At 40.5% G+C, this 144,179-nt stretch overlaps 1 protein-coding gene and 1 non-coding gene across 2 annotated transcripts; one reads left to right on the top strand and one right to left on the bottom strand.

The window, feature by feature from the left end:
- Positions 1-14,482: 14,482 nt before the first annotated feature.
- LOC136137891 (U6 spliceosomal RNA) lies at positions 14,483-14,589 on the top strand. The gene has a single exon (XR_010656753.1). It is a non-coding gene; the product is annotated as a U6 spliceosomal RNA (small nuclear RNA).
- A 33,595-nt stretch (positions 14,590-48,184) lies between these two features.
- EPSTI1 (epithelial stromal interaction 1) lies at positions 48,185-133,782 on the bottom strand. The gene is made up of 10 exons (XM_065896182.1): positions 133,493-133,782; positions 116,842-116,900; positions 114,160-114,243; positions 110,191-110,264; positions 102,105-102,188; positions 92,299-92,372; positions 77,469-77,562; positions 69,254-69,334; positions 52,682-52,755; positions 48,185-48,745 (listed from the first exon to the last, which is right to left on the bottom strand). The coding sequence occupies exons 1-10, from the start codon at positions 133,669-133,671 to the stop codon at positions 48,493-48,495; spliced, it is 1,056 nt and encodes a 351-aa protein (XP_065752254.1). The 5' UTR covers positions 133,672-133,782; the 3' UTR covers positions 48,185-48,492.
- Between the last annotated feature and the right edge of the window lie 10,397 nt (positions 133,783-144,179).

Genomic DNA, 144,179 nt, shown 5'->3' with positions numbered 1-144,179 from the left:
TTCATAGTTTCCTTTGTTTTGGGTGTGTGCCCCCAGTGGCTATGGTTGGTTCAGTGGATTGTGTAGGCTTCCTGGTGGAGTGGACTGGTGCCTGTGTTCTAGTGGATGAGGCTCAATCTTATCTTTCTGGTGGGCAGGACCACGTCTGGTGGTGTGTTTTGGGGTTTCTGTGACCTTATTATGATTTTAGGCAGCCTCTCTGCTAATGGGTGGGGTTGTGTTCCAGTCTTGCTAGTTGTTTGGCTTAGGGTGTTCAGTACTGTAGCTTGCTGGTCATTGAGTGGACATGGGTCTTAGCGTTGAGTTGGAGATCTCTGCCATTTGATATTACATAGGGCCGGGAGGTCTCTGGTGTACCAATGTCCTGAATTCAGCTCTCCCACCTCAGAGGCACAGGCCTGACACCTAGCCAGAGCACAAAGACCCTGTCAGCCACCCAGCTCAGAAGAATAGGGAGAAAGAAAGAAAAGAAAAGAAAAGAAAAGAAGTAAGGGAGGGAGGGAGGGAGGGAGGGGAGAAGGAAAGAAGGAAGGAAGGAAGGAAGGATGGAAGGAAGGAAGGAAGAAAAGTTATTAAAATAAAATTTTTTTAATTATTAAAAATTTTAAAAATTTAAAGTAATTAAAAAAAGAAAAAAAAAGAAAGAGAGCAATAAAACCAAAAAACAAATCCACCAATTATAACAAGCTCTTTTTTTTTTTTTTTTTTTTTTTTTTTTTTCAGTATGTGGGCCTCTCACTGTTGTGGCCTCTCCCGTTGTGGAGCACAGGCTCCAGACGCGCAGACTCAGTGGCCATGGCTCACGGGCCCAGCCACTCCTCGGCATGTGGGATCTTCCCAGACCGGGGCACGAACCTGCATCCCCTGCATTGGCAGGCGGACTCTCAACCACTGTGCCACCAGGGAAGCCCTATAACAAGCTCTTAAAACTATACTAAAAACAAACAAACAAACAAAATGGACAGACAGAACCCTAGGACAAATGTAAAAGGAAAAACATATATATATGTATATATTAAAGAAAAAGGAAGACAGCAACCAAATCAATAAATAGATCTACCAATGATAATAAACTCTAAATACTAAACTAAGATAAACATAAAACCAGAAACAAATGAGATGCAGAAAGCAAACCCCAAGTCTACAGTTCCTCCCAAAGCCCACCACCTCAATTTTGGGATGATTCATTTTCTATTCAGGTATTCCAGAGATGCAGGGTACATCAAGTTGATTGTGGAGACTTAATCCACTGCTCCTGAGGCTGCTGGGAGAAATTTCCCTTTCTCTTCTTTGTTCAGACAGCTCCTGGGGTTCCGCTTTGGATTTGGCCCTGCCTCTGTGTGTAGGTCACCTGAGGGTACCTGTTCCCCAACCAGACAGGACGGGGTTAAAGTAGCAGCTGATTAGGGGGCTCTGGCTCACTCAGGCCGGGGGAAGGGAGGGGTACGGAATGCAGGGCGAGCCTGCAGCGGCAGAGGCCAGCATGACGTTGCACCAGCCTGAGTGCACCTCGTGTTCTCCCAGGAAAGCTGTCCCTGGAACACGGGACCCTGGCAGTGGCGGGCTGCACAGGGTCCCAGGAGGGGAGGTGTGGAGAGCGACCTGTGCTTGCACACAGGCTTCTTGGTGACTACAGCAGCAGCCTTAGTGTTTCATGCCCGTCTCTGGGGTCCACGCTGATAGCCGCAGCTCATGCCTGTCTCTGGAGGTCCCTTAGGCAATGCTCTGAATCCCTCTCTTTGCGCACCCCGAAACAATGGTCTCTTGCCTCTTTGGCAGGTCCAGACTTTTCCCCCAACTCCCTCCCGGCTAGCTGTGGTGCACTAGCCCCCTTCAGTCTGTGCTCACATCCAACCCCAGTCCTCTCCCTGGGATCTGACCTCCGAAGCCTGAGCCTCGGCTCCCAGCCCCCACCCACTCCGGTGGGTGAGCAGACAAGCCTCTCAGGCTGGTTAGTACTGGTCGGCACTTATCCTCTGTGTGGGAATCTCTCCGCTTTGCCCTCTGCACCCCTGTTGCTGCGCTCTCCTCCATGGCTCCAAAGTTTCCCAACCCCACCCCCCGTCTCCACCAGCGAATAGGCTTCCGAGTGTGTGGAAACTTTTCCTGCTTCACAGCTCCGTCCCAGAGGTGCAGGTCCCATCCCTATTCTTTTGTCTCTGTTTTTCCTTTTCTCTTTTTCCTTACCCAGGTATGTGGGGAATGTCTTGCCTTTTGGGAAGTCTGAGGTCTTCTGCCAGCATTCAGTAGGTGTTCTGTAGGAGTTGTTCCACACGTAGATGTATTTCTGATGTATGTGTGGGGAGGAAGGTGATCTCTACATCTTACTCGTCCACCATCTTGAGGTCTCCCCTCTCGTATACTTTAAATCATCTCTAGATTACTTATAATACCTAATACAATGTAAATGCTATATAAATAATTGTAAATACAATGTAAATGCTATGTAAATAGGTGCTAAAGCATCACAAATTCTAGTTTTGGTGTTTGGTAGTTTCTGGAATTTTTTTCTTTTTCCCAACATTTTTGATCCTCTGTTGGTTGAATCTGCTGATACAGAACCTGCAGATATGGAGGACCGACTGTATGTTCAGGAAACTATCATCACAATCATGTACAGTAAGTGCCCTACGTACACACCTTCAAGTTGCAAACTTTCAAAGATGCGAACCTAGGTTAGCATGTCCAATCACATAACAATTAGTTCACAAATCTGGAGGACACTGTCATATGTATGCTTCCTCTACAAGTGGCTGTGCTTTTGTGCACTTTACTGTACAGTACTGTATAGAGTACAGTAGTGTGGTATCTTTATTTCAAGCCCAGGATGTCCAGAAGCAAGTGTAAAAGCAGCAGTATATAGCCGATTGTGTTAGCTGGGTACCTAGGCTAACTTTGTTGGACTTATGAACAGATTGGACTTATGAACATGCTCTTGGAACAAATTCGTTCATATGTAGGGGACTTACTGTAAACATATCCATCAACCCCCAAATTTTCCATGCTCCTTTGTAATCTGTCCTTCTTGCCCCTCTCCACCCCCACCTCAGTGTCCCCAGGCAATCACTGATCTGCTCTCTGTCACTATGATTAGTTTCCATTTTTTAAAGATAGTACAATGGAATCAGATAATATGCACTCTTTTTTGGTCTGGCTTCTTTCACTGAGCATAATTATTTTGTAATTCATCCATGTTGCCACATGTAACAATGATTCCTTCCTTTTAATTGCTAAACAGTATTCCATTGTATGGATGTACCACAATTTAGATATCTATTGATCTACTAGTGGAAATTTGGATTGTTCCCAGATTTGGATATTACAAATAAAGAAAGAACTTTTAAATCTTCCATATGCAAGGAATTTACTTTTACAATATGTTGTACATTTTATTTGTTCATGAACCTAACAAAGTGTGTGTTGCTATAAGTGAAACAAAGCTATTCTGGTTTCCAAGAAGACTGGATTCCATTTGCATAAATTATGGAGAGCCATTTGGAAAGAAGATGTATGATAAATCCAGAGCCAAAAAAAAGATAACTTTCTATTCAGTAATCCCACTCTTAAGAATTTAGCTTAAAGAATTTTTTTTTAAAAAAGGAAAGGTAAGCTGATGAAGATATTTCCTACAGACCTCTCTAGAATAGTAAAATTTTGGAAGCAATCTAAATTTATAATAAAGAAATATTGAAACAACATGAGAGAGTCTTTAGATACAATGTTCAGTTCAAAAACGCATCATATGAAATTATGTCTAGATTATGATTACAACCATATATAATTCAGGTATGTTTGTGGATGAGTGAACTCAAGTATTATTATTGTGTTACAGTTATGGAATTGTGATTTTTTTTTACTGTCTTTACTTTTGTCATAAAATTTATATAATAATAAACAGAAGGTAACAGTTGACTGCTCTCTAAAGTCAGTAAATTCATAGGCTTCTTCTCCTTGATGGTATTCAAAAGCTGTTTGTATCCATCTGGCCCATCCTTCATCATCAATGAGATAAATTATAGTGTTGTCAGAGACCCAGCCTAAACTACCCCATAACTATTGCTACACGTCAGACAGAACCGGGAGGTTGGTATTAGAAAGTCTTCTCTACTCTGGGAATCTTCTTTCCACTCAGAAGTATATACATACATACATACATACACACACACACACACACACATATATATATATATATATATATATATATATATATATATATAAATAAATTAAGGTTTCTCAAAAAACTAAAAATAGAGCTACCATATGACCCAACAATTCCACTCCTGGGTATATACCTGAAAAAAATAAAAACACTAATTTGAAAACACACACGCACCCCAATGTTCATAGCAGCATTATTTGCAATTGCCATGGTATGGAAGCAACCTAAGTGTCCATCAACAGATCAATGGATAAAGAAGACGTGGCATATATATATATATATATACACACACACACACACACACACACACACACACACACACACACACACACATATACAATGGAGTATTATTCAGCCATAAAAAAGAATGAAATTTTGCCATTTGCAACATGAATAGACATGGAGGGCACTATGCTAAGTGAAAGAAGTCAGAGAGGGAAAGACAAATACTGTGTGATACCACTTATGGGTAGAATCTAAAAAAGTACAAAAAACTAGTGAACAAAACAAAAAAGAAGCAGACTCACAGATATAGAGAATAAACCAGTGGTTACAGTGGGGAGGGGCAATATAGGAGTAGGGGAAAAAAAGGGGGTTATTATGGGATCATATGAAATCATGTGTGAGAAACCTTTGAAAATTGTAAAACACTGTAGAATTTAAAGAATCTTCCATTCAATAAAAAATAAAATTTTAAAAAGGAAAAAAAATATACATATAAATGAAAAAGATGGAAAATACCAAGTCTCAGTGAGGTCTCACACACTGCTGATGGGTGTTTGATCTGGTTCAACCACTTTGGAAAACTATTTGGCATTATCTAATAAAGCAGAACATACTGCATACACTGTGACCATAACTTTCCCTTCTAGGTGTAGATCCAACAGAAATGCACATGTATGTTCAGCAAAGGCACATACTAGAATGCTGACAGCAACACTATTTTAATAGCCCCAAGTTGGAAACAACCCAAATGCTCATAAACAGAAGATGGATACCTGAATTGTAGTAGAGACACACAACAGAATCCCATATGACAGTTAAAATGAACGATCTACAATTACACATATTCATATGGTTGAATCTTATAAATGTTTAGAGAAATAAGCCAGATGCAAAAGAGTATATACTATACTATTCCATTTACATAAGTACCATGCCAGCAAAAAGTAATCTATGCTTTTAGGGATCAGGATGATAGCTGTCCTTGGAAGTAGAAGGGGAGATACTGAAATGAACATAACAAGGCTTTGGGGGTGCTTATAATGAACTATTTTTTGATCCAAATGCTGATTATATGAGTGTGTTCAGTTTGAAGAAGCTGTACTTTATGTGTAATTTTCTGTAATGTATATTATAGTACCATAAAAGTTTTTTTGTAAAGTCAATCAGTATTATCAAAAGCTTTATTATCAGAAGAGTGTTACCAATACCTTTCTTTTTTATGTAGATACTGAAAAGAAGGCCAGTTGGCAGAGTTAGTATAGTGTTGTGATTTTACAATGAACTAGAAAGTCAGGGTTATATACCATGGTGCATCTGGGGAACTCTGTAACCAGCCAGGAATGGTTATTCCTAGTCACAGAGCCTAAAGCTCTCAATAAATTTTGTTTCCTCCACTGCACACCGTCTGATGATTGGCAAAGAAATAAAACATAGAATCAAAAAAGCTATAATGCCCTCTGCAAGAATAAAATGTACTGCCAATATGGCACACAGCCGCACCTCCATCCAAAGTTGTATGGGGCTGATGAGGGGTCCAAGCTGCTTCGTGACTTGGAGAGCTAGTGTACATCCCTTTGCCAGAAGCACAGTTAGAAAAAGCAAACAGAAAATATGTTTCCACTAAGATCCCTGAGGGAAGGAAGGAAAATTCTTCTCCAAGAGAGGAAAGGAGAGAAGAGTATCAGCTTCTCATCTTGTTAAAGATCAGCTCCAGGAAGTAGAGAAGAAATTCTTTACCTACCAGAAGAAGTGTTATTTTCCTTTAGTCCTCACATAATGCCCAAGAAGTGTTTGGTTACCAGATTTCTGTTAAGAATTTCAACTCTCCTAGCATTGGTTTTCAATTTTTCAACTTCTGTTAATGATACAAGGACCATAGCAAGTTTCTTAAACAGTTTTCTTGTATCTTCTATACGGCTTTGCAATTGAATGGCAGAATCCAACAAAACTGGGGTAAAGGTGAATGCCAGCAATAGAGAATGGTTAAATATATCACGGTATGTCACGGAGTATCACAGACCCATTAAAAAGATAATAAATTTACTTCTAGAACCAAGATTGTGGTCTCTAAATACCATTTTCCACTAAAAGGGAACATTCCTCCTTGGAGAAATGACTCAATCTAGATCTGGTGTAGAAAATGTACTAAGTCTAGTATACCTTATTGTGCCAGAAAGCATGGAAAACCTCATGAATTACTGGGGTTTTATTAAAAGAGGACAAAAGGAGAAAATCTGAGGGCTTTCCATTGGCCAAGGATGGAACCATTTGGACATCAAATAAAATAATAGCTTCAAATAAAACATATAGATATGGAAATCTGCAAGTCCAAAAATGTAACTGACTATCACTGGGGGTTGTTTAAAGCACCAACTCATTTTTCATAAAATTGACAAATAAAAGGAAAGGATCAAGCCTTTATTCTGCCTTTCCTATACAACTGCTTTTGGGGATTACCAACGATTGACAAGGGAGAGGTCTTCATAGAATAATTCCAGAGAATAAATGCATAAAAATATTAATAGATTTAGAAAATCATTTTTCAACTCTGAGTGAAATAATGGATGTAACTAATGTTCAATTCTGAATGCTAAAACCATTAGGAAAGGTTAATGAGGAAGTTTATACGGGAGAGGAAGCTAACCACATTTGAACCCACTGTTGTATTTCAACGTTACTTAAAGCAGGCCAGCCAATGTTCTATTCTTCCCAATGCTGATGCAAGAGGAAGCACACAGACAGCACTAGCTATTAAGTGTTCTTGCTAAAAGAACTGAACTTGGACTTCCCTGGTGGTGCAGTGGTTAAGAATCCACCTGCCAATGCACGAAACACGGGTTCGAGCCCTGGTCCAGGAAGACCCCATATGCTGCAGAGCAACTAAGCCCGTGAGCCACAACTACTGAGTCTGCGCTCTAGAGCCTGCAAGCCACAACTACTGAACCTATGTGCCACAACTACTGAAGCCTGCACGCCTAGAGCCTGTGCTCTGCAACAAGAGAAGCAACCACAATAAGAAGCCCCTGCACCGCAACAAAGAGTAGCCCCTGCTCACTGCAACTAGAGAAAGCCTGCGCGCAGCAACAGACCCAAAAGAGCCAAAAATAAAAATAAGTTAATAAAAAAATAAAGAACTGAACCTGAATCTAGTCAATCCTCTATATTCAAGTAAGTATGTAAAGGAAAAACGTGGTAGAAGAATGTGTTATTGACACCATAAGGATACAATAAGCCAAATCTAGAAGGTAGGAAGTTCTACAAAGAAAATAACCTGGTTTCTTCAATAATTGGGGCATTAAAGGGGGAGGGGAAGGGAAAACTGTCATAAATTTAAAAGCGATTCATAAGACTTATCAGGAAAATGCAATGCTTGGCATTCGAATCCTCAAGCAAACCAACTACTGAAAGAAGATATTTTTGAGGCAATTGGGGGGATTTGAACATGAACTGGATAATAGATGATTTTAAAGAACCATTATAAATTTTAACTGATAATGGTATATGGTTATGTTTTTTAAAACATCTCTATTAGTAAAAAGTACAGAAGTGTTTACTGCATAAAAATAACAAAGTCTAGGTTTGCTTAAAAAAATATTCCAGCAAAAAATAAATGAAAAAAAAATTAAGTCAGGCAGAATAGATGAAATAAGATTAACAAAATGCCAATAGTTGTTGAAGCCAGTTGATGGGCAATGGGGATTCAACATATTATTTTCTCTATCTTTGTATATGTCTTAATTTTCCAGTTTGAATTTTAAAATAATGAAAGAATAACTAGAGTTCTGACAGTTGGCCTGGAGCATTTTCCACGATCTCATGTTGAAAGAAAAAAGCAAGAAGATGTAAAATGCATGTAAGAATAATAATATGAACCCATTTTTGTAGAGCAATGACCTGTTTTTGTAAAACACACACATATATAAACATGTGACTTTACAAGCTGAGCACTGAGAATTATTTGGAAGGGCACATGCTAGATTATACACATGGACTAGCTGGGGGTGGAGGCTGACATGGGTCAGGAAAGTAGGTAAGGGCAAATAAAGAAAAAATATTTCACTTAAAAAAAGGTATTATATTACCCAATATATAGATTTTATGAAACGATTTAAATGCATATATTTCTACATGTATAAAGAGGATTATTTTAACCTTAAAAATCAGCAAAACCTGCTCCCATTTCTGAAACTCGGCTGTTTTCCTAGTACTGGAGTTGTGGTAAAACTCTGCAAGTTTGCATGTAAACTGAGCAAGAATAAACCAGGAACTCTTAGTAACGATATATGGTGAGCTCAAGTGAGGCAAATAGAAATGGGTGTGTGGTAGGGTCTTTGAGATGGGGGCCAGCTGAAAACCAATACTTCAAAAATGTACTGAAACGCTGAACACTGTGGTGTAGTCGTGGATGGCAAGGAAGCAAAATGAAATGTCAGCTGAGCATACGAGAGAATAAATATCTTTTTCAGAGCCCAGGTGTCAGGCAAAATGTACTCCAGCACCAGGCAGCCGTGGGGCAGACGAAAAGTGCTGACCCAGAATCAGAAGTCTGCGGCTTGTACCTTACCTTGGCTTGGCCACGTACCAACTGCATGCAAGACCTTGAAAAGGAAAGAAACTTGATCTCTTAGCTTAGATTTCTACACATGTAAAAATAGCAATAAAAATAACACCTCACTTGTGATGATCAGGTGAGATAAAACACATTTACTTTACCAAGTCCTTGAAAAAGCACTTTAAAAAGTGCTGCACACATGAGGACTTCCCTGGTGGCGCAGGGGTTAGGAATCCGCCTGCCAATGCTGGGGACATGGGTTCAAGCCCTGGTCCAGGAAGATCCCACATGCAGTGGAGCAACTAAGCCCGTGCACCACAACTACTGAGCCTGCTCTCTAGAGCCCGCAAGCCACAACTACTGAGCCCACGTGCCACAACTACTGAAGCCCGTACACCTAGAGTCCATGCTCTGCAACAAGAGAAGCTACCGCAATGAGAAGCCCACACACCGCAACAAAGCATAGCCCCCACTCACAACTAGAGAAAGCTTGGGTGTAGCAACAAAGACCCAACACAGCCAAAAGTAAATAAATGAATAAATAAATTTATTTTTTTAAAAAGTGCTTCACATATGAAAATACCAAAAAAGATCGCTGACTGCCCCACACACATACATGCACACCTTACCATTCACATATATATTCATATATGGAAATATATACCGTTAACATATAGAAATGCTGTAGATATGTAAGTATACAACTCTCCTCCCAAATTATAGATGAAAAAACCAAAGCTTAAAGGCCTTAAAAAGCTAATCCACATAGCAACCCATTATAATTCTTTTGGGATCTAGCAAAGATAGATATTTTTTAAATAGTCTTATTCATAGCTGTTAAACATTATTTCTCATCTGGAGAGGGGTCTGTAATCCTTGACCTGGAAAACTTCTAAAACCTGGTGCTATGGCTGAATTATGTCCCCCCAAAATTCATGTGTTGAAGCCCTAACCTCCAATGTGATAGTATCTGGAGCTGGAGCCTTTGGGAGGTAATTAGGTTTCGATGAGGTTATGAGGAGGGGGCCCTCAGGATGGGATTAGTGCCCTTAAAAGAAGAGTCTCGGAAAGCTTGCTCTCTTTCTCCTATGTGAGGACACAAGAAGAAGGTAGCCATCTACAAGCCAGAGGAGAAAGCCCTTATCAGAAACTGAGCCCTGCCAAAGCTTGATCTTGGACTTTCCAGCTTCCAGAACTGTGAGAAAATAAATCTCTGTTGTTTCACACCCACACCCAACCTATGGTATTTTGTTATGGCAGCCTGAGCAGACTAAGACACCAGGTCAGAAGCCTCTATATCAGATCTTCACAATATCCGTAACATCCTATGTCTCATTACCTTGTATCGTTAGTGCCACTTCTAGCCATGTGACCTTGGGTAAGTTACTTAAAACTTCCCTGTAGCTGTGTTTCCTTTTCCATAAAATGGGGATAAAAATGGAACCTATCTCATAGGACTTTCCCACATCTTACAGTAATGATTATGTGATTTAATACACGACCTCACCTAGAATAATATCTGGCAAATAGTAAACATTTAATAAGTATAACGAGCTGTTTCTGTCACTGTTGTTTTGTTGTCATGTGACTACTTGGCTAAATTATAAGCTCCATAAGGGCCTAGGAACTTTGATTATCCCTAAGAATGAACACAGCACATAAATAAATATTTGCTAAATGAACAACTAGATGATGAGAAAGGAGAGAATGATTAGGAGAGAGGGAAAACATTTTCAGGAAGTATATACCGCACCTATAAATAGAAACAAAAGCTATTTTCTCAGAGATTTTAAGCAGAAATTTATAAGTGGCAATTTAGTTGATTCAATACACAGCCAAAAACATGAGGAAAGAATAGTATAATATTCTCAGAATAACTGTCTTGTGCATAATAAAATATCCACTGTAGAATTGCAGGGGGTGTGCTCCATCCTAAAACCCATTAGAGCTGCTGGAACAACCATCGTGCAGCTTTTGGTTTTTCATTTAATTTTAATAAAATATTTTACTGGAGGAAATTTGGGGTATAATAGCAATGAAGTGTGTCTACTGCTTTAGGTGACATTTCATTTCATTTCTGGACACCCAGGGAGATGAATATACTAACCCCAATGCCTGAGAATTTTGGTTGCTGGTTATCCAAAAATGAAATGTCATGTACAAAAACTTATTTTTTATTATTTAATATTCAACTGTCTTCCCAACAAATCAGAATGACAAAAACAATAGCTATTTCAGGACGGGCCACCACATGCATTATAGAAAATGCATCTCATTTGGAACTTCAGTCCTATTCTTGACAAAAGATCTATGAAAACATGAACTTTAAAATATTCCTCATTACTTCCTGAACACGGGTGATTATGATTCTTTAATTTTGTTTTGACTGAAATCATAAAGCAAAGGCATGGATATACTGCAAGTTGCAGCCACACCATATGCATAAACAATCCATATCTCTAAGCAAACCTTTTATAGCCTAAATAAGTCTAGAAGACAATGAGAGGAGTAAGTAAGTTAGATTTAAAAGCAAGATTTGATCTGTAGCTCAAGGAATTCAGAGCAGAAAGAGAGCCTGTTCATTCTATTACCAGGACCACAGTTGACAATTTTTCAACCTTATCACATATCTCAAAACAACAGAGCATAATTCCCACCTTGAACTAAATTGTCTGAAGAAATTTAGTACTACTCTGCTCCTCTGAAGTCCAAATAACTTGCTTAACTGTACAATTTAGTTTCCCCAAAATAAGGAGAGAAGAAAATTCTCTTCTGGTCCATTCTCTAGCCTTCAGGGATACTGCTAAGATAAAGCTTCCCAGAGGTTTCTAACATAACTGTTTGTGTTGGACAAAAACCATGTGTCATCTCTGTCAGAATATCCCACACCAATTCCTATGGAAAAGAAGGAACGAATCAATATTCATGAAATCCTTGTTACATTTGGTCAAGTTCTGTTGGAGACAGAGTCAAGAAAGTTCATCTCTCCTCCTTTGGAAATCTACAGTGACCATCACTGGAGCTTCCATGCACCAAACTTCCCACTGACAAGAGTAAGAGGTAAGCTAATTAAATAAAGTTTGGAACATGCTGCTTAATTTCTTCATCAAAAGGCCCTCCCTTGTTTTGTGCATATTTGTTCAATGGAATTACCTTGCGGCTCTAACTATGCCACACTGGTGATTGCTTTAAAAGATGTGTTACCTTCTCTTTTCTAATGACTCTTCACTCTTTCCCTGGGTACTACTGTCATACGATTTTAAATATTATCTGTATGCTGATGATGCCCGAATCTCAAATCTCCATCCCTGATTTTCGCTTGACTTCCAGACTTTTATATGCAACTTCCCACTTGATGTATCCATTAGGATGAGGAATAGAAATCTCAAACATGAGCCTTTTAAAAACAACTCTTGATTTCCATCCTATACCTATTTTTCTCACAAGCATCTGCTCACTTGCTCAAGCCCCAGGTCTAGGATTCATCCTTGATTATTTCTTTGCTTCTCCATCAGCAACTGCTGTCCAACTGGCCTCCAAAATGAATAATGAACAAGTAAAAACTTAAATTAATATTAATTAACATAGTGATAAGTGTCATGAAGACTATGAATCGGGGTGATATTAGAGGAAGGAGTGGGGTTGTACTTTTGGTAGGGTAGTCAGGGAAAGCCTTTTTTTTTTTTTTTTTTTTTTGGTACGCAGGCCTCTCACTGTCGTGGCCTCTCCCGTTGCGGAGCACAGGCTCCGGACGCGCAGGCTCAGCGGCCATGGCTCACAGGCCCAGCTGCTCCGCGGCATGTGGGATCTTCCTGGACCGGGGCACGAACCCACGTCCCCTGCATCGGCAGGCGGACTCCCAACCACTGCGCCACCAGGGAAGCCCAGGGAAAGCCTTTTTAAAAAATATTTATTTTTGGCTGCATCGGGTCTTAGTTGTGGCACACGGGATCTTCATCGCAGCGTGCGGGCTCTTTGTTGCAGTGCACAGGCTTCTCTCTAGTTGTAGCGTGTGGGCTGCAGAGTGCATGGGCTCTGTAGTTGTGGTGCATGGGCTATCTAGTTGTGGCTCGCAGGCTCTCTAGTTGTGGCGCACAGGTTTAGTTGCCCCATGGCATGTGGGATCTTAGTTCCCCAACCAGGGATTGAACCCGTGTCCCTTGCACTGGAGGGCGGATTCTTAACCACTGGACCACCAGGGAAGTCCCAGGGAAAGCCTCTTTAGGAAGGTGAAAATTCTGTCATCTGGACATCTGGATGGAGACGTCCATTCCAGGCAGAAGCAGCAACTCTCAGGAAAGAAAGAAGGCTGCTTTGAATGAGGGGGAAAGTACCATAACCTCTGGTTGCAAAGGGAGATAGGAGTCAACTCCTATGGGACACTTTAAGCCAAAATAAGGACTTTGGAGTTTACCTACCCAAGTGCAATAGCAAGTCATCAGCAGGCTTTAACCTGGGGATGACAAGATATATTTTATTTTTAGAAGATCACTCAAGATCCTCAGACAACATTAGCTGAATTCAGTTGCTTCCTCCCATTACCATCACTTCCACACACAGATACTATTGATCCCACTGAAAACACACAGAAATGCTGTGTAAAAGCACAGAGCAATAATAGAGAATACATAATCAACTCAGAAGAAGGAAGGAAAGAAAAGGAGAGCAAGGAAGAGAAAAGCCTTAAGAAACCAAGATGAAAAAAGAACTCAAACACTGAGTGGTAATTCTAATAACTGTTGAGAAGCCCAAGGCGGCATGGGTATGGATATCAGCCCTGGATGCTAGAGCTGGGAACAGAGTCAGATGGCGGTGGGAGAGGGGTCGTAGGAGGGGTGTGTTCTACCCTGAAGGTAGGAAAAGGAGATATGGCCCAGGGGCAGTGTGAGGTAGGAAAAAATTCCTGCACAGAGCAAAGTTCCTGAAAGAATTTCCCTGTCTGGATAAAGAGGACTAGAAGAGCTCCACCCATCAGCTCAGGGAAGAGAAAAGGAAGCTTACAAATTGCTGGGAATTTAAATGGAAAACAAATAAAATCTTTCGTGAAATTGAAACCCCACACGAGAAAGGGCATCAGAAGTTACAATGCATAGGGAGTGTAATAAACTCAAGCCAAGAGGATATTATAAAAATTTCTCTACTACTGCTGAACCCCTGAAGCCCAAGCAAAAGTGAATGCAAAATTGAGCCACAAGGGAGTGCTTGACTTACATGGGGAAAACAACCCCAGTTTAACAAGCGTTCACAATAAAAAATTACAAACCACACAAGAAATAAAACCATTTGAAGGAGAAGAGCAGACACAACCATTAATAGACTTAATACCACACATTGTAGAGTAGTTGACAAAATCTGAAAGAGATTATAAAATAAGAATGGAAACTAAAATCAAAGAGCTGGCACTAGGAAAAAGAAGAGACAAGTTGAAAACAAAAACCAAACACATACTGCTTTAAACATTAAACAAATTACTTATGCCATAACAATCTTAAGAAAGAAGCACAAAGACGGAGGTCTCACACTTCCTGACTTCAAAACATATTACAGTGCTCGCTATGGCAGCACATATACTAAAACTGGAATGATACAGAGAAGATTAGCATGGCCCCTGTGCAAGGATGACACACAAATTAGTGAAGCGTTCCATGTTTTTCCAGGCCTTAGCGAGAAGAGAGCAGCATCCTAGACGGCCCACGACAATGATCAGTTGCCAGAGCTGCCAGTGTCCCAGACCTCACAGTGAGCCACAGCGACCCCCCTGCCTTCACAGGTGACCCTCCGACACTAACAGGTCCACCCACCCACAGCCCATCACCTTCTGCATTTCCTCCGTGACCTCCTGCTTCAACTCTTACTCTTCTCTCATCTTCCTCACAGCAACCAGCCATACTGTTCTTCCTCAAATCAGAGACTAACCTCAACATTCACAGAAAGATAGACAAGATGAAAAGGCAGAGAGCTATGTACCAGATGAAGGAACGAGATAAAACCCCAGAAAAACAACTAAATGAAGTGGAGATAGGCAACCTTCCAGAAAAAGAAATCAGAATAATGATAGTGAAGATGATCCAGGACCTCGGGAAAAGAATGGAGGCAAAGATCAAGAAGATGCAAGAAATGTTTAACAAAGACATAGAAGAATTAAAGAACAAACACCTAGAAGAATTAAAGAACAAACAAACAGAAATGAACAATACAATAACTGAAATGAAAAATACACTTGAAACAGGGCTTCCCTGGTGGCACAGTGCTTGGGAGTCCGCCTGTCGATGCAGGAGACACGGGTTCGTGCCCCGGTGCAGGAAGATCCCACATGCCGCGGAGTGGCTGGGCCCGTGAGCCATGGCCGCTGAGCCTGCGCATCCGGAGCCTGTGCTCCACAACCAGAGAGGCCACAGTAGTGAGAGGCCCATGTACCGCAAAAAAAAGTAATAATAATACACTTGAAGGAATCAATAGCAGAATAATTGAGGCAGAAGAATGGATAAGTGAACTGGAAGACAGAATGGTGGAATTCACCACCACAGAACTAAGTAAAGAAAAAAGAATGAAAAGAAATGAAGACAGCCTAAGAGATCTTTGGGACAACATTAAACGTGACAACATTTACATTATAAGGGTGCCAGAAGGAGAAGAGAGAGAGAAAGGACCCGAGAAAATATTTAAAGAGATTATAGTTGAAAACTTCCCTAACATGGGAAAGGAAATAGGCACCCAACTCCAGGAAGTGCAGAGAGTCCCAGGCAGGATAAACCCAAGGAGAAACATGCGGAGACACGCAGTAATCAAATTGACAAAAATTAAAGACAAAAAAAATTATTGAAAGCAACAAGGGAAAAACGACAAATAACATACAAGGGAACTCCCATAAGGTTAAAAGCTGATTTCTCAGCAGAAACTCTACAAGCCAGATGGGAGTGGCATGATATATTTAAAGTGATGAAAGGGAAGAACCTACAACCAAGATTACTCTACCCAGCAAGGATCTCATTCAGATTCGACAGAAAAACCAAAAGCTTTACAGAAAAGCAAAAGCTAGGAGAATTCAGGACCACCAAACCAGATGTACAACAAATGCTAAAGGAACTTCTCTAAGTGGGAAACACAAGAGAAGAAAAGGACCTACAAAAACAAACCTAAAACAATTAGGAAAATGGTAACAGGAACATACATATCGATAATTACCTTAAATGTGATTGGATTAAATGCTCCAACCAAAAGACACAGGCTTGCTGAATGGATACAAAAACAAGACCCATATATATGCTATCTACAACAGACCCACTTGAGACCTAGGGACACATACAGACTGAAAGTGAGGTGGGGAGATGGAAAAAGATATGCCATGCAAATGGAAATCAAAAGAAAGCTGGAATAGTAATACTCATATGAGATAAAGTAGACTTTAATATAAAGAATGTTACAAGAGACGGACACTACATAATGATAAAGGGATCAATCCAAGAAGAAGATACAACATTTATGAATATATATGCACCCAACATAGAGCACCTCAGTACATAAGGCAACTGCTAACAGCTAGAAAAGAAGAAATTGACAGTAACACAATAATAGTGGGGGATTTTAACACCTCACACCAATGGACAGATCATCCAAACAATTTACAAGGAAACACAAGCTTTAAATGACACAATAGACCAGACAGATTTAATTGATGTTTATAGGACATTCCATCCAAAAACAGCAGACTACACTTTCTTCTCAAGTGCTCATGGAACATGTTCCAGGAGAGATCATATCTTCGGTCACAAAACAAGCCTTGGGAAATTTAAGAAAACTGAAATCGTATCAAGTATCTTTTCCGACCACAACACTATGAGACTAGATATCAATTACAGGAAAAAATCTGTAAAAACTACAAACACATGGAGGCTAAACAATACATTACTAAATAACCAAGAGATCACTGAGGAAATCAAAGAGGAAATCAAAAAATACCTAGAGACAAATGACAATGAAAACATGATGATCCAAAACCTATGGGATGCAGCAAAAGCAGTTCTAAGAGGGAAGTTTACAGCAATACAAGCCTACCTCAAGAAACAAGAAAAGTTTCAAATAAACAATCTAACCTTACAGCTAAAGGAACTAGAGAAAGAAGACCAAACAAAACCCAAAGTTAGCAGAAGGAAAGAAATCATAAAGATCAGAGCACAAATAAATGAAATAGAAGCAAAGAAAACAATAGCAAAGATAAATAAAACTAAAAGCTGGTTCTTTGAGAAGATAAACAAAATTGATAAACCATTAGCCAGACTCATCAAGGAAGACAGGGAGAGGACTCAAATCAATAAAATTAGAAATGAAAAAGGAGAAGTTGCAACAGACACCACAGAAATACAAAGCATCCTTAGAGACTACTAGAAGCAACTCTATGCCAATAAAATGGACAACCTGGAAGAAATGGACAAATTCTTAGAAAGGTATAACCTTCCAAGACTGAACCAGGAAGAAAGAGAAAATATGAACAGAACAATCACAAGTAATGAAACTGAAATTATGATTAAAAATCTTCCAACAAACAAAAGTCCAGGACCAGATGGCTTCACAGGTGAATTCTATCAAACATTTGGAGAAGAGTTAACACTCATCCTTCTCAAACTCTTCCAAAAAACTGCAGAGGAAGGAACACTCCCAAACTCATTCTATGAGGTCACCATCATCCTGATACCAAAACCAGACTAAGGTACCACCAAACAAAAAAATTACAGACCAATATCACTGATGAATATAGATGCAAAAACATTCAACAAAATATTAGCAAACAGAACCCAACAACACATTAAAAGGATCATACACCATGTTCAAGTGGGATTTATCCAGGGATACAAGGATTCTTCAATATACGCAAATCAATCAATGTGATATACCATATTAACAAATTGAAGAATAAAAACCAAATGATCATCTCAATAGATGCAGAAAAAGCTTTTGACAAAATTGAAAACCCATTTATGATAAAAACTCTACAGAAAGTGGACATAGAGGGATCCTACCTCAACATAATACAGGCCATATAAGACAAACCCACAGCAAACATCATTCTCAATGGTGAAAAACTGAAAGCATTTCCTCTAAGATCAGGAACAAGACAAGGATGTCCACACTCACCACTATTATTCAACATAGTTTTGGAAATCCTGGCCATGGCAATCAGAGAAGAAAAAGAAATAAAAGGAATACAAATTAGAATAGAAGTAAAATTGTCACTGTTTGCAGATGACATGATACTATACATAGAGAATCCTAAAGATGCCACCAGAAAACTACTAGAGCTAATCAATGAATTTGGTAAAGTTGCAGGATACAAAATGAATGCACAGAAATCTCTTGCATCCTATACACTAATGATGAAAAATCTGAAAGAGAAATTAGGAAACACTCCCAGTTACCACTGCAACAAAAATAATAAAATACCTAGGAATTAACCTACCTAGGGAGACAAAAGACCTGTATGCAGAAAACTATAAGACACTGATGAAAGAAATTAAAGATGATACCAACAGATGGAGAGATATACCATGTTCTTGGATTGGAAGAATCAAAATTGTGAAAATGACTATACTACCCAAAACAATCTACAGATTCAATGCAATCCCTATCAAATTACCAATGGCATTTTTCACAGAACTACAACAAAAAATTTCACAATTTGTATGGAAACACACAAAGACCCCGAATAACCAAAGCAGTCTCGAGGGTAAAGAACAGAGCTGGAGGAATCAGGCTCCCAGACTTCAGACTATACTACAAAGCTACAGTAATCAAGACAGTATGGTACTGGCACAAAAACAGAAATATAGATCAATGGAACAGGATAGAAAGCCCAGAGATAAATCCACGCACCTATGGTCAACTAATGTATGACAAAGGAGGCAAGGATATACAATGGAGAAAAGACAGTCTCTTCAATAAGCGGTGCTGGGTAAACTGGACAGCTACATGTAAAAGAATGAAATTAGAACACTCCCTAACACCATAAACAAAAATAAACTCAAAATAGATTAGAGACCTAAATGTAAGATTGGATACTATAAAATTCTTAGAGGAAAACATAGGCAGGACACTCTTTGACATAAATCACAGCAAGATCTTTTTTGATCCACCTCCTAGAGTCATGGAAATAAAAACAAAAATAAACAAATGGGACCTAATGAAACTTAAAAGCTTTTGCAAAGCAAAGGAAACTACAATCAAGACGAAAAGACAACCCTCAGAATGGGAGAAAATATTTGCAAACAAATTAGTGGACAAAGGATTAATCTCCAAAATATATAAACAGCTCATGCAGCTCAATGTCAAAAAAAAAACAACCCAATCCAAAAATGGGCAGAAGACATTTCTCCAAAGAAGAAATAGACATTTCTCCAAAGAAGACATACAGATGGCCAAGAAGCACATGAAAAGCTGCTCCATATCACTAATTATTAGAGAAATGCCAATCAAAATTACAATGAGGTATCACCTCACACCAGTCAGAATGGGCATCATCAGAAAATCTACAAACAACAAATGCTGGAGAGGGTGTGGAGAAAAGTTAACCCTCTTGCACTGTTGGTAGAAATGTAAATTGATACAACCACTCTGGAGAACAGTATGGAGGTTCCTTAAAAAACTAAAAATAGAATTACCATATGACCCAGCAATCCCACTACTGGGCATATACCCACAGAAAACCATAATTCAAAAGACACATGCACCCCAATGTTCACTGCAGCACTATTTACAATAGCCAGGACATGGAAGCAACCTAAATGCCCATTGACAGACGAATGGATAAAGAAGATGTGGGGACTTCCCTGGTGGCACAGTGGTTGAGAGTCCGCCTGCCAATGCAGGGGACATGGGTTTGTGCCCCGGTCTGGGAAGATCCCACATGCCGTGGAGTGGCTGGGTCCATCAGCCATGGATGCTGGGATTGCGCATCTGAGCCTGTGCCCTGCAACAGGAGAGGCCATGGCAGTGAGAGGCCCGTGTAACACAAAACAAAAAAAAAAAGGCCCGCATACCGCAAAAAAAAAAAAAGGATGTGGTACATATATATACTGGAATATTACTCAGCCATAAAAAGGAATGAAATTGGGTCATTTGTAGAGACGTGGATGATTCTAGAGACTGTCATACAGAGTGAAGTAAGTCAGAAAGAGAAAAACAAATATCATATATTAATGCATATATGTGGAACACAGAAAAATGATACAGATGAACCGGTTTGCAGGGCAGAAATAGAGACCCAGATGTAGAGAACAAACGTATGGACACCAAGGGGGGAAAGTGGCCAGGGGAGGGGAGTGGTGGTGTGATGAACTGGGAGGTTAGGATTAACATACATACACTAATATGTATAAAATGGATAACTAATAAGAACCTGCTATATAAAAAACTTAAAAATAAATACATTTTTAAAAAACATATTACAAAGCTGCAGCAATTAAAGCAGTATGGTTCTGGCATAAAGACAGACATATTAAACCAATGGAACAAAACAGCTTAGAAGTAGACCTACACATCTATGGTCAAATGATCTGTGATAAGGGTGCCAAGACTATGCAATGGGGAAAGGATAGTCTCTTCAACAAATATGCCTGGAAAACTGGATATCCACAGACAAAAGAATGATATTGGACCCTTAATCTACACCATATACAAAAAATAAATTCAAAATAGATGAAATATTTAAATGCAAGAGATGCAACTATAAAACTCCTAGAATAAAACACAGGGAAAGCTTCATAACATTGGGGTCAGCAATGATTTCTTGGACATGATAACAAAAGAAAAAACAGACAAGTGGGACTACATAACTAAAAAGCTTTTGTGCAGCAAAGGAAACTATCAACAGAGCAAAAAAACAATCCACAGAATGAGAGAAAATATTTGTAAACTATATATCTGATAAGGAGTTAATATCCAAAATATATAAGAACTCCTACAACTCAAGAGCAAAAAACAATGTCTTTTTTTTTAATGGGCAAAGGACTTGAATAGACATTTCTCCAAAGAAGACATACATGTACCCAATAGGTACATGAAAAGATTCTCATCATTAATCATCAGGGAAATGCAAATCAAAAGAACAACGCAGTATCACCTCACACCTGTTTGGATGGCCATTCTCAAAAAACAAAGCAAAACAAAACAACAAAAAGTTAACAAGCATTGGACGTGGAGAAACTGGAAAGTTGTGCACTGTTGGAGGAAATGTAAATTGGTGCAGCCACTATGGAAAACAGAGTGGAAGTTCCTCAAAAAATTAAAAATAGAACTATCATATGATCAAGTGATCACACTTCAGGATATTCATCAAAAAAAAAAAATGAAATCGGGATCTCAAAGAAGCATCTGCACTCCCATGTTCACAGCAGCATTATTCACAATAGCCAAGAGGTGGAAACAACCTCTTGTTGTTTCATGGACAAATGAAAGAATAAAGAAAATATGGTATATACATGCAGCAGAGTACTATTCGGCCTTTAAAAAGAAAGAAATCCTATCATCATTTACTACAGCATGAATAAACTTTGAGGACACAATGCTAAGTGCAATAAGCAAGTCAACAAGAAGGGCAAATACTGCATGATTCCAATCATATGAGGTATCTAAAGTAGTCAAACTCATGGAAGCAGAAAGTAGAATGGTGGTTGCCAGTGGTTGGGGGCAGGGGAAGAAATGAGGAGTTATTGTTCAATGGGTATAGAGTTTCAGTCTATGAAAAACTTGATAAAAGATGAAAAAGTTCTAGAGATCTACTGTATAACATTGCACATAAAACTAGAAGTACTGTGCTGTACACTTAAAAATTTGCTAAGAGAAAAAAAATTTGCTAAGAGAGTAGATTTCATGTTATGTGTTTTTTTAGCACAGTAAAAAATTTTAGGGACACATCTACATCTTACTAAATGATTTTATAACCAAGAAATTATTCATTAAAATTTTTAAATTCACTGAACAGGTTATAGAAGAATCAGTTCAAGACAAAATTAGTTAACTCCAAATACATTTGAGGAAATTATACAAAATACAGCACAAATAGAAAGGAATATACAATCTGCAGGAGGGAGTAAGAAACAAAGACTAGAAAAAAGGGTTTAACATATATCCAGTAGGATAATAAGAGAGAATGGTGAAAAAGCAATATTTAGGTCTGACTACTCACAGGACTCTATTCTCCTGGACACAAAGTTTGGCCCGAGGGTGAGGATATGTTGAAACATGTCTAAATAGAGTATCTCCTTAGGGTAGATATATGATGTTGGGAGATTTAAGAACTTTTCACTGGATTGCAAGGTACAATGTCAGAATCAGGGTATTGTGCTTTGGGTGGTGGGGGGTAGAGACACGTGCAGCATGAGATGGAAACTTTTATAATTCCTTAACTTTGTTCCATACCTATTTTATTCTTTCTTTCCACAAGTTACATCCAGGGGGAACCCAAAAAACAAAAGCACACACTTCTGAGCATGCACTGTGAACCCAACACTTTCCTAGGCAATGGGAATAAGATGAGTTAAGACCTGATCCACGGAGAATCAGAACATCAGGGGCTGAAAGGGACCGAAGGCAGCCTCCTGGTGTCACATTCAGAGCTCCTCTGCCCTGTCTTCCTCCCTCACAATTCTAGAGCACCGTGTGCCAGGCATGACAATGACTGAGAGCTAAATAAAGGTATTTTAACCTCCTCTAGACCCTGGTTTGAGTTCATAATGAAATGAAATGCGCCAGCCTCCCTCTGGTAGCCAGGGTCGCTCTCCCCGTGCTCTTTTGGCAGAAGCATCTCATTTGAAACAGCTTGGCCTCCCTGGGCTCTTTGTAAGGATTGGTGGGGATGAGTTTTGATGTTTTACGATTGTTGTGAAAAATCCTCTGCTCACAGCCTAAGAGAGAGCAAGGCCATGCATAGAGTGGGGGCCAAATCATCAGGCACTGGACACGCTGGAACCTGTAGCCAGATGACCCTGGATGGCAGTGGGGTCTGCTGAGTGATCAAGACGGGGCAGCAGACACAACGCTTAAACAGGGACTGTTGAAAATGAAAGAAGACACTGCAAAATAAAAAGCACTGCCGTACTACACTCTAAACAAAATGGATTAAAGAATCCACTTAAATCCTTTTGCACTTGAGTGAAAATTCAAGTAAGTCAGCTCAAAAGATTTCTGGATCAGCAGCTTACCTTCAAGGCGGCTAAATGTAAGTTGCTCTTTCTTCCTAGAAATCATTCCTTTAACTTCATTAGACATAGGGTGACTTTTTTAAAAATTTGCTTAGAGACAGTCTTAGTTTATATCAGTGTGTCAGCTTTATCTTTTTCAGCACCAGTTCCGCATTTTTTAAACAAAGTATTATTATTAGCACTATTATTATTATTTGCATTAAAGTTAGCCAGGATGGGCCTAGTAGACTTCCAGTGAGATGCTGTGATGTGACTCTCAGAGCTCCCATCAGAACTGAAAGACTATTCCCTAACTGCCAGGAGGGGCTTCTGGCAGAAAGCCCCATGAGGCCACACCCCCTTCCCAGAGTACCCACGCCCAATGACTGGTTTATGTGAAAGTACAAATGTCCAGCCCCCTCACCCAACTTCAGAGCTCCCTACGGGGTTGGCCCATGTTGAGGCTGCCTCATAAGCCAGCTTCTCCTTCTGCCCAATCCTCCTGTCTTTTCCGAGCCTATGGTCCCAAGAGCACTCCCTAACAAACTCCTGCACCCCAATTTCCATCTCAGCAGGCCACAGCCTCTGGCAATCACCACTTGGTGATTTTACTTCCTACCATGGACTTGCCTAGTAGTATATGAGACACAGATAGTGTGTTCTCACTCTGGTTAAATCCAAGGATGCTGAGATAACCTATCTCACTTTTCCCAATCTTATTCAGCCACAACACATGATGGACAAAGTGATGCCCAGATGGCTCTTCAAAGAAGGATGTGCTGCCTAGCTGTGGGCAGTGCAGTGAGCAAGACGGCTTCTAGCTGTTAGCTTCTTCAGGGTGTGCCTCAGCTGCAGAGAGTGGCCCCACCAAATGTCATGCCCCTTCCAGGACAGCCCATACTTGGTGACCAGGTGAGGTGTGCGTATAAAGATCCAGCCACTTGGGCCCTATATGGGACACCTCTGATGGGCCACACTCATTCCAGAACTCCCAGCCAGGTTAGCCAAGGCATCGTCAAGCCTGCATTGAAGTTGGACAGCCCCCTCTGCCCAGTCTTGATTTTCCCTCTTCCTTTCGTGGGTGTTGTTCCCAAATAAACATCTTGAACCCCAAACTTCCTCTCAGCAGCTGCTTCTGGATAATTCAATCTGCAACACAACCCCTCTCTTTTCAGGACAGCTTATAGGGTGTTCACTTAACAAAGAAAGTGTGTTAGGAAACTAGCAGCTAGGAACAGCTCCTTCCCATCTGGGAAATGGAGAAAGAAGATTTGGTGTTGCTGCCTCTGCTGGCCCCTGGGATACTAGCCAGTTGTGGAGAGAACACTGTTTTAATTTGAGAGATGCCTGCTATCAGCAGGCCACCATTCGTGCAGTCTGTGGAAAACAAGTCTAGGTACATGTGAAATATTTACGGACAATAAAGACTGAGTAGTCCTCTGTCCCATAGAAAACAGAAAGTAATATAACTGCTCCTGCTACAGTGGTATGCTGCATAAATCTACAACTATTCTGTATTTATTTGGTAACACTTTTAAAATTGGCAACAAATATTTTCACATTAATGGGCTCAAAAAAATGAAAGGGACTGTTTAATCAACAAATACTCCGTTCATGAGAAAGTTGATGACAAACCTATACATTTCAAAATGTTTATCAACACTGACGACCTACCATGGGGACCATATAATACCACTGATTCCACAAAATTCAGAAGACACAAAAATGCTGAAGCATCAACACCAGCTTCCAAAGATTGTGCCTGAAGATAATGACCTAACACATACAGTTTTGGAAAGCATGCGGCAAAGCAAGACTTTGCATTTAGACCAAATAACTGTTTCTCTAAATTCATTTTATTCTAAATATTAATTAATTTATAACATTAACTTTATTCCATTTTTCTTGTGCACATACCAAAAGTGTAGCTGTTAATGCACTGGCTCCAACGCAGAAACACAATTAAATGATGCCACTTTTACATCAGTGTAATCAGGTACTGCATATTGGAAAACGATTATTTTTCAATAATGATTCAATTTTTTAAATGTCATGGTACCAAAGTAAAGTATTTGGAATTTCATCCTGCTGAAAGTAAAACATTTGACATTCCTAGAGCGAGATGTCATTATAAACTCAGTTAAATGAATCAGTGTTACTGTAAATTCAGTGTTTAAAATGTTCAAACTAAAGTTATCCTTGCATAACAATATAAATACAAATTTTGATGGAGCATAGTGCCATGGTAAAACCATGTTCTTTCTAAAGAAATTTATGGAGTAGAAATGTGCTTGGCATTGGGTGTGCTGCAACATAATTTATCTTTGCACTCAAGTTGTCAAATAGTAGCAGTAGCTATAAAAATTTATAAATATTATAACATATACATAGTTAGAATAACTGAACTACACTTTTTTTGTGAAACAACCTGATTTTGAATACAAAGCAGTATGTGTTTTTCTCCTTGCTGGCTGCCATAAGTAGGATTAGAGATATTTGAGCCTTTGAAGAAATAATTTATAAATGAATCTAAGTGCCCTATAATGGTATTGAACTCTTTATAAATGAGCCTTCTAAATTTGGGCTATATTTTTCCAAAATAGTTTTGGAAAATTTCTTATCCACATTTTCAATGAATGAAAGATCAAAAAGCTCCAGTTTTCCAGACTTTCAGAAAATGGGGATTATTGGTAACAAGGTATTAAAAACAGCAAGACACTAAAATTGGTCCCCATAAAGAAAGGAACTGAACAAATTAAATGGTGACAGCTCGGTAGAGGAAACAAGATGGTGCAGTAGAAGGACGTGCTCTCACTCCCTCTTGTGAGAACACAAGAATCACAACTAGCTGCTGGACAATCACTGACAGGAGGACACTGGAACTCACCAAAAAAGATACCCCACATCCAAAGACAAAGGAGAAGCCGCAATGAGACGGTAGGAGGGGTGCAATCACAATAAAATCAAATCCCATAACTGCTGGGTGGGAGACTCACAAACTGGAGAACACTTATAACACAGAAGTCCACCCACTGGAGTGAAGGTTCTGAGCCACACGTCAGGCTTCCCAACCTGGGGGTCCGGGAACGGGAGGAGGAATTCCTAGACAACCAGACTTTGAAGCCTAGTGGGATTTGATTGCAGGACTTCTACAGGACTGGGGAAAACAGAGACTCCACTCTTGGAGGGCACACACAAAGTAGTGTGTGCATCAGGACCCAGGGGAAGGAGCAGTGACCCCAGGGTATACTGAACCAGACCTATCTGCTAGTGTTGGAGGGTCTCCTGCAGAGGCGGGAGGCAGCTGTGGCTCACCGTGGGGACAAGGACACTGGCAGCAGAAGTTCTGGGAAGTACTCCTTGGCATGAGCCCTCCCAGAGTCTGTCACTAGCCCCACCAAAGAGCCCAGGTAGGCTCCAGTGTTGGGTTGCCTCAGGCCAAACAACCAACAGGGAGGGAACCAAGCCCCACCCATCAACAGTCAAATGGATTAAAGTTTTACTGAGCTCTGCCCACCAGAGCAACAGCCAGCTCTGCCCACCACCAGTCCCTCCCATCAGGAAACTTACACAAGCCTCGTAGATAGCCTAATCCACCAGAGGGCAGACAGCAGAAGCAAGAAGAACTACAATCCTGCAGCCTGTGGAACAAAAACCACATTCACAGAAAGATAGACAAGATGAAAAGGCAGAGGGCTCTGTACCAGATGAAGGAACAAGATAAAACCCCAGAAAAACAACTAAGTGAAGTGGAGATAGGCAACCTTCCAGAAAAAGAATTCAGAATAATCATAGTGAAGATGATCCAGGACCTCAGTAAAGAATGCAGGCAAGATCGAGAAGATGCAAGAAATGTTTAACAAAGACCTAGAAGAATTAAAGAGCAAACAAACAGAGATGAACAATACAATAACTGAAATGAAAACTACACTAGAAGGAATCAATAGCGGAATAACTGAGGCAGAAGAACAGATACGTGACCTGGAAGACAGAATGGTGGAATTCACTGCTGCAGAACAGAATAAAGAAAAAACAATGAAAAGAAATGAAGACAGCCTAAGAGAACTCTGGGACAACATTAAACACAATAACATTCGCTTTATAGCGGTCCCAGAAGGAGAAGAGAGAGAGAAAGGACCAGCGAAAATATTTGAAGAGATTATAGTCGAAAACTACCCTAACATGGGAAAGGAAATAGCCACCCAAGTCCAGGAAGCACAGAGAGTCCCATACAGGATAAACCCAAGGAGAAACATGCCAAGACACATAGTAGTCAAATTGGCAAAAATTAAAGAAAAAGAAAAATTATTGAAAGCAGCAAGTGAAAAACGACAAATAACATACAAGGGAATTCCCATAAGGTTAACAGCTGATTTCTCAGCAGAAACTCTACAAGCCAGAAGGGAGTGGCACGATATACTTAGAGTGATGAAAGGGAAGAACCTACAACCAAGATTAACCTACCCAGCAAGGATCTCATTCAGATTCCATGGAGAAATCAAAAGCTTTACAGACAAGCAAAAGCTAAGAGAATTCAGCACTACCAAACCAGCTCTACAACAAATGCTAAAGGAACTTCTCTAAGTGGGAAACACAAGAGAAGAAAAGGACCTACAAAAACAAACCCAAAACGATTAAGAAAATGGTCACGAACATACATATCGATAATTACCTTAAACGTGATTGGATTAAATGCTCCAACCAAAAGACACAGGCTTGCTGAATGGATACAAAAACAAGACCCATATATATGCTGTCTACAAGAGACCCACTTGAGACCTAGGGACACATACAGACTGAAAGTGAGGGGATGGAAAAAGATATTCCATGCAAATGCAAATCAAAAGAAAGCAACACTCATATCAGATAAAATAGACTTTAAAATAAAGAATGTTACAAGAGACAAGGAAGGACACTACATAATGATCAAGGGATCAATCCAAGAAGAAGATATAACAATTATAAATATATATGCACCCAACATAGGAGCACCTCAATACATAAGGCACCTGCTAACAGCTATAAAAGAGGAAATCGACAGTAGCACAATAATAGTGGGGGACGTTAACAACTCACTTACACCAATGGACAGCTCATCCAAAATAAAAATAAATAAGGAAAGAGAAGCTTTAAATGACACAATAGACCAGACAGATTTAATTGATAATTATAGGACATTCCTTACAAAAAGAGCAGATTACAGTTTCTTCTCAAGTGCACATGGAACATTCTCTAGGATAGATCACATATTGGGCCACAAATCAAGCCTCAGTAAATTTAAGAAAACTGAAATCATATCAAGCATCTTTTCTGACCACAACGCTATGAGATTAGAAATTAATTATAGGGAAAAAAAGTAAAACACATGGAGGCTAAGCAACACGTTACTAAATAACCAAGAGATCACTGAAGAAATCAAAGAGGAAATCAAAAAATACCTAGAAACAAATGGCAATGGAGACACGATGACCCAAAACCTATGGGATGCAGCAAAAGCAGTTCTAAGAGGGAAGTTTATAGCAATACAATCCTACCTCAAGAAACAAGAAACATCTCAAATAAACAACCTAATCTTACGCCTAAAGGAACTAGAGAAAGAAGACCAAACAAAACCCAAAGTTAGCAGAAGGAAAGAAATCATAAAGATCAGAGCACAAATAAATGAAATAGAAACAAAGAAAACAATAGCAAAGATCAATAAAACTAAAAGTTGGTTCTTTGAGAAGATAAACAAAATTGATAAACCATTAGCCAGACTCACCAAGAAAATGAGGGAGAGGACTCAAATCAATAAAACTAGAAATGAAATAGGAGAAGTTACAACAGACACCACAGAAATACAAAGCATCCTAAGAGACTACTACAAGCAACTCTATGCCAATAAAATGGACAACCTGGAAGAAATGGACAAATTCTTAGAAAGGTATAACCTTCCAAGACTGAACCAGGAAGAAAGAGAAAATATGAACAGAACAATCACAAGTAACGGAATTGAAACTGTGATTAAAAAACCTTCCAACAAACAAGAGTCCAGGACCAGATGGCTTCACAGGTGAATTCTATCAAACATTTAGAGAAGAGCTAACACCCATCCTTCTCAAACTCTTCCAAAAACTTGCATAGGAAGGAACACTCCCAAACTCATTCTATGAGGCCACCATCACCCTGATACCAACCCAGACGAAGATAGTACAAAAAAAGAAAATTACAGACCAATATCACTGATGAATATAGATGCAAAAATCCTCAACAAAATACTACCAAACGGAATCCAACAACACATTAAAAGGATCATACACCATGATCAAGTGGGATTTATCCCAGGGATTCAAGGATTCTTCAGTATATGCAAATCAATCAATGTGATATACCATATTAACAAATTGAAGAATAAAAACCATATGATCATCTCAATAGATGCAGAAAAAGCTTTTGACAAAATTCAACACCCATTTATGACAAAAACTCTCCAGAAAGTGGACACACAGGGAACCTACCTCAACATAATAAAGGCCATGTACAACAAGCCCACAGCAGACATCATTCTCAATGGTGAAAAAGTGAAAGCATTTCCTCTAAGATCAGGAACAAGACAAGGATGTCCACTCTCACCACTATTATTCAACATAGTTTTGGAAGTCCTAGCCACAGTATTCAGAGAAGAAAAAGAAATAAAAGGAATACAAATTGGAAAGAAGAAGTAAAACTCTCATAGTTTGCAGATGACATGATACTATACATGAGAATCCTAAAGATGCCACCAGAAAACTACTAGAGCTAATCAATGAATGTGGTAAAGTCACAGGATACAAAATTAATGCACAGAAATCTCTTGCATTCCTATATACTAATGACCAAAAATCTGAAAGAGAAATTAAGGAAACACTCCCATTTACCACTGCAACAAAAAGAATAAAATACCTAGGAATTAACCTACCTAGGGAGACAAAAGACCTGTATGCAGAAAACTATAAGACACTGATGAAAGAAATTAAAGATGATACCAGCAGATGGAGAGATACACCATGTTCTTGGATTGGAAGAATCAATATTGTGAAAATGACTACACTACCCAAAGCAATCTACAGATTCAATGCAATCCCTATCAAATTACCAATGGCATTTTTCACAGAACTACAACAAAAAATCTTAAAATTTGTATGGAGACACAAAAGACGCCAAATAGCCAAAGCAGTCTTAAGGGAAAAAAACGGAGTTGGAGGAATCAGGCTCCTGGACTTCAGACTATACTACAGAGCTGCAGTAATCAAGACAATACGGTACTGGCACAAAAACAGGAACATAGATCAATGGAACAAGATAGAAAGCCCAGAGATAAACCCATGCACCTACGGTCAACTAATCTATGACAAAGAAGGCAAGGATATACAATGGAGAAAAGACAGTCTCTTCAATAAGCGGTGCTGGGAAAACTGGACAGCTACATGTAAAAGAATGAAATTAGAACACTCCCTAACACCATACACAAAAATAAACTCAAAATGGATTCAAGACCTAAATGTAAGACCAGACACTATAAAACCCTTAGAGGTAAACATAGGAAGAACACTCTGACATCAATCGCAGCAAGATCTTTTCTGATCCACCTCCTAGAGTAATGGAAATAAAAACAAAAATAAACAAATGGGACCTAATGAAACTTAAAAGCTTTTTCACAGCAAAGGAAACCATAAACAACATGAAAAGACAACCCTCAGATAGGGAGAAAATATTTGCAAACAAATCAACAGACAAAGGATTAATCTCCAATATATATAAACAGCTCATGCAGCTCAATATTAAAAAAAAAAAAAAGGGCTTCCCTGGTGGTGCAGTGGTTGAGAGTCTGCCTGCTAATGCAGGGGACACGGGTTAGAGCCCTGGTCTGGGAGGATCCCACATGCCGTGGAGCAACTAGGCCCGTGAGCCACAACTGCTGAGCCTGCGTGTCTGGAGCCTGTGCTCTGCAACAAGAGAGGCCACGACAGTGAGAGGCCCGCGCACTGCGATGAAGAGTGGCCCTCGCTTGCCACAGCTGGAGAGAGCCCTCGCACAGAAATGAAGACCCAACACAGCAAAAATTAATTAATTAATTAATTAACTCCTACCCCCAACATCTAAAAAAAACAAACAACCAACCCAATCCAAAAATGGGCAGAATACCTAAATAGACATTTCTCCACAGATGACATACAGATGGCCAAGAAGCATGTGAAAAGCTGCTCAATATCACTAATTATTAGAGAAATGCAAATCAAAACTACAATGAGTTACCACCTCACACCAGTTAGAATGGGCATTATCAGAAAATCTACAAACAACAAATGCTGGAGAGGGTGTGGAGAAAAGGGAATCCTCTCGCACTGTTGGTGGGAATGTAAATTGATACAGCCACTATGGAGAACAGTACGGAGGTTCCTTAAAAAACTAAAAATAGAACTACCATATGATCCAGAAATCCCACTACTGGAATTATGGTTTTCTCTGAACCAGTTTGCAGGGCAGAAGTTGAGACACAGATGTAGAGAACAAACATGTGGACACCAAGGGTGGAAAGCCACAGGGTGGGGCGGGCGGAGGGGGGGATGAATTGGGCAACTGGGATTGACATGTATACTCTGGTGTGTATAAAATTGATGACTAATAAGAACCTGCTGTATAAAACAATAAATAAAATACAATTCAAAATTTTTTTTAAAAAACCTAATACTAAACTTTCTTTGGGTTATTTGTATGGAAATATGTTAATATAAATGTTTCAGACATTCCATGAAATTCCTAAAAATCTTATATGTTCTGGTATAAAGTTATAAGTCATAATTCTAGTTATTTAAAATGTATATCTCAGAAATAACTAAATTTCCTTGTCAATTGCATTATTATGAACTTTCATCAAATATTTAACCGTGGTCATTTTTAAGTCTTTTGTCATTTACAGACAGTTCTGGGTGTACTCTGATGCTTTTGCAAAAATGTTCCTATAAAAGGATTTCATCTTCAAGGAATTCATGGAAAAGACTCTGACAAGTACAGGTTTCTGGTAACTGACTATATGGCTGAACTGAATGAATAAGCATTTTCAGAACTCTAATGGAAAACTGATGAATTCATAAAAGTGTTAACAAAGATCAAGATGTAAAACAAAATTAATTACATGGGACTGAGCGAACTGATGAGGATGATTATAATTTTTGTGACTTTCTGTTTGAATGAAAAAAAATGTGATGTAAATTTATGTAAAAAGAACTTAATGTAAAACAACGCCACTCTTCTCACATATTTTCTCTTGTTTTGGAAAATATAGATATTTTCTGTTAAAAACGTGATTTATGCTGACACGTAATAGGTTGATTCTTATTATAAATTAATAAATATTTTTAAGTTTCCAAAAAAAAAAAAAATGGTGACAGCTCAAATGATGTGCAAGATTTAATTCTGAAATTCTATAACTGCACTTTGGAATATCTCACATTGTAGAAAGAATGTTTTTTTTTAAAAAATACAGCTCCTGTCTTTCCTGTACCAGACTAGGGGAAAATTGAGAACTAAATTTTGCAAAATATAAACTTGGCAAAATAGAGAAAACTCATTTGACAAGCTTTGCCTTGCAAAAATACTTTCTGAAGGAAGGTATTCTGAATGGAGGTAAGAACTACCCTTGAAAATACATTAGAATTGAGAATATCATCCACTTAGAATTTGTTCTGATCCTATGAAGTAGACTAGAGAGTATATTCTCCAACATAATATGGTCTACAGTGGTCCAGTGAGGGTGCGTTTCAAATTTCTTAGCCACAAAATGTAACTTCAAAGAAAATTTCAGGTAATTTTCTTTAAAAATTTAACACAGCAAGACCACATGGGGGAAAGAAAACCACATTCTTCAGAAAAATAAAATAGCATGGTATTTGAGATACATGTGTTTTAAGAAACTCATTAAAAGGGGGGTTAACTATTCTGATTCCTTTTTAATATTGACTTTTAACTATGAAAAAAAAAAGTTTTAAAAGTTTACTTTGAGGTCGATCGATGGATGTGGTGCCGTCCCGCTCACCGGGGCCGGGCCTAGGCCGCGCCAGACGATGGACGGACGTTCATGGCAAACTGGGCCGCCCTTCTCGTTCTGCCCGGTGCCCCTCGCCTCTCCTCCGCGCCGGTCGGTGGTGTGGGAAGGCAGGGGTGCGGCGTCCGGCCCGAACCCCAGTCTCCCAACCCCAGCCTCAGAGCCTGGGCGGGCCGCCGTCCTCTGCAACTCTCGCTACGCCGCCTCAGCGCGTCTCGCGAGAACCACGCGCCGAGGTGGGGTTTAGCTGGGGCCGAGGCGGCGGGATGCGTCCCTCGGTGCCGGAGTACGTCCTGCCTGGCCCTTGGCGGTGTGCCTGGAGCGCTCCAGGTCGGCGTTCAGGTGCTGGAGACCAAGCGGTAGCGTCGTATCCTGTTCCCTGTGAGCCCTTCGGGTCCCCACTGCGGCTGTGCTTCCGGTGAGCAGCTCTCATTGGGGGGTTGAGACGGTAAGGGAGGCACGGCTGTCCCCCTCGTGGGGCTGGGTACCACCTCGTCGCGGTAGTCCTCACTGCGTGCCAGGGGGCGGGGCGGGGGGGAGACTGACTGTCAAAAGGTCTCCCTGCTTAGGGGAGTTAGGTGAGTCAACAAATGCGCACGTTGCTCAGAGCCTTGCACTGTAATCCATTCAGAACCGGAGACATCCGCGCACTTACAGCCTCTGCTGGGCTAGCAGAGATCCTAAAATGCCACAGTCGCTTCCTTACAAGATTCCCACCGCTTCCGTAATACCATGGAAGTGAGGTGCAGGAGGCAGGAGGACCAGGTAGTTCTTTCTGACAATGGCCTCTTTAAGACATACCGAGTGGGCTTCCCTGGTGGCGTAGTGGTTGAGAGTCTGCCTGCCGATGCAGGGGACACGTCCCGGTCCGCGAAGATCCCACATGCCGCGGAGCGGCTGGGCCCGTGAGCCATGGCCGCTGAGCCTGCACATCCGGAGCCTGTGCTCCGCAACGGGAGAGGCCACAACAGTGAGAGGCCCGAGTACCGCAAAAAAAAAAAAAAAAAGACATACTGAGGGACCAAGTCGAGTGGATGGCAGTAAATTGAAAGAAAGGGTACAACTGCTAGAGATATTGTGGAAGTCGAACTGATAACCCTTGGCAGTAAGTTATGCATGGATGAGAGGGGAAAAAAGACGGCTGAGTCCTGCAAGAGTCGATGGTGTTCTGTAGGATGGTGATAAAGTAGGGAGAAAGAAGAGCGAACACTTTTTTTTTTTTGCGGTACGCGGGCCTCTCACTGTCGTGGCCTCTCCCGTTGCGGGGCACAGGCTCCGGACGCGCAGGCTCAGCGGCCATGGCTCACGGGCCCAGCGGCTCCGCTGCATGTGGGATCTTCTCGGACCGGGGCACGAACCCACGTCCCCTGCATCGGCAGGCGGACTCTCAACCACTGCGCCACCAGGGAAGCCCAAGAGCAAACACTTTTAATATTGAAGAGCAAGGGTTGAGAGAGCTTTTCTATTTAATACTAATTTAGCATTTGCCATTCCCTTACCTTGTACACTTCTTTACCTTTTAAGAGCACTTAGCCCATCCAGTCCAAAAACTGTCCTGTGAAGTAGACATGGAGGTAAGAGAGTAGTCCAGGGTTTAAACATCAGTGGCTGACAGAGCTAGACTCTCATGTCTCCTGAGTGGTTCTCCTTTCTTTTTCCCAGATGCTATGGCTCATGGCATTGCTCATGATCTGTAGGCATTAAAGGACAGGCATCACCAGCATCCTTTTTGAATTACAAATAGGCAAAGCCAGCACTGGTTTGTGCCAGCAGCTGCCAGTGGCAGGGGCTGAACGGACTAGCTTAGTCTGGTAGCCTCGCCCCAAGAATCTTTCCAACCTTGGCTGCCACACTTGGGGTTGGTCAGTTAGCTATGAGAAATCCCAAAGCATCAAGAGAAGTTTTTTCAGAGTGTTTCTCCTCTCATAATTCTGATCTTCCCACTTCCTTTCACACTGAGCAACAACTGTATTAGTCCCCTAACATAGCTTTCCCCTCACTCACTCTTTTTCTCTCTCTTTTGCCCCCCTTCCCCCACTTCTTCTCCCTCCTGTCCTCCCCTCCCACACACTTAACCACAACCACTGCCTTGCTGTGGGTTACTTGCCCTAAATGTCCCTGCACCCAGTCCTCTGCCAACCACCATCATACTTACTTCTCTTAATCTTTGAAAATCTTAACTCCTCCATCAAACCTATTCACTTACCAAATATTCACTGAATCCCTATTATGTGCTAGGCACCATTCAAGGCACTGGGAATACAGCATTGAACAAGACAAAGTCCCTGAGCTCACCAGGTTTAAACCTATAGTCTTTAAAACTCTTTATTGATCACATCAGGGCTCCCTGTCCTCTGAAATACCACAGATTTTGTCTTTGTGGTCACATCACCATCAACACATTCACCCAGGCTAGAAATATGTTCATGGGTGGGAGGTGAGCTCCATGTCCTCTTACTCTGCCATCTTGGTCTCTCTCCCCTTAACTAGAGACCCAGGCTAGAAATATGAAACTTATCTCTCACTTGTCACTCTCCATCTATATTCAGTCACTAACAAAGTCCTGGTTTTTTATATCCTAAGAATTCCACATGCCTATTCTGTTCTCCCCATCTCTACTCAGTGCTCTAGCTTAGGACTCTCATCATGGGTCATTTGGACTGAAGCAGTCACCTCTAACCAGTTGCTCTGCCTCTGGTCTTGTCTCCCTGAAATCTGCCTTCCATGAGCTCTCTCATGATTTATTTAAAACAAAAATCTAATCAGGTCCATTCTCTGCTCATAACCCTTCAAAAGCCCAAGCTACTTGATATGGTACACAAAGCCCTTCGACTTCCATCATGTCTTACACTTCTTGCCTCATTGCTTTACATAGTTCCTATCTCATTTTTTTCCTAAGTTCTCTGTGTGTGTCTGTGTCCCTAACTCAGAGTTTTTTCATGGCTGGTTTGGACATCTTTGTAGTCTTCATGCCTAGCACAGTACCTGGCATATAGTATCCCCTTAATAAATTTTTAACCGGACTGGGTTTCTTCTGTTGTTTTGCATCTATATGTATGTCTTAAGTTTTCATGGGTGTTTCTTCTTCAACCTTACAGTGCATTTTTGGGGGTAGTCATTAGAACTATTTACAAATGGTCCTGTTCTCGTCTTCCTTCTGGGAACATTGTAGAATTGTATTTCCCACTCCCTTTAAAGTTGGGGATAGCCACGTGATTTGTTCTGGCCAATGAAATATGAACAATAATAGCGTGCACTATTTCCTGGGAAAACATTTAATTACCCAATAGAAGATACTGCTACTATCTCTTCCCCTTGCTGTAGGGGAAGCACACAGGGAAATGGAGGCTTCATCAGCTCGGGCCCTTGAGGGACAAAGGTGAGCAAAGCCTCTTGCTCACCTATACTTGAAGTGTAGCATAATCAAGAAACAAATACTACCAATCCACTGAGATACGGGGATTTACTAAGGTCAGTCGCAAAGCCTTGTCTATCCTGACCACTCCATTCCCTCAGGACAGGAACGGTACCATGTATCTTTGTGTCTCCATGATGCCATATTCAAAACAGACTAGAGGGGACTTCCCTGGCGGTCCAGTGGTTAAGACTTCGCCTTCCAGTGCAGGGGTTGCAGGTTCGATCCCTGGTCGGGGAGCTAAGATCCCACATGCCTCGCAGCCAAAAAACCAAAACATAAAACAGAAGCAGTATTGTAACAAATTCAATGAAGACTTTAAAGATGGTCCACATCAAAAAAAAAAAAAACTTAAAAAAAGACTATAAATATTGTATTTAAATAATTCACAATGTGCAATTTCAGATATATCTCTCTCATCTGTTTCTGCTGTCTCATTACTAAAGCACACTTTCTGCTCCATTTTGGCACAATTCTGGTTTCTAAAATATAAAAATTAAAATTTCTAACCAGTTCATAGTCCAGGGTTGATCACTCACGTAACATTTTGTGGAGAATGAGATGTCTACCCTCTGATGACTGAGTGAACAATTCCTCCAGCTCAGCTGTAGCAGTGCTCTTCGGGGAAGTAAGGGAGGCTGGAGCATGGGTGTGAAGCTCTGAGTGGTAGGGCAAAGGGATTATAATAATCAGCTTACTAGGGGAAGTGAGTGTTACAGCGCAGGTCTCCCTGTATCCTCTGCCCCAGCAGATGGCACAATAACATGTAATAAAATTTTTCTGCCATTTGCCTTTATATGCCTTAAAAACCCTCCGTTTTGAGCATATGATTCTGTGAGGAAAAAAAAATCCTCTGTCTATGATCCTTTTTAAATGCCACTGTTAAACAATGGACTATTCAAAAAGAAAAGGGGTGCAACACAGAGCCTCTACCTGAAATTCCTAACGTGTACTAATTCTCTCTGTAATCCTTACAGTAACTTGAAAGGCATATTTTTTCTTCCTCATGTAAGTATATTATTCATCACTCCAATCTTATTTCATGGACATTGGCCCAGAGCTACCTACTAGGTACATTGGTTCATAGAATTAAAAACAAAAAGCCCACAGCCTTCTTACTATTTGCTTCTACCTATTAATAGTTCAAACACAATGTCTGTTTCCTCCTCTGGCAGCCACAGCTCCCAACATGCCCTTTCACAGGAGAAGGTCCAGCTAATCGCAGCCCATCTGTTTCATATTCTGGAAGTTAAAATTCAGCCTGCAGGCACTGTCTCTATGATTTATGTTTCCTAAAATCAATTAAAAATTTTTAGCTAGGGTTATCAAAACTTTGAATTTTAACTTGAAGTTTTCATTTTTATAAATGCCAAGTGCTTTATTTTGGAAGGAAATATTTCTATGTTTACTATAACTATAATGTAATTTCATAAAGATACTTTCTAAAAGACAAACAAATCTTCAAGTTAAAAATCAGCTTAGAGAATTTTTTAAACGTTTAACAAAATCAATCTATGGAAGGAATCTAATTTTTTTCAACCTAAACAAAGTGTTTAGGGACCACAGGAAATATTTCTTCAGTGTAAAAATACATAAAACAAACCTGTGAGCTCAGGTCTATGCTATGAACGGTGTAAGATCTTCTGCCCCATATCACCCATAACTACACCTAGGAGAAGGCCTTAATTTTCTCATTGGGTGGGTTGCTGCCTTGCTGCACATTTTAAAATCTATCAACATAACACCAAGAAGAAACCACAAAGGAAAAAGAATGATACATCCCCATACACAAATATTTAAAACCCAATACTAAATTAAATACTAAATTAAAAGATTTATAAAAATTAGAATGTTTACAACGTAATATCTCAACAGAGAAATCTTTTACAAATCAACTATACACACACACACACACACACGCACACACATGCACGCACACAAAAGAAGATAAAAAATGACGAGTAGACCTAAGGAAAAAGAAAAGAGGGATTAAGCTCTCCAAATGACATTTTTCACTCAACATGTAAGGGAAGTTTTTTTTTTTTACATCTTTGTTGGAGTATAATTGCTTTACAATGGTGTGTTAGTTTCTGCTTTATAACAAAGTGAATCAGCTATACATATACATATGTATATGTATCTCCTCCCTCTTGCGTCTCCCTCCCACCCTCCCTATCCCACCCCTCTAGGTGGTCACAAAGCACTTAGCTGATCTCCCTGTGCTATGCGGCTGCTTCCCACTAGCTATCTATTTTACATTTGGTAGTATATATAAGTCCATGCCACTCTCTCACTTCATCCCAGCTTAACCTTCCCCCTCCCCGTGTCCTCAAGTCCATTCTCTATGTCTATAAGCGAAGATTTTTAAAAAATAGTAACAGGATGAGGGAGGGTATAGAGCATACTTCTGGTGGCAGTAAATACTGATGTCAACTTTGGGGAAAGTAATTTAACTACATATATTAAAACCCCTATAAATGTGGATTTCCTTAAAACCACCAGTTCTGGGCTTCCCTGGTGGCACAGTGGTTGAGAGTCTGCCTGCCGATGCAGGGGACACGGGTTCGTGCCCCAGTCCGGGAGGATCCCACATGCCGCAGAGTGGCTGGGCCCATGAGCCATGGCCACTGAGCCTGCACGTCCGGAGCCTGTGCTCTGCAATGGGAGAGGCCACAACAGTGAGAGGCCCGCATACCGAAAAAAAAAAAAAAAGTTCTAATTCAAGGTATTTGTCCTCATCCAATCATTAGACAAGTATCTGTAAGGACTTTATTGCAGGGATTTTGATATACATACAGATAAAAATATCTGGAAGGACGCATACCAAAATACTAAGGTGTGAAGATCAACAAATAAAACCTGAAAAAAAAAATCACCAATTTTTTTCCTTTTTATTACTCATCTGTATGTCTCAAGTGTCTGTAACAAAAACTTACTTTTGTAACAGTTTGTCTCATTTTTATTCTCTTTTTCAGAAAATGTACTTTAAAAGCATAGAAAAGGTGATTGGAACTTTGGGATTCCTATCCAGGGTTACCCAAAAGTCAAACTGTATTCCAATCAAGAGCAGATTAAATATGAAAAGCAAAATGGTAGGCTCCCTTACACAGCAACTCTTGCTTCATTTCTGGTTACTTCTACCTACACAGAGAATTGTTCAAGGAAGATGTTTACCATCCCATATGTAGTTGAGATAATTTGGGCCATAAAGTCACAATTTTCCATACCTGCACAATGATTTTTTTTTATGAGACCAGACACCTGAACAAAATCTTTGGGAATGCAGGATATGGCAGGCAGTAGAAAGGAAATTGACACCAACTTTCCTAAGATTCCCCAAAGTAAGAAAGCATCTCTTTCCCCTACATTGACTCCAGGTTACACACTGGAAAATAGCGGCAAGTGAGGAATGCCAAGCGTAGACACAAAAACCAGAACATGACCATGGACTGTGAGGTAGCCAGGCTGGCAGGTGTAGGACTGAAATGGCTGCATGCCACAGCAGTAAAATGCCTGTGACATCCACACACCTACAATCAGTTTGGCGGTGTTTCCAACCCAGGCTGAGGGATTTCATTTTCCCCATATTAGGCAGTGACAAAGATTTAGATGGACCAAACATTTTATATTACTGTCAACGGCACTAACGTAGGTTCAGCTGGCAGAAGAGAGGGAAACCAAGAGTGTCTGTATTATTTACTCCAAAGAAACGAGCTGAGCACCATATGCTGTCAGCCACCACCACCATCACCACCACCCAGTGCAGCTCTTTCTGTACCACACCCTCACCCCACTTCTGTGAGCTCCCTCAATCTCGGCCCAAGGACCTGAAATCCCAGTCTTGCCCTAAATATACGTTTAGAAAGTTACTTACGACAGAGCAGTTGGTAACACAGAAGATCTCTTAAATGCTGCAAAGTGTTGTCTACTCGTGTCCAGCTGCAAAACTTATCTACTCTTCCAACCTTCCTTCTAAGATTAAATGCAATGCTAGCGCTTCGCCTACATAACGTGGGGGGATGGGGGTGGCCAGACCATACAGTGTGGAAAACCAATATTCTCACACTAGTGTCTATAAACTGGTTCAAGTTCATAAAAGTAGAACAGGAAAGCCTACTGAATTAGTAATAGGAAATAGGTTGCATGAGCAAAGACAAGTTTCCAAAATACCTACAAACCACACGTGGTATCTGTGTCTAGCCAATTTTTTTCATGGCCTTTCAGGAAATGAACTATCCCACTCTGAAAAACCAGAAGAACAGTATTAGTAAGTCAGTCAAGACCAAAGCCAACTCCAATAGTGATTATAGTACTACATTTGATCTCTATGGACTGTAGAGGAGAATATAAGAATGAGACCCCTCACGAGCTTTTCATTAAAAACCAAAAGCCATTTATACAGAAGCAGTTCAAATTTTATTTATAAATTTGTTTACAAGCATATAAAAGATTTATTTTTTTCTTTTGCTCACATTTGTGCCCTGAATTAAGAAAGTAGGGATTCAAATCTAAAGGTGCCAAAGGGCTTCCCTGGTGGCGCAGTGGTCGGGAGTCCGCCTGCCGATGCAGGGGACGCGGGTTCGTGCCCCGGTCCGGGAGGATCCCACGTGCCGCGGAGCGGCTGGGCCCGTGAGCCATGGCCGCTGGGCCTGCGCGTCCGGAGCCTGTGCTCTGCAACGGGAGAGGCCACAGCAGTGAGAGGCCCGCGTACCACAAAAAATTAAAAAAAAAAAAAAAAAAAAAAAATTTAAAGGTGCCAAAGCTTCCCCAAACCTGATCTGAGAATTAGATAAGAATTAGCTGTTTAGAGAGACAGGCATGCAGCACCCACAGCTCTCACTAACCTGAAAGCATCAAATGATTCCCTCCTTTTCTATCTTACTAACACGTCTATAATTATACTTCCAATACGAGGTGAAACCAATTAGAAAAATAATGCAGCATTTCACTGGCAGTAGAGATTAAATTTGAGTTCAGTAATCAGCTCCTACAAACATGCATAAATAACGACAGGGAGAAACCAGTCATCCCCAGCTGCTCAGCTGAGTGGGTGGGCAGTTGAAGTCAAGGTAAAAACAGTGAGGCTGAACAAAACTGCAAGAAGGAAAAGCATCTCGTGTGGTTTTTCAAGGTCAGTTGACAAAGGCCAGTTGTAAGCAAATATTTCTCATATATCCTGGAAGAAAAAGAAAACAAAAATTAGTACAGCAACAAAATTCAAAGCCTTTGTAAATCCAAAATGAAGTTCCTCCAAAAAACACTCTACCTGACTATTTTTTTAATGATTTCAAGTCCCAGTGAAATGATTTAATTTTCAAGTTCCATTTTGAGTCACAAAATGGTCTCTGTCAACAATGTAATGGCTTATTGAATGACAGCTCATCAGCTGTGTTCTGAGAGATAGGCTAACACGGGTCACAACTAATAGTGTTCACAAATATTGTCACCCACCTCCATAGTTACAGCAAGGACAGGGCAAATGTAGTACGGAGCAGAGCAATTTAAATGGAACTGTGTGGAGTAGAGGCACACTGTATCATACAGCAGGAAGGTGACTTCTAAGGGGACGTGGAGGAAAGGAGACAGACTTAAATGAGTCCCCTCCCCCCACTATGTGCAAACAGTCATGACATCTCCATCAGGCCTCCCAGACTGCTGGGCCAAGGTACACCTGGGAGTCAGACTATTGGTGCTCTAACATTCTGGGAAACTAAAATTTCAGGTTGCCTCGTGGGTCATGGCAAATGCTTAACCGCCTTTGAAGACACTGGAGTCAGCGTTGCCACAGCATCTCAAAGGGTCTCGCCTACTGGTATCAGAGGAGGGATCGTTTGAAGTGATTCTTTAAACATCCTACCCTAGATGCATCATGAAAAGTAATAAAGGACTCTAGAAGACCAGAAACAATTTTTTAATATAAAAGCAATTTTAAATTATCAAAGAATATGGTACTATGGAGAACAGTCTAGAGAATCCTTAAAAAACTAAAAATAGAATTACATATGATCCAGGAATCCCACTCCTGGGCATATATCCGGAGAAAACTATAATTTGAAAAGATACATGCACCCCAGTGTTCACTGTAGCACTATTTACAATAGCCAAGACACGGAAGCAACCTAAATGCCCATCGACAGAGAAATGGATAAAGAAGATGTGGTACGTATATACAATGGAATATTACTCAGCCATAAAAAAGAATGAAATAATGCCATTTGCAGCAACATGGATGGACCTAGAGATTATCATGCTAAGTGAAATAAGTCAGACAAAGACAAATATCATATGATATCACTCATATATGGAATCTAATTTTTAAAAAATAATACAAATGAACTTACTTACAAGACAGAAGCCAACTTATAGATATCTAAAACAAATTTATGGTTACCAGAGGGAGGGGAAGGGATAAATCAGGAGCATGGGATTAACACACACTACTATATATAAGATAGATAACCAACAAGGACCTACTGTATAACACAGGGAACTCTACTCAATATTCTGTGATAATCTGTATGAGAAAAGAATCTGAATAAGAATGAATACATGTATAGGTATAACAATCATTTTGCTGTACACCTGAAACTAACACAACGTTGTAAATCAACTATACTCCAATAAAATTTTTAAAAAATAAAAATTATAAATAAATAATCAAATAACAAATATGTATTAAGTAACCTGAAAAGAATGTGATTTAAATTAGAAAAAGCTTTAAAAATAAGGATCGGTCTAATTTTTCTACCCAAAATATGCTGATCAAAGGCCTACTACTTAAGTGTCCATATGATGTTTCAAGAAACAAGTCTTTCTTCCTTTGGCTTTCATCAGTTTTATCATATTTTCTGCCCTCCTCCTTTCTTTCTCTGTCTTTGGCTTTTTACTGATTCCAGCATATCCTCCAAGCCCCATCTGTGAGCCCTCCTCTCTCATTCCTTGTAGGAGCTTAATTGTCATCTACCAACTTCTAAACAAATGCCACATTCTAAATATATTCTGTATACTAACCTCTTGTCCACTTGTTATTTATAAAGCATATCCACACTAAAAGTTTAGTTTATAACTTTTCTTATTTTTGTATCGTGTCCTTTGATGAACAGATGTTTTATTTTAATGTATATTTATCATTTCTTTTTAGTTTATACCTTGGGTCTTATGAAATCCTCCCTAGCTCAATTTTATAAATACTCTATTTTCTTCTAGAATTTAAAAAGTCTTCCTTTCTATTTATAAGCTTTACCCTACCTGGAATTGATTTTTTTAATGATTTCATGTGGGTACTCAATTGTCCCAACAGCATTTGTTGAAGAGTCCATTTTCCCCTTATGATGGGCTCTACCTTTTGTCATACAACAAAATTCTAGAAATAGTTGGGTCCGCCTGTGCCAATTCTATACCATATTAAATATTTTATTAAGTCCCATATGTACTTCTATATTTTTAGGAGTGAATTGGCTATTCTTGGTTCTTTGCTCTGATTAGAATTTAACTAAATCAATGGATTATTTGAGACCTCATTCGTATCCATTAACAAGGTAAAACACCATTTATTTATTCCTTAATGTCTTTCTATAAAATTGTATATGTATTTTAAAGGTAATATACATCTTTGGTTTTACCTTTTTATTGGGTTTTTTTGTTGATTCTCTACGCGTAGAGACAAACTTAGTTCTTATATATTGATCCTCTATCTACCAACATGGCTAGGCCCTTGTTTATTCTAATAATTTTAATATAAATTCATTTGGATTTTCTCAGTAGATAATTGTATCATCTGTGATTTATAAATATTTTCCTTTTCAATGATTATATCTGATTCAAAAGAAAAGCTTTTGATGTGTTTTTATTATAGAACTTTGATCCCTGTATTAGCTAAAGAAATTTCTTTTCTATTCCTAGTTTGCTAGAAGTTTTTACTGCAAATGAGTATTGAAACTTATCAAGTGCTTTCTCTGTATCTATTGAGATGATCATATGGTGTTTCTCCTATAATTTATGAGGTAAATTATCTCGGAGATTTTTTGGGGTTTTTTTTGTTTATTTGTGATAAGCCAAGCTTGTATTTCTGGGATGAATATAATTTGATAAGGATATACTATGCTTTTTTAAAGAAATTCATAATTGAATCTGTCAAAATTTTGTTGTGATTTTTTTAATCTATGTTTATGAGTGAGACTGGCCTATAATTTATTTTCTATATAGTCTTTGACTTTGATTCATAGTTACATTCACCTGCTTAATCCTTTGGAAGAATACTCCCTCCTTTTCATTTATCTGGAAAACATTCTAGACATTTGGAATAATCTGTTTCTTGAACATTTAGTAAAACTTTTCTGTAATATGTGTAGGCCTGGTTTTTATTTTATGGGAAGACAGTAACTAATCTAGATATGGTTTAAGTCATTTTGAATTCCCACCGACAAAGTGTGAAAGAAACTGTTTCCCCCATCTTGCCAACAGAGTATGTTGTCAGTCTCTTGTGCTTTGCCAAATAATAGATGAAAAATGATATTTTGGTTTAATTCTTAATTTGTATTCTTTTTGTTATAAATTCATTGGGTGCTTTAATTTCAAAGATTGTATTTTTTTATTCCTAGAAGTTCTGTTTTGCTCTCTTTGAAAATCTTCCTGGTTGTCTGTATCTCTTGTTTTTGCTCATCGTTTCAAATCCAATATCTATTCCATCAAATGTTTTATACATCGTTATTTTAAATTCAGTATCTAATCATTTTATTATAACAAATCATTTGGTTCTAAATCTCTGTCATTTTGGTGACCTCAGCCACAACCACATGTTTCCCTGTGCTTGTGGTAAGTTCCAGTCACTGTGTTATGCTTGGGCTATATCAGTGAACAGAACAGTCAAAGGGCCCTGCTCTGATGGAAGATGGAACATAAATTACCACAGGGAGAGAATAAGAGTAATTAGTCAACAAAACATCTAAGAAAATGATGTTAGAAAATTAGGCTAGAAGTTGCAGAGTGCTACTGGATAAAGAAATGGAGACTGCAAAGAGAATGACAAGAGCCTGGGGTAAGGGCACAGGTGGCAGCATTAAATGAATGGCCAAGGAATTCTTGGAACCCAAGAAAATACTTGAAAAGAGAACAAATCATTTGGACACTTTGGAGAAGAGTACAGAGGGAGCAGCCAGTTCTTAAGTTTTCAAAGAACAGCCAGAAAGCTGGCATGGCTGGGAGGAATGAGGAAGAAGGGCAGTAGGAGGAGAGTGCCAGAAGAGTAGAGTGGGGTCTAGATCATGGAGCCCCTGTAAGGGTTAGTAAATAGAAATCCTCTGGCTTTTACTCTAAGGACTTTGGCTTTTACTCCAAACATTTGGAGAGTTATCAGAGCCATTGGAGGGCTTTGAGCAGAGGAGTGACAGGGTCTGACTTATTTTTCAGTCTCATATTGAGAAAAGACTCTAGGTGGGTAAGTGTGGAAGCAAGGAAACCATCGAGGAGACTATTTCAAGAATTGAGATGAGCAGTGATAGAGGTTGGGATCTATTTTGAAGGAAGAGTCAAGAAGATTTGATGATGGGTCAGCTGTGAGGATGTGAGAGATGGGTTGTACTGTTATGCAAACAGGAAAAAGTGCAGATAGAGCATTGGGGTAAAGAGGATCAAAGGTGAAGTTTTAGACATATTAAGGTTGAAATGTCTATTAGACATGCAAGTAGGGATGTTAGGTAGACAAATGGATCTGCAAGTCTAGAGGAAGAGGTCTAGGCTGGAAATTGAAATTTGGGAGTACAGAGCATACTGGTATTTAATTTCATGAGAATGAATGAGGCCATGAAGGTATTAAATGAATGTAAAGAAGATGGTCCAAGGTGGATCCCTGAGGCACTCCACTGTTAAGAGGACAGAAAGATACAGGGGATTCAGCAAAGGAGAACAGAAAGGAGTGGCCACTGAAATAGGTGGAAACCCAGGAGAGTACAGTGTCCCAGAAGCCAAGTAAAAAAGAGGTTCAAAGAGGAGGCAGTGATTCACCATGACAAATGATGCTGATCGGTCAAAAGATGAAAATTGAGAAATAACCATTTGATTTTGTAATGTAGACAATGTCAGTAACCATGAGAAGAACACTGTGGTTAGACAGATATGGTCTAAATTCCGATTAGACTGGGTTTAAGAGAAAAGGGAGGAAAGAAATTGGAGACAGGATAGATACCTCAAAGTTCTTCTCTAAAGGGGAACAAAGAAACAGGACAGTAGCAAAAGGGAAAGGGGCTTCAATATATAATGTATATTTATTTAAGTTTTCTGCTGGTGAGAATTTTCTAGTCAAGATGACAGCTGACAGTTCAGGAGAGAGAGAAGAACATTGTTAGAACAAAGTCCCCCAGTAGGTGGAGGAGATAGAATCTGGTCCATAAGGAAAAGCAGACATAGAGGAAGAGATGTGTGTAGGTAAGTGAGGTGGAGATGGGAGACTGAGCAAGTTCTTACCTTTGTGTCACTGCTTCTTTCACGCAAGGGAGAAGCCAATATACACTTTGGACTTGGATATGCCTATCTTACTAAGGAATCTTCAATCATCCTCACTCACATCACATCGCGAGAAAGCAATGTTCCTCTCTTTTTATCTGTGAGGAACCTAAGTGGAGATTCACAGCTCACTTACCTAAGACCTACCAATAGTCAGTGGTGAGCCAGACTCCCATATCCTCATTCTCCTAACAGCAGCCCATGCAGTCTTCATTTACTCTCTCCCATCATCTTCCCTTCAATCCCAGGTATTTTTCTGTGTATATGTACCTTCTAAATTGGTGGTGGTGGTGGTGGAGGAATTATTAAGTAGAGAAGAAAATGTACAGCAAGTTTCCAAGTCCTGTCCAAAATCTGAGTTTCAATCACATTTCACAACTTATAAATTCTATAAACTTGGATAGTCTTAAATTCACAATGCCCTATTTTCCACATGACTCTTACTCGTGTATTCTTATAAGTCAGTAATATGTCAATTTCACACAAGATGCAAAGATACTGTGTTTTGATTCTTTTTTCTCTCTTGTACATTGTCCCTATTCTGAATGCCATAGTGATACACATGAGCATACCTTATAAATAGACACATCCACCGTGCATTCTCTACAAATCTGTCTACACTTAATTATCTTCAATATATATATACATTTTTGAAATCTATCCATAAATTTTAACCACTAGATGCATTCCAAGGAAACATGCATATAAGATTTCTAACAGATTGTCTTCTCAAAAATGATCTTTTGTCCATCAAGTATTTGTTAAGGGGTGATCTCCTCTAGAGTTTCCAGGTCAGCAAGCATTTGATTACTTTGTTGTATTTTACCAGTTTAAAGGTTTCTATCCATTCTGGTTTTTTTTGAGTAGGCACATATACACTTGGGCTTCAATTAAATTGTAAAACCCACTGTAGTTAGTTTTGATTCTGTACACATTGCAAACCCCACAATCCCATACATTCCAAAGCTTTGGCGCTGTTTCAATAATATATTGTGCACACATTACACACATATTACAACACAGTTGCAAGGTTTTCTTCACGGAAATCTGTAAGAACATTTCATTTTCAAAAAGTGCATTTTGCTGTAGGGGTTTTTAAAAATCATTTTGTAGTGAAAAATTAAACGCTGGTTTCTTTGACGTGCTAGTTTCAGTGAAAGAATATATTACAAGAGAATGCTTACTATTTTTATAACCATATGTCACTGAAAATCTTCCTGAAAAAAAATGTTCATTTGTTTTTGTTTTAGGTCTGGGCAAAGGGTGATTTTTTAAAAAGCCTTGCAGTCCAGGCAATCACACAGCAAACAAAGGGCAGGTGTCATTTTTTTATTGTGATTGGCATTGACTGGAGCTGAAATCAGGACCTTCTCCATCTCTCAGAAGCTATTGTGGAATTTACAGTAATCACCCTGGCTGACTGCCCATCACACAGCTGAATAGCACGCCAAAAAAAAATAGTATCTGGGGAGAAGGCCACAACATATTTTTAAAACTCTCATTGTTTTTATTCTTCAACTTTGAAAGATTTTTTTTAGAAAAAATAAAAATAAAACTCACCCAGCTGTTACCACTATTCATATTCCAATAGCCTCCAAAGTGCTGGAGGCCACCTGGTTGACTTTCACCTTGGAGTCGGTCCAGAAAAGCATTATTTACCCTTTAAAACAATGAAAAATGTGTGTAAGTGGAAAGGTTGCTGCAGGGCTGAGAGATTTCTGAGAACCTAATGTGCTGTCTGAACTGACTGTGGGGACTGCTGCCCCCATTCAGCTCAGAAGAAATCTACAGACACTTCGTTTCACATTAACCATATGACATGCTGTGAACGGTCCTTTGGTGGAGCCGGTGCCAGTCTTGGCTCAGACCAAAAGGGGCATAAATTCTTAACTTCAGAGTTTCACTTACCTACCTCTACCAGTTCCACAAGAGCCTTGGTCACCCAAGCAACCACACCCCTCAGGGCCATGCCAGGAGTGAACCCCAGAAGCTGAGGAAAGATGGGAGCTTCAGCAAGAACTAAAACATAAAGAGAAACCAAACATAGCTCTGTGGTGTTGTTTTTACAAGACAGATGTCCCTCCCATATATCCTGTACCCCATTGCCAGTCTTGCTAAGGTAAAATCCCATTAGTGAAAAGTAGAAGGAAAATAGGAAGAGAGTGTGGGAAAAGGGAAATATCAGAAGAAGGAAGCCCAAACTTTCAAAAGAAGGGAGGGGTACATTTTTCCCTGATGTTCGGACATACTTGCAGCAACCAATTTCAGAAATTAAGTTTAACATATAGGAGGTAAAACGATAAAGGCAAGAAGTGATCATATAAGGGTCAGGATAAGGTTACCTATAGGATGATGGTTATATTCTATTCCTGGAGCTGGTTACCTGGATGTCCATTTTATAATTAATCATCCTAAATATTCATTTCATGGACTTTCTGTGTGTTATATCTTACACTTTTTGAAGTTAAAAAAGAAAAAGGCCACACCATGCTCTGAGTTGCCCATGTATGGCTGAGTAGAGTCAGGGACGTGGTGGCTGGAGAAATAGCATTGTAACAGGTACCCTATGATGTGAACGGGTTATTGAGGAACAGTGTCATGAAGACCATAAGCTTCTCAGCAGAAACAGAGTGCCTGGAGCACAGCAACCACTCAATCCATGCTTGTGGCAGGGAGGCTAGGCAGGACCCAGTCAAGTTAGCCTCCTTTTTAGTCATGAAGTTTAGCGAATGTGGTCATGGTGGGTGGCTGTAAGTCAGCGACTGTGGGAGATTTGGGAACTTTGAGGGTAATGACTGCTGAGTGGCAAAGTCAGAGGCTGGGGGTTTGCCTAGCGGTCTTGCTCAGTGTGCCAGCTAAAATGCCAACTGCATGTTGACCCACTTTAGTCTCTGGCTTATGGGGTTGCTGTTTTCTCCTCAACTCCAAGCCGCGTCTGGCAGTGGTCACATCTTAGTTATCAGAAGACTTTTTTTAATCTCTCACCATAAAATCTACCCAGGTGCCATATTCTGGTCAGCCTGGTTCACTGCAGAACTGAATGTTTAAGTCACCTTTTCTAGACCTCTCAGCATGCAGGTCGAAGTAAGATACTTGAGCTGGAGACTTGAATATTAAGGAAGACAGAACTGACCTTGATCCCCCTAAAACTACACAACCAATGGTATGCTGGATGGTCCATACGCCTGGGGCTGTTTTTATCCAGTCTTTTTGTCAGTAGCAAAGATGGGCTTTCCCTCAATATCCCCCATCCCACCCCACATCCAATCCACTAGAATTCTTGTTGGCTCCACCCACTAGACACATCCTAAATCACCCATTTCTTTTGATGACCACCATTCTAGTACAAATCCCTGTCGTCTCTCATCTTGCTTCTGCCTCCACTCCTGCCCTCTGCAATCTGTTCTCCATACAACCACCTTACTAAATTATAAAAGGGATCGTGCCTTCCAGAATTTTGTTTAAAACCCTCCCATGACTCCTATTAGTCTTAGAATAAAATCATTGGCTTACAGAATCTTCTATTTCCTGCGTACCTTTCTTACCTCATGTTGTATTATTCTCTTCCTCACCATCTATAATCAAATCATTTGGGACTCAGAAAGACCAAGCTCATTCCTGACTTGGGGCCTTTGCTTTTGTTCCTGTGCTTCATATGGTGTTAGAAAATACATACATTTCATTGCTGTCAAGCTAGTGCTCTGAATTTTCTTCTAAGGATAAAAACTATTGTTCAAGGATGGTTCAAGTTTCAATAAATCAGTTCAGTTCATTCCAGTTTCCAGCTTTTGGCCCAGATCCTTTCAAGTCCTTGACCACAGTGCTCTGTCTTTTCCCACTGGAGCTTCAACTTTCTTCTCTTACTCAAAAAGTTACACTGGGTCAGGTTCAGGTGCAATCAGGTTCAATCTTATGGGATTCATTGTAAAGCTTATTAGGAATCTACAAGCTTTCTATTATAAAACTCAGGGCTGCACTTTCTGCTATGTGAACTTCCAAACAGTAGGAAACACATTGTCTTTTTGTCTCCAATAAAATTATGTCCCTGGAGAAAACCTAACTTATGTCCCGTATGCTCAAACTACATAGTCTGTATTGTTGCCCTCATCAGGAATGGACACAGCTATTTTATGCATTAAGAGACAACTGAACGAGTATTTTCATATAACATAGAAAAGCTCACTATAAACTCCAAAGGACAATACAAACATAAGCTTTTATCAAGAGCTGATAGAGAGCATAAAATATGTTTAAAGACTTGATCAGTTGTTTCAGAACTGATTACTGAGTTTATTATCCAGAGAGATTTCCTATTGGATTAAATTTGGATCTATATTTAACTAGAATCAATAGAAAGAATAGGAGATGTAGGAAATAAATAGTGCCACCAATATTTAGGTATTCAGCAATAAGGAAATAAAGAATAAGGGTCAAGGTTCCTGTAACAAAAAAAGTAATCTTTTCCACCTCTAATCAAATACCGCATTTTTATTGGGTGTCCATTGAAGATTAATTTCTTAGCAATGGGACCTATTAATGTGACATACCACTATCTTTAAAATGCTTAAAGCTTTATAATCCAATTCTCAGAAATTCAGAGAAATAACTGGCTACTACTAACCAGTGTTATAGAAATACAATATCAGGTTTTTTAATAGGAAGACTTTTAAAGAGAAAAAAAGTAAAAGACTAAACTAATTCATGACCTACTTTATTATAAAATAGGTAGCAGTAACGTTTCCCCTTTACCCAACAAAATAGTCTAACCAGTGTATCAGTTTTTATGTTTCCTTATAACTAGAGAAGAACACATAAATTCACATTTGATATTTTAAAACTGTTCTGACTGGGCTATAGAAGCAGAAAAATCCAGTCAAAATAATATGAGTACACATCCACAGCTCCTTTAAATCATAAAAGCCTTTACATTAAATTCTTCTCCTGAGACAATCACACTGCAGTAAACTCAAATAACCCAGCTGCTCCCTAGGAAAATCTAGAATAATGATATCTATGGTAGTTATTAGCACTGGTCCAACATCAACATGATATTCTGGGTACTCTTACTGCCTGACATTAGAAATAAGATAGAGACTATTTCCACTATTAAAAATTACTTACTGGTTCTATTTTAAGATTTTTTCCCTAATATATTAGTCAACATAAAACAATTTTAATGGTAGTTCTTGTCTGAGCTTTTATATTCAAGTATAAGTATCTTGCCATCTGTACTAGTTCAATCATTCTAAAGTAGTCTACAAATGGTAAAGCATCATATCAAAGGATTAATATGCTTTGTTCCATGGAGGGAAAATTAAGTATGACCTAAATAAACATATAGCTTGAGAGCCGATTTCACTTTCTAGTGTCAATTTATGCCACCAGTTCAGAAGAATTGGATATTGTACGTGTATGTGTGTGTGCACGCATAGCAGCTGGCATCCTCACACATACCACACCCCAATAATATAAAGATTAAAAGGTAATATACATTCCAAAACTGTATTCAATATTACTTTAGTGTTTCCCCAAAACATTGAAAAAACTTTATAGGTAGTGTCTTAACCAAGGATGCTCATTTTTTTGCCATTAATACCTCCTGTGTTCAGCCTGGTGGATTTTGGCTCTTTCTTCCTCCTCTTGCTCTCGTTTAAATTCCGGTAATTCACTCTAGGAACAATGAAATTTTAAAATGTGGTTTTCAATTAACATGGTTGTACAGAAGACACCCAAATCAATTAAGTATTTGACCTTAGCTGATACAATATTTCATTTTTGAAACTTTTACTTGAGTACCATTTCCATGTGAAATTATTTTCTTACATAACCAGGTAGCAAAAATAATTGTGCCTTAGTCAAATAACAACTCTGTGAGTGTAAAATTGTGAGATTAAAAAGCCAATGTGCATGTTCAAGATATTAGACCATTCAGTACAACGTAACACAGAGGAAAACACAATGTGAGCCAAACTCACCTGTGTCTTACAAAGAAAAACAAAACAAATCAGTTCCTTAACGAATGTTACACAATACTATTTCTTGGTAATTTCTCTAAAAAAAGCTTCTTTTTCCCAACAAATTCATGGCTACTTACAAATATATATTGGACTTGATTCTGTAGAGCAATTCCAAAAACACTTTCCATTCTGCAGAATAATACTCACCTATCATTGACTGGTTACTTCATATACTAGCAGAACTTTGGACTCCCTGAAGAGGATACTTTGCTTCAAATAGGAGATCATGTTACTAAAACTAAATCTCTAGTTTCTGACATTCTGATTATATTCTTGGAAGAGGCAACAACTTCCACACTCAGTTACTGTGTTTACAGTATTAAACCAAAGAACTAGGTGCCAGAGAATCTCAATACTCAACTGCGTACCTCTTGAGGCAGACCAAGTTATAACCTCATGTCAAAGACAGAAAAAAGCAGAGGGAAGTTATCAGGCCCATGTCATAAGTTAGTGCCTAAGTCAAAGAGGTTTTCTGAGAGACAAAATATTGTCACCTCTTGATAAACACATACGAACACATGTACTTTTTAACCCCCAAACTTCCATGATGAAAAGTATAAAATAAATTCAAAGTTCAGATTGACATTTTATTCTTTTAACTATATTCAAAGGCCTTCCAATATTCTATAGTCTCCAGAATAAAAAGACTGGTTTCTTATACTATGATAATCCAAATATGCTACTCATTAATCCCTAAAGCACATTATTTAATTCTAATTTCTACCAAGCACCAATGACAAGGGTAAAATTGGAGACTTTCCTAAATAACTGAATAATATTCATTTAGCCACTTCACAAGTACTTATTAAATACCTAGATGCCAAGCCTTGTGCTAGAGACTCATTCTCTACAATGGCATAAAGTCTTTCATTTTAATTTTTGTCGCCATATGAACATAGTTTAAAAGTCTACCAAGCAACAGTACTACTTATACTAGGCTTATATTAAAATAAAAGAAGCTCCAGTCCTCTCCCTCACCCACACAATCATGTTCAATTTTTGTGTGTGGTTTCATCCGTCATTTATCTCCTTCAAAGCATGAATATTCTATTTCTTAATTTAAAAAAAATAGTATTCTTTTTTGGCTTCCTACCATGGAGAAGATTTATATCTCTATTACTACATCCATCCCAATTCCAACTTCCCTTCCTGGTACACAACCATCCTCATCCCTCATCCTTACAACTTTTTTTTTTTAAACTTTCAGTGAGGTGGGGGAAGGGTCCTAGGGATCTTACCATTCCTGAGTTAGATTTCCAAGTCATCCTTCTTTCAACCCTAGCCCTCAGTGATACCAGCTGCCTCCAATTCCACACTTGTATCGGGACTGCTTCAACTTCAGTGTTACCACTTCTTGAAAATGAGTTCTGCTTTTTCCTGCTCTACTTTCCAGCTTGAAATTGTGCTGATATCCTGGTTTGTTTGTTTTTTTTTTTGCTCCAGCCTCCTGGCCTGTTCTTTTGTTCTACATACTGGCTTATTGTGCCTTTTTAAAAAACATTTCGTGGGCTTCCCTGGTGGCGCAGTGGTTGAGAGTCCGCCTGCCGATGCAGGGGACACGGGTTCATGCCCGGGTCCGGGAAGATCCCACATGCCGTGGAGCGGCTGGGCCCGGGAGCCATGGCCGCTGAGCCTGTGCGTCCGGAGCCTGTGCTCTGCAACGGGAGAGGCCACAACAGTGAGAGGCCCGCGTACCGAAAAAAAATAAAAAAGAAATGAGGGAAAACCAGCTTCCCCAAATATTAAAACATATCATGAAACTACAGTAATTAAAACAATCTGATTGAGTCCAGGTAAAGACTTACTACATGGAAACACAGTTTACCATAAGTTGTTGTGCTAAACCCTTGCAGGAGAGATAGTTCAATGAATGATGATGGACTAGCCAACTACTGTGAGAAAATTAGGACAAGATCCTTTATTTTTATATCAAAATAAATTTTATAGAGCCCTAGGATTTGAATCTATAAGATGGAACCACAGAAGTTTCCAAAGTAGGCATGGGTAAGTTTATTTATAAACTTGGAATGAGGAAGGTCCAGAAATCATAAAGGAAAAGGATTAATAAATTTGGCTGTATGAAAATTCAAAGCTTCAATTGGGGAAAAAAAAAACTTAAAAAAATGTTTATGACATACATAGGCTAATTCAATTATTCTTTTATTCAGTCATTCAACAATATCTGAGTGCTTATTACGAGGCAGGCTTGGATCTACATGACGGAGAAATGATAATGAACAAGACAGATGAGATCCTTGCTCCTTAAGAGTTTATATTCTAGAAAAAAGGAAGCCCAAGAATAAGTGAGAAAAATACCCGCCCGTAATCCTATGCAGAGGATTAAACACACTGTCGTGAGGCTCAGTGGCTCAGTTCCTATTTTAGATGGAGTCTCAGTGAAGGCCTGAGGAGGTAGCTAAAGACCTTATATAAACCAACAAGGAAAACACAACCACCAAACAGAAAAAGACCAAGGATAGGAGGAGGAAGTTGGCAGGTAAACTACAGACTGCCTGTAAATTAAAAATAGTCATCATCTTCACACAAAGTCAAAGAAATATAAATCAAAACAATGAGATAAAATTTTTCTTCTATCACAGTGAGAGAAACTAGAAAAGTTTGATAGAGAATCAGGTACATCCCAGCACTCTGGTGGAGTGTCGAAGTTAATAAAAACTAGTTTTTGGAGAGCAATAAACATTGATATGTAAAATGTACATATCCTTTCCAGAAGTGTTCAAAGATATGTATAAAAGGAGAGGCAAAAAAAAAAAAAAAAAGGAGAGGCATACTTGTATTATTGAAACAGTAAAAGTTCAGGAGAAAGTCTTAATGCACATTAACAAGGACCTGGCCCAGGAAGGCAGACCGTCCACACAACAGAGTACTATGCAGCAGTTACAGAGAATTAGATAGACTGAGGGGGGTGCCTATGGCAAGATCTCTAAGACACATTAAATAATAAAAGTCAATTTAGAGCAGTTTTGTGGGGGACTCTTCCATGTAAACAGAAAAGATACACATACATCCATTTTAACTCATATGCTGGTGTACATCATATTTTAGACATTTTTATGGTAAACCACATACTAAGATGCTAACTATAACTATCACTGGAGATAAAAGCATAGCGAGTAGATAGGCAGAGAAAGGAAACTTTAATATCATAAGTAGTGGTTTTTTTTAAAAATTTTTGAACCATGCGAATATATTACGTCCTCAAACCATCAAGAAGGTTTATCTGTGTGGGAGACCATTTCTGTTTCTTTATGCTTTCCTTTATTTAAAAATCCCAGCGGATATACAGTTTTTAATATGTAAAAATGTAAAAGAGCAAAATACTACATCATGAAGCCAAGGACTGTCAGGGAAGAAGTAAAGAGGACTGGAAGAGAAGGCAAGGACAGGGGAGAGGAGAAAACAGAGCAGGAGGGAAGGGTAAGGGAACCAATGAGCCATCATCATGCAAGACCCCTGCTCCAGGTGGCAGAAGGGGGGGGCTCTAGCTCCACTGCACTCAGGATGATTATTCTATAAGCAGCAAACCATATTTACTAGGGAGAGGCTGGTTTTCCTTTGGTGCCGCAAAGGATTATTTCAACTAATTAATTTGTTCTGCTGAACTGACAGCCACTGCAGCTGCATCTGCATGCTTTATAAGCGTATTCCTGGTTCATTGATGCAGCTCTCACACATAAGTGCAATACCCCGTTGGATAGATACAAAATAAGTCATTCCTGTTCCAAGGACTGAGCTTTGGACATTAAGAAAATCAAAACACTCTAAGCCAGAGGGACATGACGCACAGCATCTGAGACACTGTCAAATCTTATCTCACTCAACACAAATTTGTGAAGCACCAACCGTTTTCCAGACACCTGGATTCAGGCTGAAGGTACAGAAGCAAGGAAGACCCAGCTCCAACCTGAAGGAAATCACAGTATAATGAGAGAGACAGACCCAGAAACAACTGTGATACAAAACAAAAAGATGCATTACTGAATACAAGTTCAAGCAACATGACACAGGAATACGAAGGAAGGGATGCAAATGAGAGACAAGGAATAAATGTTCCTGAATGTTCGACGTTTTAAGTGCATCCATGAAGGCTCCCAGGGGAAAGAGTGTGTGTCTTCTCACTGCTCTGCTCATCTCCCTGCATTCAGACAGAGCTCCATACAGAGAAGGTACTTAAGTACTAGGAAAAACAAAATATCATCTTGGAGATGCCAAGAGCAGAACCTCCTGCAAACACTGGTCAATGAGGACAACACTGCAAACGGTGCCAATTTCTGTGCCCACCCTGCCAGGATTGCTCTCACTGGAGGAAGGGCTGCCAGGGATCAGTGCTGGGGGCCCAAGCTAACAGCAAGAAGGAAAAGGGTCACCATCTCCTGCTAGAGGTTATAGAAATCACTTCTCTGTGTTGCAGTTTACCAAAGGCTCAACTATACAACAAACAAGTGTGTTCAAGGCTGGATGCTTGAGAAAGCTGATGAGTTTAAAGGCGTGTTCCAAAGCAAGGCTGTAGTAACTGGAGACTAGGATAGGGTCATTTTAAAATCATGTTTGAATTCCGGTGGGACGTGTTCTGACATGGTTCAGCTTGACTGCTTTATGTAAACATGAAAGTGCCATCACACGGACAGGACATACTTCTCCCAGGAGAGAGTGTTCTCTCAACTCAACAAGAGGAAAAGCATAGTAGAAGCAGGAGAGTTAATGCCATGAAGTTCAAGAACCCCTACTTTGAATGATTTTTAAAACAGGAGAAGAGTTTGGGGCCGGGGACAGCTTAGAGGAGTCTTGGTTCTGTGGTTCCCCACAGTAGTAACTTTGCCCAGAAGAACAAAGATGTCCTTGGCTATGGGAAAAAGTGGAAATGACCTCAAAATATCAAGAGGAGACCAACCAAATCCAAGGAAGTAAATACTCATGGGTAAAGTAGGAGAGTGAAAAAATACCCTAGAAGGAATCAGTAACAGAATAACTGAGGCAGAAGAATGGATAATTGACCTGGAAGATAAAAGGGTGGAAATAAATTCCAGCAGAATTAAAAAAAACAAAAAAGAATGAGAAGAATTGAGGACAGTCTCAGAGACCTCTGGGACAACATTAAACACACCAACATTCAAATTATAGGGGTCCCAGAAGACGAAGACAAAAAGAAAGGGTCTGAGAATATATTTGAAGAGTTATAGTCAAAAACTTCCCCAACGTGGAAAAGTAAATAGTCAATTCGAAGACGCGCAGAGACTTCCATAAGGATAAACCCAAAGAGACACACACTGAGACACATATTAATCAAACTATCAAAAATTAAATACAAAGAAAAAATGTTAAAAGCAGCAAGGGAAAAGCAACAAATAACATACACGGGAATCCCCATAAGGTTAACAGCTGAACTTTCAGCAGAAACTCTGCAAGCCAGAAGGGAGTGGCAGGACATATTTAAAGTGATGAAAGGGAAGAACCAACAACCAAGATTACCTTACACAGAAAGGATCTCATTCAGATTATACAGAGATATTAAAACCTTTACAGACAAGCAAAAGCTAAGAGAATTCAGCACCACCAAACCAGCTTTACAACAAATGCTAAAGGAACTTCTCTACGCAAGAAACATAAGAGAAGGAAAAGACCTACAAAAACAAACCCGAAGCAATTAAGAAAATGGTAATAGGAACATACATATGGATAATGACCTTAAATGTAAATGGATTAAAAGCACCAACCAAAAGACATAGACTGGCTGAATGGATACATAAACAAGACCCATACATATGCTGTCTACCCACTTCAGACCTAGGGACACATACAGACTGAAAGTGAGGGGATGGAAAAAGATATTCCATACAAATGGAAATCAAAAGAAAGCTGGGGGCTTCCCTGGTGGCACAGTGGTTGAGAGTCTGCCTGCCAATGCAGGGGACACGGGTTCATGCCCCGGTCCCGGAAGATCCCACATGCCGCGGAGCGGCTGGTCCCGTGAGCCATGGCCGCTGAGCCTGCACATCTGGAGCCTGTGCTTCACAACGGGAGAGGCCACAACAGTGAGAGGCCCGCGTACCGCAAAAAAAAAAAAAAAAAAAAAAGCTTGAGTAGCAATTCTCATATCAGACAAAATAGACTTTAAAATAAAGACTATTACAAGAGACAAACAGGGACATTACATAATGAACAACAGATCAATCCAAGAAGAAGATAGAAAAATTGTAAATATTTATGTACCCAACACGGGACCACCTCAATACATAAGGCAGATGCTAACAGCCATAGAAGGGGAAATCGATAGTAACACAAGCGTAGTAAGGGACTTTAACACCCAACTTTCGCCAATGGACATATCATCCAAAATGAAAAAAACACAGGAAACACAAGCTTCAAATGACACATTAAACAAGATGCATTTAATTGATATTTATAGGACATTCCATCCAAAAACAACAGAATACACTTTCTTCTCAAGTGCTCATGGAACGTTCTCCAGGATAGACCATATCTTGGGTCACAAATCAAGCCTTGTTAAATTTAAGAAAATTGAAATCGTGTCAAGTAACTTTTCTGACCACAACTCTATGAGACTAGATATCAATTACAGGAAAAAAATTGTAAAAAGTACAAACACATGGAGGCCAAGCAATACGCTACTAAATAACCAAGAGATCACTGAAGAAATCAAAGAAGAAATAAAAAATACCTAGAAACAAATGACAATGAAAACACGACGACCCAAACCCTATGGGATGCAGTAAAAGCAGTTCTAAGAGGGAAGCTTATAGCGATGCAATCCTACCTAAAGAAACAAGAAACATCTCAAACAACCTAACCTTACACCGAAAGCAATTAGAGAAAGAACAAAAAAAAAAAACCCAAAGTTAGCAGAAGGAAAGAAATCATAAAGATCCAATCAGAAATAAATGAAAATGAAATGAAGGAAATGGTAGCAAAGATCAATAATACTAAAAGCTGGTTCTTTGAGAAGATAAACAAAATTGATAAACCATTAGCCAGACTCATCAAGAAAAAAAGGGAGGGCTTCCCTGGTGGTGCAATGGTTGAGAGTCTGCCTGCCGATGCAAGGGACACAGATTCGTGCCCCGGTCCGGGAGGATCCCACATGCCACAGAGTGGCTGGGCCTGGGAGCCATGGCCGTTGAGCCTGCGCGTCCGGAGCCTGTGCTCCGCAACGGGAGAGGCCACAACAGTGAGAAGCCCGCATACTGCAAAAAAAAAAAAAAAAAAATCTTCCAACAAACAAAAGCCCAGGACCAGACGGCTTCACAGGTAAATTCTATCAAACATTTAGAGAAGAGCTAACACCTATCCTTCTCAAACTCTTCCAAAATATAGCAGAGGGAGGAACACTCCCAAACTCATTCTACGAGGTCAGCATCACCCTGATACAAAACCAGACAAAGATGTTACAAACAAAGAAAACTACAAGCCAATATCACTGATGAACATAGATGTAACATTCCTCAACAAAATACTAGCAAACAGAATCCAACAGCACATTAAAAGGATCATACACTATGATCAAGTGGGGTTTATCCCAGGAATGCCAGGATTCCTCAATATACGCAAATCAATTGATGTGACACACCATATTAACAAATTGAAGGAGAAAAACCATATGATCATCTCAATAGATGCAGGAAAAGGTTGTGACAAAATTCAACACCCATTTATGATAAAAACCCTCCAGAAAGTAGAAATAGAGGGGACTTACCTCAACATAATTAAAGCCATATATGACAAACCCACAGCCAACATCATTCTCAATGGTGAAAAACTGAAACCATTTCCTCTAAGATGAGGAACAAGACAAGGTTTCCCACTCTCACCACTGTTATTCAACATAGTTTTGGAAGTTTTTGCCACGGCAATCAGAGAAGAGAAGAAATAAAAGGAATCCAGATCAGAAAAGAAGAAGTAAAACTGTCACTATTTGCAGATGACATGATACTTTACATAGAGAATCCTAAAGATGCTACCAGAAAACTACCAGAGCTAATCAATGAATTTGGTAAAGTAGCAGGATACAAAATTAATGCACAGAAATCTCTTGCATTCCTATACACTAATGATGAAAAATCTGAAACAGACATTAAGGAAACACTCCCATTACCATTACAACAAAAAGAATAAAATACCTAGGAATAAATCTACCTAAGAAGACAAAAGACTTGTATGCAGAAAACTATAAGACACTGATGAAAGAAATTAAAGATGACACAAACAGATGGAGAGATATACTATGTCTTGAACTGGAAGAATCAACATTGTGAAAATGACTATACTACCCAAAACAATCTACAAATTCAAAGCAATCCCTATCAAACGACCAATGGCATTTTTCACAGAATTAGAACAAAAAACTTCAAATTTGCATGGAAAAACAGAAGACCCCGAATAGCCAAAGCAATCTTGAGAAAGAAAAGTGGAGCTGGAGGAATCAGGCTCCCAGACCTCAGACTATACTACAAAGCTACAGTAATCAAGACAGTATGGTACTAGCACAAAAACAGAAATATAGATCAATGGAACAGGATAGAAAGCCCAGAGATAAACCCACGAACATATGGTCACCTTATATTTGACAAAGGAGGCAAGAGTATACAATAGAAAAAAGACAGCCTCTTCAATAAGTGGCTGGGAAAACTGGACAGCTACATGTAAAAGAATGAAATTAGAACACCACCTAACACCATACACAAAAATAAACTCAAAATGGATTAAAGACCTAAATGTAAGGCCAGGCACTATAAAACTCTTAGAGGAAAACATAGGCAAAACACTCTATGACATAAATCACAGCAAGATCCTTTTTGACCCACCTCCTAGAGAAATAGAAATAAAAACAAAAAAAACAAATGGGACCTAACGAAACTTCAAAGCTTTTGCACAGCAAAGGAAACCATAAAAAAGACAAAAAGACAATCCCCAGAATGGGAGAAAATATTTGCAAACGAAGCAACTGACAAAGAATCTCCAAAATATACAAACAGCTCATGCAGCTCAGTATCAAAAAAACAAACAACCCAATCCAAAAATGGGCAGAAGACCTAAACAGACATTTCTCCACAGAAGATATACAGATTGCCAACTCACTCATGAAAAGATGCTCAACATCACTAATCATTAGAGAAATGCAAATCAAAACTACAATGAGGTATCACCTCACACCGGTGAGAATGGCCATCATCAAAAAATCTACAAACTATAAATGCTGGAGAGGCTGTGGAAGAAAGGGAACCCTCTTGCACCTTTCGTGGAAACTGATACCGCCACTATGGAGAAAATTATGGAGGTTTCTTAATAAACTAAAAATAGAACTACCATATGACCCAGCAGTCCCACTACTGGGCATATACACTGAGAAAACCATAATTCAAAAACAGTCATGTACCACAATGTTCACTGCATCACTATTTACAATAGCCAGGACATGGAAGCAACCTAAGAGTCCATCGACAAATGAATGGATAAAGAAGTGTGGCACACATATATATAATGGAATATTACTCAGCCATATAAAGAAGTCATAGAGTCTGTCATACAGAGTGAAGTAAGTCAGAAAGAGAAAAACAAATACCGTATGCTAACACATATATATGGAATCTAAAAAAAAAAAATGGTTCCGATGAACCTAGGGGCAGGGCAGGAATAAAGACACAGACGTAGAGAATGGACTTGAGGACACAGGGAGGGGGAAGGGTAAGCTGAGACGAAGTGAGAGAGTGGCATGGACATATGTACACTACCAAATGTAAAATAGCTAGTGGGAAGCAGCTGCATAGCACAGGGAGATCAGCTCAGTGCTTTGCGACCACCTAGAGAGGTGGGATAAGGAGGGTGGGAGGGAGACGCAAGAGGGAGGGGATATGGGGATATACGTATGCATACAGCTGATTCACTTTGTTATACAGCAGAAACTAACACTGTAAAGTAATTATACTCCGATAAAGATATTAGGGGAAAAAAGTAAATTATGTAGCAAGAATATGTGCAAATACACTAGCAATCACAATAAATGAGAATATATTAAAAGAGACTATGAAATTGGGTAAAATGAAAATCAGCCATTTTTGTCACTAGAAATCTAATTTAAGCCAAGTGACACACAGGGGTTAAGTGATGGAAAAAGAAATTGCCACATAAATTCTAACAAGAAGGATGGCAGAAAAATATATTAGAATCATACAAAATTAAAAGACCAAAAACATAAAGCTAAAAATCACTAAATGGGAAGAGTAGTATATTACATATTAATAAAAATCTGTACTAAAAGGTAGGCTTCTCATAAGTCTCATTGGTTGGAACTACTTCCCATATCAATGGCTGAACCAATCATAGTTAAGGAGACTAGAATTTCCATGATCAGTTAGACCATTTGCAAATGGATCCCTGGACTGATTTCTTCTGACTTCTTGGAAATACAGGCCATGGTAAATAGGATGAATACATGAAGGAAAAAAACAAGGTTTTAGGAGAGAATTAGGCAATCGACAATATTTTGTACACCACGCAAGTTATCACAACACACAATTTTTTCTTGTATAGCATTAATTACTACCAAATGATTAATCACTATAAAATAAAAGTGCAATGTTTTTTGTCTCCTTTTGTCCATCTTCTCCATGAAAAAGTAAAATTCAGGAGAGCAGGGACCTTGTCTATCCTGTTTCTAATTGGAGCTCCAGCATCTTGCAGAAGGCTCAGTACATAATAGGAGCTCAATACATGTTTGTTGACAGGATGGATGGATGGATGGATGAATACTGGGATGGATTACTCTGAGATAGATCAACCAGAATAATAAAGTGGAAAAAAAAAAAAGGGCTTCCCTGGTGGCGCAGTGGTTGAGTGTCTGCCTGCCGATGCAGGGGACACAGGTTCGTGCCCCAGTCGGGGAAGATCCCACGTGCCGTGGAGCGGCTGGGCCCGTGAGCCATGGCCGCTGATCTTGCGCATCCGGAGCCTGTACTCTGCAACGGGAGAGACCACAGCAGTGAGAGGCCCGCGTACCAAAAAAAAAAAAAAAAAAAAAAGCCAGAAAAGGAAAGCTTTATATGGTGTTAAATAATGTCAGAGTTACAGGGATAGAGGGATTGCAAAAAGACCACTACATTGAATGTTCAGAAGGGATTTTACCTTTAGAGAGCAGTTTCAGTAAGAACATTTATGAATATAAACCAGAACATAAAGCATTAAGGACAAAGTGGGCAGTAAAGGTATGATTACAGTAATATTACCTTTGTCCTTTTTGTTTGTTTGTTTTGGTAGAGGCAGAAAAGGTGTTAGCTCTGAGGATAGCAGAATCAAGGAAGGAGTGGGTTGGCTTCTTTATTTAGAATGGCAAGAGTCAGCATGTTTGTTGACAAAAAATGTAGTAGTCAGTGGAGAAGAATATACTGAAGGTATAGTTTGGAAAAGGAATTGTAACTAAATTTCTAGAAGAGGGAATTGAATCAAATGTAAAATACTGAGAAGTTAAACTTAAGGAAGAACCTACTGTCACCAGAGACCAGAGTAATGTAAGAATGTGAAAGTCAGGGACATACAGGGCAGGATCAATGTGCTGTCACCTCAACTTAACCTAGAGAATCTACTCTCCAACTCCACAGGAGGTGTTCAATAAATACTTGTTGAATGAATGGAATGAACAAACATGAATAGACGCAATGATACAAATGTGTTATTTTCTGTATCTTCCTACCATAAACGTGATTCTTTTTTTTGAATTTTGTTTTATTTACTTTTTATACTTTTTATTTACTTTTTATATATTTACTTTTTCTTATTAGTCATCAATTTTATACACTTCTGTGTATACATGTCAATCCCAATCGCACAATCCATCACACCACCATGCCCACCCCCCCGTGGCTTTCCCCACTTGGTGTCCATACGTTGGTTCTCTACATCTGTGTCTCTATTTCTGCCCTGCAAACCGGTTCATCTGTACCATTTTTCTAGGTTCCACATATATGCATTAATATACAATATTTACTTTTCTCTTTCTAACTTACTTCACTCCGTATGACAGTCTCTAGATCCATCCACGTCTCAACAAATGACCTAATTTCATTCTTTTTATGGCTGCATAATATTCCATTGTATATATGTACCACAACTTCTTTATCCATTCATCTGTTGATGGGCATTTAGGTTGCTTCCATGACCTGGCTGTTGTAAATAGTGCTGCAGTGAACACTGGGGTGCATGTGTCTTTTTGAATTATTGTTTTCTCTGGGTATACACCCAGTAGTGGGATTGCTGGATCATATGGTAATTCTGTTTTTACTTTTTTAAGGAACCTCCGTACTGTTCTCCATAGTGGCTGTATCAATTCACATGCCCACCAACAGTGCAAGAGGGTTCCCTTTCCTCCACACCCTCTCCAGCATTTGCTGTTTGTAGATTTTCTGATGATGCCCATTCTAACTGGTGTGATACCTCACTGTAGTTTTGATTTGCATTTCTCTAATAATTAGTGATGTTGAGCAGCTTTTCATGTGCTTCTTGGCCATCTGTATGTCTTCTTTGGAGAAATGTCTATTTAGGTCTTCTGCCCATTTTTGGATTGGGTTGTTTGTTTATTTAATATTGAGCTGCATGAGCTGTTTATATATTTTGGAAATTAATCCTTTGTCCATTGATTCATTTCCAAATATTTTCTCCCATTCTGAAGATTGTCTTTTCGTCTTGTTTATGGTTTCCTTTGCTGTGCAAAAGCTTTGAAGTTTCATTAGGTCCCATTTGTTTATTTTTGCTTTTATTTCCATTACTCTAGGATGTGGATCAGAAAAGATCTTGCTGTGATTTATGTCATAGAGTGTTCTGCCTATGTTTTCCTCTAAGAGTTTGATAGTGTCTGGTCTTACATTTAGGTTTTTAATCCATTTTAAGTTTATTTTTGTGTATGGCGTTAGGGAGTGTTCTAACTTCATTCATTTATATGTAGTTGTCCCGTTTTCCCAGCACCACTTATTGAAGAGACTGTCTTTTCTCCATTGTATATCCTTGCCTCCTTTGTCATACATTAGTTGACCACAGGTGCGTGGGTTTATCTCTGGGCTTTCTATCTTGTTCCATCGATCTATATTTCTGTTTTTGTGCCAGTACCATATTGTCTTGATTACTGTAGCTTTGCAGTATAGTCTGAAGTCAGGGAGTCTGATTCCTCCAGCTCTGTTTTTTTCCCTCAAGACTGCTTTGGCTTTTCGGGGTCTTTTGTGTCTCCATACAAATCTTAACATATTTTTGTTCTAGTTCTGTAAAAAATGCCATTGGTAATTTGATAGGGATTGCATCGAATCTGTAGACTGCTTTCGGTAGTATAGTCATTTTCACAGTATTGATTCTTCCAATCCAAGAACATGGTATATCTCTCCATCTGTTGGTATCATCTTTAATTTCTTTCATCAGTGTCTTATAGTTTTCTGCATACAGGTCTTTTGTCTCCCTAGGTAGGTTTATTTGAATGTGTTATTTTCTGTATCTTCCTATCATAAACATGATTCTTCTCGTTTTCTTAAGGTAAACCATTGAAGTGATAAGGAGTAACAGACTCTGCCAGCCAGGAAATGCCTCCAGGGGACATTTTCCAACAATGACAGACTGAGCAAAAAGGGAGACAAGCAAAAAAAAGGTAAATATCCTTATATATTCTACCCTTATTGAAGTCCCTAGTGATGGAATTATCTATACGCTCGCACTTCATTTTACTGAAAGCTTCAGTAAGTAAAGGGGAATAATTTATGTAAAAAAAATTTAATCAATAACCAGAAAATATGTATGTATCAATATTTGTCTAACTCCATAAGAAAAACAAGATTAAGAAATAAAAAGCTTAATTTTCACTGTCTAAAGTAACTGCTCAACCCGAAAATTAAATCCCAGATCTGATTTTCTAATCTGTTGAGCATTCTCTTTATAAAATGTTCTACTTTTAATGGTTTTCACATTTTGAATATATACACCAAACTTTATAAAATACTATTTAAAACTCACTAAAAGTTATTTTAAAGTAAATCGTATCTACAATGATTTCACAACACTCCCCTCGGTATCTAAGTCCCTCAGGACCTAGGAATAAGTTAAAAGATCACAGAAACACTTCATGTGATTTAACAGACATTACTGAAAATACAACATGAGTGTATACCAGATTTAGTTTCCACATGCTAATTACTAGAATCTTACTAAAACATTGCTTCTTTAATTGTGGATTTCAATATGAGGCCTTTGTCAGAAGAAAAAAAAATTGTTAAACACCAAGGGATAAAAATGTTTCATGGTTTCCTTATTGCTTATATAGTAGCTTAATAACTAAATTGGCAACTTACATTATTTCTTTCAACAATTTAATTACTACGTACTATGCACAAAACAGCTCAGCGACACAGTCATTCATATCATATGCTGGATGAAATTATGAAAGAGTAAGAAGTTGGCCACTTTTGGGAGGAGCGTAGCACTCAAAAGGGTCAAATTGGGCTTCCCTGGTGGTGCAGTGGTTGAGAGTCCGCCTGCCGATGCAGGGGACATGGGATCGTGCCCCGGTGTGGGAAGATCCCACATGCCGCGGAGCAGCTGGGCCCGTGAGCCATGGCCGCTGAGGCTGCGCGTCCGGAGCCTGTGCTCCGCAACGGGAGAGGCCACAACAGTGAGAGGCCCGCATACAGCAACCCGCGTACGGCAAAAAAAAAAAAAAGGGTCAAATTAGAGCAACGACAATTAGTACATATTTCATAATATGATTTCCACCCACAATTGCTATAATAAGTTACCTTGTGCAACAAAGACATAATGGAAAATAACCAAATTAAACGAAATCAAGGAACTCAGAATGGGAGTTAGAATTCAGTTAATTGTATAATTGAAGAAACAGATTTAAGAGACATTCTGGAAGAGGGCTTCCCTGGTGCCACAGTGGTTAAGAATCCGCCTGCCAATATAGGGGACACGGGTTCGATCCCTGGCCCGGGAAGATCCCACATGCCATGGAGCAGCTAAGCTCGTGTGCCACAACTACTGAGCCTGTGCTCTGGAGCCCGCGAGCCACAATTACTGAGCCCATGTGCCACAACTACTGAAGCCCACGCACCTAAAGCCTGTGCTCCACAACAAGAGAAGCCACCACAACGAGAAGCCCACGCACCACAATGAAGAGTAGCCCCCGCTCACCACAACTAGAGAAAGCCTGCGCACAGCAACAAAGACCCAACACAGCCATAAATAAAAAAATAAATAAATTTATTTTTAAAAAAAGATATTCTGGAAGAAATGACAGGATATCACCATAAACACAGCAAGAAAAAAGCTGGAAAATAAAAATGATGGGGAATATAATGGTCTTCAACTAGCTGAATAATTTATTTTGCTCTTTTAAAGGACCTGAAATGAAGTGGCTCCTTGGAGCTGACTCCCATCTTCCCCATCACTCCCAGCTCTTGTTGAGGAGCCCCTGGCACCACTGAGCCTACGTATCAAAGGCAGGTATGACCATCAAGTCACAACACTGTTTTTAGTTACATGCCAGAAATTTCATATTCTAATAAGGATTACCCTTGAAGTACTTTTCTTAGGAGGTTCTGTATTCATTTCACTGATTCCTCTTGCTCGTTTTATTTGGAATTTTATGTTTTGTTTGGAATGCCTCACATATTTGTATATGTGTAGAGTATCCTTACTTTTCATTCTATGTATATTTTTAGATGAACATTTAAGCCAGTTTCATGATTTTGTACGCCTGCTTTGTTTGTTATGCATTATAGTAGTCTCTGGACACTATTTGCAATATCATATATCTTTGGTTTAAAAAATGGCAGTGGCATTGGTTATGTTTTGTAGATCATAAGTTCCCAAGTGTTCTGTCATCTTCTCCATGAGATGCTGGCACCAACTACAGCAGACACACTGTAGCCCCTATGAGGCTAAGTATCACGAGAGTTTTGACCAGAAGGAGCCACCATACCACCATACTCTTAAAACACATTCACATCTCACCATTTTTAACACCTGTGGGTTTTTTTTATTTTTCGGAATTTTCATGTATGTAAGAATTTCTGTTCCGAAACCCTTCAAAATTATCTAGTACCCCAAGCAAATAATTAGCAGTGGCTAATTGGGTCTTTGAATACCTTCTGGCCATGTTCGTCCTTCATCTTTTGCAATATTTTAGTTCCTTCCCTTATAGAATCCATATAAGCCTGTCTTCTGGCCTGTAATGGTATAGGAAAAAAAATCATGGGAAAGGGGCTTCCCCGGTGGCACAGTGGTTGAGAGTCCGCCTGCCGATGCAGGGGACATGGGTTTGTGCCCCGGTCCGGGAAGATCCCACATGCCGCGGAGCGGCTGGGCCCGTGAGCCATGGCCGCTGGGCCTGCGCGTCCGGAGCCTGTGCTCCACAACGGGAGAGGCCACAGCAGTGAGAGGCCCGCGTACCGCAAAAAAAAAAACAGAAATCATGGGAAAAAAGCATCACAACAATGTACTGGTCTGCCTATCATGGGTCTGGTTCTAACAAATTAACCTCATGCTAAGCATGTAGTAAGCTCTCCATATACAGTTGCTTACTGAGTGATTTATGCATGTCTGCAGATGCCCCTTGGGATATACAAAAAGAAGGTGAGTATAAGTACAGTCATCCAGCACATTTTAAAGGATGATCTAAATGTTTGTTTCATTAAGCTTTAAAAATATCCCCTCAGAGATAATCGACATAGTTTATTCTTTCTAATGAGAAGGGTTTGAATCAGAGGAAAGTTAAATATATTTTTCAAGAATATTCCAACTAGCTGTTAAATATCAGAGGCAAGCAATGGTGACACTGACTACAGAAGCACTGACGTGTCTACTGCTCATTAATGCTATCCCTTTAAACAGCGTGTCAGCTGCTGATTGATGCCATGTAATCCCAGAGATGCCTTTCTCTCTAGGTCTTTGCGTCCCTAATCTGTACCTGAAGTTCACTTCTCTTCCTGAGAGGGGAAGCAAAGCCTGTTCAGGAGCACAGGAGCCAACATTTCTGGCTGAATTAGGACCTCAAGGGGGAACCTCGGAAGAGCCAGCACACACGGTAAGATGTCCTTCAGTCCCAGTGACCCTCCACGTCAGTGTTCCCCCCATGGGCACAGAGACCATGTGTGCTGGAATTTATGAGACTTCAAGTATCCTATCTGTTCATGTCACTTTCTCTCCCTCACATTGATTTGTAGCCCACCCTCTGTAAGGCAGAGAGGCCAGCCTGATAAGCTAATGCGTAGGAAATCCATTGTTCTCATAAAACTACCAGCAGCATCATGGCAGCAGGTGACATATTTCAGGCCTAGTTCTTTGGACTAATAATCCATAAAGTTTATGTAGCCTGATCCCCCCTTTTCTCTTGCCATAATTTTTCTCAAGCGCTTCTTAATTCATTCCCCCATTTCTGTCACTATAAAACCCATATTCCATCAAATAATAAGAAGCACTTGCCGGAAACGGAGCGAGGCTCTCTGAACTGTATCAGCTATAGTGCTGCCCATTAGGAAGGTGGAGCTCCAGATGTGTTCAGAAAGCCCACATATATCCAAACCCTGCTACGTTAGACAGGCACACATATCCTAGGACTTTGTTGTATCCATATCCTGAAAACAAGGGGACTGTGATAAGATATAAAGGAGGGGGAGTCATTCTCCAATGACCCCTTCTTTTTATATTAGAGAAGGTTAGTTTTTATCACAAATATCCCATACAAGATCTGAAAGGTGGGAAGGGGGCCGGGGGCACATCTTATATTCAAGGGACTAAAAGGAGGAGTAAGATAGTTAAAGCAGATATGATGACTTTATTGAGGAACCTATTTGTATACCTTTCTTTTAACCACTTTGCTGTTCTTTTATCAAAATATGGGTCCTAGTTTTTGAGTCAGAAAAGAAAACGGTTAGACACATAAAGTGTCAATGAAAAGGCCACAGAAACTAGGAAGTCACATGGCATCTCAACTACAAAGAGTTCAAAGTTGCTTGCAGTCCTAATGCTTGCTGTGATCCCTGGGCAGGACAGGAAGTTTCTGTTCAAAAATAGGGGGAAAAAAACTTTTGATCACTATTTTTCTTAGTTCTAAGTCCCAGAAATTTCTATGTCATATTCACATTATTTTTCTATCATAAAATATTGATCTAACATATTAATAATAAATTTTTTGTTATTCAGCTAAAATATACACCTTTAGTCATCCTCCCCCACAAGCTATGCTTATAATATATTAATTCAATAAGCAATATTTCAGCCTCCTATGCACAAGCACTGTGGTCAGACATGACCCCAGACCTCAAGTGCTTATAGCCTAGTGTGGAAGCCAGACAAAAAGATTAATGAGACTAATGACTATATATATGTGTGTGTGTGTGTGTATATATATATATACACATATATCTGTCCCAAGTTCCTGGCATAGAGGTCCTAAAACCTTTGTAATTTCCTAAATGGTAAGAGCTTTAGGAGCGTCTCTTGTTCTAATATTTCGTCTCTGACCCCATCCCTGACTCAGGGCTCCTTAAAATCCTCATAATTTCCTAAGTGGTTAAAGCATAATGAGCATCTTTTGTTCTACTGAGGCAACTCCATGTGGGCTCCTGGATGACTCCTGCACGGGGGCTGGTCACCAGAAAGACTGAGCCATGATTAGAAGTTTGTAATTTTCAGTCTCAAACCCCCATCCTCCAGAGAGGAAAAAGGAGCTGGAAATGGAATTAATAATTGATAATGCCTGCATGAGGAAGCCTCCATAAAAGTCCCAGAGGCATGGGGGTTCAGGGTACTGTCAGGTAGGTGAACATATCCATATACCAGGAGGGTGACCAGACCCTAACTCCACAGGGACAGAAGTTCCTGCACTCGGGACCCTCCCTGACCTCACCCTATGTATCTCTTCATCTGTATCCACCCCTTAATAAACTGGTAAACATAAGTAAGTATATAGTAGTATGAGTTCTGTGAGTGGCTCTAGTAAATTAAGTAAACCCCAGGTGCAGGTTGTGGGAACTTGTGATTTGTGGCCAAGTTGGACAGAAGTTGTGGGTACCTTGGGGACCTACCACTTGCGACTGGCAACTGAAGTGGGGAGCTGTCTCGTGGGACTGAGTCCTTACACTGTGGAATCTGACGCTATCACCAGGCACAGAGTGTCAGAACTGAGTTGAATGGTAGGACACCCAGCTGGTGTTGCAGGACTGCTTGGTGGGGAAAACACCACACACACCTGGCCTCAGAAGTGTTGTGTGTGTGTGTCAGTGGGGCAGGAGTAAAGGAGACACTCAGGAGAGAAAGGACTGGGGTTTTTTCTAGCTCAATATGCCAGGAAGTAAGGGGAAAAAAGTAGTCAAAGGTAAATTAGAGGAGAAAAAATTTTTACAAAAAAGAAGAAGATAAATCAAGGAGGCCTAAGATTTAAATAATAAGAATCCCATAAAGAGAAAATGAAGGGAAATAAATCAAAGAAATAACACAAGAAAATCATCTAAAACTAGAGATAAGTTTCCAGACTTAAAATGAATAAAAATGACCGTCCCACTAAGGCACAATATGAAATTACAGAATATCAGAAAAAAGGAGGTATTAAATTACTTCCAGGGGAAGCACAGAAAAGACCTCATGTAAGAACTCAAATTCAGATGGCCTTGGGTTTCTCAGGAACAAATAACTCAAAGTTAGAACAGCAATGCCTTCAAAACACTAAAGGAAACTTATTTGCAATTTGAAATACTTAACAGAAAATTGCAAGCTAGGTGTGAGGGCTGAATAAAGACAGTTTCAGACGTGCAAGGGCTTGATCATACATCTTCTCTTGGCAAGCTACTAAATAATATGCTCCACCAAAACAAAGAAATAAATTTAAAAAATAGAGAACCAGAAATCAGGGAACCCAACACAGAAAAGCAACAAGAGCAACTCCCCAGATGATGTTACAGCAGTGATTCTCATCCTTAGCTGCAGAGTAGAATTACCTGGGGAGCTTTAAAAGCCTAAAGCCCAGGCCACAATACAGCAGGAGCTCAGGGGGTTCTGACCCAGGCATCAGGGAACTTTAAAGCCGCCCCCCCACCCAGTGATTCCAATGTGCAGATGAGGTTGGGAATCATTCCGTGAAAGGATAGTCCCAGAACCACAGCTGTGTACGAGGCTTAAAAGAACAACCAGCACAGGTTAAGTCAGGAGGGAGGAGGAAGAGAGGACGGACATTTCCAGAAGGGAAAGAAACCTGAAATTGACAAGTTCTCTGACAGGCACAAAATGGAAAATTGTGTGGAAATTTTCATCAAGAGGCACTTTGTAGAACAGTCACAAAAGCTAAAGGAAGGCCATCAGATGTTCAAAGGAAACTAAGAAAATGCAAAAATAAAATGAAATTTTTTCAAAGTTCTGAAAGGAAAAAAATGTAGAGTATAACTGGCTTGGCAGTGAGAAAATATTTTCAGAGTCATAATAAAGGAAAGCCTTGAAATACTGAATGATTATATGGGGCGAACGGGGGAAAGAAATGAGTAAGATCTAACATTGATTAATCAAGAGACAGCAATATACACGTTAACAGATATTTAGAGCCAAATAACAAAAGACACAGCTAAGGGAATCTGGCAGGATGAATAGTGGCCCCCAAAGATGTCCGCGTCCCAATCCCTGGAAGTTGTCGATGTTGTACTTTATATGGCAAAAGGGACTCTGCAGAAATTGAGGATCTGGAGACCAGGATATGGGCCTGTGTGATCCAGGTGGAACCAATATATAATCACAATGGTCATTATGAGAGGAAGGCGAGAAGGTCAATGTGGAGAGAAGGTGAGGTGAGGATGAAACGTCAAGATTAAAGTGATCCACATGCCAAGGAGCCAAAGAATGGTGGCAGCCCAGAGACGCTGGAAGAGGCAAGGAACTGATTTCCCCTCGAGCCTCCAGAAGGAACCAGCCCTACTGACACCCTGACCTCAGTCCCTTCATCCTCATGTCTGACTTCTGACCTCCAGAACTATGAGAGAATACATGTGTGTTGTTTTAAGCCACTAAATTGGCAAAAAATCATTACAGCAGCAATGGAAAAGTAATACAAGGAGTTTAAAGAATTGAAATGGAGGTAGGATTGAAGGGATGCAAGGGACGTATGCCTTTCAGTGTTGACTTTTTAAAGGTCACGTGACACATGGGTAAAAAATTAAAGCAAACTGCACTGAGTGTTCAGAATAGTGGAAGTGAGAGGATATGGCCAGACAGGCGGGAATTAGAGAGCAGTGCTCCTCAAACATTAAGGTGCACACAAATCACCCGTGGACCGTGTTAAAATGCAGGCTAGGGCTTCCCTGGTGGCGCAGTGGTTGGGAATCTGCCTGCCAATGTAGGGGACATGGGTTCGAGCCCTGGCCTGGGAAGATCCCACATGCCGCGGAGCAACTAGGCCCGTGAGCCACAACTACTGAGCCTGCGCGTCTGGAGGCTGTGCTCCGCAACAAGAGAGGCCACGACAGTGAGAGGCCCGCGCACTGCGACGAAGAGTGGCCCCCGCTTGCCACAACTAGAGAAAGCCCTCATACAGAAACGAAGACCCAACACAGCAAAAATAAATAAAAATTGATTTTAAAAAAATCTGGTGAATTTTTGAAAAAAAATGCAGGCTGATTCAGGTGTGGAGCTCCCAGGTGATGCTTATACTGCTGGTCCCTGGAGCACACTTGGAGCAGCAGAGACCTAGACTGCAGGACCGCAGAGAGGTGAGTTGTGGGAGGTAGGGGAGAATGGAGGCACAGGAGGACAGAGGGCAGAGAGGGCTTTGTGCTTAAGCCAAGCTATTTTGACTTGATCCCTGAAGATACAGGGAGCCACTGGGCAGTGGAACAACAGGATGAGGTTTTTTAAAAATTACTAGTCCCTGTAGAAGAGGCAGGGGGAAGCAAACCAGAGACGGGCTGTACATTAATTGTACAACTGGAAACATTCAGTGATCAGGACTGGGGAGGGTATGATGCTGCTGGTACTTCTGCTTCCACACCCACCCCCAGTACAGAGAACTATATCCATCCATGTGTGAGTGGACACTGTAAGTTCTTCTTGTCTGAAGTTCTCCTGTGTGACACCCACAGGAATCTTCTTCTTTTTTTTTTCACTGACATCATCATATGGCATTTATTAAATTCCCATCTGCCATGGCAGCCGCACATTTAAATAAGTGTAAGAAGAACAATTTTCTCAGGAAAGTTGCATTATATAGTAAAATTTAAATTGTGTTTAAAAACACTTGAGACACTGCGGCTCCTCAGGCCCCACCTAGATGGAGACCATGCAGTGCTCACCTTCTGTGTACTGACCACAGTTAAGGCAAACCGCAGGTGTCTTCTTTTAACTTCGCAGAAGTGTCGTGTACATACTTGATTTTCCTAAAGCATTAAGAAATGGTTCTGCAGTGCATTCTCTGAGGACTTCTATGCATATGGATTAGACAGTATGAGAAGAATACAATATGGGTAAAAAGTCAGTTAAATATATTGAACACCCACAAATTACTAATAGTTTGGTGTCAAAACGGGAGCAGCTATTGAATGCTGTTGGTAAGGAGCCAATACTGCTCCATATTTCCTATTAATAGCTCTGAGGATCTTATGACTAAGGCACTAATCAATCCACAGGAAATGCAGCTCTGGGAGAGATTACTAATGCCTTGGAAGACACTATTAAAATTCCAGGATGATCTTGTTAAATTGAAGAAATGAGCCAAAATCAATAGAGCAAGCACACAGGTGTTTCAACCACAGAATTCAAGAAGCCCTCAAACAGAAATCAAGACCATCCTGCCAGCCAAACACCCAGGTGGTAAAGCTAGCCAACTCCTGCTTTCCCTCCCCTCCCCCATCATGAAAAGGCTATCCAGACAGATGTCATGGAGCGTCTCTACACGGGGTTTAATTCTACTACCTACAGCTTCTCAACTCCTTCCTCCAGTACCCTGCAATGAGGGGAGAGGGATGATGGATTTGATGTGACTTGTGGAGCCCACACTAGTAAATTTGGACTTTGGAACACCACCTTAGAAGCACGGAAAAAAGAAGACGCATTTAGAGGTTTGTAGGTAAGAGGAGAATGACTTTTTCCCAGGGAGTGTCCTAATGTCTTCCCGACATTTTAAAATGTGGTCACTAAAGAGAAAAGGCGCTGGGTGGAGAGGAAGATCAGATGTCTCTAACAACCTCTCATTTACCTGCCCATACCCTGAAAAGCTAAGACTTTTTAAAACTTAAACCAATCTTTTCTTTCAACTACAAGGCTTTCCAATGGTCATCCTTAATGACACTACTTCCTTGCCTCCAGTTGGTCAGTCAGTAACCAAGCCCTGCCTCGTTCACCTCCTAAGTGGTTCTCTGACCTGCATTCTCATCTCCATCCTCTCACCCACCACCTTCCTTCAAGTCTTCATCGTTGCTTGCCGAGGCTAATATAGAAGCCTCAGAGACCTCTCTATTACTTCAGACCCATCCTTCACCTGGTTACCAGTGATCCAGCGAAAATGCAAATCTGACCTTGAGGCTTTCCTGTTCAAAACTTTTCAGTACCTTCAGTACTGACAGAATGAGGTTCAAGTTTTCCAATGTGGCATATACATGTCTGCGGTGGTGTTCTACCAGAAGCACCATGAGCTTCTGTGTAGGGCATCTCTGGAACCTCAGTGTCCGGGAGTTGCTGATAGCATCTTGTACCCGGGGTCAGGGATGCTACAAATCCTGCACTACCCAAGACAGCCCACACAATGAACCATCCCAGACTGCCACAAATGAGAAACTCTCCTCATGGCTACTGATTTCTTCTCCAGCCTTCTAGCTTGCCCTTCTAGACTGTGGCTACACAAAACTCATCCCTAACACAGCCATGCTTTTTCTTGCCATTATACCTTAATTCTTGCTTCTAATTTCTGACACCTGGAATGACTCTCTTCTGACTCATCTTTTAAGCTTCAGCTTTCCAACTGCTACATGCTCTACACTCACCACTCTGCTTTATACCGGGTTCTCTCCTTCACTTGACTAAGGTCCTTCCAGGCAGAAATTGTATGTGCTTGGTAGACCTTATATAAACATAAAAATTTGAGGGATGGATAGATGGACGGATGACTGGGTGAGATCAAAGGTTTTTCAGAGGCTGATGCTCAGTCCATAATGTTGGCAACAAGGACAAGCATTGTTTTACAGCTGAGACAATAGTTGTGGTCAAAGTTTCAGCTCAGATCACCTGCCTTTACTTCCAAAATTCTATGCTGTACAGGTCACTCTCTGGCCTTAATCTTCATCCACTTTACAAAGTGCCAGATGGCACCCTGAATGACGTTCCACTTACCCAAGCTGAAGATTGTGGGTCGCAAACAGCCACTGGACAGGTACCTCTGTGTGGCGACTGTGTGTCGAGTCTTCTCAAGAACTCAGCAGTTTTGCTAGCACAATCCAAATAGGTGTTAGTGCCTTCATCAAAGTAGAACTATCATTATTTATTATGCCTTTGGGTACTAGCCTAGACTTTTATTGGGGGATGACTAAAAGTGTCCTAGGTAGAACAAAAGGTGAGTTTGCGGACGCGGTAGAGTCGAAAATCAAAACAAAATGCTATTGCAAGGCTGCATTCATAGTTTGAAAAATGTAAAACTAGGTTTGTGGAATATGAACCTATGATTTCATTTTTTTCTGCTTCATGTACTTTGACATGGAGATAAATGTCCTCTCAGATTCCACAGTTTGGGGCCCTAATTTCCTATGTGAACATTTAAAGCGTGACACTCAGACTTCACTGTAGGGCTGTGGAATATCCCTCCCCTACAACACCTCACTCCACACTGGTGTCATATTAGGCCCTTCACCCTCCAGGGCTCTCTCTCCTAGTCATCTCACTGCCCTCGTGCTTTGACTACTTTCAGCACACACAGAGCTGCTAATCCATAACTCTTAACCATTTATGAGTCATGGACCCTTTGGAATTCTGAAAGCAGAAACAGACCCTCTCCCTACACACACACATACACACACACACACACCTTTATACTTGGTTTGTACCTTCCACAGAAGGTAAGAAGTGCTGTCAGTTCTGGTCTGTATTTCTGGCATCTCTTTTTAGCTCTAAGAGACTGTGATAGATGGACCTAGACGAATCCTCTGTCTTAATAAGTTGCTTTTTCCTTAAAAATCCACCCCATCATCCCAGTTCCTCCCCTCATGTATGTCAGGCACGAATATTGGAATTGTTTCCCAGTCCTTACTGTAACAACTGCCCCATTCTGCTTACCAGTGATGAATTTCTGTTCCTTTGTCCTTGCCCCATGTAATTTGTGGGATTTTGATCCCATTACTCCAATATTCACAATCAAATAGCTCAGCAAGGCCAGACTTACACTGCACCAGACCCTTGCACCCTGCTCCCCTTCTGCTTCCTTCTTTGTCATCCCTCTGCTTCCCGCTAATACTTTAGGCTGATGCTAAGATCCACTTTATCAAGCATTTAGGGCATGGGCATCAAAGGAGACACAAATGGTCTGGTAAAAATAAATGGTATCCAGTGAGGCGGGGGGGGAATCAAAAAAGGAATTAGAAGTTAAAGAGATGCCAACATCACTTCAAATAATTACTTAGGTAGAACATGGCACTTGAACAAGGTCAGAAGCTTGAGTTGGGAAAGAAAGAGCTGAAAGTTAAGTGACAAACATAACCCTGAGAAACACAAGGCTTCAGCAGCTGAGACAAGCAGGTTTTCCATTTGTCTAGGATTGCTTATCTTGCCCAGAATAGACAAGGAGACTAATGAAGTCGCAGAGGCTGGAAGCTGCCCCATTGTCTGGGGCTTTATGAAGCCATCAGTCAAAAGTGCAAAAAGAAGAGTATTGCCAGAAGTTTGGTTAAGATTTCTGAATATCCTTAGCTGAGAGCAGACCGTGGGAGAAAGCAGTGAAAAAGAAGCACCATGATAATAAGCAAATAAGGAGCTTCAGACCAAGTAGGCTGGCAGCCCTGCATTGTGTTGCAACAGTTGCTTCTTACCTGCCAATGCCAAGCACTAAGCTGGCTGGGTTGCTAACCACCAGGCATGGCCTTTGTGCCAACGATCACTGCCCCACTCATGCCACAATCATAATGACAGGGCCACAGGACTGTCAGAGGCATACAAGTAGGGGCCTGTGAAGAATGGTGGATAACTCCCAAGTGATTAACTATACAAACAAGATAAGTTCCAAGTTACCAGGCTAAATGGCATTTTTCTACTATCAATACTGTAAATTCCACACATTGGCTGAACTGGATTGGACTTCCTGTAGGTAGTTATGGTCGTATTTAATAAAAAAATATATGAACCTCCTTGAGGGGCAAAAGGAGGAAGATCTACTGGACGGGAAATCCAACAAAACTAAGAACCCTGGACTCTAGCACTGAGTCACCTTTTCATGGGGGTTCTTCTGCCACCTACTGAGGGGGGTGATCCTCTCCCACTTTATCACTTTGACCCAGGCATAAATACAGGATCCCTTCCTTTATTCTCCATAGAACTGAGGATGGACCACCAATAACAGACTGGTTTTGAAGATTTACTTAACTCATCTTCAACTTATGACACTTGTTCTTAGGGTGATGCCTATGGCTTATCCTAAAATGCCTCTTTAGGGTAGCATCACCTGGGCATAATTCCATTGTAGCAGAGACTGCTAAATATCCATCAAAATGGAAGTTCTCCTCTTCTAGTCATACAACCTGACTACATTTCCTAGCCTCCCTTACTGCTAAGGCTGGCCATGTGGTTGAGTTTTGACTAATGGAATGAGGAAGTGATACACACCACTTCCAGGATGAGCTAATAATAAGTTTCCTACGCATACACCCCCATACATTTTCCTCCTCCTTCTGGCTGTCTGGAATAGAGGCAAACCCCAGCACTAAGTTGGAAGTCGTTTGTGTATTGAAGGTGGTAGCACTGCCAACAGTTTTTGGTGCCTCAATATCTGAGTGGAGGGGGTCTCCTCTCAAACCTGTTCACCCATGTCTTACATGAGAAAAAAAAAATGCTCAACCAACTATTTATTTTGAGGTCTGTTGATCACAGCAATTAGCCAACCCTAGTAATACAACATAAATTTACATATACAAGAGAATTCTCTCTCAATTTAGGTCATCAGTTCCACAAGTAGTACATAAGAAGAGGCCAAGAAGAGCTGAGGAACAGTAGAAGAACAGAATTCTCAAGGATTAAGCTAGGCATCTTAGTTATTTCAGAACCTTAGTCAGGGGAGGAGAATGTGGGAAAGGGGAGGAACCCACCCATCCTTAAGCTGTCTTGGTATCAGGTCTAGGAGCCGCCTAGGCCCAGAGTATAAAAACGTGTACTCATTTATCCCAGTAGTTTGAGGACAGGTAGGGGTTTGGAAGGAGAAACTGAGGGTGAGAAAGTCAGGGAAGGAAAGGGATATGGCTGGTTATATTGCAATATGATGGAATATTAATGGAGATTCATCAAACAAAAAGTTTTTGACTTTTTTGAAAGGATAAAATATACGGGAAGGGCCACAGAGAGTGAAATTTGTGTCTGTTGGCTCATTTAAATAGGACAGAAATGCAAAGATAATTCCTACAAGGCTTTAAAAAAAAATAGTTAGAAAAGACAACTAGGGTTTCTAACGTTCATGGAAGAATCAGTTTACATGAAAAACAAACTTTTGGTTACCAAAGGGGAAGCGGGGAGAGGGATAAATTGGGAGTATGGGATTAACAGATCCACAGTACCATATATAAAATAGATAAACAGCAAGGGTTTTAAAAAAGAATACGCTTAAGAACATTCACTTAGATCTGTAGGAGCTTGTGAATCAGGCTCCTGCCACTAATCACACCCCAGGGCTACAAGGTGCTACGCACCTTCCTCTACCTGGTTACCCACCAGGTAACTACCAACTTTGCACCATGACAAGACACATAAGAACACACTAATAGGGACTTTCCCTGGTGGTCCAGTGGTTAAGACTTTGCCTTCCAATGCAGGGGGTATGGGTTCAATCCTTAGTCAGGGAGCTAAGATCCCACATGCCTTGCGGCCAAAAAATCCAAAACATAAAACAGAAGCAATATTGTAACAAATTCAATAAAGATTTTTTTTAAAAAAAATAGTCCACATCAAAAAAAAAAAAGAACATACTAATAAAAATGTTAAACTACCGATTTTAAAGCTAGTCATAATTTAAAAGGTACCCTCACTGAAAAGATACCAGTGACAGATATCTCCCTGGTTCTTTATATCTTGCTGGGAGTGAATGGGGCAGTTTTTCCTTCTCTCACCTCCTGTCAGCTGACGCACAAATGACAATGACTGCATGGTGCAGACGGTGATATAAATGAGTGAAGTGGGCCTACATGGAGGGAGGGCAACGGGAGCGCGACTCAGTGATATTCACAGTACATACCAGGAACTTACTAACCTAGTATATACTAACCTGGTATAGTGCTTGACACATACCAGGTACATATTGTTGAATAAATGAAAGCACATTTCCTAATGTGAGATATTATCAATACATTTATATTTTTACCAGTGTAATAAATTAAAAAATTGTGTTTCTCTGATTAGTGAAGCTGAATATTTCATTTATTTATATTTCTTCTCTTTTAACTATTTGATTCAAGCCCTTTACCAATTTTTCTAGAGTTGCCTTTTTCTTATTAATTTGTAAGGCTTCTTTGTGAAATTAAGCCTTTGCCCATTATTTTTGAGGCAAATAGTTTCTCCTAGACTATCACTTACTTGTAACGTAGTTCATTACATCATCTATCATAGGTTTTTTTCTGTAGTCAAATCTGTATTTTTTTTCTTATGGCTTCCAAGTTGTGTATATAGCGTAGAAAGGAGTTTTACCACAAAATTATAAAAGCATTCTCCATTACATTCTAATTGTGCTGAATTAGTACAAGTTGTCAAATTATCTGTCCTTTTGACACTGATTGAACAAATACCTTTATCAATAGCTAAAGTCCTAAATACTAAATTCCCATATACCCATGGGTCTATTTGTAGACTCTCTCCCATTCACTAAGTTTATTTATTACAATGCCAATAACACTTTGTTATTACTACCATACCTATGTTGTATACGATACCTGGTACAAGCTTCTCCCTGTCCCTTCAGTTTTTCAGGTTTGTCTATTTTTTTTTAATATTTTCTCTTTAAAAATGTTTTATCAAATTTCACAAAAGGTCCTGTTTAATTTATATATAAATAAGAGTGGAATTATCTTTACAATGTTGATTTTTTTCCCTTCTATAGTAAATAGATGATCTACATTTAATATTTTCATTTTATTTTAGGTATTTTATTTTATGTATAGGTCTATTAGACTTAACACTCACCTGTTTTACAGTGTAGATGATTATTGTAAATGAAATTTTTCTTTCAATTATATTTTATAATGAGGTTTTGATGGTGTGTCTGATGGTGCAAAGACAGAAGTGTTTGCATATTGATTTTAGATTCATTCATGATAGTCAAACTATTTGTATTAGTTCTAATAATTGTTTAGTTGATTTCCTTGAGAGGTTTTAGGTGAGCAATCAGAGGCACTTATATCTCTTCCTTTCCAATATTTAAATTCTTTCTTTGTTAGAAATAGAAACTCTAATTTTCTATCTAAAAATCAGTATCAGTGATAAATAGCAAATGCCCTTCTTATCCTGTTCCAGACTTTACTGAGAAAGTTACCTTCTTCTTCTGTTTTCAAACCAACTGGGCCTATTGTCTTTTTTAGGTGAGATCAAACTACATTTTCCCTTCCATTTAGAGTTTTTATTCTATTCAGGTGTCAAGTCTAATAGCATATATTTTCCTAGGAAATAAATGAGGAAATCTGTGTTAAAAAAAATTAACAGAAGTAGGACATAGTATTTCTCTTCTCGAATTGTGGTTATACTTCCTTTCTTATCCTTGGAGTTCTTCCTTATTCCTTACTCAGACAAGTCAAAAGTTTATCTATTTTACCAGAATTTTCCAAATAAACCTAGTTTTTGGTTTAATTTAGTGATGATAAATTTTTCTATTCAACTTCATCACTTTTTCCCCTTTATTTATTCCTCCCTTCTATTTGTATTTATTTTATGGCTATAATCTTATCTTAGTAAAATGCTTAGTTATTTTATTTCCATTTTTTCTAAAAGCTTTTAAACTTCTGCATCTTCTAAATAATTTTGTAGTCACATCCCATGGATTTTAACGTGGAATACTTGAAAATTTATATTCCCTTATTCCAAAGTAATTTGTAATTTCAGTTTTGGTTTCAAAATTTTTTATCCTAATAGTCTCCCCCCATCCTCCCAGGGAACCTGAATCTTTAATTTTTTTATTTTTTAATTGAATAATTAACACACAATATTATATTAGTTTCAGGTATAAAACATAGTGACCTGATATTTTTATACATTATGAAATGATCACTGCATTAAGTCTAGTGTGGTGACAGATGGTAACCTAACAATCCTTTAAAAAGGTAATTAGGAAAAAATTTTTAAGTGGATAGACTTTAAAATTTCTTATTGCTTAATTTCTAATTTTATTACATTTTTCTTAGGAAGAGTGGCTTTATAGGATTTGGGGGTATTTTTGGAACTTACTGAGAGTCTTTGAGGCCTTAGTCATGGCCAATGGTAGTTAAGTCATATTTGTAAAGAATAGGTATTTTCATAAACTAGGTACAACACTTTGTAACTACGTCTATGTTATCGTGCCAAGTCACTGTTATTCATATCCTCTATTCCTTATGAAGTCTTTTGGTTCACATGATGACCTGTTAATTTCTACGGAGAATAAAAGGAAAATTTGACAAACCCATAATCTATATTACAGACTTCAGCAGTTTTTGTTTCATATATTTCAAATCTATATTGATATTTACAGTTCACGTTATCTTTGGGATTACATATTTTATGTGTATAAAATATTCTTTATCCTGTTGAATGCTTTTCATCTTGCATTCAATTTTGTCTCCTATTAATATTGCTACATCTGCCTTCTTTTACTAGCATTTATGGATATATGTTCCATGCCTTTGTTTTCCAACTCTTTTGTTTTATAGATATCTCTTAGAGTAGCATATAGCTAGATTTTTGCTTTTTTTTTTGCAATCCAGGAACTTTTTTTTAAATAAGGAAATTTAGCCTATATACCTTTTTTGTGATTGCTGTCTTGTTGCTTATAAAACTTCCACCCTCTTTTCTGCCTTTTGTTGTAATTATCAATTTTTCATTTGATTTTTTTCTTCTTACGTTTTTGTTATATATCCTATTTGTACATACAATACAATTAAACATATAATAAACACATAATTACTTATTTTTTTTCTATCAATATCTGGAATTCACTAGCATTCACTCGTGCAAAAACAATAATAATTGTTTTACTTGCTATCCTTCTCTCTCCCTTGTGCCTCTTCCATAGCACTGAAATCCTCCATGATTTTAATTTCATCATGTTGATTCTTAATAATAAAAAGGAAAAAGAAAAAAGCTAATCATATATTTGGCTATAAATGTCATTGTCTTCTTTATTCATAACTGTTCTGATAACTTACATCTTCCTCTTTCTTGGAGTCCTTATTTGTTTGACCAGAGTTTATTTTCTGGCAGTTTTTTTCAGTAAAGATCTTAGAACTCACACAAAAGTGATAAAGTTGGCTGGCTGTGCAGGCAGCTTGTCTCCAGGATGGCGGTCGGGGGGGGCACATATTCCCCCAGGTATAGTACATTTACCAGGAGCACTTTCCAGGCCCCAGGGTCTTCTCGTGTGTCCAAAAGTTCTTAGGCTCTACCCTTGGAGATAAAGGCCGGAGTCAGCTGGTCCCTCTCTCTTACTTCTTCCTCTGCTATCCTTGTTTGGAGTTCCTTTATACTCTACCTTCTCCCTCCAAGCACTATGCTAGATTTCTTACATGGGTTATATTGATTAATCTTCGAGTTCGCAAATATTAGCCCCACCCCATGCTATATATGAGGAAACCTAGGCTCAATGTTAGGAGAGAGGTTAAAGTTTGAGACCAGGCAGGCAGTCTGATCCTAGATCTACCCTCCCAAGAGGAGCACTGATGGTACCAGGTTCCAGTGATGAGATACTTAAGTGAAACTATTTTGTAAATAAGGCACCAGTCAACTTTTATCTTTAACCAACTATTAACTACATCCTGAAAAAGACAGAAGCTGTTCCTGACATCCAGGAGCTGCCCTGGCATTCACAGCTAAGCCTTGGTGTTCTCCTATTGAAAGTAATTTCATACAATATCAATATCAGAGGAGGTCACTTTATGATGGCGATGAATCATGAAAAAAAAGACCACTCCATGATATGTCTGAACAAAGAAAGATACATGAATCTTGTCTAAACCACAAAAGTGACCAAACACCCCAAAATTTTGGCTAATAGGAGTGACTACTGCTTATTTATCAAGTACAGTATTAATTAATTAAAAGTATCTTCCCTCCTTTTAAATAAGATTAAGATACCTGATACCTACTTTGCTCTACATCTGAAACTAACACAACATTGTTAATCAACTGTACTCCAATATAAAAAAAAGTTAAAAAAAAAAAGAGGTCTTCCCTGGTGGCGCAGTGGTTGAGAGTCCGCCTGCCGATGCAGGGGACACGGGTTCGTGCCTCGGTCTGGGAAGATCCCACATGCCGTGGAGCGGCTGGGCCCGTGAGCCGTGGCCGCTGAGACTGCACGTCCGGAGCCTGTGCTCCGCAACGGGAGAGGCCACAACGGTGAGAGGCCCGCGTACCGAAAAAAAAAAAAAAGATACCTGATACCTAATCACTATTACCCCTGCTTCCTGATAACAGCCAACGCAGAACAAAACCCTGCTTCCTCAAACCCTCTCCCGAAATCAACCCGACAGAGGCCCAAACCCAATCAGTCCTTTCTGACATCTTACTAAGGCGGCTCACAATTCCCCCATCGTGCGGCTAGAGAATTTGGAATTTACTTCATAAGCAATGGGAAGTAATCAAGGCTTTTGGAATAGGATAGTGACATGACAAAAGCTGTGCTGTAGAAAATGAAATCTGACAAACATATAAGACAATCGAGAAAAGAGACCGTTGGCAAAGAGAGCTAAGAAAGCCATTCCAGTAACTCAGAGGATGACTAGGAGACAGAAGCCATAATGCAAGTGGCATGTGATAAATACCTATATGAAGGTGGTGGCAGTGGGTATGAAAATGAGTTAACATTCATAGGACATCTGCAGGAAGAATTGATAGTGGCTAGAAATTTTAACCATCAACATGATTTAACATTCAGTAGACAGGGATTCTCTCAGATTTCTGATAAACTGTTCAGTCTCATTCTGAACAAATAGAGGATTTTTGTACCTGTAAGTTCACTTCATTAGCATAAGATAGAAAGTTATGAATAGGATGACTTTCAGTTCACCTTACTGGGATTATAAAATGTGAGGCTGGATTTAAGCCTACCATATGGATAAGGGATCGATTTAGCCCTTAAGTGTCTTTTGGAAGCTCCCACGAAGGGCATTAGAAGTTTAGTGAGCATATTAGAAGACAAACTTGGAACCTAAGCGTGCATATTCAGCAGACCTGCCTGGATCCTCAGTTCTAGGAAACTAAAACAGATGAAGACGTGCCTCCTAGGAACTAATCACACTATCATTCAAATGGAAATTAAAGAGATGCCTGGTTCCAATGGCGGGAATGAAGAAAACTTCCCAGCATTACCATCGGCAGGCTGAGCTCATGGTGGTGCTTGGCAATTTGGAAATAGGAAGGTCCTACTTTGGAACGAGCTTGGTTCCAAGGGCTTTTTCAACCAAGGTTTTAAGAACTGAGCTCTTCTCCCCTGGAAATATTGGTACCTAGGAGTACAGTCCAGCCAGGAGAGCTCACAAAAGCCCATGTACCCTACAGGAAGCTTAACTGTGGAGTTAATCCAGTGTTGTACCTGGAAAAGGATGTCCTTCGGGTCTGAGGAAAATCAGAGAAAGCAGACATTCTTCCTCAGTTTTTCTTTTGCTTCTTGCAGGCAAAATTTAGATCTTCCTTGGAAGAATCAGAAGTCAGTTCTGCCCAAGTCTTTATCTCTGAACTGACCTATTCTATAGTCTTCTCCACAGCGCCCCCCCCCCCTCCGTGTAGCTACAGGGCTTGTCACCCCCACCCTAGCCTGATAATCCTGACCTTGTGAGTACAGCACACCTGTGAATTACTCATTATCCCTGGTCCTCCAAATCTCAAGACCAAGATTTGGCTGGATTGCTCACAAAGTCACTATGTGACTTTGAATTACTCAACCCTCCACCTGTAAAATGAAGATGATATATCCCTAATAGGGTTGATCTAAACATTAAATGAAAAAATGTATATACTATGCCTAACACTGCTGACACTCCATAGGTTCTCAGTAATACAGCAGCTTATTACTTTGAAATAACATTTAAAAGAGCCAAGCACTTTGTATATTTTTAAAACTATACAAATGTACAATCTATTAGATTAAATGATTATTAGATATAAGTTAAAGTTGTAAATGCTTAAAATATACCCAATTCTCACCTCTCCAGCAAATCCTTAAGAGAACATTGTTTTTCCTAACACCTGCACCCAAAATGCATCTGATTGCCCCATTCACATCTTACCCTAACCCCCATAACTCATTACATGGGCTCAAAATTCAAATCTGTCTCGACATCCATCCAAAAACCACATGGTGAGAAAGATGACTATGACTGAAAATAAATTACCATTTAAATTTCAAATGCTGAAATTTAAATAACCTAAATCACAACATCCTTTCTTTGATTATAACAAAACACACACACACACACACACACAAAGGTTTATTAACTGTTACTTCAAATCCTCAAATCTACCAGCAATATTGACTAATTAAAAAGGCCATCCTGAAAGGTCACATTTGTCTTTTTATAAGTAGTAAGGAATGACAGAGTAAAATAATGGTGAAAACTATGCCAAGGTTAGAAGCCTATTTCTACCCTTCACCTTCATGCTGAAGAATCCTAGAACTGGACTTCCCTGGTGGCGCAGTGGTTGAGAGTCCGCCTGCCGATGCAGGGGACATGGGTTCGTGCCCTGGTCCGGGAAGATCCCGCGTGCCGCGGAGCGGCTGGCCCGTGAGCCGTGGCCTCGGAGCCTGTGCTCTGCAACGGGAGAGGCCATGGCAGTGGGAGGCCCGCGTACCGCAAAAAAAAAAAAAAATCCTAGAACTAACTCTACACTGTGAAATTCGAGTCTGTCCCCAGCCAGAGTAGCAGACTTAATGCACCATTAATCTGGTCTGTTCTCAGCCGCCAATTGAAATAGTCACAGTCATTTGATTTTTAAGGAAAAGACAGTACTGCAGAAGTACATTCCAGAGGTCTTTTCATAAAAACCATCCCGTGTGCTCCATCTGCACATGCAATCTGCTTGTGTATTTTCAGCCAGCTTGCTTGGGCAAATTAATGCGTACAATTAGAAAGCAACCCCACAGGCATTCAATAAACTGCTTTCACTATTACACTCAGGAGAGTCCCTCTGGATGTCAGTAAAAGCCTAGTTTTCTGCCTGTTAGCTAAATAATTGACAACACTAAAAATAATCAGAAGCAAATGAACGAAGTCGGGAACAAGGTGGTAAGAAAGAATACATTAAGATTCTCATGGTGGTGCCCCAGGATGATATCATGAGCTTTTGCTCCAGCAACTTGGGTTTACAGTCTGCTCAAGTCCATGGTTGCCCTTCTCTACAGAAAACAAAACAAAACAAAGAACACCACTCCTAGTCTGCTATTTGAAACACATATCACAGCATTGAAAGAATTCCTTATTTGTGTTTCTATTCTGTGATCCTTAGTTTGACAGCTTCAGGAGAATCTAATTTTTTGGTGAAGGGGATGGAATAGGGAACAGCCTGGTTGGTCTAGTGAAAACTTTGTGCTGTTAAAGTTCTAAGAGCTCTCGGACCTCCCTGGTGGCACAGTGGTTAAGAATCTGCCTGCCAATGCAGGGGACACGGGTTTGAGCCCTGGTCCAGGAAGATCCCACATGCTGCGGAGCAACTAAGCCCATGAGCCACAACTACTGAGCCTGCACTCTAGAGCCCGCGAGCCACGACCACTGAGCCCGCAAGCCTAGAACCCGTGCTCCACAACAAGAGAAGCCACCGCAATGAGAAGTCCGCGCACCGCAATGAAGAGTAGCTCCTGCTCGCTGCAACTAGGGAAAGCCTGCACGCAGCAACAGAGACCCAACGCAGCCAAAAATAAATAAATAAATAAAAATTAAATGTTAGACAGCAGAAACTAACACCATTGTAAAGCAATTATACTCCAATAAAGATGTTAAAAAAATTTTCTAATAGCTCTCCTATACAGTTCTTCCACCATAAACTGATTCTAAGAAAATATGATAAAGGCTTGTTATACAGAGGATCCATCTTATACAAGAAGTTTCTTTCATATTTCTAGCTATATAATGGTCATTCATTTCATTAGCTATTGGTCTTTTCATATCAAAAGTACTTCAAAACAAAATACATTTAAAAAACACACACATATACTTCTTCTTGTGTTTCTCGATAGGCTTTAACAATCAATTTGAGATACTTCTCATTTTTAGCCAACTTCTCTTTTTCTTGGTTAACTGGGACTTTTATGATAAGCAGAAGAAAGGTCAAGAGTGAAATGTGCATGTAATTGAATTCAGCTCCACTGATAGTGTGTGAGGTGCCTGAGGGTAGAACTCTTCTTTCTTTACAGAAAAAGGATGATCTCTAGTATTCAGTAAAACACAAACTCAAGAAGCTGGAGGACTAGGAAAAAAAGGTTTGATGACACAATCTCCCACATCCTTTAAAACTCCAAGAATCTCTCATCCTTCACTTTATCATGTTTAAAACTCCCCAGAGGATGGACTTGTTCCACTTCCCAGTCCTGTACCTAAGACCCCTCATTGGTAAGCTGGTCTTCCCTTTTCCAGTGTAAACAAGGATGCCACAAGATAAATACATTTGTTCTTATTGTGTCTCCAGGCTACAAATGCCCCCATGGCATCTGGGGGCATTCAACTCCTCTGATTGGCCGAGAAATCAACACTCATCCATTCTCTACCAAAGAAGGGTGAGGCAATAATACCTTAACCCTTAATCTATTACCTGCCGCCCTGTATCTCTCTCTAAGACAGCCAACTTCTCCTGGTGTTTAGCTTCACACCAGCTTCCTTACCCCCATGTCTGCCTTAGAACAAAAGTGGGGAAAGATAACATCATTCATTAGCACTTCCACCCAACCCCATTCTATCTCCCACTCTTTTCCTGGTCTGGGTAGCGGAGGCCAGGTACCCAACTTGCTAATGGGCAAAGTGAAGTGCTGAGAAACTTCTTTTACATTCCAACCTCTGAGTCTTAAAGCAAGGAGCTGTTGCTTACAGTAGAGGCAGAAGAATCTCAGCGGAATGAGAAAACCAGAGGATGCTGTACTTGGAGGAGGGACACACTTTAGGGTGTCACATATGCTCACCCCAACATTAAAATGATCTTAAATTCTACAAATGAGGTGTAACGACGGGAATAGATAAGTGGAGGCAGTCAGTACAGTCCATCAGAAAGTGGGAGACCAATGACTAGTTCTGGTGGAACCAGAAATCTCTGAACAGTCTCTAGAAAATAAGCTGTCTGATCCCATTCAACAAGAACCTCTGTAAGAAGTTACATATCAAGTCCCCATGAAATTCAGTCACTTATGTACCATTTTTTTAAATAAATTTTTTATAAGATTTTTTTTTTTTTTTTTTTGTGGTACACAGACCTCTCACCGCTGTGGCCTCTCCCGTTGCGGAGCACAGGCTCCGGACGCGCAGGCCCAGCAGCCATGGGTCATGGGCCCAGCCGCTCCGCGGCATGCAGGACCCTCCCGGACCGAGGCACAAACCCGTGTCCCCTGCAACGGCAGACAGACTCCCAACCACTGCGCCACCAGGGAAGCCCTTTATAAGATTTTTTAAATAAATTTATTTATTTTATTTATATTTATTTTTGGCTGCGTTGGGTCTTCGTTGCGGTACATGGGCTTCTCATGGTGGTGGCTTCTCTTGTTGCAGAGCACGGGCTCTAGGGCTGCAGGCTTCAGTAGTTGCGGCATGCGGGCTCAGTAATCGTGGCTCGCGGGCTCTAGAGCACAGGCTCAGTAGTTGTGGCGCACAGGCTTAGTTGCTCCACGGCATGTGGTATCTTCCCGGACCAGGGCTCAAACCCATGTACCCTGCACTGGCAGGCGGATTCTTAACCACTGCACCACCAGGGAAGCCGTATATAAGATACTTTATTTAATCCTTACAAATGGCCAATGGGAGAGATATTACCAACCCTAATTATTTTTAGAAAAACTAAGCTTTAAAGAGGTTTAGTAGTTTGTCCAAGGTCACAGCTGGAGAATGGAGCTAGGATTTTGAACCCAAATCTGCTTGGTTTTAATTCTACCATATTTGGAATTAACCTAGGGACAGAAATATGGTTCTTTGGTCTTGTCTATTCTTTTAAGCAGTGTGCAAGTAACCTAGCTACTTAGAGCTGAACACAAACTTATCTTTAAAGCTTGTATAAGAGAGTAGATTATCTACATTATAAAGCACATAGTAGTTGCCCTATACATGTTAGCTGCTGTAATTCACAAGTTATACTGGAAAAAGTACCTTGATGTATGACCACCAACTGGGAGCTTTGCTGATAATTGCGAAATTATTTCTCAATTCTTGTTTACAATAATATAAGTCCTCAGTCCATTAGGTAAATCCCTAGTTAGTTTAGATTCTGCTTGCGTACTTCTTTCAAACAACATCTTCCTTATATTGGTGTTTTGGAAGTCTTCATAATCAAAAGTAACCTGGATCACCAAAAAGCAAGCCCTCCAAGTTATTTAGAATGGGGAATTTCTCAAATTTGGCAGTATTCTTTCTAATCTGTTGACTGTCAAAGAATACTTTAATGAGTATAGATTATCTCCAAACTTAGAACCTCACTTCTGGAGTTCAATTACATAATTAAAAGTCAACAATCCAACACCAGATGTTTTGAATAGTTACTATCACCTAGAATTTAAAAGCACAATGAATAATATGTCTATAAAAGGTACAAAGTTCTGAAAATATAAACTTACCATTGCTGATGTTCTCTAAAAGCTTCTCTTCTGAGGTTTTCTTGAAGTCTCTTTTTCTCCTCTAGTTTATTGCTCTGAAATTTCAAGTATCAAAATGTAATCTATTAGGAAAGCTTTAAGCAGAATCATGATGTTAAAGTTACCGAAGGTCCAAAATCTTTAGGCTCAAGTGGCCTCAGTAGTCCAATATGGTACCTACCAGGGCTTCCAAGGTGATAACCCTCTCACAACCCATGTGCCCTACACTGAAAGCCAGGGGCTCCAAGTTCTTTCCATGGCTCCCCTCTCCCAACTTGATTGGTTTAATCACAGAATCAATATTTCACATTTTTACCTTAGTTCAGATGATAGCAACATTTATATCTTAAGCAGTGTTTTCAAAATGTTCTAAGGAAAACATGAAATTTCCACACCAATCATGTTAAATTAAAATTAAAATAAATGATTAAATAGATGATACAAAATATGTATATATATATATATAAATGGTTAAATAGTTGATACTACATATATATCTCCACATTACAATAAAGCATTCAGGAAAAGATTTTCAATAAGCCAATTCAATTCCCTTCTGACTTAGAATGAGATACTAAAAGCTGTTGAGAGACTGAACAGCAAATGTCCAAAAAAAGCCATCTACTTGAATAGAAGAATCGTCTCATTTTTTAAATTAGTTGTTTGGAGAGTCTAGAGATAAAGAACTTCACATTTGATATTACTGTCACCATGGCTCTGTCATATTTTAATCCAACTTAATAACCCAGAAACACTTGTGTTTTTTTACTATGATACAACTTTCATTTTTTTAAATTTGCCTGTGAAAAACAAGTAGACTTCCTAGACAACAAATTTAATGGGGAGTTGAAACAAGTTCTACAATACAGGAGAGACTTGAAGTTTTCATTGAATCCAAGGGAGAAGTCAAGCAGCTGGATTTGCTTTAAAAAAAAAAAATGGACTTGTCCCTTAGGAAGACCTGTGAAAAGGGAATAATAGAGATCGTCACTTCCAAACTCTAACATAAGTTTAGCTCCATCTTCCAAAGAGAGGAAAAAACCGTTCATATTGTTCATTTCCATGAAAGTCTTCATTCACACAGAACTATTTACTCATCCCATTTTGAAAGGTAAAATGGATGATTTCAGTTTCAGAAAAAACATAAAGGAAATTTACTACAATCCAAGAGAATTGTAATACAATTCAACTGTAATTCAATTATAATACAAGGCAATTGGATTATTAATGAATCACAGTTCTAAGAAGCAAACTAACAAAGTTGTACAACTGAATAAACATGATCTCAATCTAGAAAAAAATCCTGACTCATGAAACCAAAAGTAGTCAATTGTGATGAGTTCCCCACATCTCTGGGGGAAGAAAAGGGGGCTCGGAGGTAAAACACAGCAAGCAAGCAAGCAGTAGGTATTGATTAAACCAGGATTAGGAATGCTACTTAGAGAACAGTGAGAAAATCACACAAGCATTTAGAGACCAGGGCTGGGTTCCTTTAGCAAGGTCAGAAATTGGAACATGGATTTTCATCTCTTCACTAATAGATTATCATTGGACTCAACTTAAAAAACAATTACTCAGTAGCTAAATTCTATCCAACAAAGGTCTGTTTATCCCTCAAGAGTTGATGGAGAAGTATTTTGCAAAATACTGGAGTATTTAAGTATTCAATACCTACCACTGTGGTAGCTGTTTTAATACACTAATCCAAATACTTAGATTTAGTCAGACTACTTATTTCTTTCCATTTAACAGTGAGTTAAGGAATCACCTAACCATACTTATACATATACAAATACATAATATAAAAGATCTAAGAACGTGAGGTCCAGAAGAAAAAATATGGACTGAGTTCTAGGTCCACCATCACTGAGTGACCTTAAACAAGTCATTTAATATCACTGAATCTCACGTATTCGACAAACATTTATCAAATGCCTATTATATGCTCAGTACTATGTTCTGTTAGATGCTGGGAATAAAAGCAGAGCAGTGCCTACTCTGGAAAGTTTCAGAAGCTAGCTGGGAACACAGACAAGAAAGCCATGATGGCAGTGTGTAAAATATATTAGGGAATAGAGGTTTGCAAGTATGTAATATGAATACAAAGAAAAAGCACAGAAGTGGGCAATTGGGAAATGCTTTCAACAGTTCCACAGACATTCATTCAGTGCCTTCTGTGTGGGGAGACCCCATCCTGGGTTAGGGTTAGGGTTAAGGTTAGCCAAAATTTGAATAACATTTGGAATATGGCTTCTAACCTCGGGTTCATGAATAAGCTGTCTGATAGGAGTATTCTCATTTTTGTGGAGCGTGAGTCCATAGCTTTCTTCAGATTTCCCTAGGGGCTGATGACCAAATAAAAGGATAAGAACCATGGGTCTAATGAGAGGTAGAAATTCTAGATAGAGACCGATCTTAAGCAAGAACTTTCCAGGAGGAAAAGGAGGTGATGGGAGCAAGGCTACTGCACTCCACTGTATGGCTTCTTACTGCCCAGAGGCCTAGCAGAGAGGTTAAAAAGGCTGAAATAGAGGCAGCATTCAGCTTACCAAGGCTTGCATCCCAGCATGGGGTGTTTCAGCACAGCAGAGGTGTCTTCTTCTATTTCTCACAAAAGTACCATCTGTCACCAATCTGAGCACCCACAGAACTGACTGCCTGGATGAAGAATCTGTTTCTAATTTGCACAAAGGCAATGATGGGATAGTAGTGGCCCTGAATAGGAAAAGGGCATTCCTATAACATACAATATTTTCAATATAGAAAGGCACAAGAGAATATGCCAGTTCAGGAAACCCCAAGAAGCTTGTGGATAAATTCAAAGGGGTATGTAGTGAGATGCGTGGAGGACAAGGTTGAGAAAGTAGGAAGAGGCAATTATAAAGAAATTCATATGCCAAGTAAAGGAGTTTGGACTTCATTAAAGGCAATGATGAGCCATTATGTTATTTTAAGCAGGATAGTAAGCAGCTCACCCTGAAAGCAACACGAAGGATAAGCCGCAGAAAGGACCACAAATATAAAAACCAATGGTGTGGTTCTCACGGTAATCCAGGCCATAAGTTATGAGTTCCAAATTAAGACAACAGGGACAGAAAAGAAAGGACAAATTCTACAAAAACGTGGAGGACAGAAATAAGAGAGTTACAAGAAATAGTAGGAGGTAGGCTATATTAATATAGAATGAGTCAAAGAAGGGGGGAAGATTACTGGTGACTATCATTTAAGAGCATCAGAATGAATATGAGGTCAGTTTTGAACCTACTGGATTTGAGATACACTGTGGCACATCTAGCTGTGATGCTTAGGAGGGAGGAGTTGAAAGCAAACCAGAACAGAGACACTTTGTTTTTAAGATGAGAGATTTCAGTATGATTATACCCCAAGAGAGAAAAACAGAAACAACAAGAAAGCTACAGGAGAGGGCTTCCCTGGTGGCGCAGTGGTTGAGAGTCCGCCTGCCGATGCAGGGGACACGGGTTCGTGCCCCGGTCCGGGAAGATCCCACATGGCCCGTGAGCCATGGCCGCTGAGCCTGCGCATCCGGAGCCTGTGCTCCGCGGCGGGAGAGACCACAACAGTGAGAGGCCCACGTACCGCAAAAAAAAAAAAAAAGCTACAGGAGAAAAGGAGGGTTAACGGATGGAGCAGCAATGTTCCCGGGGAGATGGAGGAAAGATGGGATGGGAAGCACAGGTGGGAGAATCCATCATAGCAAGAAGGGAGAGCACTCTCTTATTCCTGCTGAGATGAGACGGGGGCAGAAACAGCAAAGGAAGAGTAAGGAAACAGAAAAATATAGGTACTTCCAGCCTTGTGGTCTTTATTCACTACAAGGTGGGAAATGAGGTCATGTGCTGAAAACGAAAGGTGACGATAAGAAGAATGTGAAAGGAGGAAGATGTCGGTAATTAGAGATGAGCCTAGACTGCAAAGGAAAGTGCTGTGCACTAGGAATTGTTAAAGACCCAGCTGGGAGGGAAGCCCAGCAATCTCGCTTGACAGGAAGAGCCAGTGTGTTTTTTCTCCAGCAACCCAGTTCATGTGGGTTTATTTAATTTAGAAATAAATTAAACCAATCCAATTCATGTGTAAAATAAAAATCCTCTCTGCCTTCCACACAAGAGGTTGATATAATAGTAGAGTCAAATGAATTAGGGCACTTCTTTACATGTATAATTAGGTCAGGGCACCCTTTTTCACTGCTTACTGAGCGCTACCCATTGTACAAAGAGATTTGCACCTATTGTATCCTTTAATCCCACCAGTCCCATTATTATACCCATTTTACAGCTAAGGAAAGTGAAACGTAAAGAAGCTTACAGCTCACCCTTTTTTTTTTTTTTTTTTTTTGCAGTACGCGGGCCTCTCACTGTTGTGGCCTCTCCCGTTGCAAAGCACAGGCTCTGGACGCGCAGGCTCAGCGGCCATGGCTCACGGGCCCAGCCTCTCCACGGCATGTGGGATCTTCCCGGACCGGGGCACGAACCCCTGTCCCCTGCATCAGCAGGCGGACTCTCAACCACTGCGCCACCAGGGAAGCCCTAGCTTACCCTTTTAGTACTACATCTGCATTTCAGAGATATCATTAACATCCCCAAATTATGGGATTAATTAATGGTGTCAATTAATGGGACCCTACTGCATTCCAACAACCAGAGGCTTAATGCCCACACCAGTTCATCCACAAAGAAATGCATGATGTAGGAACCATATTTCTGGGAAGTACCTGAAAGTTTTGTTTTGTTCCTTGAAAGTTTTCAGAAATGGAAACTTTTCCCAGTTCATAAAAACAATATTGAAATAATTTCCTTCATGTTGAGTTTTATTCCTAAAACTGTTCTTAAACCGTTAGCCCTCGCTAGTACTTGTTTCCTAGAAATAAGCAACAAGTGTGATTTCTTAAAAACATGTATATGGGGCCTCCCTGGTGGTGCAGTGGTTAAGAATCCGCCTGCCAATGCAGGGGACATGGGTTTGAGCCCTGGTCCGGGAAGATCCCACATGCCACGGAGCAACTAAGCCCGTGCACCACAACTACTGAGCCCGCGCTATAGAGCCACAACTACTAAGCCCATGAGCCACAGCTACTGAAGCCCATGCGCCTAGAGCTGTGCTCCACAAGAGAAGTCACCACAATGAGAAGCCTGCAAACAACAATGAAGAGTAGCCCCCGCTCGCTGCAACTAGCGAAAGCCTGCGCACAGCAACAAAGACCCAACGCAGCCAAAAATCAATTAATTAATTAAAAAAAAAAACATGTATATGGATGCATCTCTGCATCTAATATGCATACCTTGTTTTCTATGCTAATAGGAAATGAAGTAGGTACAAAGTAGCTCCTACTTCATTTTATAACATTAAAACGAACTAATGATGCTTCTCAGTGTCTACGTAATACACCGTGACCTCCAGGGCTCCACATAACTTCATCAGCGTTATGACTTTATAGTTTACTGGAAAGAACAAGGAAAGGCTTCGTTTGCCACTCAGATCCCTAGCTGATTTCTTGCCCTTTCTGAGGTTATGATACCCTAAGAGGTTGGGAGAATCAAATGAAAGAATTTGTAAACTATATAGCCCTATATAATATGATTTCAAACATATGAGGGTCAAAGGCAGAAGAAGATGAATCCAGGAGGTAGGGAGGGTCTCTGACATGGAATTGGAGATTTTTATTTTTTAAGCTCGTGGGCATTATGAAAGTCTGGAAAAAAAATCAAATTATTAGTCTGCCATACAGATCTCCAGGAAGAGAAATTAACACACTATAAAACCACATGAGTTGTATTAGTTTTCTATTGCTGCTATAACAACCATGAACTTAATAGCTTAAAACAACATAAATTTGTTAATAATCTTACAGTTCTGGAGGTCAGAAGTCCAAAACGGGTCTAACGGGGCTAAAATAATATATTGATGTTGAGGGAAATTGGCAGACTCCAGTACCAGTAGCAGCTGTTATGTCCACAAGGCTTTTAGGTAGCTAGCAATATAAGTCCCCTCCCAAGACTACAGCAGGGTCTTTACTTCTTCCTACCCCCACAATAAGGACTCTATTTCCAGAATCACATCTTCTGTTTGCATGCTCTGCTATCCTAAGATGTCAGTCATCTATTTGTTCAGTGTAGAAGTTAGGGGTACCATAGTTATGGTTTTGTAGCTCCTACCCATAGGTTTAGTCTTTTTTTTTTTTTTTCTTTTTTTTTTTTGCGGTACGCGGGCCTCTCACTGTTGTGGCCTCTCCCGTTGCGGAGCACAGTCTCCGGACGCGCAGGCTCAGCGGCCATGGCTCACGGGCCTAGCCGCTCCGCGGCATGTGGGATCTTCCCGGACCAGGGCACGAACCCGTGTCCCCTGCATCGGCAGGCGGACCCTCAACCACTCCGCCACCAGGGAAGCCCGGTTTAGTCTCTTTTATCCAACGGCTTTTCTCTGCTTCAAGCCAACAATGGCAGGCTGAGTCTTTCTACTGCTGTACCTCTTCATGCTCTCAATCTTTTCTCTCCCTCTTCCGAGTTAAGGACCCTTATGATAACACTGGACCCACCTGAATAATGCAGGATACACTCTCTCTACTTGAAAGTAAGTTGATTAGCAACGTCAATTCCACCTGCAAACTTAGCTCCCCTTTGCCATGTGACAGAACATCTCCCTAGGTTCCAGGGATTAGAATGTGGAAGAGGAGGAGAGGGGGCATTTTTCTGCCTACCACATGGGTCGTAATCTATTTTTAAATCAGTAAGTATCAGACGCATAATGTGCCGGATAATTCATAAAATCCTTGCCCTCGCTGCCAAGCCCTCTGAAGCTTGGTTTGGGAATGCGGCAGGGCCGGGGGCGGAGGCAGTGAAAGGAGGACCTCTTTCCTTTCGGGGCAAAGCAGTGGCATGCTGATAAGCTTACCAACCAGCTGTAGCAGGGAGGAGGAGGGGAGGTTGATTTGCAGCATTTACCAATTTCTGTGGTGAAAATACTCCTTGTGCTCAGTTTCAGTCTACCAACATGAACTCCGCTAGCCCACAGAATAGAACAATCCACTCTCATGAGCCAGTACAAGGAGGCCCCAGTACACCACTGGAAGAATACATAACATCAACGTACTCTAATGTAGGGAATACAAGTTTAACTGAAGCATCCCAGTGCCCTCGCCAAAGTTCCCCTTAACCCACAGGGTTAACTCATCCTGGATCCCACTGACACGGTCAGAGGCTAAAGAGCTGGCTGCCTTTCATACCTTTGTGCGTATTAAGGACCCATATGTGCTGGCAGGGAGTACAGTTTACTCTCCCCGCACCCACACACAGGTGGTGACCAATCAGAAAGAGACCCAGTGTTCCCTGGTGACCCCTCCTGGGAGAGGACAAACTGAAGGTCAAGGGGGATTAAGATCAAGAGGCCAAGTTAGAGGTTCTCGGGTGGCAACAGGCTCTTGGATTCGACTTGGCTAATAGTTCCTGGACAGCAGCCATTTGCCTGAGGGGGACAGTAGTATTTTGTAAGCTGGTGTCCATGTGTGTGTTTGCTGTGCATTTTAAGGAATAAATGCTCCATAAGCACAGCCATTATCGCTTCCCTTGGCCATTTTCACACTGGCAATGTGAAGTATGCTATTTCTAGGTGGCTAATGTCCATTTTTCTTTTATCTGACACAAGCCATTAAATGGGCTCACGTTTCGTATGAAAGGCAACAGATTTATATACAACAGGGAGAGCTAGGTCAGGGTGGCAGTCCGGGCCAATTAGCCAGAGAAATCAAGTCTGTGGAAGGACCAGAGTGGGCTGCTGCTTCTCTTGTAAGGCAATTTAGATTAATGCTCCTCAAACCGGTATGTGTACAAGAATCACCTGGGGAGCTTGTTAAAATGCAGGTTCTGTTTCAGAAGGCCTGGGGTGGGATTTGAGATTCTATATGTCTAATAAGTGATATCAAGGCTGCTGGTTCAAGGACCACATTTTGAATGGGATGGATCTATACGTAGCAACGCCCTCTCCCTACCTCTCACTTTTGGACAAATTTATACCAATAATCATTACACTTGTCAGGTTCGAAAAGCCAACCCAGTTAAGATTTCTGTAGTTAATGATTGATGTACATCTGGTGTTATAGTATAACTTGGAAAGGGAGGGAATGCTGCTTTTACTCAATGTTAAAGAAAACTGTTTCAGCCACTAACATTTCTGAATAGTATACATAACTTGACCAAAGAAAAAATGAGATATAAATGACCCACAAGCCAGCTAATAATGGGTATTAAATGACAACAAATAAATCACTTTTAGGATAAGAGTCTACAACACAATTCTTTAGGATCTGCAAGCCCCTTAATTAAATTTGATGACTTTCTTAGTTGCACCTGAAATACAGAATGATTATGCTATATAAAGAGAATACCTTCTCTACAATCACAAGACTGAAGTGTGAACCTTCCTTTGCAGGAAAAAATGGGGCAGGTGTGGGGTTGAATGGAAAAGAGTGAGGAATAGAGAGGTAGAAAGAGAGAGAAAGACACGTTTTGAAAAGTTATTATGAGAATTTTTTCAATGAAGGTATAATAGCTGATGACTTGGAAGTGAACTGCTGAGTCAAATTTAGTAAACAAAGTGCCTATACTCTTTTTTTTTATACCTCCAGCATTTCAATTCCTCATGTGTAAGTCCAGTCTTATCTCTACCCCAGAGCCTACATCTTTACAGATGTAGCATCTCTACATCTACACATGTTCCCTGCCTTGAGAGACAAGGAGGTGGGGCTTACAGACTCATTTTACAGGAATAGTTCAGAGAGGGGTAGGGGCCTGTCTAAGGTCACACAGCACAACAGGACACCTTGCAAGAAAGACTTAGTTTGCTCCCCAGCCAGGTAGAGAGCTCCTCAGGGAAAGAAAAGACTAACACTCTTGCACATTCCACAAGCCATCAGCTTTGGGCTTCACTAACTCTAGTAAAAATATCTATTGCTTGGTAACCAGGTTTAAATTTTGACCAACACTCAATCTTTAAGAGGAAAAAAAGAAAGAGAAGGATGAAGAGAGATACGGACAGCAAGAAAAAGAATTGTGTTTTCATGACTTAAACCTGCAGCAGATGTCATACTTGGTCAAAGGTACCATGAGTCAACCTCTTGCCCCCAGACCTCCAACACTTAAAACCTACTATAGCTTAGGACTTTGTGGGGGATGAGAGCAGGAGGGGGGGTAATAGGGATAGAAGAACAGTACATTCTTCCTTCTCTAGCAGTTGAGCATTTTTAAGAGATTTTCCCCCCAAGCCCCAGAAAGAGTATCAAAACTAAAAACATCAGTTTGAGGTTTGAAATAGATCATATCACTAATACTGAAATGTAAATGCATGCTTTTTCTTTATCAGTGAGAGACGTATGTTCACCTATTTAACACTCACCCTGGAAAATTCAATATTTGGATATAAATATGATGGTGTACCACTGGTGGCCATTGTTACTAACTGCTGTGCCTTCCGGCCAAATACACAGCTACTCCTTTGATCACTTACCTGGGAGGCGAGAGAGTGTGATGACAAAGAACTCTAGCTCTGAAATCAGTCAGACTGGATTCAAACCCTACGTCTATTTACTGGCTACGAGTCCTTGGGCAAGTTATCTAAACCTCTGTCAGTTTCATTTGCAAACTTGGGTAATAAGAATATTATACACTTCATAGGCTCTTGTGAGGATTAAATACTTTGTATATGAACAGTGTCTAGGAGATAACCTGGCACATCAGAAGCCCTCAGTAAATGCTGACTCACCATTCTCTCCAATGTCTTACCTTTTGTCTCTGAACTGCCTTCATTTTTTGGATTTCGGCTTCTTCAGCTTCCCTCTTGATTCTTATACATTCTTCTCTTTTAAGCTAAATTGTATTGAGATTACAGAAGACAAAAAGCAGTTACTATTTTTCAGTCTGAACCAATGGAACACAAAATTATGATGAAAGGAAGAGCTCCAAGATGGCAGAAGAGTAAGACGTGGAGATCACCTTCCTCCCCACAAATACATCAGAAATACATCTACATGTGGAACAACTCCTACAGAACACCTACTGAATGCTGGCAGAAGACCTCAGACCTCCCAAAAGGCAAGAAACTCCCCATGTACCTGGGTAGGGCAAAAGAAAAAAGAGAGACAAATGAATACGGATGGGACCTGCACCAGCAGGAGGGAGCTGTGAAGGAGGAAAGGTTTCCACACACTAGAAGCCCCTTCGCGGGTGGAGACTGCGGGTGGTGGAGGGGGGAAGCTTCGGAGCCACAGAGGAGAGCGCAGAAACCGGGGTACAGGGGGCAAGGCGGAGAGATCCCCGCACAGAGGATTGGTGCCAACCAGCACTCACCAGCCCGAGAGGCTTGTCTGCTCACCTGCGGGGGCGGGCGGGGCTGGGAGCTGAGGCTTGGGCTTTGGTTGGAGCGCAGGGAGAGGACTGGGGTTGGCTGCGTGAACACAGCCTGAAGGGGCTAGTGCGCCACAGCTAGCCAGGAGGGAGTCCGGGAAAATGTCTGGAGCTGCCGAAGAGGAAAGAGACTTTTTCTTCCCTCTTTGTTTCCTGGTGTGTGAGGAGAGGGGATTAAGAGCGCTGCTTAAAGGAGCTCCAGCAACGGGGAGGAGCCGCGGCTATCAGCGTAGACCCCAGAGACGGGCATGAGATGCTAAGGCTGCTCCTGCAGCCACCAAGAAGCCTGTGTGCGAGCACAGGTCACTATCCACACCTCCCCTCCCAGGAGCCTGTGCAGCCCGCCACTGCCAGGGTCCCGGGATCCAGGGTCAACTTCCCCGGTAGAACGCACGACGGCCTCTGCCACAGGCCCGCCCCGCACTCCGTGCCCCTCCCTCCCCCGCGGCCTGAGTGAGCCAGAGCCCCCGAATCAGCTGCTCCTTTAACCCCATCCTGTCTGAGCAAAGAACAGACGCCCTCAGGCGACCTACACGCAGAGGCGGGGCCAAATCCAAAGCTGAACCCCGGGAGCTGTGCGAACAAAGAAGAGAAAGGAGAATCTCTACCAGCAGTCTCAGGAGCAGCGAATTAAATCTCCACAATCAACTTGATGTACCCTGCATCTGTGGAATACCTGAAGAGACAACGAATCACCCCAAATTGAGGAGGTGAACTTTGGAAGCAACGGTATATTTTTCTTTTCCCTTTTCCTCTTTTTGTGAGTGTGTATGTGTATGCTTCTGAGTGTGATTTTGTCTGTACAGCTTTGCTTTTACCATTTGTCCTAGGGTTCGGTCTCTCCATTTTTTTTTTTTATATATAGTATAGTTTTTAGCACTTGTTATTATTGGTGGATTTGTGTTTTGGTTAGGTTGATCTTTCTTTTTATTACTTTAAAAAATATATTTTTAATTTTAATAACTTTTAATTTTATTTTATCTTCTTTCTTTCTTTCTTTCTTTCTCTCTTTCTTTCTTTTTCTCCCTTTTATTCTGAGCCATGTGGATGACAGGCTCTTGGTGCTCCAGCCAGGTGTCAGGGCTGTGCCTCTGAGGTGAGAGAGCCAACTTCAGGACATTGGTCCACAAGAGACCTCCCAGCTGCACGTAATATCAAATGGCGAAAATTTCCCAGAGATCTGCATCTCAATGCCAACACCCAGCTTCACTCAACAACCAGCAAGCTACAGTGCTGGACACCCTATGCCAAACAACTAGCAAGACAGGAACACAACCCCTCGCATTAGCAGAGAGGCTGCCTAAAATCATAATAAGGTTACAGACACCCCAAAACACACCACCAGACATGGTCCTGCCCACCAGAAAGACAAGATCCCGCCTCATACACCAGAACACAGGCACCAGTCCCCTCTACCAGGAAGCCTACACAACACACTGAACCAACCTTAGCCACTGGGGACAGACACCAAAAACAACAGGAACTACGAACCTGCAGCCTGTGAAAAGGAGACCCCAAACACAGTAAGTTAAGCAAAAGCAGAAGAAAGAGAAACACACAACAGATGAAGGAGCAAGGTAAACACCCAGCAGACCTAACAAATGAAGAGGAAATAGGCAGTCTACCTGAAAAAGAATTCAGAATAATGATAGTAAAGATGATGCAAAATCTTGGAAATAGAATGGAGAAAATACAAGAAACGTTTAACAAGGACCTAGAAGAACTAAAGAGAAAACAAATAGTGATGAACAACACAGTAAATGAAATTAAAATTCTCTAGAAGGGATCAATAGCAGAATAACTGAGGCAGAAGAACGGATACGTGACCTGGAAGACAAAATAGTAGAAATAACTACTGCAGAGCAGAATAAAGAAAAAATATGAAAACAATTGAGGACAGTCTCTACGACGGTCTCTGAGACATTAAATGCAGCAACATTCGAATTATAGGGGTCCCAGAAGAAGAAGACAAAGAGAAAGGGACTGAGAAAATATTTGAAGAGATTATAGGTGAAAAGTTCCTTAATATGGGAAAGAAAATAGTTAACCAAGTCCAGGAAGTACAGAGAGTCCCATACAGGATAAATCCAAGAAGAAACACACCAAGACACATATTAATTAAACTATCAAAAATTAAATACAAAGAAAAAATATTAAAAGCAGCAAGGGAAAAACAACAAATAACATACAAGGGAATCCCCATAAGGTTAACAGCTGATCTTTCAGCAGAAACTCTGCAAGCCAGAAGGGACTGGCAGGACATCTTTAAAGTGATGAAGGGGGAAAACCTACAACCAGGATTACTATACCCAGCAAGAATCTCATTCAGATTTGACAGAGAAATTAAAACCTTTGCAGCCAAGCAAAAGCTAAGAGAGTTCAGCACCACCAAACCAGGTTGACAACAAATGCTAAAGGAACTTCTCTAAGCAGGAAACACAAGAAAAGGAAAAGACCTACAATAACAAACCCAAAACAATTAAGAAAATGGTAATGGGAACATATATATTGATAACGACCTTAAATGTAAATGCATTAAATGCTCCAACCAAAAGACATAGACTGGCTGAATGGATACAAAAACAAGACCCATATATATGCTGTCTACAAGAGACCCACTTCAGACCTAGGGACACATAAGACTGAAAGTGAGGAGATGGAAAAAGATATTCCATGCAAATGGAAATCAAAAGAAAGCTGGAGAAGCAATTCTCATATCAAACAAAATAGACTTTAAAACAGTGACTATTACAAGAGACAAAGAAGGACACTACATAATGATCAAGGGATCAATCCAAGAAGAAGATATAACAATTGTAAGTATTTATGCACCCAACATAGGAGCACCACAGTACATAAGGCAAATACTAACAGACATAAAAGGTGAAATCAACAGTAACACAGTCATAGTAGGGGACTTTAACACCCCACTTTCACCAATGGACAGATCATCCAAAATGAAAATAAATAAGGAAACACAAGCTTTAAATGATACATTAAACAAGATGGACTAAATTGATATTTATAGGCTATTCCATCCAAAAACAACAGAATACACTTTCTTCTCAAGTGCTCATGGAACATTCTCCAGGACAGATCATATCTTGGGTCACAAATCAAGCCTTGGTAAATTTACAAAAATTGAAATCGTATCAAGTATCTTTTCCAACCACAACGCTATGTGGCTAGATGTCAATTACAGAAAAAACTCTGTAAAAAATACAAACACATGGAGGCTAAACAATACACTACCAAATAACCAAGAGATCACTGAAGAAATCAAAGAGGAGATCAAAAAATACCTAGAAATAAATGACAATGAAAACATGAAGACCCAAAACCTATGGGATGCAGCAAAAGCAGTTCTAAGAGGGAAGTTTATAGCAATACAAGCCTAGTTTAAGAAAGAAGAAACATCTCAAGTAAACAACCTAACTGTACACCTAAAGCAATTAGAGAAAGAAAAACAAAAACACCCCAAAGTTAGCAGAAGGAAAGAAATCATAAAGATCCGATCAGAAATAAATGAAAAAGAAATGAAGGAAATGATAGCAAAGATCAATAAAACTAAAAGGCTGGTTCTTTGAGACGATAAAATTGATGAACCATTAGCCAGACTCATCAAGAAAAAAAGGGAGAAGAGTCAAATCAATAGAATTAGAAATGAAAAAGGAGAAGTAACAACTGACACTGCAGAAATAAAAAGGATTATGAGAGATTACTACAAGAAACCCTATGCCAATAAAATGGACAACCTGGAAGAAATGGACAAATTCTTAGAAATGCACAACCTTCTGAGACTGAACCAGGAAGAAACAGAAAATATGAACAGACCAATCACAAGCACTGAAATTAAAACTGTGATTAAAAATCTTCCAAGAAACAAAAGCCCAGGACCAGATGGCTTCACAGGCGAATTCTATCAAACATTTACAGAAAGCTAACACCTATCCTTCTCAAACTCTTCCAAAATATAGCAGAGGTACGAACACTCCCAAACTCATTCTACGAGGCCATCATCACCCTGATACCAAAGCCAGACAAAGACATCACAAAGAAAGAAAACTACAGGCCTATATCACTGATGAACATACATGCAAAAATCCTCAACAAAATACTAGCAAACAGACTCCAACAGCACATTAAAAGGATCATACACCATGATCAACTGGGGTTTATCCCAGGAATGCAAGGATTCTTCGATATACGCCAAGTCAATCAATGTGATACACCATATTAACAAACTGAGGAGAAAAACCATATGATCATCTCAATACATGCAGAGAAAGCTTTTGACAAAATTCAACACCCATTTATGAGAAAACCTCCAGAAAGCAGTCATAGAGGGAACTTACCTCAACATAATAAAGGCCATATATGACAAACCCACAGCCAACATCGTTCTCAATCGTGAAGAACTGAAACCATTTCTTCTAAAATCAGGAACAAGACAAGGTTGCCCACTCTCACCACTATTATTCAACATAGTTTTGGAAGTTTTAGCCACAGCAATCAGAGAAGAAAAAGAAATAAAAGGAATCCAAATTGGAAAAGAAGAAGTATGCTGTCACTGTTTGCAGATGACATGATACTACACATAGAGAATCCTAAAGATGCTACCAGAAAACTACTAAAGCTAATCAATGAATTTGGTAAAGTAGCAGGATACAAAATTTATGCACAGAAATCTCCTGCATTCCTATACACTAATGATGAAAAATCTGAAAGTGAAATCAAGAAAACACTCCCATTTACCATTGCAACAAAAAAATAATAAAATACCTAGGAATAAACCTACCTAAGGAGACAAAAGACCTGTATGCAGAAAATTGTAAGACACTGATGAAAGAAATTAAAGATGATACAAATAGATGGAGAGACATACCATGTTCTTAGATTGGAAGAATCAACATTGTGAAAATGACTATACTACCCAAAGCAATCTACAGATTCAATGCAATCCCTATCAAACTACCACTGGCATTTTTCACAGAATTAGAACAAAAAAATTCACAATTTATATGGAAACACAAAAGACCCCGAATAGCCAAAGCAATCTTGAGAAAGAAAAATGGAACTGGAGGAATCAGGCTCCTGGACTTCAGACTATATTACAAAGCTACAGTAATCAAGACAGTGTGGTACTGGCACAAAAACAGAAATATAGATCAATGGAACAGGATAGAAAGCCCAGAGACAAACCCATGCACATATGGTCACCTTATCCTTGATAAAGGAGGCAAGAATATACAGTGGAGAAAAGACAGCCTCTTCAATAAATGGTGCTGGGAAAACTGGACAGCTACATGTAAAAGAATGAAATTAGAACACTCCCTAACACTCAAAATGGATTAAACACCTAAATGTAAGGCCAGACACTATCAAACTCTTACAGGAAAATATAGGCAGAACACTCTATGACATAAATCACAGCAAGATCCTTTTTGACCCATCTCCTAGAGAAATGGAAATAAAAATAAACAAATGGGACCTAGTGAAACTTACAAGGTCTTGCACAGCAAAGGAAATCATAAACAAGACGAAAAAACAACCCTCAGAATGGGAGAAAATATTTGCAAATGAAGCAACTGACAAAGGATTAATCTCCAAAATTTACAAGCAGCTCATGCAGCTCAATATCAAAAAAACAAACAAGTCAATCCAAAAATGGGCAGAAGACCTCAATAGACATTTCTCCAAAGAAGATATACAGATTGCCAACGAACACATGAAAGAATGCTCAACATCACTAATCATTAGAGAAATGCAAATCAAAACTACAATGAGATATCATCTCACACCAGCCAGAATGGCCATCATCAAAAAATCTACAAACAATAAATGCTGGAGAGGGTGTGGAGAAAAGGGAATCCTGTTGCACTGTTGGTGGGAATGTAAATTGATACAGCCACAATGGAGAACAGTATGGAGGTTCCTTAAAAAACTAAAAATAGGGCTTCCCTGGTGGCACAGTGGTTAAGAGTCCGCCTGCAGATGCAGGGGACACTGCTTCGTGCCCCGGTCCGGGAAGATCCCACATGCCACGGAGCGGCTAGGCCCGTAAGCCATGGCCACTGAGCCTGCGCGTCCAGAGCCTGTGCTCCGCAGCGGGAGAGGCCACACCAGTGAGAAGCCCACTTACCGCAAAAAAAAAAAAAAAACCTAAAAATAAAACTACCATACGACCCAGCAATCCCACTACTGGGCGTATACCCTGAGAAAACCATAATTCAAAAAGAGTCATGTACCACAATATTCATTGCAGCTCTATTTACAATAGCCAGGACATGGAAGCAGCCTAAGTGTCCATCAGCAGATGAATGGATAAAGAAGATGTGGCACATATATACAATGGAATATTACTCAGCCATAAAAAGAAACAAAATTGAGTTATTTGTAGTGAGGTGGATGGACCTAGAGTCTGTCATACAGAGTGAAGTGAGTCAGAAAGAGAAAAACAAATACCACATGCTAACACATATATATGGAATCTAAAAAAAAAAAAAAAATGGCCATGAAGAACCTAGGTGCAACATGGGAATAAAGACACAAACCTACTGGAGAATGGACTTGAGGATACGGGGAGGGCGAAGGGTAAGTTGGGACAAAGTGAGAGAGTGGCATGGACATATATACACTACCAAACGTAAAATAGATAGCTAGTGGGAAGCAGCCGCATAACACAGGGAGATCAGCTTGGTGCTTTGTGACCACCTAGAGGTTGGGATAGGGAGAATGGGAGGGAGATGCTAGAGGGAAGAGATATGGGGATATATGTATATGTATAACTGATTCACTTTGTTATAAAGCAGAAACTAACACACCATTGTAAAGCAGTTATACTCCAATAAAGATGTTAAAAAAAATTATGATGAAAGGCAAATTACAGTATTTTTTGTGCTATAGCACGCCATGATTATAGGTTGTTCTTCAAGCTACTTAGATCACAGCGGATGGTCAGGACACATTTGCTGCCCATGAAATTTTTTGTGTTTCTTCCTTGGTCTCTGTCTTTCTGTCTCCTCTGTCCCCAACCCACCTCCACCAGGTTGAAGAGAAGAAAGGGCAGGTAATTTTTGCTAATTATAAAACTCAGAGTTTACTGTTAAAAAAAAAATTGATGGAATATTAAAAATTTTTGTAGTACTTTCAGGACTGGAATGGAGTAAACAAATCCATGTTCTTGGAAAGTGAATATTCTAAACATAGTAGAGACTTAAACTAGGGGGGAAAAAAACCCTTTACCAAAGGTCTCACTGACTGATAGACAGCTTGGGTGAGAATTTGCAGTATTTATCCCTTCACTTCTCACATCCTGACTTCTTTGATATCTGACACTTTCTTTTGCAGTTTGTTTGAAGGTTTTATGCTTTTGGTAAAGTTACTGTGTTATTTCATGGTTACTTTCAAAGTGCTGGTACTCTAATTTCTTGCCAAATTTAAGCTAAAAGAGATGGATTCTGACCTTTTTCTGGTATTTAGATTGTATCAGTTGAAGTTGTTGTCTCTGCCTGACTTCAACCTCCGACTGGTTTCCACCTAAGGGAAAAAAAAGTCATGAAGGTGAAACATGAATGTTAAGCTGAATTGTCAGCCATCAAAGACTAATTAAATACATGATAAGTCTACACCATGAGTTTCTTTAACATTTTCATACCCCTGGAAATAAGGACATAACTGAAACCGAGTTCCTCTGCCGAGTTTATGATTAACCTCTCCACCCAAAACGTTACTCCCTTTCTTGTCCAACACCTGTTCTCAAGGTTAAGGAGTATCAAAAAAAAGGGGGACCTGTAACTGAGCAAGACCCTATGGGTTCTTCCTGGGACAGACCCCTCTCCTGTATCCTCTGCTTTAGCTCCTCCCTGAAGTACCTAGAGAATAGTACCTGATGCACATTTCCTGAGTTGTTTTACAGACGCTAAAACCAACATCAAATGGAAGATGTAACCACGTGATGGCCATGAGCACACAGCCATGCATAAAAGAGAAAGAGCTGGACAGAAAGATAAGGCCATATTCCCCCAAGAAGAGGACAATGCTACTAAGGTTTTTCAATCACGTAGGTATTCCAGTTTTTCTTTAGACTGAAATCACACCTGAAGGTCCATGCTAAATAATAAGAGATAGTGCTCTGGAAATTCCAGAACATTCTTTCTGCTAGAGTATGACCATTCCTTAACCTAATAAAGACGATGATCAGTGATGCTTCCAATGTTTTTCTTCTTCTGACTCTATTGCCCTGTATTCAAGTAACGAAAGCTCAGGAAAGCCTCAGAGGTCTTGCCATGAGACGAGTATACAGTCTTTATAATGCAGTTTTTAAAAGTACAATGGGAATATTCTAATTAAAATTGATTGTCAATCCATACTATTTATTGTTCTTTTCTTTAGGTGTTCAAGAGAAAAATATGGATGTTCGGTCATTCGTCTGCTCTCTCTTAAACCTATAATAACTGGGGGCCAGAAATCCTTGCAATTTGACAATCATCTAAGAATTACTGTTTAGGGATTTCTCAGTGTTTATGCAAGCTTGGCGTACATATTTTAAAGATTCCTTTGAAATAATGCTGCGGTGAATTGGTCACTAAAATTGTCAGTTCTCTGAAAGATTCACTTGCACAGAAGATGCAGTAAAACAACTGCATTCATCATAGTTGCTATAATTGAACAGATAAAGACACCACAGAGACTTCTGAGTCCCAAAAGCTCTGTAATACCTGTTTGGTCTTGGCCCTAAGGAAAGAAACAGTGAGGGCTATTGAGGCTTTTGTCTAATGTTACAGGCACTTTCAGTATCTCCTAGAACCATTCCAATATTTTACGGGGTAGAGGAATAGAGGAGGAGTTGAGAATTTAAAAATGGAGACAGTTGGACGTTCCTGGCGGTCCAGTGGTTAAGACTCCATGCTTCCACTGCAGGGGGCACGGGTTCAATCCCTTGTCAGGGAACTAAGATCCCACATGCCAGGTGGCGTGGCCAAAAAATTTTTAAATTAAATTAAAAAATAAAAATGGAGAAAGATGGATACGCATTTGTAGGTTTTCTTTAAAACTCATCTCAAAGTTTAAAACATTCTAGAATTCTTTTCTACTTGCTACCCTCTTCCCCCTTGACCATTCCTAGGTACACCATATAGCAGAACTCCTGCTCTTTTTTGGTTAAGGCCCCAAGACAGTAGGCACCAACAACTCCAAACCCCCAAGGCAAGTACTTGGCTCCCTAGGCAGGACCTGCAAGGGTGTAACTGAAAACCAGTTTGGGGAACCTTAATTGGCAACTACCTTCAGTCTATAAAAGAGGTTAGCTACGTCAAAGGAAGGTAGAAATCAGAGAAAAGATGTCTTTGTGAATTTCATCTTCTCTGTGTATGTGTTTGGGGAAGGAGGAATCTTCACATCAATGTAAGTAAGAGAGGTTTAATGAAAATCACTTGAAGGGCTCAATCTGTGTCCCCAAGAGACTGAGGGACCTCGTGGACCCATGCTTAGGAAGGTCAGAACAAAAAGGCACACGGCTGTTGTCATATGGCTACTCAGACTGGTCATAAAGAAAAGATGGCTGCAGGGCAAGTGGCCTGTATTCCCAGAGTTTGTGGGAAGAATGCACAAGTGTTTCCTGCACTCCCAATCTGGTTGTCATGAAAGAGAATGCCAATCTAACGTCATCTTAAAGGGACTTGCCCTGGATTTCCCTGGCAGTCCAGTGGTTAAGACTCTGCACTTCCACTGCAGGGGGCGCGGGTTCGATCCCTGGTTCGATCCTGCATGCCGCACGGCATGGCCAAAAAACTTAAAAAGGGCCTTGCCCATGTGGGCCACCCAGAGGTACAATGGAGCTCTACAGAGATGGTCCAGCTACCAAGAGCCAGCGGTGAAGCCAAGCACTGCCAGCAGGAAAAAGTATCATATCTATCAAGGAAGTCCAGGTGAGAGATGGCTGGCGGGCAAGGAGGGACTCTGAAGAACTCCAAGAACCCCAGGGATGAGATGCACAGTAAACACACACCAAAACTTGAAGAAACTTGGATTGGTGCACTATGGACCCTAACCTCTCCTTCTCCCTTTCACCCATGAGGGGTCAGAATGTGGGAACAGTGGAGTCAATAGTGAAAAATTCAGCCACACCCCATTTCCTTTGCCCACTTTCTATCCAAAACAGACCTGGGCTGGAGCAGGGAAGAAGCTTTAATCTCTATCAGTAACAGAGTTTTGATCAGTATTTAGGACTAAACTTAATTACTGAAATGACACTGTTTTTATGCCTAGAATTAGCTGGACAACTTTATTGTTTGAGAAATACCAAAAAAATCTAATTTCATCCAAAGAACATAAGAAAAAGTAGACCCACATAGCTGATGTGAGGGGGCCAGTTAGGAAGGACAAAGCTGTCTCCAGGTTGCACCCCTCAAATGCAGCTTACTCAGCAAAAAGGTGACACGAGATTAACCCCTCTAATGAAATACAGTGGGATGGTGACGATACTACTATTACTTGCACTCACTAAATGATTACCAAATTAGGTTATTTTTACCTACATCTTGGAAAAAATACTTCTTGACAACTACTATGAGGGACTTCCCTGGCAGTCCAGTGGTTAAGACTCTGCACTTCCACTGCAGGGGGTGTGGGTTCAATTCCTGGTAGGGAAACTAAGATCCCGCATGCCACACAGTACAGCCAAAAAAATTAATAAATAGATAAAAAACACTGTGAGAGTAAGTGGCCTCTGACTCGTAACACATTTGTGTGAACTAAATCTGTGGGAACTGTGTGTCTAGCCCTTTAAGCTCTCAGCTGCTACTGGAAGAGAAAAGAGAAGATGTGAATGATTCCCATTAGAGGGCTTCCCTGTTGAATTATTCAAACACCAGGCAAAGGCAGCACAGACAATTCATCACACTGCCACGTGTTCCAGAGGCCCAAAAGTCTCTATTTGCGAATTAAAACACAGGCGATGTTCTCTTTATACCCACCCTGTGTCCCCAGCCCACCCGCATCTTACGTGTTGGAATTGACTCTCCATTCATTCTTTTTCCCATAACCAGTTAACTGCCATGATTTATATGCTTGTGATAGCACTAATCAGGATGGGAACAAAAGCTACGACAGGGCATATGCAGCGCCCCAGGTAAGATTTCTTCAGAGCTGATCAACTAAGAGGCTCTAAATTATTTGGCAATTAAGCCATCCTTCTACGCCCACATAACTGTGGCATCATCCGTTTGCTACTTGCAGAAAATCAGAGACAACAGTATACCTGCATACTTTTGACTTTAAGTGCATGTTTCGACATTAAATGCATTCCATTTCAAGCAGCACAATGGTCCAATGACCTATAACGTACATTGAAAGACAGATGTGGGCAAGGTGCTAACAGGATCCTTGGGTGGCCCTGTCCTTCCGCATTCAAGCAACTGGCTTGCTGGCTTACCTAGCTGCATGGGTGCCAGGTTAATGGGCTTCGTCCTTTGTTGCTCCTTCCACCTCTTCAGGTCCTCCAGCTCTCTTGCAGCCACTAAGCCAGGTGAGAAATATCAAATCATCAATTATTGGAGCATGAAAAGGGAAATGCTCCCTTGAAAGCATAACAAACCACCATCAGATGGACAATTAACTACATGCAAGCATGAGTGGACGAGATATCCAGGAAAGGAAGACACCACCCACCCAGTCCTCACCCCTTGGAGTCACCCTAAGGCACTTTCTCTCCAAGAGTCTGCACAGAAGATTCAAATTTGAAAACAGGGGCTTCCCTGGTGGCACAGGGGTTAAGAATCCACCTGCCAATGCAGGGGACATGGGCTCAAGCCCTGGTCCGGGAAGATCCCACGTGCCACGGAGCAACTCAGTCCGTGCGCCACAACTACTGAAGCCCATGCACCTAGAGCCCTTGCGCCTAGAGCCCGTGCTCCGCAACAAGAGAAGCCACTGAAATGAGAAGCCCGCACACCACAACGAAGAGTAGCCCCCGCTCGTAGCCCCCGCTCACCGCAACTAAAGAATGTCTGCACGCAGCAGCAAAGACCCAACGTAGCCAAAAATAAATAAATTTTTTTTAAAAATTGAAAACAACCTGAACTCCTACTAAATAAAGAAGTTCAGTTTTTCCTCCCACTCTGGCATTTTTCAAACCCTATATCATTTAATGTTAAAAGTTTCCTATAGAGAGTGTGTGCAAAACATTCATGTGTCAATAAGAACTTTTCACACACAGTAAACACAAATCCCCATAAAATTCTAATGTCCGTATTCACTTTATTTTAAATATTCCCCAAGCTTAATGTAACCATGAGGAACGAGGCCTCTCAGATTCCTGGCACTTGGAACCACTAGGCTGAGCCTACTCCATGTAGAGCAGTGCTCATTCCCCAAATACACACTGACTGGCAGCAGGGGGCGCCAGAGATACTAGTTCTGTTCTTCCAATGTGTGCCCGAATCTCATTAGAAGTGATTATTTCAAACGTCCATTTATAATATTTTTTAATTATTAGAGGGGAAAAAAACTTTCTGAAACATCTCAAAAATCCAGACTGCACTGAGGCTTAAATTCCTGTTAACTATTTAAATCAAAAACTTGTAAAATGCCAGAATCTTTGGGATTCCGTTGGTCACCTGCAGGCAGCGCCCACAGTCACTGTGTTAGCATAGCTGTGATTGTCATACTCTGCACAGACTCCGATGTACCACCCAGGGGCCTACCTGTCCAGTGGAGACCTTTACAGAGCTGCTTTCCTGCTGTGCCCTTATGTCCATTGGTCATTACAAAATTAAATTTCCTATTAAGTTCAAGATAGGAGAGCACAGAATCTCAGTGCTAGCCCCACGGTTGACTTGAACAAGCCTCAGAACTTCTTTGTGAATTAAATGAACTTTAGTTCTCCTTCCAACTCTAAGGTATAATACTGTAACTTTAAAGGGTAGCATTTATTTTACTGTACAACTTCAGTTAAGCATGCTATATGCCCAGTAGGTACAAGGAGCACAAAAACAAGTAAGATGTAGCCCCTGCCCTCAAAGAGCTTATAATCTAAAGAAGGAAAGTGAAGTCACGAATAAAAACAGCTGAGGGTAGACTCTGATAGTTACAAAATTATGGGAACACAGAAACTGACAAAAAATATTCCATTAAGAAGGAATGGGACAGGGACTTCCCTGGTGGCGCAGTGGTTAAGAATCCGCCTGCCAATGCAAGGGACACAGGTTCGAGCCCTGGTCCAGGAAGATCCTGTGGAGCAACTAAGCCCATGCGCCACAACTACTGAGCCTGAGCTCTAGAGACCACGAGCCACAACTACTGAGCCCATGTGCCACAACTACTGAAGCCCACACCTAGAGCCCATGCTCTGCAACAAGAGAAGCCACCCAATGAGAAGCCCAGGAACCGCAACAAAGAGTAGCCCCAGCTCACCGCAAGTAGAGAAAGCCCACTCACAGCAACAAAGACTCAACGCAGCCAAAACTAAAAATTTATTAAAAAGGAATGGGACAGGTCTAGAAAGAGACAGATTATTTTATAATCTATTTCATATATGACTTGTCTCTTTCAAAAGTGTTCCAAGTCCTGTAAGGACATCTGCAGTGAGCCGAATTTTACAGGAACTTGATAGCTGTGAAACTGTTTAAGCCCAACAGAAACCTCAGGTTATAACCGTGCAATGAGCTCTGCTATTAACACAGAGAAACAAATTTAGAAGCACTAAAATAGAATAATTTTAAAAGGTATAATTAAAACTGCCAAAGTTGGGCTTCCCTGGTGGCACAGTGCTTAAGAATCCACCTGCTAATGCAGGGGACACGGGTTCGAGCCCTGGTCTGGGAAGATCCCACATGCTGGGGAGCAACTAAGCCCGTGAGCCACAACTACTGAAGCCCGCGTGCCTAGAGCCCGTGTTCCGTGACAAGAGAAGCCACCATAGTGAGAAGCCCACGCACCGCAACGAAGCGTAACCCCCGCTCGCTGCAGCTAGAGAAAGCCCACGTGCAGCAACGAAGACCCAACGCAGCCAAAAATAAATTTTAAAAAAAATTATGAATAAAGTAACAAAAACTGTAGTTTAAAAACAAAAAAAAAGAAAATGGGAAGTATTTTGAATGGTAAATAATATACATACTCCGTTGCATCTCATTTCTTCGTTTTTCATTTGGTATTATCAAGGTATATGCACCTGTGCTAGAATGAAGAGAAAAATTGGATTATCTTGAGAAATTATTAATGCGTATAAAGCACCATACATTCTTTCTGATAATATACTGTATTTATGATCATCACCATCAAATAGGTACTAGGAAAGATAATATTCCTTTTAAGACCCAGGTGTGTTCTCCAGGAGCTTACAATCTATCTGGTAAACTAAAACAAGTGCACACGGCCACATATGGAAATATAAAGCAGTTGATGGAGAATGATAAGTGACTTCTTCAGGGTCAGCTCTTGGTAAACTGTCTTTGTAGGGATCCGCTATGCCTCCAGGTGGCGCTCATGGGCACATCCCTTTGAGATGACTGGCCTTCTCTTCCATGTCACCCACTACAGGAGTACAGGAAACACTCACACATTTTTGGCTCCCACACACTGGGCGTAGGGGCCATTTGCAATGCAGCCACCTCCTCCTGATGACCCATCTGAGTGGCCAGATGGCCACAGTCTTGTGTTTTGGGGCTTTGACTTCTAGGCAGGGGTCTGCTGGGCCCCTCATTCTCCTGGGGACACGGGTCGAGCATAATCCGGAGTTCAGAGAAGTAAGGAGTCACTTCAATCCTCTGGGGTGGGGGGGGGTGGGGAGCGGGGACCAGGGAAGACTTCACTTAAGCAAAAATATTCACCACTAAGGTTCAAGAAGTTGTTACAATATTGTGAGCTTTTGAGGGCAGAAACGGTGCTTGAGGGATCCATATATGCCCAGCCCCTGGCACAAAGTAGCTGCTTGATGAATGTGGGCTGAATTGAAATGAAATGATGCCAGAGACCCAGTCCATGAGTCTGTGCTGGGGGGTGGCTCTTTGTGATGTTACACGTAGTCCCACAGAAGTATGAATACTTCATAGAGCAGAAACATAAGCACAGCAAGACTGCAGCGTACATGTAGGTACAGTGTGAGGGGAAACGTTACGGATAAATACAATCAGCTTATAAATGTAGGTCTTTTTAAAAAAATCCCAGATACTCTTAGAAGTCTTTGTCCCACATGGAACATACAGTTTCAAAGGACAAATTAGCAAAGATTGAACAGTAGAGGCCAAAAGCTCTGATTAACAGAAGTCATTTCTTCCTTATGTCATTTTCCTAGCAGTAAGCCTTCAGCCAGCTTCAAACTGGGCTTTGATTTTCAAGTTGCACATGGGAGGTGTGCGACCACCTCTGCATGCAAACAGGGCTGCTGGATGCCCAATTACCGAACGTATATCAGCAGACTTTGCATGTGTAGCCTAGCACGCGTACAACGGGATGAATACAAAATTAGGAGGCTGCCGCTGGAAATTAATCCCCCGTCCACTGCATATTCTTTGTTCACCCTCAGAAAGATTTTTCACCCCTCAATTGTCCACAGTTTATAGAAGCTTAGGAGCTTCAGTTCTGTGGGTAGTACCTGCAAACTTGAGTATCATGCAATAGTGAGCCATTCTTCAGAGGCTTAAAGATGAAACGAGACACTGGATTTAAATGCCAACCATAAAATGACTGCAGAATCATCGATGTCCATTAACATTGTGGTATGGAGCTTCTCACCATACCAGGGATTTGACTACACGGCAAATCAGTAGTTCTTAAACTTCAGCACGCATCAGAATCACTTGGAGGGCTTGTAAAATGTTGAGTTTCTGATTCAGTAGATGTGGGACGGGGGGCATCTCTAACTTGCATTTTTAACAGTTCCCAGATGATGATACTCTTGACCTGGGGACCACACTTTGAGAACCAGTGCTGTAGATCAATCAAGCTGTCTTCAAACATCTGGACTAAAAGGGAATTGAGGGATTAATAAATCATTGATAAAGACACAGATGTTAAATCGTATGCCAAAGATCATGAGGTTAATTAAGCAATAGTGCTGAGACTCAAACCAAGCACTTCTGACTTAGACCAGGTGGGTGTCTGGAGCTAAGTATTCAGCTCAATGTAGAAAACATAAAATATGACTGTCCTTAACTTCGGCCTCTTAACAGACTTCCAAACAAAGTAAATCTACTTAGCCAAGCACCCCATTATGGACTTGTTATGTTAGGGGCTTATGAGGCATGAGGGGAGATACAAAAAAACAGACACCAACCCCTTTAACAGAGCTTACACTTTAATTAGGAACAATTCATAAAACCACCAGAGCAGACCACAAGGATATTCAAACAAGCCTCAAAGTGGGATGATGGAAGTAGTCAGAGATGCAAGGTGGAAGGGAGTCAGTGAGACCCCAGAGGAGTAGAAAATTTCAGAGAATAGCAAGTTGAGGCTTAAAGGATAGGATCTCAAGTGGCAAAAAGGGTTTCTGTGCTAGCACTTTGCTAAGAGAAGCTTCACAGAGAATTTTCCAAGTTCCATGAATCTCTCTTACGAAAATATCAGGAAAGGTTTGAAAAGAAAAAAGTTTGTAAAAGATTTTATTCTGCAATATCTAATCTGATTAAGTGTGACAATATCACACTAGAATCTTTCTTCTTAGGAATAGTTCTGTGGTCAATCTATGGCCAACATGTGTAGCCGACAAGTACCCAGACAATACAGGGCCGTGAAAAAAGCGGGAGAATTATCTAGCCTTGAAATCAGAGGCTTTTAATCGAAAACATTTAAACGTAACCCCAGGCTCAAGGACAGTGGTCCCAGTAATAAATGTTTTATGTTAGAGAATTCCCTAGCAACCTTCTTAGCGATATTTTATTGGCTGAAAAGGTCAAATCTGAAATATAATATTCAGAAGAAAGCATTGTCAAATAATGGAGCCTCTATTCCTCTTCCTTCCTATAGGAAGAGGAGCTTAAGTCTCAGGATCGGCTTTTTATTTTTTAATATCCTGTAGCAGTACATAATGCCTGGGTAGATACAAATATTCATCCCTTCTCTCTTAGCTTTCCCTTGACATGAATAACAAGTATAACTTATTCATGCTTTCAGCCAAGTAGTTTCCACCCACAGCAAGGGCCTCTGCTGTTTTAACCTCCATGTCATTCCTTTCAACAGCCTGACTCTCTTTTTTTTTTTTTCCGGTACACGGGCCTCTCACTGCTGTGGCCTCTCCCGTTGCGGAGCACAGGCTCCGGACGCGCAGGCTCAGCGGCCATGGCTCACGGGGCCAGCCGCTCCGCGGCATGTGGGATCTTCCCGGACCGGGGCACGAACCGGTGTCCCCTGAATCAGCAGGCGGACTCTCAACCACTGCGCCACCAGGGAAGCCCCCAGCCTGACTCTCAAAGCTACTGATGGAAACAAGCCCAACCTACCTGTATTTAGTATTCTGGTCATTTCCTGATTAAGCAACATGCAAGCCACCGAAATCAACGTATATCTTTGAAAATGAGTTTCCTTAATCACCTCATTGAAATTTAACGCAATATCTCCATTTGTACGATTATTTTCACTTTCCAACAGCACACATCCATGAGATACACTAAGGGAGAACGTATAAAGAACAGCGTAAGACAGAGGGAGAAGTGTTTTTCTGTACCATATATTTCTTAACTATATATATTTAAGAAATCTCTTCCTTGTGAGGTCTCTCCTGAGCCACACAACTGCCTCTCTGTGCACATTCTTGAGCATTTTTATAAGGTCTCATCAGTAAGCACTCTATGAAAAAAATGGTATGTGGAGTCATGAAAAATATCTCGGCCGGCTTAAAGTATCACATAAATACATCCTGGTGTGTACAAACTGCAGCAGATGTAATTTAAATTTCTAATTAGGAACAACCCTGGTTTGAGTAAAAAAGAAATGTACTCAAGAGCAAAAATTCAGAAAGAGATTAAGTGACAAACAGATAATTTCAAGCAGAATAGCAGACACATAAAGTCTACTGTCCTACAAAAGATTGGTTTGAGGTTTTCATAGTTCAAGAAAATCTTATCCTTGGGTGTAATTGAAACAAAGGAAAATTTCTGGTTAATCAAAGGCACTGGATAGAGATTTAGATTCTAGATATGTTTTTCTATATTGTTTTTTTTAATACTGTCTTCAACATAGGACTCTGAAGCTTACTGTTTTTAACCAACATGAATCAAACCTTATGAGGCACTCAGGTTTGCAAAACTTCTTTATAAACAGACCATATTCCTAAGAAAAAAAATACCAAGATCAGACTGAGTAAATCATCCTTGTCCCCTAAGCCCGTCACAGCAGCCCTGATCCTGCATTCCACATCTCTGGTGCGGAAGGACTAATGAATTCTCTTTGGTCTCAGAGCCTGCAGAGCCCCAGACATAGTCTGCACGCCCCAGAGACTGATGTGAAGCTGGTTAGTTCTATAACTCACAGCTTCTGTTGGAGGGCGGAATAGATGCCCAGAGGGCTAAACAGACACCCAGAAGGAAAAGATAAACAAGAGACCACCAGGTCATCAGGGCCTTTGTTCATAGGATACCTTTATGGAAAGTAGAAAGAGGTATACACACACACACACACACACACACACACACACACACACACACACACACACACACATATATCCATCCCAGGATCCTCACATAGGCCCATGGTTTAGTGAGAGGTGGTAAATTTATGCAAATTAGAAAAAAGTGCCCCTTCTGCCAGGTGGAGGTAACCCCACACTAAGGCAAATGATTTGGTACGTATTTCAGCTTCAAATTACTACCTTAGCCAGGAAAGTCTGTATAGTTACCAACTGGCACAATCATACAGGATAGACCTGAAAGATGTGCTTCTTCACTTGAAACACATACATGTAAATGATACAAGCTATGAAAAAAGAAGCAAGAGCGCTTCCCTGGTGGTGCAGTGGTTAAGAATCTGCCTCCCAGTGCAGGGGACACGGGTACGAGCCCTGGTCCAGGAAGATCCCACATGCCGCGGAGCAACTAAGCCCGTGTGCCACGACTACTGAGCCTGCGCTCTAGAGCCTGAGAGCCACAACTAGTGAAGCCCCAGCGCCTAAAGCCCATGCTCCGCAACAAGAGAAACCACCGCAAAGAGAAACCTGTGCACTGCAACAAAGCGTAGCCGCTGCCACCACAGCTAGAGAAAGCCTGTGCGCAGAAACGAAGACCCCACGCAGCCAAAAATAAATAAATTAAATAAATTAAAGATAGTGTATATGTGTCGATCGCAATCGCCTTAAAAAAATAAATAAAAATAAGTTCATCTATTAAAAAAACAGCAAGAAAGATTCACTGCAAAGATACAAAGAATATATATGAAATATAATATCATAGACGGTCACCATATTTATGAGGGCAAAAAACAGTGATGGAAGTAGAGATGGGGACCAATTGGTAAGTATACTTTCAAAATGGATTAAATTGCTTCCTCAGTAAATGTAACTACAAGGAATTCATATTTTCAGAACATAAAGATGTCAGGTCTGGGATGTGATTTGAACCTACTTGCAAGCTAAAGTTAGCCTAATAGTTAGGCTGTTACTATCTCATGGATGCTGGTAGACTTTATTACTCATGGCATGGCATCAGCATATTTATGTCTGTCCTCTCTGGCCCCAAGTCAACATGATGGATGCTGCACACACAGTGTGTTTGCATTGCAGCTGAGGAACACTGAATTGTGGAATCCACCATTTTTATAGCAGATAGTAAGCAAGCCTGGTCTTTGTTCTGGGGAGAATGTACCTCATCTCTCAAGGTTCCCAGCTACACAACAACCCTAAGAAATAGTCCAGGTTAGAGTAGTCAGGTATGCAATCTTGGCATACCCAGAAAGACATCTAGAGTGCAAGAGGCCCAAGGAGGACTATCTTTTCCAACAAGAGAATATTTAAGAATGGCTTAGTGATAAGAAAATTGGCATTTGCAAAAACACTTATCAAATTGTTATACATTTTCTATTATTATTATTATTATTCCTCTTATTATTATTGTTATCATTAGGCTAAGCTCTGAATATGTCCACATGTCTTAAGCACTGCTCCTCAAGGCCATCTGTAACTTAAAGGAGAAAACTAGAAATGCAAGACATAAGGTATTTATATCTAAATATCTACATAGAATATTTAAAAATGAAATTCATCCTGATTTTGAAATAAACATATGCTCACATAAGAAAATGCAGAAAATTATCTTTAAAACATTTAAAAGTCACTCATAACCCCACTCCTCAGAGATCTCAATTACAGTGTTATTTGGGTGAATTTCAGTTCAATCTATATTCTGTACATATTACACAGTTGCAATCATATATTAAGTCCAATTTTATATGCTGCTTTCACTTATGAGTGGTTTTCCCAATTATGCACGTAACAAGCTTAATATTAAATGGCTACATAATATTTCACAACATCAATGCACCATTAATATAACCACTCACTTAACCATTTCAGTTGTTTCAATTGTTCACTATTATAAACAATCCTGCAGGATGTGCAAAGCATAAAACAAAGATTGCGCAGAACAGTATCCAGAAGAAAACCCTTAATAGTCCTCTAAAATCAATACTCTGAACAGGAATGTGGACTACATTTAAAATTTTCTTCCGTAGATATCCCATTTGCATTTCCAAAGCTCCAGTGACAGTTTGATCATATGATTAATTTCTGCTCTTATGCTTGACTCTCCTCAATTCCTAAACCAGAATAGATGCTGGCCTACCTAACCATTCATTCTCACCACCTCCTTACTAAAAGCACTCCTATATTATTCAGGTTAACAATGTGCTCCATTAAGACTATAGTCCCCAACCTTCTTTATAGCCAAATATGACTGTGTGATTAAGTTTGGCAAATTGAGATATAAGGGGAAGCCATTGAGAAGGATTTCTAGGAAAGCTCCATTAAATGAAGACAGACAGATGGACAGGAAAAGCTTTTTGGTTGCCCTCCCCCCCTCCTGGAAGGTTGAAGTGTAAGCTGGTGCTCAAGCAACCATCTTGGTCAGTGAGGCAACTTGAATATGTAAGACATGCATCAGAAACAGCAGAGCAGAAAGAAGCAATCTGTAAGACTACCACACTAGTGGTAATCTATTGCCAAACTGCCCTGCTTTGAACCCTAATTCTGTTGCTTCCTAACTATAACTTTGAGCAAATTAGTTTTTCCATTCTTTCACCTGTAAAATGGGGATAACAAATATCTATCTCTCAGAGTATGAAGTGCTTAGAACAAGGCTAGGAAATAACAAATGTTCTATTATGATTGCCTATTATTTGTACTATATCAGCCCCAGACTACCTACCTTCAGACTTACTTTATAGGAAAGAAACAAAGCCATCTATGCTTAAGACACCTATTTGGAGATATCTATTTTATTATAATAATTATATATAACATATTATGTATAAGACACTTATTATTATTGTCACCTTCTATTGGCAGTAGAAATTGAAGGGCATAATGGCTCTAAGTCTTTCTACTTGGATTAAAAGTCAAAAAGAACAACTTACACTTTAAAGATAAAGAGGCCCTTATATCAAACAGCTTGAAGTGTTTATTTCTAAGGATCTGAATTGCAGGGGACTTTTCCTTTCTGTATTAGTTTTGTAATGTTTAGTTTTTTGGGGTTTTTGGCCGCGCTGCATGGCTTGTGGGATCCCGACTACATGGCTTGTAGTTCCCCGACCAGGAATTGAACCTGGGCTACGGCACTGTAAGTGCTCAGTCCTAACCACTGGACCACCAGGGGATTCCCAATGTAATGTTTAGATTTTTATAACAAGCAGATATGACTTTACTTTTATAATCATGAAAAAATATTCCAAGGAGTATTAAATGAGAAAATATTTAAAATAAAGATTTCTTAAATCAGGGGTTCAGAGTTTCTTACAGGACTAGGTAGCACAGGATTTCCGCTCTCACTGGTCCCCTAGCAAAACAAACACTGGGCAATACCAGCCCTTGCGTTTTAACGATGGGAAATGTCTTCAGTTTTTCTACAGGACTTTAATAAATTGCCTTTTAAGTGTTCATAGTGGGGGGGAGGGTGAATTACAAACATTACAGAACAAAGGAACCATCATTGGCTGATTCTCTGATATAGAAGACCCTTCAAATGCAGTCTTCTCCCTTTGATGGTATTTTTCCTGTTAAGGTTTTGTTTCAGATTCAAATACATTCTGAATAGATGCAATTAATCTTAACAAGAGTATAACCTTACAGCACTCTACTGACTTTGAAGTAAGTAACCTTACTGTGTAATTGAGCTAAGTTTCTTTTTTCTCATTTCTGCTATGCTTCTAAACGATTATTATAGGTATTATGTGTTTTCAAGCTTTCATCATCCTGTTGATTTATTGCTTCACTGTTTCAGGTGTCAGACTTTTTGAGAAATGCCCACTCATTTTTGATATTGTATTTGAACAAAAATGATTGCTCCCCAAGACTTAGCAGAATTCAAATGCATACCACATTAAGGAGTGGAATCTAGTGCAGAAAAGTTGGAAATTCACCCTAACCGGACCATAATTTCTCCCCTCCTGTATGAACAGGAAGGTAAATTTGACCTAATCAAACCAAAATGTCTTTTCTTTCCATCCATTCCAACAATCTCTTCTGCCATGCAAAGAACAATGCTTTGCTTTTCACACTGTAGGTGGTAACCCACTAATGGGCCATGAAATCAACTTAATGGGTTTATTTTTAATGAATAAGAATAGAAAATGTCGGGCTTCCCTGGTGGCGCAGTGGTTGAGAGTCCGCCTGCCTTTGCAGGGGACACGGGTTCGTGCCCCAGTCCGGGAAGATCCCACATGCTACGGAGCGGCTGGGCCCATGAGCCATGGCCGCTGAGCCTGCGCATCCGGAGCCTGTGCTCTGCAACGGGAGAGGCTACAACAGTGAGAGGCCTGCGTACCGCAAAAAAAAAAAAAAAAAAAAAAAAAAAAAAGAATAGAAAAAGTCAAAGTCCATCACATATAGTAAGGGTGAGAACTGTTTTCTGACATTTTTTCAGTTATATATAAACTCACATATGACCTAGACCCATACATGTACTAGGTCATGAATGTCAAATGCACTGCTAACTTTAGGCTGTGGTCAGAGTGTGAAAGATCTCTGGAAGGCCGTATGTGGTTTAGGTTGATCAGAAACAGTGACAGTGAGAAAACTGTTCTAATGTAAGCCAACCAAGCTGTCATGAAGAAAAGCAGCAGAGAAAACAGGATCACCACAGAAACTTTGCTCCTACAAACTACTTCTCTATCCAAATCATTTTAAAACTGTAAATAAATGTCACATTGCTGATTCTATAGCACCACTCTCTTCAGTCTACCGGAATTCTATTTTCTTGATGTGAAAATAGGACCACTGATAGGAAATTCCCTCCCTCCTCCAGCCCCATCATGTTCAGGATCCAGACTTTGGTAGATAGACTCAGGTCTGAGGGCTGGTTCTGTGACTAAAAAAAAAGCCATGAGACCTTAGGAAATCATACACTCTCTCAAGACTCAGTTTCTTCAACAATAATGGGGCCAAGTGTTTACTGTGAAGAGAAAAATGAATTATATGATGCGTGTAGCACAGGGTCTAGCACGTGGTTATAAGTTCAAGACATAAAAGTTCAAGGTACTGACTGTTATTTCGGTTTTAGTCCCTCGGAGTACCCAGTTTAACTATTCTAGGTCATAACTAATTTCCTTTCTGCTACCACAGTACTGCAGTGCTTTGTCACATTTCTTAATTCTAAAAGCAGTCAAACAGAGGCTTCCAAAGAGCGTGAGACCTAAAAGCAGTCAAATAAGGAGAGCTCTACTGATTAGTTTGGTAGTAGAATCTGGCCATAGAGACACCTACCCAGCTCACTGAGTCATAAAATTATCATTGAGTTAAACACTGTCTGTTGTTTTACAAACTTGCTGAATGCTTACGAGCCTTGCCTGGAGACTGAGTTAAATAGTTCCCTAATGAATAGCTATCTATATTCAGCCATCAAGAAGATTTCTCATTAGAATCAATCAGAGATTTTTCTCTTCCTAGGTACCATTATTTCAGAGCACTAAAAGGAACTCAGGCATTATTCAGTTCTCCATCTCCAAGGAGGGGTAATAGCCTGATGCTTTCATGCCATTTAACAACTACAGGCAAAAGCTTATTTTCTCACTGCCGTAAGAGGAGACAGAAGAGAAATCTGGGGCATTTGCAGTGAAGAAAAAATAGGGAAAGCAGTTCCTGTAGGCTCTCATAAGTTTGTAAAAACTTGCACTTCATTTAAGACTATTTTCTGTGGCTAGTTCAGATTCAAGTAAGCTGAGTCAAGAATGACTTAAGTTTTTGATGGTCTGTCTTGGGTATAAATTATACATCAGGATTAAGAGTATACTCAACAATGATTAAACAGTGATGTTTATAAAAATGGAACTAATGCTATAACTTAATGACTATGTTATCATTTTTCCCATCTTATATCTCATCTTACATTTACAAAATGTTTAATACTAAAATAACATAGTAGGGCTTCCCTGGTGGCCCGGTGGCTGAGAGTCCACCTGCCGATGCAGGGAACACGCGTTTGTGCCCCGGTCCGGGAAGATCCCACATGCCGCGGAGCGGCTGGGCCCGTGAGCCATGGCCGCTGAGCCTGCGCGTCCGGAGCCTGTGCTCCGCAACGGGAGAGGCCACAACAGTGAGAGGCGCGTGTACCGCAAAAAAAAATAATAATAATAACACAGTGTTCTTTAAGAGAGAAAAATCAGGAATTGGCCATTAATAAGTGGGCTTACCAAGCCATTCTTTTTAAATACATTTATTTTATTTTATTTATGGCTGTGTTGGGTCTTCGTTTCTGTGCGAGGGCTTTCTCTAGTTGTGGCAAGCGGGGGCCACTCTTCATCGCGGCGCGCGGGCCTCTCACTATCGCGGCCTCTCTTGTTTCGGAGCACAGACTCCAGATGCGCAGACTCAGTAATTGTGGCTCACGGGCCTAGTTGCTCCGTGGCATGTGGGATCCTCCCAGACCAGGGCTCGAACCCGTGTCCCCTGCACTGGCAGGCAGATTCTCAACCACTGCGCCACCAGGGAAGCCCGGGAAGCCCCCAAGTCATTCTTTATTCTCCCTTCACTCTCCCTTGAGAGTTTGAGGATGAAGGGGGAAAAAAATGTATCAGTTACCAGGGTTAATTTCTTCCCTGGAGCACAACAAACTGGGCAAAGTATTGAAGTTAGAGGAAGGAAACCAGGGAATGTCCCCTGAGCCCCAAGGGACGAAATAAGGAAAAGGAGTGGATTTCCCCAGGACATAGAGCACTCCCAACAGCCATGGTGTCTAAGCTGCTGTTGTCAGGGGTATGGTGTATCTTAAAGGCTGTGTCAATTTGGGTCCTCGGAGGAGTAGACACCAAGATGAGATTAGACAAGCAAGAGATTTACTGGGAGGAAGGCTTGTGAAGGATAAAAGGTGAGCAAGCAGCAGTAGGCAGGGAAGGCCTTAAGAACATGAGTAGGTCTGACACCTGTGAAGGGAGAGAGGGAGGATTGAGTAGGAAGAGCCTCAGACTGGTATACGGTTCTGAGAAAATCTTGGATAGGTCAGTGGGGAGTCTTCTGGCAAAAGCTGCCCCATAAAGGAGTCCCACCTGGAATGCTCAGACACTGGTGGGAAGAGTGCAGAATGAAAGTGCTCTCAGAGCAAAGGGTACAATGGATTCATAAGGATGGCAACTAGAGCTGTCAGTTGACTATGCCCCCCACAGTACAGTCTTTTGAAGATCTGAATAGCAAGCTTCCCTGGCTGCCATAGAGGCTATTTAAACTACCATGGTATAATAAAGTTTAAGTATTCAATCACTGTCCCTGGTTCCTGGCTCAGAGCTCCTTAAAATCCTCGGAATTCTAAGTTATAAGAATGTCAGGACTTCCCTGGTGGCGCAGTGGTTAAGAATCCACCTGCTAATGCAGGGGACACGGGTTTGATCCCTGGTTCCGGAAGATGCCACATGCCACGGAGCAACTACGCCCGTGAGCCACAACTACTGAGCCTGCGTGCCACAACTACTGAAGCCCCCGTGCCTAGAGCCCACGCTCCCTCAACAAGAGAAGCCACCACAATGAGAAGCCCATGCACCACAACGAAGAGTAGCCCCCGCTCACCGCAACTAGAGAAAGCCCGCGTGCAGCAACGAAGACCCAAGCAGCCAAAAAAAAAAGAATGTCAATTATATGCTAAAGAGATGATTCCTGGTGGGGGCCGTAGATAGCTTCGGGATGGGAGCTGTTTGCCATAAAAAACAACCATGTGATTAGAGGGTTAGAACTTTCAGGTCCACCTCTCCCCCAGCTCTGGGAAGGGGAGAGGGGCTGGAGATTGAGTTCAATCACCAAGGGCCAACAATTTAATCAATTATGCCTATGTGATGAAACCTAAATAAAAATCCTCAAACAATGAGGTTTGGGGAGCTTCCAAATTAGTGAAGACATCCAGGTGCTAGGAGGGTGACCCACCCAGAAAGGGTATGGAGACTCTGTGCAAACCCCCTCCCCATATCTTCCATTTGGCTGTTCCAGGGCCGTATCCTTTATAATAAAACTGTAATTGTAAGTATAGTGGTTGCCATGAGTTCTGGGAGTCATTCTAGTGAATTATCAAACCTGGGCACGGGGGGAGGTCATGGGAACCCCCAAATCTGTAGTCAGAGATGTGGGTAGCCTGGGGCCCCCCTTGTGGCTTACTCCTAAAGTGGGAGCAGGCCTGTGGGACTGAGCCCTTAACCTGTGGCATCTGCAGCAGCTGTGAGTAGTGTCAGAAATGAATTGAATTAGAGATAACTGGTGTTGCAACAACAAATTTGCCAGAAAAAAACAAAACAAAAACCAAAAACGCTCACAACTCCTAATTATCCTATAGATCACAGTTCAAACATCACCTCTTGGGAACACTTTTCCTGCTCCCAAGACTAGCTCAGGCCCTGGCTTTCCTTCACAGTGCACATAAAGAGTTACTCATGTAATTATCTGATAACTGTCTGCCCCATCAATTAGACTGTAAGCTACACAAGGGCTTGTCTTTCATTGAGTAGTTATTTTTTCCTGTATTTCTAATTAAATATCCAGAGCTAGAAACCCTCTCTTTTTATAGGGTTGTTGTGAAGATTCAAAGAGTTAACATATGTACGGGGCTTCCCTGGTGGCACAGTGGTTAAGAATCCACCTGCCACAGCAGAGGACACAGGTTCGAGCCCTGGTCCGGGAAGATCCCACATGCCTCAGAGCAACTAAGCCCATGCGCCACAACTACTGAGCCTGCGCTCTAGAGCCCGCGAGCCACAACTACTGAGCCCACGTGCTGCAACTACTGAAGCCTGCGTGCCTAGAGTCCGTGCTCCGCAACAAGAGAAGCCACCACAATGAGAAGCCCGTGCACCACAACAAAGAGCAGCCCCCGCTTGCCGCAACTAGAGAAAGCCCACGCACAGCAACAGACCCGATGCAGCCAAAAATAAATAATAAATACTTTTTTTAAAAAAAGAGTTAACATATGCAATGCACTTTCACAAACATACATACATAAGTGCTTGCCGTTATTATTGCTAATCTTTAAGTCTCTACAGTTTTTGCTATAAAGTTGGCCACAAATATGTTAAGGTAAACTGAGTTTGTATACAAATTATGTTAAAGTTAACTGTATAGTGAAATTCCACATTACGGGTTCATTTTCAGAATATCTTTATATTTCCTTCAAACAGCATCAAGCTAGAGGACCACCTTTAGGTACGGTTATAGACAAGTATCTGAACAAAGTGAACCTTGCCTGTATTGCTATCATAGGCAAGAGCCTTTTGCCCAGAATTGGGTAAAATGAGGTAAAATTCCCTTCCAGAAAAACCCATGCCTTAGTCATATTTATCTAGAGTTTGGGGGAAGGGTAAAGGATTACTTTGGATTAGAAGTTTGTGTGAACTTTTTTTCTCTTTAAATCTGTATAAATAGCTTACGATATTTAAGATAAAATCACGAACTGAAAAGAATTAGGAAATCCAATATTTATTAGTAAACACTTTACTTAAATCCAAATATAGTTAAGGGCTCAGCCTTGCCTTAGATTCTATTAGAGGTCCTCAGGAATCATTCTAACAACTTGCCTTAAAGTCTCTCTATATTTACATGTAAGTCAGCGTTTTAAATCAGTATGTTTTTACAAGGCATAAACACTTCAGGGTGACAGCACAGTACTTGGTCAATAAACATTTGTTAAGTGAATTCAAGGCTATCAGCACCCAACATTTACTGGATACTTGTTTTCTGCCAGGCATGAAATTGTTTTATGGATACACAGACACACACATACACAGACCCTGAGAGGTTGGTATTATCTCACTTCACCCAGTGAGGACACTGAGACATAAAGTAGCTGAAGTTCAGAGAGTAAGTAATGGCAGAATCAGAACTTGAACCCAAGTCTGCCTGGCATCAAAGCTCCTCCTTTTCCCACGTTGGGGCTTCCCTAATGAATAAGTGGAAGGATGCGCACAAAACAAGGTCAAAGTTCAACCCTTTAGCATATAAATAAGCTCATATTGAAAGTGAACAAATGAAGTTTCACTATTAAGCACTTAACTCTATCCTTCCTTTTTCTTAATTTTCTATCAGAAAATGCTTCTAATTTCTCTCCAAGAAAATAAATCTTAACGGCATTTTTTGGTCAGTTTTACTGAGATGTTATTTGCCATGCAACAATTTTCCTTGGTTTCCTGCTTCCGTTAAAGGAGACAAGCAAGAATAAACAGTAGATGTAAGTGACTACTGGAGATGTAAGAAGAATTCAGAGTGGTCCAAACAGGATCTTACTTGTTATATACATAGAAGGAAATGTATCTTATAATGTTCTGCTTATTGCAACTGGTTCACGTGAAAATAATGAGTTCTGTGAAACACCACTGAACTCACCCATGTATTCTCTCATGGTCTACTGGCAAATTAGAAATCACAAAATGTAGTGAGGTCTTCAGATACTGAGGCCTGGAAAATTAATTAGAAAACTGCCCCTTTCTGAGTAATTTAGTCCAGCAAGATTCTGGGGTAATTTACAATTAATTTACAAATAAGAAAACAGACAGATGCAACTGCTAGTGTTTATGAGATGTTATGAGCTTGCAATTAAATGATTATGTCTAAGTAGATCTTTAAAATAGAAAAAAAAAGGCACATAGAGGGTATTCATCATCAACGTGAAACCATACATCCGTGACCTCTGTTACATCAAATGCTACAGCTTACAGAGATATACTCAGAATTAAAGGACTTCCATTATGGCCAGATATCCCCCCCTTCTTCTTTGGGCCGCACCGCTCGGCTTGCAGTATCTTAGTTCCCCACCATGGATCAAACTTGAACCCGCCCTAGCAGTGAGCGCGCTGAGTCCTAACCACTGGACCGCTGGGGAATTCCGCTCCGCCCCGCCCCCCCCAACCCCCATTCTGAGTAGGAAAGAAATGCAGCAATCTCTAATTGAAATCACCCACACCACCTAAGGGCAACCCAAAGCTGAATAATATTTAAAAGCCTGGTACTTATGAATTCTTTCAAAAGTTAAGGGCTGAAAGAAAATCTGTTTATTGGGCATAAGGTTATATACTGTTCCTTAGAAACCAACGTTTGTCTTTCACGTAACTAGAAGTTGATGAAAAGGGGGAACTGAAAATGAAACCATCTGGAAAGTTCCAGTTCACAGAAGCAGCACTTCAAAAGCAGTAATGTCTTTACAAACCCTACTGTTGGATTAAAGCATCTCATTCCATTGGTGGAAAAGGATCACTGACACTTTACATAATAAATGTTTCCAGGATAGTAACTGTGGTCCCTGAAGCAAAGACCAGGAATAAAGGCTACTACCTGTTCCTATGTAGAGCACTTATCAACACCCGCGGCAAGAAACACTACACCCACTCACTTCCTCTCAGGCTCAGTCCTCTGGTCCTAAGAGGCTATTTATCCGGGAGTTTTGTTGGAATGCAGGCTCCTAGAGGCATCATTTGCATTTCTACCCAATAACACATTCTCTTTTCACCCTTACCCTCCCAGCTGATGTGAAGATACTATTTAGGGCATCAGTTTTTTTTAAGATAGGAAGGGAAGAAAATATTTTCATACTATTTAAGAGCATGAGTTCTGGGGCTTCCCTGGTGGCGCAGTGGTTGAGAGTCCGCCTGCCGATGCAGGGGAAACAGGTTCATGCCCCGGTCCGGGAAGATCCCACATGCTGTGGAGCGGCTGGGCCCGTGAGCTATGACCCCTGAGCCTGCGCGTCTGGAGCCTGTGCTCTGCAACGGGAGAGGCCACAACAGTGAGAGGTCCGCGTACCGCCAAAAAAAAAAAAAAAAAAAAAAAATCGCATGAGTTCTGGAGATATCTGGAAAATTAGTTAAGAAGCCTAGGCAGTTACTACACACCCAGTAGTAGCCTAGTCCTGTAGCCGGCCTTGAAGAATCAGGAAGGTAGTGTCCTCAAAAGGAACGCGGGCTCGGTCGGATGTTCAGTAAGGATCCCGGACCGGCACACTCAGTTTATAAGGTAATTCGTGTCTGCTATTGTTTAGACAAATGAGCCTGCATTTTCTTAGAGACCCTGTAATGGGGCCCCTGTGGTTCAAACTTAGGTGATCTGAGAAGAGCCTGGGCGCCTGTTTGGGGTCTGGGCTTCCGCCCCGCAGGACAGGTGATTAAATACTTACAACCTCCGGCCCGCGTGCTCCGGGCTCTCCCGCGAAGGGCTCTCGGGAGCCTCCTCCAAACCCCGCCTGGGGCCCTGCGGCGGACCCAGCTCCCCGCGCCACGCAGCGGGGTCCCGGGCCGGGCGGGAGGCGGCGGGGGCTCCGAACCGGGAGCCCTGCACCCCACTGCGAGTGTACATGGTCCAGAGCCCGCGGGGCCCGGGCCGCCGCCGCTGCGGGAAGGATGAGGGCCGAGCTGAGACGCTTCGCGGGTCTCGAGATGCGATTCCGAAGAGCGGGAGCGGCGGGTTTAGCAGCTGAGTTTCGATTCCTGCTACCACCCGCGGGCTGCCCCGCCCCCCAGGACTTCCCCGACCTTGCTCCTCCCTGGCGCCCTCTGACCTGATCGCAGATGACAGCGCCGGCCGCGCGCCCCGCCTGGGATGTTGAATGGAGCGCGCCTGGCCAGCTAGAGGTGAGTTGGTTTGAGGTCTCACAGCCACCTTAAAGGGTGAGAAAGTTATCTATGATCAATCACGGAGACCTCATGCAAGCAGGGAGTAGGGAGTAGCCACCAGGTAACTGAAATCCTGAAAGACAACTTAGCACTATTTAACAGGTCACCCTAATTTGAGGTTTCTGCAGGATATTTGAGACGGTGAACAATATATTAACCTTCAGATTCCAGAGATTAGGTCAATAATTAAAATTATCTAAACAAAATTTGGCCTTTTATCAGTTTTGACTGCTGTTTGGTTTTTGCCAAGTATTTTCTTTTTTTAAATTTTTAAAAAAATTTTATTTATTTATTATTATTATTTTGGCTGCCGTTGGGTCTTTGTTGCTGCGCGCGGGCTTTCTCTAGTTGCAGCAAGCAGGGGCTACTCTTTGTTGCGGTGCTCAGGCTTCTCATTGTGGTAGCTTTATCTTGTTGTGGAGCACGGGCTCTAGACGCGTGGGCTTCATTAGTTGCAGCACGCAGGCTCAGTAGTCGTGGCTCACAGGCTCTAGAGCACAGGCTTAGTAGTTGTGGTGCACAGGGCTTAGTTGCTCCGTGGCATGTGGGATCTTCCCAGACCGGGGCTGGAACCCGTGTCCCCTGCATTGGCAGGCGGATTCTTAACCACTGTGCCACCAGGGAAGCCCCTGCCAAGTACTTTCAAGTTAAAGGAAATGGAAAGTGAAATCAAAAGTGAAAGAAAAAGCAGAACTGGAGCAGCAAGCTGAGGGGAAGGCAGAGATGATTCTCTACGCAGCCCTGTTAAGTGATTGATCAGACATTAAAGAAATTTTGATTAAATACCTGCTCTGTGCAAGACATTGGGCAGTAATTCAACTATGGTATGGGAATAGTTTAAAATATGGATTTGCAAGATTCTATAGGTCCGGGGGTGAGTCCCTGCATCCAATTTTTTAATAGCTCCTGGATGACTCTGATGTGTGCTGCGATGATCACCACTGTCCTTTGTGTAGCTGGCTACCCAAAGATAAAAGAAGACTCTTCCCTCACCCAACCGCTACTCTAGAAGACGCGTAAACAAACGTTAATGCCACCATGGGATAAGCGAAATAACAAGATGTGTAAGGCTATTGGATGTTCAGGGAAAGTAGGAATTAGCCCTCCGAATAATTCAAAGAAAAGGGACATTTGAGAATGACCCACAAAAGTCAAGGAGTTCACCAAGAAGAAGGAGGCACAATGCTGGAGGCTTGTGGCTTACACTGACAAGGTGTGTACCTACTCCAGGTGGGGGCGGGATGGCTGGAACACCCCAACCTGTAGTCATCAAGCCACTTAGGAGTTCGATTGTTTTGCTTATATTACTGGTGCTTAGAAAATAAAGACAAACACGTGTTTGATAGCTAGTGAAAGATTTCAATGAATGGTGGGCAGTGTGTGGAGTAGGACAGGAGAGGAGAAGGTAAAGGCAAGGGACTTGTTAGGGAAGGAGGTCAGGGTTTCTATGCCACCTGCAGCGTTAGAGGTCTGTCAAGTAGACCACCGGTTCTCAAATGTCAGAGCCCATCAGAACCACCTGGAGGGTGTATTGAAACAGACATCTGGAGCTAACCCTTGTGTTTCTGATTCAGTAGGTCTGGGGTGGGACCCTGTGGGGTATTGTGAGGAGTAAAGAGTTAATCTACATCAGTTGTTCTCAAATGGAGTTGACTTTGCCTCCAGCTGATATTTGGCAACACCTGGAGATCATTTTTATTGTGAAGCCTGGAAGCGGGTGGAAGTGGGGCTATTGGCATCTAGTGGAGGCCAGGGATAATGCTAAACACCTTACAGGACAGCCCCTCACACAGAGAATCATCCTGCCCCAAACGTCAGTAGATCAGGTTAAAAAATCCTGACCTACACAATATGTCTAGTTAAGAACCCCAGTAATTTAATGGTTGCTGTTTTTATGGTGACCTTAAGGTTTTAGCTTTGTAAAATGGGTAGGTGGCACAACCATTCATCATGAATCAGGAGGAAGGTGAGGGTTTGAGAACATTTGGGTTGGAGGTGACTGCAGGGTGAGAAATGCAAACAATGGATCTGGGTGGCCTTTCTGGAGGTGATCTTCAGAATCTCTTCTGCTGGGAAAATACCACAGAAACTTCTTTTTTCAGAAGAGAAAGTAGTTGTTTTGGTGGTTGCATTAAATTCAAATTTTGAGTAGGGGAAAGCCCATTAGGGGAAAACCAGTTCTGTTAAAGGAGCTGGTAATAGTAATACTGACTTCAGGAATGCATTTAGTTGACCATATTTATTTTACAACACAACCATGTAACACACCCACGTTTCAAACATGAGATAGAAATAGAAGATAATGGGCAAAATCTAAATTGCTTATTCTGTTCACTTCTCACTTTGCTACATTCTCAAAGTGCTTTTAAAAATGTGAGTATGTTTTCTAAAATGTGAATAGCAATAGACATCTAAAAGCTTCTTCAGGGTGCTCAACAGTGAGTCATCCATGAAACTACACACAGAGAATCCTAACGGTGCTACCAGAAAACTACAAGAACTAATCAATGAATTTGGTAAAGTAGCAGGATACAAAATTCATGCACAGAAATCTCCTGCATTCCGATACACTAAAGACGAAAAATCTGAAAGAGAAATTAAGGCAACACTCCCATTCACCATTGAAACAAAAAGAATAAAATACCTAGGAATAAACCTACCTAAGGAGACAAAAGACCTGTATGCAGAAAACTATGACACTGATGAAAGAAATTAAAGATGATACAAACAGATGGAGAGATATATCATGTTCTTGGATTGGAAGAATCAACGTTGTGAAAACGACTATACTACCCAAAGCAATCTACAGATTCAATGCAATCCCTATCAAACTACCATTGGCATTTTTCACAGAACTAGAACAAAAAATTGCACAATTTGTATGGAAACACAAAAGACCCCGAATAGCCAAAACAATCTTGAGAAAGAAAAACGGAGCTGAAGGAATCAGGCTACGGGACTTCAAACTATACTACAAAGCTACAGTAATCAAGACAGTATGGTAGTGGCACAAAAACAGAAATATAGATCAATGGAACAGGATAGAAAGCCCAGAGATAAACCCACGCACGTATGGTCACCTTACTTTTGATAAAGGAGGCAAGAATATACAATGGAGAAAAGACAGCCTCTTCAATAAGTGGTGCTGGGAAAACTGGACAGCTACATGTAAAAGAATGAAATTAGAACACTCCCTAACACCATACACAAAAATAAACTCAAAATGGATTAAAGACCTAATTGTCAGACCAGACACTATCAAACTCTTAGAGGAAAACGTAGGCAGGACACTCTATGACCTAAATCACAGCAAGATCCTTTTTGACCCACCTCCTAGAGAAATAGAAATAAAAACAAAAATAAACAAATGGGAGCTAATGAAACTTCAAAGCTTTTGCACAGCAAAGGAAACCATAAACAAGACGAAAAGACAACCCTCAGAACGGAAGAAAATATTTGCAAACAAAGCAACTGACAAAGGATTAATCTCCAAAATATACAAGCAGCTCATGCAGCTCAATATCAAAAAAACAAACAATGCAATCCAAAAATGGGCAGAAGACCTAAATAGACATTTCTCCGAAGAAGATATACAGATTGCCAACAAACACATGAAAGGATGCTCAACATCACTAATCATTAGAGAAATGCAAATCAAAACTACAATGAGGTATCACCTCACACCAGTCAGAATGGCCATCATCAAAAAACCTACAAACAATAGATCCTGGAGAGGGTATGGAGAAAAGGGAACCCTCTTGCACTTTTGGTGGGAATGTAAATTGATACAGCCACTATGGAGAACAGTATGGAGGTTCCTTAAAAAACTAAAGATAGAACTACCATACGACTGAGCAATCCCACTACTGAGCATATACCCTGGGAATACTGTAATTCAAAAAGAATCATGTACCACGTTCATTGCAGCTCTATATACAATAGCCAGGACATGGAAGCAACCTAAGTGTCCATTGACAGATGAATGGATAAAGAAGATGTGGCACATATATACAGTGGAATATTACTCAGCCATAAAAAGAAATGAAACTGAGTTATTTGTAGTGAGGTGGATGGACCTACAAACTGTCATACAGAGTGAAGTAAGTCAGAAGGAGAAAAACAAATGCCGTATGCTAACACATATACATGGAATCTAAAAAGAAAAAAAAAGTGGTTCTGAAGAACGTAGGGGCAGGACAGGAATAAAGATGCAGGCGTAGAGAATGGACTTGAGGACACAGGGAGGGGGAAGGGTAAGCTGGGACGAAGTGAAAGAGTGGCATGGACATATATACACTACCAAATGTAAAATAGATAGCTAGTGGGAAGCAGCCGCATAGCACAGGGAGATCAGCTTGGTGCTTTGTGACCACCTAGAGGGGTGGGATAGGGCGGGTGGGAGGGAGATGCAAGAGGGAGGAGATATGGGGCTATATGTACATGTATAGCTGATTCACTTTGTTATAAAGCAGAAACTAACACACATTGTAGAGCAATTATACTCCAATAAAGATGTTAAAAAAATAAAAGAGTGAGTCTTCTACTGGCTTATAACCCATTCTCTCACCTTATGTGTGTGCATTTGTATGAGAAGATGGTCTGGCCTTTACATGGGTTATCCTGAGGTGTGCGCCTCTAGCAATGCTGGTGGAGAGAAGCAGGGAGAGTAGGGAAGGTTCTGGATCCCCATCACTGTTTCCACCCTAGTACTTTAGCCATTATCTCTTCTATACAGTGGAGTGCTACCTGATTTTTGTTTGAAGTAAGAGTTCCAAGGCTTTAAAAGTTTGTAGCACCACTATATTAGACAATTGCCTATATGTTTTAAGGGACCTGGGGAACACGTGAAGTCTAGTGAGATTGTTAAATTGCCTGAAATTTGGCCAATTAGAGATTTGTTTAGGAAATGATTTTCTTTTAAAATAGAACTGCCTCTGGGAAATAATCATTTGTTCTTTCCTTTAGGTAAAGGAGTTTAATCTGAGCAAAAGACATTTTGGTTGGGGAAGAGGGAAGCTGACTGAAAAAAGGAGGATTTCAAAAGCTGTACAAAAGAAAATGCTGTAAAATGAGACATTGTCGGGAAATAGGAATTCAGGCCTCAGTGAGCAATTTTAGCTATAGCCCAATGAGCAAAAATTACATCAAAAAGAATCTTCACCTACCTGGTCTAATGCTAACATCCAAGTGTGTCTTTATTTTCTGAGGAAATAAATGGGAATATATATCTGATTTTTAAATCGGTTGCCTTAGATTATTCCTTCATTAGTGTGAATAAATATATATAATTAGAGACACATAGACTTGGCTTTTTCTTGTTAAGTGTCCCGTGAAAACAGTCTGAAAACTCTAAAAAGTCTTGCTTCCTTAAATTTGATTCTGCAGTAGAAAGCTAGATTAATCCAATAGATGTAGGACAGCAGTTATTCTAAAGCTTTTTTTTCCTCTTCTAACCAAGGAGCTATGTGAAACACCTAATACTTGGCATCTCCTCATTTTAAGTGTGTGTGTGTGTGTGTGTGTGTGTGAGTGAGTGAGCATATTTCTATCATGACAATTTCATATTCTTTAGAAATTCTTCAAATTTGTAACATAAAATCAGGAATGCTGCAGTAATAAGTCACCTTAAGTTCATGTAAGAAATATTTATTGAATTATAAGTATATGCCATCTACTCTGTCAGACCCGGGCACTACAGTGGGGAACAAACAGAACCTTGTTATTCTAGCTCCATGTTTAAGATTATCTAACTACCACCTATTTTAGGAAACAGAAATTTAGAGAGGTAAAGTGACTTGTCAGCATTATGTAACAAAGCTATGGCAGAACCAGAACTTGAATTTAGGTCTTCTGAATCCAAGTCTAGCTTTTTACATTTTGAAAGGTGGTTGTGACAAAATATGTTTTTTGACAAAATTCGGAATTTGGAACGTTTCTCAATTGTTATAATTTTCCCAAAGAGCAGCTGTATATTATTTTCCAAAGCAGTTGTGTCAAAGTTTCTAAACCTATCAGAATCTACATTCATAAAAGCCTTAACGTGCCAATATGCGATCCCATAATTACATGATCAAACTACCTATACGACAGTACTTTATATAACATGTCAAATTTTCATGAATAGCAAACATGCTAATTTTGGTTCAAATTCCTTTTCTTTAACAGTGTTAAAATAGTTAGCTTTATAGTGTATCACAAAGAATTCTACTTAAAAATGGAAAGATGTACATTTGTTCCCTCTATTTTTCTGACGACAGTGTGTCCTGTCACTTGGGAAAATAAGGAATATAGAAATGTTTTCCGTAATATTTCTTATCTTCTGGAAGGTGGCTGAATTGAGTTGTTTGTAAATTCAAATCTGAGGAATAGGTAGTTGCTTCCGTCTCTGGGTTCGAACCCTGTGTAGTAGCCTTCACAAGGCCTCTACTGGCTGCAGGGAGAAAGGAATCTCCTTTAACTTTGGAAAAACTTCAGAAGACTCAAGTCAGTGGCTTGGGGGAGAGATTCCCCTGAACAGGTTCTTTACCTATGATGAATGGTGAATCAAAGAGAAACTCTCTAGAGCACTATTTTTTATCCAATCACTGTGCCTTTTCCAAAAGTGCCCCCTCTTAGGGAACTCCTAACTGTTCTGATGTTTTAACTCTAAGCCAACTCTGTTGTGAGCATTCACAGTCCTTTGTAAATATCACTAGGTCATTAAGAGAGTGTGTGGTGCTGGGAGGTGGGCTGGCGGGCTGGGGAAAGCAAAAGACCTGCCCCTGAGACCTGGCAGTGCCATTTAAGAGTTTTTTGACCTCAGGCAACCACTAAAACGCTCTGAACTTTGGTTGCTTCATTTGTAAGATGGAAATATTAATCATAATACCACCTGTCCAATCTACTTTTAGGGGGTTGTGAGAGCCAAATGAGATAACATATGTGAAAGTGGTTCATAAATTACACCTTGATGATGTATAAATGGAAGTTATTTTTTTTTGAGCTGTCAACGCAAGAGGTTTATATATGTTTTCTAATAATACTTAAATTTGTCAAAGAGTTCTTAACTTCAGTTCCAGCAGCTCTTGGCTTGCAATTGCTAAAACATTACAGAGCTATATCCTTAGTGTGTTTTATCTTGAAATCTCTTTCAGAATAGAAATAAAGCAGTATATAGTTTTACCTACCAACGTATAAATGCCTGGCACAGAAGTACAGTCCCCAGTGAAACTGGAACTCTTTTGGCATAACTGGAAGGCACTGAGCACTTCATAGACATTTTGTGACACTGTTCCATCTCTAATCCCTTCTGGAATCTGACAAGAGTTCCATTTCTATGGATAAGACCTAGGGTTCTCCTATCTGACTTGACTTGGAGAAGGAGTCATATTAGAAATTCCCATGGCCTTTCAGTACTTCCAGGAGTGTGATTTGGGGTTGGGATCCCCATAGGCACACCACAAAGGTTGAAGTTCAAGCCTCTTCTGAGTGGTCGTCAGCAGCTCACCAACTATATGGCTCCATTCCTTGAGGTACCAGTAAAACGGTTAAGGTAATGAAGTTACATGCAGCCCAAGGAAAGGGAGTGATTCCTATGTTATCTACCAAGGGTTTGCTGTTCAAACTCTAGTCTGTCAGATGGATCTGTGTTTAGATCTTGGCTCCACCACTTACAACTGACAGGCTTTGGGTGAATTACTGAACATCCAGGGCCTCAGTTTCTTCAAGTGTAAAATGGGAATACGAGTCATAAGACCAACTGAATACTGTTGCTGTATACATTAGGTAAGTACAAAGTGCTTAGTACCATGTATCCAACCTAGTGTAATCAATAAATAAATGCAGTGATCATTATTATTTAAACTCAAAAACTATTGAAGTTTTTGTGCTTATTCAAGTATATTGCGAGCTGGGCAAAATACTTGAATAAGCGCTTTACACGCAAAAAAAAAAGATATCCAAATAGCTAATAAATGTATGAAAAGGGGCTCCACTTCATTCGTCTTGGGGAAAATGCAAATTGAAATTACAATGAGATACCTCCACGTACTCAACAGAAGGGCTAAAATTACAAAGAAAAACTACTGTGAGCAAGGATGTGAAACAACTAAACCTCTCGTGCTCTTCTAATGGGCTTGTAAATTACAGACAACCTGTCTGGAAAACTGTTGGCAGAATCTTCTAAGGCTGAATATTTTCATATCCAGCCAGTCCACTGTACATGTGTTCACCAAGTCATGTGTAAGAATGTTCATATGAGTATCTTTCATGGGAGTGGAAAACTAGAAACTGCTACGTCTATCAACAAAAGATTCAAAAATTGTGGTAAATTCCTACAGTGTACTGCCACTATGTAATAGGGGCTCCATATTTGTTATTGTCTAGATACTAGTTAACCATTATCTTACTTCCTCAGGCTATTGCAGGCATCATTGTATTTCTATCTAGTCCCCCCTCACTCGTGTAACTTAGATTGATTAAACTTTAGGTTCAGCTGCAATAGTAGAGACTCAAATTAGCTGTGGCTTAAATAGCTTAGAAATTTGCTCTTAGGTACCAGTCCTGGCATATGCAGGCCAGGGCTAGTAAGTGACTCTATGATGTCAAGGGTCCAGGCTTCTATTGTGTTGCTCTGCCTTCTCTAGTGTGTTTCTCTCATCTGTATGTGATGCATAAATGAGCCAGCCAGTGATGAGAGAGAAAAGGAAACTGGACGAAAAGTCCATTCCTTTTAAGTGTACACCCTAGAGATTGCACTTGTCACTTTTGCTCATACTTTCCTGGACAAAATTTAGTTACATGGCCAAACCTAGTTATAACAGAAGCCAAGATATACCCTAAGAAAACCATAATTCAAAAAGAGTCATGTACCACAGTGTTCATTGCAGCACTATTTACAATAGCCAGGACATGGAAGCAACCTAAGTGTCCATCGACAGATGAATGGATAAAGAAGATGTGGCACATATATAAAATGGAATATTACTCAGCCATAAAAAGAAACGAAATTGAGTTATTTGTAGTGAGGTGGATGGACCTAGAGTCTGTCATACAGAGTGAAGTAAGTCAGAAAGAGAAAAACAAATACCATATGCTAACACCTATATATGGAATCTAAAAAAAAAAAGTTCTGAAGAATGTAGGGGCAGGACAGGAATAAAGATGCAGACGTAGAGAATGGACTTGAGGACACGGGGAGGGGGAAGGGTAAACTGGGACGAAGTGAGAGAATGGCACTGACATATATACACTACCAAATGTAAAATAGATAGCTAGTGGGAAGCAGCCGCATAGCACAGGGAGATCAGCTCGGTGCTTTGTGACCACCTAGAGGGATGGGATACGGAGGGTGGGAGGGAGACACAAGAGGGAGGGGATATGGGGATATATATATACACGTATAGCTGATTCACTTTGTTATACAGCAGAAACTAACACAGCAATGTAAAGCAATTATACTCCAATAAAGATGTTAAAAAAAAATTACAAAGGGAAGAAGACTCCGATGGAGGATCTTGGCAGACACCACCTTGTCATCAAAATTAACATCACTAGTAACCATAAAAATAGAAATTGTATGCTCTTTTATAGTTATCAGTGAGAAGAAAACAGTTTCAATTCTGCAATATGCACGACCATCGTGAAGAAAAACTGGACCAATCCAAACGGAGGGACATTCTCCAAAATAACTGGCCTGTGATCTTCAAGTTTCAAGATGATAAAAGCCAAGGAAGGGGTGAGAAAATGTCCCAAGTTCAATGAGTCTGAAAAGAGGTGACAGCTAAATGCAATATTTAACTCCAAATTGGATCTTTGACTCTAAAGGATATTATTTGGATACTTTGTGAAAACTGAATGGGATGTGAGAGATGAATTTGATATGAAGATTTTGATGGTTGTATAGTAAGTATGTAGGTGAATTCTCTGTTCCGAAAGAGTTCATGTGATTAGCTTAGACCACTCAGATAATTTCTCTATCTTAAGGTCGAGTTAAGTAACCTTGACTATATCTGCAAAATCCCTTTGGCTGTAAAACAACACAATCATGGGAGTAACACCAGGGGGCAAAGATAGTGGGGGTCATTTTAGAATTTTGTCCATCACAAGATGGAAGAGAGAGATGTATTTGAGTCTTCTGTCAAACAATATATGTAAAGAAAGGAAGGTGAAAATCTGCTTCTCAGATTCATGAAATAGGCATTGGGAAATTCT

This window comes from Phocoena phocoena, chromosome 18 (assembly GCF_963924675.1).
Source record: "Phocoena phocoena chromosome 18, mPhoPho1.1, whole genome shotgun sequence".
In the NCBI taxonomy this organism is placed as follows: Eukaryota; Metazoa; Chordata; class Mammalia; order Artiodactyla; family Phocoenidae; genus Phocoena; species Phocoena phocoena.
Note: the sequence above shows the minus strand (reverse complement) of the source record. Positions and strands in the feature narration are given on the sequence as shown.

What these genes read in the sequence shown, in the direction of transcription:
- EPSTI1 (XM_065896182.1), bottom strand. Translation starts at nt 133,671, where the DNA reads ATGTACACTCGCAGTGGGGTGCAGGGCTCCCGGTTCGGAGCCCCCGCC. An exon ending in GAGCACGCGGGCCGGAGGTT is followed by an intron (nt 116,901 to 133,492) that starts GTAAGTATTTAA and finishes TCTTCATTCTAG; the next exon opens with CACAGGTGCATATACCTTGA. An exon ending in AGGACGAACATGGCCAGAAG is followed by an intron (nt 52,756 to 69,253) that starts GTATTCAAAGAC and finishes CATTGTTCCTAG; the next exon opens with AGTGAATTACCGGAATTTAA.